The 120,085-nt window shown below is 40.9% G+C and overlaps 2 protein-coding genes across 9 annotated transcripts; both read right to left on the bottom strand.

The window, feature by feature from the left end:
* Window positions 1–25,095: 25,095 nt before the first annotated feature.
* LOC118578742 (fukutin-like) lies at window positions 25,096–112,383 on the bottom strand. Of its 8 annotated transcripts, none has more exons than XM_036179915.1 (6): window positions 111,673–112,383; window positions 109,471–109,525; window positions 89,723–89,918; window positions 82,393–82,670; window positions 80,341–80,445; window positions 25,096–26,077 (listed from the first exon to the last, which is right to left on the bottom strand). In XM_036179915.1, the coding sequence occupies exons 4-6, from the start codon at window positions 82,641–82,643 to the stop codon at window positions 25,756–25,758; spliced, it is 678 nt and encodes a 225-aa protein (XP_036035808.1). In that variant the 5' UTR covers window positions 82,644–82,670; window positions 89,723–89,918; window positions 109,471–109,525; window positions 111,673–112,383; the 3' UTR covers window positions 25,096–25,755. The 8 variants fall into 8 exon arrangements, with proteins under 8 accessions (XP_036035808.1, XP_036035813.1, XP_036035810.1 ...); XM_036179920.1 differs by having other exon boundaries at window positions 89,723–89,898; XM_036179917.1 differs by lacking the exon at window positions 109,471–109,525.
* LOC118578741 (zinc finger protein 431-like) lies at window positions 98,189–109,029 on the bottom strand. The gene is made up of 2 exons (XM_036179914.1): window positions 109,003–109,029; window positions 98,189–100,149 (listed from the first exon to the last, which is right to left on the bottom strand). Exon 2 carries the CDS (start codon window positions 99,958–99,960, stop codon window positions 98,470–98,472), a length of 1,491 nt encoding a protein of 496 aa, XP_036035807.1. The 5' UTR covers window positions 99,961–100,149; window positions 109,003–109,029; the 3' UTR covers window positions 98,189–98,469.
* Window positions 112,384–120,085: the final 7,702 nt, after the last annotated feature.

Raw genomic sequence — 120,085 nt, 5'->3', positions numbered from 1 at the left:
TTTTTTTTTCTTTTTAAGGATGCACAAAATTTCACAAAGCGTATATAGCATGGCTGCCATGCCAGGCAGTTGGTTAGGAAATACCATTGCAGGGAAATGCATAAAGTATTAAGAGCTGGTCTGCAAATACTAGGAGGTATTTTGGCTAGACTGCAGACTAAGAATGGAGTTAGAAAAGAAGCTAAAAAAGAAAAGAAGTAAAAGCCTTTCACAATAAAACCAAGGTGTTTTAAACTCTAGATCAGTCCCTACATTGTATTCAATCTTGTTTACCAAAACCCCTACCATTGTGCTAAATTGGATCATTCTGGTGAAGAAGATGGGCAAGGCGCTGAAGTTGCAATCCAGCTCCAAAGATTAGTGGAAAGAGGTGAGGGAGATCAGAGTATACTCACATTGGATCTTAAGGGCAGAGACCCAGATAGAGAAAGACTGTCCAAGATGGATGCAAACTCCCCTTGTAAAGGCAGCAAACAGAGGCAAGTTTGAAGAAACAAAGAAAGAAGCAATCTGGGGAAATGGTTTGTAAAAACAACTAGAAATAAAAGAAAAGAAGTAAGTCTGGGTATGTAAAAAGAGTGAATTTGGCATATTTTTATTTGACATGCCAACAGACGGTGCTGTTACCTGGAATATGTAAACACACAAGTATTGAAGATGTAGATGGCTGCTCTAAGAATTGCTGCTAAGGACATTTCATCTTTTTCTCCCTGAATTCAACCTTTGTTATTAACTCAGTTAGCAAATGTTACCTACACACATGCTTTGTACCAAACACTTGATACCAGAGGCACTCTCCTAAACACTAGGTGCTTAAAATGTAAATAAAGAAATAGATGATAGATAGATAGATAGATAGATAGATAGATAAAAGTAATGACTGCATTTCATAACCTACTATGAAACAATAGCCTTACTAAAATACTTTTCTACTTGCTTTTCAAAGCAAAAACCTTCTAAACAAAGACATTTTTAACCTCTGCCACACTTTGTTATAAAAATAAAATAAGAAACACTCAAGGTTTTATTAATTCTTTTCATATGTTTTAGAGGTTCCCTGACATTTTTTTGACTATACAAGTTAAAAAGTAAGCTTAGCCACTTCCTCCTAGTACCTAAAGACTTTTTTAAGATCTAAAAGAAATGAACTATTAATATCACACACAGAAAAGTTCCATGCAGATATTGTCTGTGCCTGTTGTATTGGGTTCTAGTCACTACATAGATTATTTAGTCTAATGAAATGTGCATAGTTGAGGAAAACAGGGAATGAAAGAGGGAACACTTGGAATAGGACAAAAGAAAGGCAAGATATAGAAAGTTTGTCACCAGGCAGTGGTGAAACATGCCTTTAATCCCAGCACTGGGAAGGCAGAGACAGGAAAGGCACCAAAACTACATGGAGAAACCCTGTCTCAAAAAAACAAAACAAAAAGAGAAAGAAAGAAAGGAAGTTTGTCTGGGAGCATCCAGACCTTTTCTGACAGTATGAAAGTGATTAACAAAAGTTGCTGATAAAATAAGTCCAAACAAGTACACACCTTAGAAAACAAAGCTGGTCTATTCAGACTAGCATCTATGGGATTTTGACTCAAGCTCTTCAAAGCATTTTTTAGTTCAGAAATATGTGGAACTAGTATTTCCTAAACCAGGTTTCTCAACAGTAGCACCATTGTCATTTGAACTGAGAATTCTTTTTCATCTGGGACTGCCCTAAGCATTATAGGATATTTAGTAGTATCTCTGGTACATGCACACGAGCATGTACACACACACACACACACACACACACACACACACACCAGTTGTGATGATCAAAAATATCTCCAGACATTTCGAAATGTTCCCAGGGTAGGGAGGATTATAAAATCATGCACAGTCCAGAGCTACACTGGTAAATAAATAAAGGTCTGTTGGCAGAATGTACTTCTATTAATACAAACATTGTAGTCATGCTGTAAAATTAACCAGCAGGCTAATTCTAGAGATACTCTCATAACCAATTTTAGTCCCAGCTTGTTCGTGTTTCTTCCTGGTTCAATGTCTCCATACTCAGCATCACAAATGGCATTTCCTTTCTCTCCTGCAGTACTGCTTCCCAGCCACTGGGTGGCATGCCTTTCACTTTGAGGAATCCATATATCTATTATGAACCATGAATAGTGAAAGAAACTCTTATTGAAAGGACTGATTGCACTTCTAAACTTTAGTATGCTAGATAGGCATTTTTGTCTAAAGTTACGTTTTTAACTTAAGTACACTTATCTATTATGTGTGTGGAAGTATATGTGTGTAGAGGCATATGTGCCTCAGCATGTATATGGAAGGAGTCAGTTCTCACCTTCCACCACGTGGGTCTCAGGTATCAAACTTGGGTCCTCAGGATTGGTGGCAGATTCCTTTACCCACCTGAGGCATCTCAGCACCTCATCTAAAGTTATTTTAATAGCCATTTAATAACTGCCCTGTATTAATTATATGATAAGACAGGACATAAACACATGTACTTTGAATTTAACGAGTTTAATATTCAGAATTATAAAGGACAGTGAACTGGAGAATGCTGGTCACACTCAGCATACCTACCACTTCCAATGAGCACAATGACGTTTCAGTGATTAAGTTGGTCTGAGAATCCACTGAACTCTACTCAGTATGTATTTGGTAATACCTTTGGTGTTATGTCTGGGAAAATAACAAAGGTTAAATTCAGGAGGAAAAAGGTGAAATAAAAAATTATTTCTCACACTTGAAATGAAAATCTTTTTCTCTAAGTATCAGTATCATTCATACTTCCAGTAAATATAAACTACTAGACTAAAAATAGTCTCCAAGTGCAAACGTACCTAAGAAAAACCTGAGGCCACCAAAGGGAAGGATCTCATTTCATCAACACTGAACTTCCAGTCACCAGGGAGGTAGCTGCCAGTTCTCCATGGTTCACCACACGCTTAGCAATCTATCTCTGCTCAAGAGTAATAGGGACCATTAAGTTCATAGGTTGTTCAAATTCGAACATGGACCTAGATGCTTGAAGAAAATAAAAATCTTTAGGGGCCCAAAAGATGACTCAATGGGTAAAAGTCCTGGATGCACAAGCTGATGACCTGAGTTCAGTCCCCAGAACCCACAAGGACAGAAAAGCATCAACTCCCACAAGAAGTTGTCCTCTAACGTCCACATGGCTGCCTTACCAAGCAGGTGCTTGTGTGTGCATGCCCCCACATATAACAACAACAATAATAATAATGTGTGGTTGGAATAAAAATGGCCCCTCATAGGCTCATAGAGAGTAACAATTAGGAGGTGTGGCCTTGGTGGAAGAAGTATGTCACTGGAGGTGGGATTTGAGGTCTCAGATGCTCAAGCCAGGCCCAGAGTCACTCTCTCTTCCTGCTGTGTGCTGATCCAGCTGTAGAACTCTCAGCTACCTCTCCAGCACTATGTTTGCCAGTGTACCACCATGCTTCCTGATATGACAACAATGGAATAAACCTCTGATCTGTAAGCAAATCCCAATTAAATGTTTTCCTTTATAAGAGTTGCTGTGGTCATGGTGTCTCTTTGCAGCAATACAGCTTTGTCTAAGACAACTAATCATGATCATGATGATGATGGTGATGATGATGATACATAAAATAAAATAAATCTTTAAGAAATTTCTGTGACAGATAATAAGTCATTCTGGGGAGGCTAAGCAAAGTGAGGAAATTACTGAACCCCATGAAACTGAGGACAAGTTGAACATCAGATCCAAGAAGGAAAAAAAAAGCAGGACATTTCTTGGCCCCACAACAGAGAGGGTCAGGTCCTCTCTCAGCTATTGACCACACTCATTGCCAACATCCCTCATCCTGTGCTCCTCCCCCATTCAACATCGCCAGGAGACAGAGCCTGCCTGGCACGAGGAAGAAAGATGTCCTTTCCTGGTTAATGTGCTCTTGGGTGGAGGCTGGATCACGTGGTTAAGATACACACACTGCTATGTATCTGAGGCAATCTCTAAGAGAGAGAGCGAGCCCAAAAGGCTTCTCTTTCTCTCTCTCCCTCCCTCTCTGTCTCTCTCTCCTTTCTTTCTTTTTGTGATACAGAATCTGACATAACCAAAACTAGCCTTGAAAACTCACTATGTATTATTATTATTATTATTATTATTATTATTATTATTATTGAACTTCTAATCTTGATAATCTTCTAATCTGGTTTTCTGTGGTGTTGGGGATCAAGCCCAGGGCTTCAGGGCATGTTAGCAAGCCCTCAACTAACTAACCTACAACCCCAGCATACATTATCATTTTCTTTAACCCCTTTATTTTAAACTAGTGCTAAAGAGAGAATGCAAAGGCAAACAATAACGAACTAGACTTATTTATTCTGTTGCCACCAGTTCCTCTTAAGGACGCTGTAAGCACTGTTATTTTCTCATGTTGGACAAAGCTCAAACACTGCTAAGGTTTTCCTTTCCTGATGGATGCTACAGCAGTGAAAAGGCCAGGTGAGAACCAAGAAGACCTTTGAAGAAGCATTAGTAACTCACCGTATCCTTTAACATTATCCATCACATTCTCATTTGGGATACGAAAGAAAAAGTCCATAACAGTTAAAAATATCAGTGTTCCCTCCCAACAGCTCAGAGGCGCCTGTTCAAGTCCATCGACGGGGGAAGGAAGCTAGATAACTCCGTTGTCTCCCAGCTTCTCTTCTCCCTTCCATCTTCTATTCCTCTATAGTCAGGACACTCAGTGGGCCGATGGAGAGCAAAGTTAGAGAAAAGGAATAAGACTTCTGTGGTAGTTTGAATGTATTTGGCCCCCATAATCTCATAAGGAGTGGCACTATTAGGAGGTGTGGCTTTGTTGGAGTGGGTGTGGCCTTGTTGGAGGAAGTATGTCATTGTGGGGACCGACTTTGAGGTTTCATATTCTCAGGATACTGCCCAGTTGATTTCCTGTTGCCTGCAAGATGTAGCAGTCTCAGCTCCAGCACCACCTCTGCCTTCATGCTGCCATGCTCCCCATCATGTTGATAATTGACTGAACATCTGAAACTATAAGCGAGCCCCTCAAATAAGTATTTTCTTTATAAGAGTTGCTGTAGTCATGGTGTCTTTTCACAGCAAAGAAACTCTAAGACAACTTCCCATCTGGTAAGCGTTGTCATAGGTTAGTTTGGGTTTTCCTTTGAGTCTTGTTTTCTGTTGTTGGTAGCTTTCTTAGGCAGGACTCATTCACAGGATATATTTGTGTGTTTGCTGTTGATGCCATAGACCTCCATGTACCAAGGATTCTTTCTGTCTACAGTTAAAACAGACACCACATGTGATGAATCCAACATGTGTATCCTCTGTGTATTAGATTAAAAATTCAATGTGGCTTGCCCAGCCTCTCAGGAAGGGTATATTTATTCAAATATTGGCAAATAAATGAAAGGGGAATTCTGTTATCAGCTTCTGAAACTAAGAGAAGAAGAACAAAGAGGAAAGACTGATACTGTCCACCCTCAAGAGTGCCATGCAGCTGCAGGAATTAAAACGAAATAGTAATAATGAAGGGACAGAAAGTAGGTCAATGAGAGAGGGAAAGGTAATCACCCTGATAAGAGAGACCTATGCCCTTGTCATGGCCTGTCTTCAGCCTTGAGTAGCCATCTTGTGACCGTGAGGGGAAAATAGCATATAACCAAATGTATCAGTTCCCTTTAGTTTTTCTCACTGCATAGACTGTTGGTCGTGAAGATCCCAGGAGTGGCTGTTAACTTTTATTCATCCTGCACAGACAGGCTAGCTTCTCATTTGAGAATGCGGAAGCAGCATCTGTCTTAGGGCTCTAAGAAGAATGCTAAGGAAATGAGTCCCAGTTAACAGCTTCTGCTCCAGAAAACGGGAAAAGGATGGAGATGACAGAAAAGGTTGGAAAGAAAATCCATACATATGCACCCGAGTCCCCACAAGAGGCTTGTGATTTATGTAGGTGGCTGGATTTACCCGGCACACCAGCAACGTGACCAAAATGAGTACTTAAGGCTTGAACAAATGAAAAGAATCCTACATGGGAATTCATAAAGGTGTCTGGATACAGGCAATTCCTCCAGAAAATGGAGAAGTCGGGATCTCTGGCTGCAGCACCGGCTTCCTGTTTTGTTTTCTTTTTGAGACAGGGTATCACTGTGCAGATCAGACTAGCCTGGAACTCTCTGATCTACACCCGCTTCTTCCTTCTGAGTGCTGGGATTCAAGGCATGCATCTTCATGCCCAGCCCTTCTTCACCTGCCTCTTAACTCCTGTGTCTCAAAACAGGAAAAAGATCCACCTTATGGAGCAATAGGATGAAAGCAGCCAGAGAAGAGTCTCTTGCATTCCCACCATGAGAACTGGATATCAATGGGGTCCAGAAATAGATCCTGTGAAATGGCAAGTAGGTTCTGACGCCTCCCAGTAACAGGGAAATCATTCTATTGAAAGCTGCCCATGTGACAAGTATCCACAAATACATATCCCAGTGCTTGAGACCAAAATAGCATAGCTTTCTTGTAGAATATGTATGTATACATCACACATCTCCTAAGTCTACTGTTCAAGTCAGTGTTCAGTTAGCAGAATTGTCATGTATGGATGGGTCGAATATATATTCCAAGGACCACTTCAGTCACTGTACGTCCTTTAAATCTCTGTAAATCTCATGAAATATCAAATCTGAAAAATGTGAGAGTTTTGAAAGCTGGTGGTAAGTTTCTTTCCTTAGCTTAAAAAAACAACTAAGAAACTGACTGTGATGGCATCTAGAAGCCCAGTGCTCAAGAGGCCACTGAGCTCTAGGCCAATGAGGGCTGCATAATGAGACGCTATCTAAAACTAAATAAGTAAATAAATGTGTACGTAAATAAATAAGAGCTAAGGAGAATATTTTTGTTTGGTTGGTTTTTATTTTTCAAGACAGGTTTTCTCTATGTAGCTTTGTGCCTGTCCTGGAACTCACTCTATATCCTAGGCTGGCCTTGAACTCACAGAGATCTGCCTGCCTCTGCCTCCCGAGTGCTAGAATTAAAGGCATGTGCCACCACCACTTGGCTAAGGAGAATATTTTAATATCAGAGTTTCTTACGGGCATCTAAGAAAGGGATATTTTCCCAAAGTTATTTAAACTTGGAAAATCCATGCCCACCCACCCCCTAAGCAATTTATTAAACTGGAGTATAGCTTTAAAAATACTATTTAAGCTTTTCTTATTTCCATTATCTCAGTTGAAAATCACGTGAGTTATATATAGTGTTCATTCACCTAATGAACATGTATCTCATCTTTCAGATGGGACCCAACAGATCATAATAGGAAAGTCCTCCTCTATCCTTTGGCTCCCTGTTGGCACTACCCTACAATTAGCAGCGTATCAGTTTCATCCTTGACTACCAAAGGACTTGGACAAAATGTCTCATCTCATGTAGTGTAGTAATAGCATAGAACACAGAGCTCTGTCTGCAGTCAAACCAGCCACTCCCTGTGGTCTAATATAGAGAGCTGTGATCAACCTCTACAAGCCTGTCATCACCCTTAGAATAGAAATCACATCACTGTTTCAGTGTTGTTTTCAAAATAAAGAGATAATGCATTGAAGCTGCTTGGCACAGTGTCAGTCAGAGGGAACTTAGAAGTTTCTCTCCTCTTTTCATACTACTAATGCTACATAACAGGAATTTTCTTGAGATACAGTGATTAAGAAGCAAGTGCTGATGTTTGAAGTAGAAGACTCTGGGTGTTTGAATCTTCTATTTGCTAACAAAATTACCATGGGAGAGTTCCTCTCTGCTTGTTTCTAAAACAGTAAAAGTAAACTCTAGACCTCATGCTTTTTCAGAAGATAAGTATAGTAATGAGTATAGTAATATATATGAAGAATGGTACCTAGCTCAAAGCAAGCCCTCAATGATGGTCATTTATGATGACTCAATATTCATTTATCTGATATCATAAATTTTCTGACTAATTTTTACTTGTCATGAATAGAAAATACCACATCAGAGAACCCAAGCTTGTACTCTAGTGCATTCACCTCCATCCCACTCCACAACCTGGCTGCTGGGAATTGAAATTATGTCCTTATGTTTGCTAGGCAGGTGCTTTATTCCCAGCCCATTACCTGCTTATCTTAATGGAAATAACGAGCAGACTAATTATTGCATATAGGCACCTACACCCTTTTGAATGTTCAATGAAATTGTCTAGTGCAGGTGGAAAGATGGTTTGGTAGGGCAAGTAGGGGGCTGTAGAACCCACATAACAGCCAAGAAGGTTCGGAAGCTCCTGTAATTCCAGAACTCAGGAGGTAGAGCTAGGGAGTCTGTCCACAGGACAATCTGGCTAGCTGGACCAGCCAGACCCGGTGAGTTCTGTATTCAGGAAGAGACTCTGATTCAACAAATAAAGTGGAGAGAAGTCCAGGAAGATACCTCATGTCAACCTCAGACCTCCACATGGGCACACACTTGCTCATACACATTCAAAGTTGAATACACACATCACACACAAAACCAAAAATTGTTTATAGCACTCCAAGAAGAGATGTAGGACTTTTTTTCTTTATTTTCTCCTTTTTGGTTTGTTTTGTCTTTTATTTTTAATGGCAGTTAATGATAATCATTAATTCTCCAAAACAAATAGCAATAATGCGCCCTATGATACTTGAAGATGATAGAGTGGTTTGAATATGGCATGTTCCCAAGCTTCTCTGTATCTCTCTTTCACATTCTCTCAGATGGACATCGTCACTTATGCTAAAAATACAATTTGTTTGGTGCAGAAAAGAATGCTTAACAGGGCCTCTGATGCTCACACTTCACCCAACCTTGACATGCCAAAGTAAAAGCTAGGATTGGCTAGGACTTGTTCTAAATAAGGGGACACTCCTTTTCCAACTAAGGTTAGGACAACTGGTCAGCAGTAGTCAAAAATCTGTAACAAGGAAAGAGGTTGAGGATAAAATTAGACATGGGGAGGCAGAGACTAGCTAATTAGAGCAGGTGGCAGGCAAGTCTGGTCAGTTAGGTCATAGCTAAGACTAAGAATCCATCCTCAGCCAGATGATGTACTGTGTATTGGCTTGAGCAGAATGTGGTCAAACATTGCCCAGGCAGGAAGGTGAGATAGAGATAAAACTCAAGCTGATGAAAGCAAGAAGACAGCTCAGAGACAAGGAAGTTTAGATGACTAGCATATAAAACTACTCTAGGCTAGAACCAAGCAAGGATGTTTTCTACACAGGTAAATAGTTGGGGGAAAAAAAAACCCACCACAATAAAAACATACACTTAGCCTCTCAAAAGAATTTGCTGCCCAAAAATATGGTGATATTTTATTTGTGCTAAAATGTGGTTTTATTTGTATGTTAATAAATAAAGTTGCCTAGGGGTCAGACCTAATAGCAAGCCATAGCAAAAGCCGGGCCATGGTGGCGCACACCTTTAATCCCGATCACTGTGTGTTCAAGGATACAGCCAGCATGGTGACACACGCCTTTAATCTCAGTACCAACCACAGAAGACCTGGAGGTCTGTATAGACAGGCAGTGACGAGGAGGTCATGTGGTTGGGTTTACAACCAATGAGAGGCAGAACAGAAAGTCAATAAAAAGACAGACTCACAGGAAGTAGGTCTCTTTCTCAGGGGAAGGATGGCAGCAGCAGCAAAGGGTAAGAAAGGGTTTTTAGTCTCAGCTCTCAGCTACTGTTCTGACCTCTTGGGCTTTTAACTCTGCATTTGGCTCTGTGTTTCTTATTTGATAAGACTGTTACATCTACACAAAAGATACCTCTCTCTCTCACACACACACACACACACACACACACACAATCTCTGCTATATGATTTTTTTAATGATGCATAAGATTAAATGAGGGGGGGAGAATGATGTAATAACAGAACTCATACATGAAATTCCCAAAAAATAAAATAATAAATCTTAAAAGGAAAAAAATTACATTAAAATTACTTTTTCATTATCGACAGATGCCTTTAAAAAATATACGTTTGACCCAAAATATATAAAACCTGTTATAAATAATTTAAAAAAAAAAAAAAGCTGGATGGTGGCAGTGGTGGCGGCGGCGGCACAAGCCTGTAATCCCAGCACTCGGGAGGCAGAGGCAGGAGGATCTCTGTGAGTTTGAGGTCAGTCTGGTCTACAGAGCTAGTCCAGGACAGGCTCCAAAAAGCTACAAAGAAACCTTGTCTCGAAAAACAAACAAACAAACAAACAAATAAAAAATAGGTTTTTTTCTCTTTTAAAAGGAAAGTTGACTACAAAGAGGAGCAAAAATGCTAACGGACAAACATAAAAGAGGCGTCCAGGCCTGGGGCCTACACAGAGCAGCCTCAGCCCGTGGAGGCCCTAGGTTCCCCAGCACAACAGCAGCAGCAAAGAGGCTTTCAAAACAGCCAGTAAACACATGAAGACATGGTCTAAGAGCAAGTTCCAGGATAGCTAGGACTGTTACACAGTGAAACCCTGTCTCAAAAAATTTAAAAAAAAGAAAGAAAGTCAGTGCCAAGCCTACTCGGGACACTGGGCATCGAATCAGCAGAAAGCAAGCCATGGTACAAGTTAGTGGTGCACACCAATTCAGGGTTGGGTCTTTGTGAAAACTGAGGGATGGTCACAGAGATGGGGCCCCGGGTCTCCATAAAAGCCTGTACACTGTAGAAGAGAGGTGTGGTGTCTTTCCTTATCAATTGTAAGGGTCATGGTGGATACACTTATGACTAAAGACAGGTCAACAGAAGCAATCAAAATCTTCAATGGGACAAGAGCCTTTCAAGATGAAGAGTCAAAGACCCAAAGAAATCAGTCCATTTTGGTATTTTTGCTTGATGAAGAGTGGTCTGCTTTGTAAAATGTTATTTTATAAAAAAGGCATGGTCTGATGATAATGGGCTTGGGGGCAAGAACATCCTAGCAAGGCTGGTCTACCTAGACTCTTCTTGACCCCTCTGTGTAGCTATTCTGTCCTCTTGGGAATGGCCAGGATCTCTCTGGAACAGAGGTCTTCCACAGAGAACATGCTGCCCTAAGAATGATCCTGGGCAAAACACCCACAGCTGTTGGGGCTTGGCTTCGGCGTCCTGCCCATTCCAAGCTGATACATAACCTCTTCCTCCTTCCTGGTTCTGTTTTCAGTATGTACATAACATACTCTTAGGACACACTGTGCTGTGTGAGCAGGGTGGGGAGGACTGTCCACATCATGTTCTATTCAGGATCACTGAGTCCTGCCTAGCTTTGAGGAACATTGGGGTGGATAAAATATAAAATAAACAGCCAGACTAAATTCAGGAAACATTTTCTAGTTTAATAGTAATGACTATTAGTAAGTCTTATGAAATATCTAAGTATTTTTACTTGAGTTTCTTTAAATCTAGGCTTTTTCTGTTCTCATGAAGAAGCCATCTATTTCATAGAGCTATGTCTGCCGTAACTGGTTTGGATTTGGTCAAGGTGGTTAGCTTGACCAGCTCCCAAGACTGCAGCTCACATCCACTGACCCTTAGACTCTGGTTTATGATGACAACTAGACAAACAGATGTGGATGAAACACTGCAGCCTGATCCACACATTTTCCACAGCAGCATTCCATCAGGAAAAGGAAGCCACACATAGCAAAATCCACACCAAAGTTATGTTCCAAAGCTCACTGCTATTTAGATTGCTGTATATTTAAACTAGTAACAAAAGAAAATATGAAATTATCCCAGAATAGTCAGCCACCTAAGGTAATTAATTTAAAACTACTAGAAGAAGCTGGGTGTGATGATACACATCTTTAATCACAGCACTCAGGAGGCAGAGACAGGCAGATCTCTGAGAGTTCAAGGCTCTCCTGGGCTACATAGAAAATTCTAGCCAAGGTTACATTGTGAGATTCCTTCTCAATCAATCAATCAATCAATCAACCAATCAATAAACAAACAAACAACTACTACTACTTTTCAGCACCTGGGGAGACTGATTAATTAATTGTAAAGGGCTCACTGAGCAAGCTGTTCAGATCAGAGTTCAATTCCCCAGCTTTCATCTAAAAAAATCTAAGTATGGTGATAAGTATTGGAGAGGTGGAGACAGGAAGATATTTGAAGCTTGCTGACCAGAAAGTCTAACTGAAATGGTGTAGTCTGGGTCCTATAAAGAGACTCTGCAAATAAATAGATAGATAGATAGACAGATATAAAAAGAAGGTGATGGCTCCTGAGAAATGACACCCAAAGTTACATTTTCCTTCCACATGCATACACATGTGTGTGTGCACGCACCCCCCCCCCCATACACACCACGTACAAAACCAACCAAAGGAAAAACATACACAAACACATTTTAAAAATCTAAGTTGCATGCAGGGCCTTCAGGGTTGCCGTTTAGACCATCGAGAATCTCACCTTCGACCTTTTGCAATTGCAGTCTTCATACAACCAGAATCTGAGGCGACACAACTACAAGAATGTTTTTTTTAAGCAGGGCATGGTGGTTCATGACTTTAATCCTACCATTCAGGAGGCAGAGGCAGGAGGATCTCAGAATTGGAAGCCAGCCTGATCTACAGAGTGAGTTCCAGAATAGCCAGGGCTACACAGAGAAACCCTGTGTTGGGGGGAGAAAGAAGAAGAGGAGGAAGAAGAAGGGGGATGCTTTTTCATTTTTTGTTTTTGTTTTTCTGAGCTGAGGATGGAACTCAGGGCCTTGTGCTTGCTAGGCAAGCGCTCTACCACTGAGCTAAATCCCCAACCTGGATGTTTTTAACTCTAACTTTAAAAAGAGGAATGAGGAGTGAAAAGGCTGTGGAAACAGACACTTACATCTCTCCCTTTGGCTATCAGGCTATTCAAAGGATGAATCATAAGAACTGGAATCCCCACCACCATGCCTTATGCTGGGAAAAAGAAAAGGACTCACAAGGGAGTGAGTCTGTCCCTCAGAAAGATTTCACAGTTTTGACAACTTGTCAGACCTCCTTGTGGGAGAAACTGGTGCCCAGAAAATAATGAATTAACAATGGGCAGGCCCACATCTTGACTGGGTTGACCTCTTGCCCTCTGGTTAAACCTCTACCTTACAATAGGACCACAAAGATGGCAGGAGGAGACACCAAGGGCCTCTTTTCTATGGCCACACGGGATACATCTTTCTCTGGCTTCTGCTTTCTCTTGTCTCTTTAATTGGTTTACTGAAAATGGTGGCCAACAACAGTTCGCTAGGGCTGCCAGGGCCCACTCTCTGACCCTAACAACTCTGGAAATGAGTGGAGGACAGAGAAGAGAAATAAGATAGGCCTCCTCTTACTTCTCTTGATAGGAACTGGTCATTACTGCGTGCATACTTCGGGGCTGTGGGGAGGGAGCTGGGAGGAAGTGAGTGAGTGTTGACTCAGAAGGCCCCCATCATTCATTCACTTCAGAGTAGTTAATCTTTTCCACTCAGTAAATGAACTGTGAATTACAAGAGTCTCTCAGGTCAGAAAAGAACTCAGTGAAAGATCCCAGAGGGAAAGGGACTCAGGAAAAGGAAAAAGACACATTGCTTGTTCTGCCAGCCGTGACAGGGGCAGGTGTGTGGCAGCCAGTCTCCAGGGACCAAGTCTCCAACCGCTGAAGCTTCAGCACCCCTGGGGACAGCCACCTTAAGAAACCAATTAATGTAAGTGCCCAGCGTCAGTCAACCTCTGCAGCAAGAAGGAAGAGAGACCAGGCTCTGGATGAGTGGCAGACAGCGGTTCAGAGACTGTTCATTAATGTCTTGACCAAGAGAGGAAGGCCCTGGATAGACAGGAATGGTCAGGACTAAAAGGGAGCTGAGATGGTTTAAGGAGGAGAGGGCTATGGTCCGTTTTCAGCGTGAGGTGTGCCCAGAGCGCATCAGAGTGACAGGTAAGTGGCCTAGGGCCTCCCTTCCCTCGCTGACTTTAGCACTTGCTTATCTCAGAACTTAGAAAGTTACAGACAGTCTGCTATTTGACTGAGCCCATGAACGGAAAAAAGGGGGCTGTCTCAAGCCCCACATTATTCATTAGATAAGACTTCGTGTGGTGATATATTGTGTATCAAATAAAGCTTGCCTGAGGATCAGAGGACAGAGCCAGCCACTAGATTAGACATAGAGGCCAGACAGTGGTGGCACACGATTTTAATCCTAGCACTCGGGAGGTAGAGATCTGGATCTCTGTGAGTTCTGGACTACACGAGATTGACTCAGTCTAGGAGAGAAACAGCCAGGCAGTGGGGGCACACACCTTTAATCCCAGTACTCGAGATCACACACCTTTGATTTGGAAACACACCCACCTTTAATCCCAGAAAGTAATATGACAGGATAGAGAAAGGCATTCAAGGGGTGAGGAGACAGGAACTAAGAGTCTTTTGGCTGGGTACACAGAAGCAGTAAGGCTCTTTTGGCTGAAGCTTTCCAGGCTGAGGAGTTCTAGAGATAAGACATGACATGACGGTGGCAGGTTCTTTGTTCTCTGATCCTCAGGCAATCTTTATTTGATACACAGTATACCACTATAGCTTTGTGTCTTAAACCAATGAGATGGGGAATTTAAAATGAGGGGTGGAGGAGGTGGGGAGTCCCACTGGCCTATGGGAGAACTTCTCTCTATCCAGGACTTTAAAAACCACTATCTTATGTCAAATCAGCACACAGACCAGGTCTGCTTTTTGTCTGTGATGATGTCCCTCTCTTCAGAATGAGATGTAAAAAATAGCTTTGAATGGTATATTAAAAATGGCTTCATTTCAGCTGGACGGTGGTGGCGCATGCCTTTAATTGGGAGGCAGATCCCTGTGAGTTCGAGGCCAACCTGGGCTACAGAGTGAGTTCCAGGAAAGGCACAAAGCTACACAGAGAAATCCTGTCTCAAAAAAAACAAAAAACAAAAAACAAAACAACAACAACAACAACAACAAAAAAAAGCTTCATTTCCACCATCCTCTTGGATTTGTTATCTTATTCCCAGCAATGCATCCAAACACTTCCCTCCATCACTGCAGATTTCACCTTCCCATTTGAGACACCAAGTGGTTTGTTCCAACTAAACAATGCATAAATGTCCTTTAAAAGGCTATTGGTTCTGGGATTGGTGGTCAACACCAGTAATACCAGTCAGTACTTGAGAGCTGAGACGGGAGGATTGTGAGTTGGAAGCCAGTGTGTCTCACAAGCCCATTTTGTGTATGTGTGAGAGAATGGTAGCTTTACCTCCTGAGGTCCAGCCTTCTGCAAGGAAGATGCTGGGAAAGGAGCCAGAACAGAAGATTTAGATGAGTCCTCTTGAGTAGCAGAGTTGGCCCCACAACGGCAGAAACAAAGGAGGAAGCATACTGTCCCGTGGAGGTGTTTTCTAGTTTCTGTAGCTAAAATATCTTTCCCAACCAGAACTGGAAATTTCAGGTGCAATAAATAAGTCTCAAACAACTTCGAAGATCCCAGAGCACCCAGCATCATCCATCACGGGTAGCTTGTGGATTTGCATCATAGCTTCAGCTCATCTATCAGTTAGGTATCGATTAACCCAGCAGGTAACTGAGAAGTGGGAAGAGGAGGCTTACTGTACACCGGGAGAAACGACCCCTGCCCTCTCGTCCTGTTTGCGCCTAATGTGCGCCATGCTCTGACTAGCACTGTGGATCCCGGACACTCCACATTGTCGAGAGCTCTGTGGACTTCCCAGAGGAGCAGCTTTGTGAGGCTGAACGCAGAATCTACATTCTTCCTGCACTCTTAGGGGGTAGGTTTACTGCTGAAGTCATTGTCCCTCTCTCTTCTCAGCCTTAACCCTCTGCAGAGTCTGGTTATGCTGTTTAGGTTCGTGAAGTACAAATTAGCATAATCCGATTAGATTAGCCAGTGAGGGGGCCTTTGGTCTGAAAAGCAGAGAGAAGAAAAGTGGCTTACAAAGAAGGGAGCCTGGAGGATCGGAAGGGAGAGGTGGCCACTGGCCTCTGGGCTGCGGGCAGCCTGAATGCTTGCACCTGCACAAGCCCTCTTGTAAATAAGGACTCTCAGATGGTATTAGACAGGGGATGGAGGGGCCCGGGGAGCCTGGGGGAGGTAGGCAGAGGGAGGAGAAAGGCAAGGTGGCAGCTCTGCATCCTATTAATTGATTTATCTGGATTGCTAGAGCAAGGGCTGCTGACAGAGGAGGCCCACTGGCTCACTCCTACTCAGCACTGAGAGTGTTAGCCTCCTAATCCGGCCTATGGAGATAACATCTGAGAATCTCTGCAACAGACTGATAAGGGGATGACTCTATTCCATAAGGGAATAAAGTTCAGTGGGTGTTTGGTTCTAGTTGTTTCTGCATTTGGACGTCTGCAGCCTTCCTTTGCTTAAGGAAAAGACAAAAACAGAAAAAGAAAAGAAAAAAAAAAAACTATGTGGTGGTACAGATGGTGGAAGTCATCTTTGGGTAACTTGTGTTTAAAACCACAACAGACAAACAGAACGATCCAATGTTTTTTTAACAGGCAAAGTCAGGGAAATTGACTGATACTACTTTTCTCTACAGTTAGGGGGCATGATCAAGTTTTTCTTTTCTTTCTTTTTTTTTTTTTTTTTGAAACATAAAAAAGGACTCCATGTTCACATGAATAAATATTGAATCTCAATTAAGGGTGGGGTGGGGGTCAGGTTCTCATGCTTATGGGGCAGGAATTTTACTGTCTGAACTTGTCTCACTGGCTCCAGTATCCACATAAAAAACAGATGTGGCAGCTCACATCTGTAATGTTAGTTGCTTGCAAAGACAGGTGGATCCCTGTAGTTCACTGGCCAGCCTGGCTAAGTGTTCTATTATTTTTTAATTGTGTGTGTGTGTGTGTGTGTGTGTGTGTGTGTGTGTGTGTTTATGCACTAACCCCAGTGTAAAGAGAAGCTGAGTTCTGTCCAGAAGAAAGAATAAGAAGCAGGCAGGCAAGATGGAAGCTCTTTAGTCTCCTGGAGGCTTTAGGGGACACTGCTTTTCACGCCGCTCCGTGGTGCCAGAGGAAAGGAAGCAAGGTGCCCTAAGTCAGACAAGGCACTCCACATAGACAAGTTACTTTTGTGCCTCCCCACGTAGATTTTAGTAATGGTTCTCTTACAAAAAGTCTGACTTTTCATCTCATGGTCAAGATATAGAAAAAGAATGTAATTTAACCACACATGGAAGTATAAGTATACTATGATTAAATAAGATTTCTTCAACAATATAAGGAAATACATTAATAAAAGTCATGTCAATTTCAATATTCATTGCATGGCTGAGTTTCTAACTGTAATATCTCACAAAGGGTTAAAGGCTTAGTCCCCAGTGGATGGCACTATTGAGATGTGGTAGGGAATTTAGGAGGTGGAGCCTGTTTGAAGGAAATTAGATCATATGGGGCTTGTGTTCAAAGGGTATATTGGGTACTAGTACTCTCTTGTTCTTTGGTTCCTGTAACATGAGGTAAACAGCTTTCTTACTCCCTGTGTTCCAACATGGTGTAATGCTTCATAAGCCAAAAAGCAATGAGAACAGGAGACCTGTGGTCTGAAACCTCTAAAACCATGAGCCAAACTCAGGTGTTTTGTCCCTGTGACAGAGGGCTGACAACACGTGCAGCTCTGCTTTTTGTTCTGGTTGTTTCCTTCTTTCTGGGATAATTCTTTTTTTTTTTTTTCCCTGCCCAGGGATATGTATTCTATCAGCTCATCCAGCTAAAAAGACAAGCTGAGTGCTGGGCAGTGGTGGCACACGCCTTTAATCCCAGCACTCAGGAGGCAGAGGCAGGCGAATCTCTGTGAGTTCAAGGTCAGCCTGGTCTACAGAGTGAGTTCCAGGAAAACTGCAAAGCTACACAGAGAGACCCTGTCTCAACAAACAAAACAAACAAACAAAAAATGACAAGCTGATTGCTGATCTATCACAGACTTACTGGTCTAGGATTTCCATATCCCTTGTGTCCGAGCTCCAGGAAGCATGTCTTTGAATTACTTCTTCACTAGAACCTATTTAGATTTTGATGAGGTGAGAGAGTATTTTTTTTCTATTCAAATTTATGTAACCTCTCCTCCTCTTCCTCCTCCTCCTCCTCCTCCATCTTTTAGATAGGTTCTCACTGTGTAGCCCTGGCTGAACCTTCAACTCCCTAACAAGTCCTTCTCATTCTTCACAGCACACCTCCTCCCTCAAACTTTTCTTGAATTAAAAAAAAAAAAAAAAACCTCAAAGACAGGGCCTTGCAAGATATTATCATGAATCCAAAAGAACAGAAGCCTTAGAATGCAATAGAGCTCTCTATGATTCAAAGTATGGAACCATAATCCACTTTTAACCTTTAAATCAAAATCTTTTTTTTTTTTTGGTTGTTGTTGTTTGTTTTTGTTTTCTTGAGAGAGGGTTTACTTGTGTAGCCCTGGCTATCCTGGATCTGTAGACCAGGATGGCCTCAAATTCAGAGATTTGCCTGCCTCTGCCTCCCAAGTGCTGGATTTAAGGCATGTGCCACCACTGCCTGGCTATAACCAAATTCTTATTTATGACAAACAAGCACTATAAACATAAGTGTATACCTGTAACATAAATGAAATATTGGGGAGATATTTATCACTCACACCATAGAGAAAGGGTTAACCTTTTTCACATGTAAATATCTTCCAAAAATTGGGAAGAAAAAGATGAACAAATCAATAGAAAAGAAGACAGAGAAGAGCTAAAACATTCTGCAGAAACAGAAAAAAATATGATGTCACCTTACTCATGATAAGAAAATGCATTTTACTTGACAGGTTCACAAGTATCTCAGCTATTGTCAACAGGGTCTGCAGGTAACATGGTGTGAAAATAAAAACACCTGTGTCGCTGCTAAGATTTCATTGTCCCACAGATGCAATGGACCTGCAAGCTTGGAAACAGAAGTGTGTTGATGCTGTTCATTGCACAATTGTTCATAGCAGCAAGACTGGAGACACCCCAGTACCCCTCAGTGGAGGGCCGACTAACAGAAACATCTGCACAATGTCATATATGCAGATGTTAAAAAGAACGTGAAAGTGCTGTATGGTTTGCAAGTATGTGGGATACAGTATTAAGAGATTAAAAAGGAGGAAGAAAAAAGAATACACAGTTTTATTGCATATACCCACTGATAAAAGTGGATAGAAGAAGTAGGATGGATGGATAAAGTAAGTGGAACAGATTTTTTGTTTGCTTATTTTAGGAGCTGAGAATTGAACCCAGGACTTAGAGCATGAACCATGTGCTCTACCATTGAGCTATCTCCCAGACTCAGTACAATTTTGTACCTTACAAGTGAATTAGATCCTCAAAAATATCTTCAAAGGTTTTGTATGATCGCCATAGTTTTAGCTAGAGTGTTAAAGGGAATCTAAGCTACCTGATTCTCTAACCTTCTCCTGCTACTCACTGGTGCCAATGAAAAGTTAGAGGACAGTGCTGGCAGCTTTCACTGATAAGACACCTCCCCCAACTCAGCATCTCCTAGAACTACACCACTCAGGTGACAGATATCTCGTCCTTCCAGGGAATTTCCAGGCACCTTGTCTCATTACTAACAACTCTTTCGAAATTCACCCTCTGTGCAGTCCTGAGATGGAATTCAAGGGGGTCTGCACATCCAAGTTTCTGGTGTAATTGTACTCTTGCAGCTACACTGTGTGCAGGGAGAAGACATTGCAAGGCCACATAGACAACATATATGCACATACATATACACACATAAGATAGAATTCGATCTTCATTTATTTAGTGAAATATTAAAACAATACACTGGAGTGAATATCTGACTGCTGGAGTAGATGCAAGTTCTTTCAACATAGCACTCTGTTTACCCCAGAGTAGAATCTGGTCACCATGGCCATGTGACTGTACAAGCAAGTTTTCTTTTTTGCAGAAAGAAAATATTTATTTCCTTTTATTTTATATGTATGAGTGTTTGCCTGCATGCATGTATATGCACTACATGCAAGCCTGGTGCCCATAGAGATCAGAAAAGGGCATCAGAGCCCCTGGAACTAGAGTTACAGATGGCTGTGAGCTGCCATGTGGGTGCTGGGAACTGAACCTGAGTACCTGGTGCTCTCAACCACTGGGCCATCTCTCCCACCCTTTTTCTAGTCCTTTCAAACCTAACACATGTACATGATTAGCTAACAAAAGCCAATACAAAGACTTACAGGGAGGAAGCATGTATCTTATATGCAGTGAAAAAGAACATTTTGTGCAAAGTCATAAGTCCTCCTTTCTCTCCAACTCCGGAGAATTGAGACCAGGAGAGCAGGAGAGATGGAGGGGCCAGCAAGGAGAAGAGGAACACAATGAGTGTTTGAAGTGGCCTGATCTGGCCTGCTTGCTGTTATAGAGCAGGAAGGCAAGATGAGGCAGAACAGGTCTGTTGGTAGGGAGTAGAAAACAACAACAACAACAACAAAAAACAAACAAAAAAAAACAAAACCCACCAAACTGTCTCACGCTGGTGCCCATAGATGCCCACTGTGGAACTGCCTGTGGTACTGACAGCATCACATTTGGTACAGCTGTCTTTCAGAGGTTCATTGGTGGTAACCACTGCCCGGTGCTTCTGGGACAGGAAGTTTCCTCTTCCTAAGGACTTTGGTGCTTATTTCTCCAAAAGTGTGACTCTGGCCATAAGGTTTCATGGATATGGTTAGAGTCAAGAAGAATGTAAGACTCAGATGTAAATAAAACAGTTTGAAAAGTCACCCTGTCTTTACATGATGCAACTCTTCTGTGCAGAAAAAGCTCAGAGGAACGTTCTGATTCAGCAGTGTGAACCCATGGTTATATATTCTTAGATATTTTGTGAAATGACAACAATAATATTGATATAATACATGCATGTAATTAGGGCTGGGGATGTGGCTCAGTAGTAGAATGCTTGCTAAATATGCCCAAGGTCCCAGATTCACTCCCCAGGACCACAAAAAGAAGTACATATAATTAATAGAATACAATTAATGCTGTATTAGCAAATATAATATTATTATGAAAATTAGGTAAGTCAATATACTAGAAGTTCTTAGGTTCAGTGTCTGGCAGAGAGTGAAAACTTGGTCAGTCTTATTCTTAATATTATATTCATGTGTTCCTTACATATAATTCTGAAATATTCATATCTATAGTTCTTTGAAAAAGAATTTTTCCCAGAGACAAGATCTCATTATTCAGGATAGGTTGTGAATTCTGGAATGGAAGAGATCCTTTTGTCTTACTTGTGATATAGCAAGGACCACTGGAGATTTACTACACTATGATCATGCACACACTTCTTTGACCAGAATTCTGATTATTTCTTTATGTATTTCGTTTTATGATAACTTAGGACAAAGAATGGGATTGCATTCACTATAGTCCACATTTTCAATACTTTTCTAATGATGACTGTTAATAGTCTACGAAGGAAATTTCTCGAGTGGGAATTTCTAAAGTCTTGTAATAAATGTTACTTGGTAAATTATGAACCTAACTGAAGCTTATGTATAAACCTGATGTTTTTAGAACTTCTTTATGATACACCATTAGCAAAGATAAGAAAATGAAGTCATAGTGACTGTCTGTCTCCAGTAAGCAGCAAGTGGGCACAAGAAGACATTGGGCTGGGGAGGCCTTGCCACCTCCCACATCCTGAGATCCCTGGAGGACATTCTAGCCTTCGAATTCCTTTCAAAACACCTGCTGCAAATCCCTCACTTTGCATTGCTATCGGACTTTCAGATCCCTCCATATCATTGACCTCTCTAGTGAAGGATGTGACTTTTGACTAACCTTTGGCCTAGGTCAGCAGTTAAGCTGACCATTATCCCCAGCCTTTTTCGTCTTTCGCCTTTTAAAAGACAATGCCAGTCATGCATAATTTAATACTTCTTTTGGCCAACTCAAGCCAATCATTCTTAGGTGATGAAATTCACAAGGCAGGTGCTATAAGGGGTATTCTTGGATGGTAATTATGGGAAGCTTTAAAGAGAAGCATTAGACTGAGCTTCTCAGAGTGGGGAAAACAGCCTGTGCAGCTTCATTTTACCCCCCTCCCCCCCCGCCCCCCCCCCCTGCCCCACCAGGGGAAGCTAACCTTATTCTTGACATGGATAGTCTTGGAATCATTTTCACATTTTAGAAGTAGGGGCCAGTTGCAGGGCTACAGAAAGAATTAAACATCAGAATCCATCCCTGTATTCAAGTGGATTTCAGCTTTTCAGAAAGAGCAGGGTATATACAGGTGTCTATAATACAAGGCAAAGGAAAAGAGGTTGTAAGTCAGATAAGGGAGATGAGGAAGCAGTGAGTGGATCGAATAGAACGCTGGGACACTGTGTAAGAGTATGTAGCCAGGGGCTCGTTGACTCAAGCCTGCAGTCCCACACTGGGGAGGTGAGGAAGGAGACTGGCCTGGAGGCTGAGGTCAGCCTGAGCTACAGAGTGAGTCCCCATCTCAAAAAGGGTGAGGGGAAGGAATAAAGGGTGGAAGGGGGTTATATATTAAGACCAACCATGAAGGATTTAGTGTCTGAGATTTGATACTGATGGAGAGGCAAGTGGAAAGAATGAGAAAGGAACAATTGAAATCACAAGGCTAAAGGAAGAAATAGGAAAAATGGATCACCGAGTGAAGCCATTTTATTGCCCATGTAACATGTGTAGGGTTTGTGGGAAGAGAAGGTACAATGGGGCCAGGTTTGCAGGTGGCCTAGCTCTTGCAATGTCTGTCTGTGTGGTAGATGATACACTGAGGGTTCAGGAGCAGGGACGTAATCTGACCACAGCTGTGATTTGAGGACAATTAGGAAGCCATATGAATCAGGTGTAGCGGCATCTGCATGTAATCCCAGCATAAGCGATGCTGACACAGAAGGATCATAAGTTCAAGACCACCAGAGTCTTATGTGGTAAAACTGTCTAAAAGGGGGGTGGGGAGAAAAGAAAAGAGAGGGGGAAAGAAGAAAGCATGCTGCTGTGAGGACATGGGAGAGAGGAGAGACATCAGTTGATGCTAATTGTTTTCTCTAAACTAAGAACAATGAGTGTGGAAAGGGCTTTCTTCCATGTCAGGACAGTGACCATGAAAATGGAGAGATGGGATGGATATGCTTAGTAAGTTTATGAAATTATACGTAAAAATAAAAGGACAATTTTTAAAAATAATTTATTTGTAATAAGTTAACAGTTAAATAGCAAATTATTATCAGTGGTTAAGAACTCACAAAACACATCAATAGATAAAAATCTTTGGTTAACACAGCTACTCACAGTCTACAGAGCAGGATAATTTCATATCACAAAAAAAGCATGTGAAGATCACTAAATGCTTTTGTGAAAAGGTTAACATAATGATAAGGCTCTTGTTCATGTTCAATCTCAACACATGGTGACTGATCAACACTATGGGCAGGCTAGAGAGAGGATCAGGAGACTGGCATCTGTGTCCTAGGTTTTGGCTGATGGCCCATGAGACAGACCTGTTTTCTTCTCTATGAAATGGAGTAACACAGTCTATATAAGGCAAGGCCCTGCTTGAATATGGTTTCTACACATTTCCATTACTGTCCAAAGTAGACCAAATGCTCACTTTAGTTCAAGGAACAGAGAAGCATAGTTAGAAAATTTGGCTTAACTCTTCTGTTAAACTCAAATGGTCCATAAACAGATGTAGCACCCAGCAGATGGTAATGCATTTGAACTATGAAGTCTTATGGCTAGGACCACCAAAGGAAACCATAGAGGGAGTTTTGAATTAGCTTCCTTTCTCACACACATCATCACTAGGTTTTGGACTACATGTGATTACAGTTGGTTTTTGTTTTTGTTTTTGTTTTTGTTTGTGTGTGTGTGTGTGTGTGTGTGTGTGTGTGTTTGACAGTCATGTTAATTTAATTCAACTTGATAGAGAAAATTTAAGCTGAATAAATATTTTTAAGGAGTACATGACATATAATAATATTGTAGAGGTTTATTCGTCTATGAAAGGATTTCCTCTTGGGCTTCTTTAAGTAAGTATCCCCCCATTTACTGTAATGATAACTCAGCCTCCTCACATCTTTTTGGGGTTGCTGTAAGCATTTCAGTGGGAGGTCCTGTTGATCACAGACAAGAGCTCCAACAATCGGGAAAGCGAGAGCATTCTGGGTAGAGCATAAAAAATTTGCATTTAGAGACAGAGGGCCTCTTTGCTTTCTTCATATTCAAAGAACCTATGTATTTTTTTTTTTTTATTTAATGTACCAGATGAGAGGGTAGTGTTACTTAGTTGACAACTACCATAAAAACTTTGAAATGTCCTACTGCCTAGCAATTTGGGAACAACCTTGAACCTCCCCAAACTGGTGAGAATGATATACACATCTGGGGTGGAAGGAAGGACTCAGCCAGCCTCTGTGCTTACCTGTCTCCAAAATCTATACTGTTTCTGTGGGAAAATTAATCTAGTGCAGGTTAAATAAAGGACTTAGAGGGAAACCTGTTGTCCTACAAGTGCATCGGCTAAAAGGACCTTAATGATGCAGTTATTCTAAAATACTTTCTAGAGAGACAGGAAGTTTAAATGCCTATGTTGTGTAGACACTGGAAATTCATAACCACAATCCATAGATTTCCCACATGTGATTCAGAAGATCATAAAGCCTAAAGAACTCCAGGGAAATAAAATGTCCCAGAGATAGACATTTGCATTTGGGGCTCAGCTACCAGATTTATCTTTGAATCCAAGTACTGGGAGGACCAGAATGGTGTGTGGTGATGACTGGAGCATCCATAGCGCTCCACCCCTGCCCCCAGCTAATGCTCCCTGCGAGGCAGGAAGTGAAGCTAAATGCACAAGGTCATTAGCATCTGGTCCTTTATTTCTATTGTTTGCTCCTAACAAAATATAAAATGGCAATATTTGGGTTTTCATAATTATCGAATTATACAGGACTTAAGGAATTCAGCAGGAATGTGGGCTGAATTAAGTTTTAGTACTCAATGTGTCAATCTAAGTGATTTGCTCACTCATTTTAGCTAACTTTTAATAAGAAAACTATGAAGGGGGTTGGGGACTTAGCTCAGTGGTAAAGTGCTTGCCTAGCAAGCACAAGGCCCGGGGTTCGATCCTCAGCTAAAAAAAAAAGAGAGAACTATGAAGTCTAGCTCCTAAATTACCAAGGTTTTTCCTCAAATGAATGCAATCCACTATTTGGTTTCAGAGATTCAGCTAAAGTAGAATATCATGATTCTGTAGAGGTCAAAGAATATGGAGCCTTTCACACACATAACCCTCACTGCTCTGCTCCGAAGGGCCATCCCTCCAGAGATGGCCCCACGCCTCTCCCGGGTTGGTTTCCGCAGTGGCTACCTTGTCATTCATCAGTCTTAAGATTTCTTGTATTTACCCTCAATAAACATGTCTCCTTTTTCAAAGCAAGCTTTTAAATATATTCAGAGGGCAACAAGCTTTGCTCATTCCTCTGAGATGCAGTAGAAGGGAATCATCATTACTGAAGTCATCAGTGAGATGGCAGTTTCTAAAAGATGGTTGTTTTGGTTTTTTTGCGATGGTCTCGTGCAGACTTATAGAACAAATCGTTCTGCCTGAAGTTCTGAGGTAATGAGGTCAGAGCAACATTCCTCAAGTCCTTTTGCAGATCTCAGCTTCTGTCCCAGTCACCTCCTGCGTCATGCTTCTCTGCAGCATCAAACTGCAGGACTCTGCAACCGGTACTGCCCTGGGGGCTGACCGGCACAGCCACCCTAGGGAGCCTCATGGCTTGGGCCAGGGTCATTGAGTAGAGTTCTTTCATCCCCGTCTGGCAGGTGGGGCCCTTGGGGAAAGAGCCCCAGAATGTTTCCCTGAGTGGCTACTCCTGCTTGCTGAAGGCTTTGCTCTCCCAAGACCTTGACCAAGAAGTTGATGTACCTCATTGCCAAGCGAAGCGTTTCACTTTTGCTCAGCTTCTTGTCTGGAGGGTGAGTGGGGATGAGTGTCCTCAGCTTGGCAAAGGCGCTGTTGACACTCTGCTGCCGCCACCGCTCCCTGGTGTTGGTGAAGATCTTTCTGGTCATGTCCAGGTTCCTGAGATGGGAGAGAAAAGGGAATTTGGTAGCCAAGACATTGCAAGAGGCCCAGTGACAATCACATAGTCTTCCAAGAACCTGCAGGGTTAGAGCTTCTCAACTCAGATGTTAGGAAATCCATTTTGAGTGTTTTAGAAATGTCTTGTTTAAGAAGAAAAAGGATGGTAGAGGAAAGCGCGAAAAGAAGAACCCTGTAGCCTTTTCTCCCTGATTGATTTGAAGTCACCATTACTTGCTCTCCCCCAACACACCCACACTTTTGAGGCTGGATCTCATGTATACCTGGCTTCCATCAAACTTACTATGCAGCCAAGGACAACCTTGAACTTCTGATCCTCTTACTTCACCTCCTGAATGCTAGGATTTCAGGCATGTGCCACCATTGTTGGTTTATGCATGCTACGGATTTCTGAACCCAGGACCTCATGATTGCCATGCCACACTGACTAAGCGACATCTCCAACCCCACTATTTCCTTTATAACTCGTCCTTCCCAGCTGATCAAAGTCATCTACAGTGTGGAATTGAGTACTCGTTTGGGTGTGAATGAGCAGTGTGTCAAGAGCTTTTAAAAAGAGAGAAAGGCTGCACCCCGGGGTTTCCTCAATAAAATGACATTTGGAATGGAGAAAATGAGATGGCTCTCCTTGTTTCAGCTGATCTTAGCTGGAGGGTTGTGCTCCAATCTCCAGTAGCTAGAATGTTCACACAGGAGCACATTTGGAAGACTGTGAGCAGGGAGAGAGAGGGCTGTGATACCCAGGTTTATGAAAACAGACATGGGGGTGTTCAGCCTGGTAAGAATGAAAAGATCACTGGCGGGTGCTCTGTGGCATGGACCCACAGCAGATACAGCAGACACCCAGGCTTCTCTTGGCACTCCCATAGCTCACCTTTTCCACACTAGGAAAGGTATCATCAAATACCGCCATATCTCATTTTGACATCTTTAACTCCTGGAGGCACGCACCCCCTTTTTTCCCGGGTGCCTGGATTAGTACATTTTATTGGGAACATTCAGCATACACTGGCAGTAAGCAAGAGCCCCGCCCCAGGCAGCCTGGTGTCGCAGCTCACTGCTGTCACTAGCAGCCTGTTTCAGCCTCAGCTTCCCAGGGCGCTGAGTCTTTGTAGCATAGCATGATACTCTCTGGAGACCCTGGGATCAACTGCAGCTCCCTGTCAGCCACACCATCACTGGAGTAAGCTGCAGTGCATAGTACTATGCTGCCAGTGTTTTGTGGATCGAGGTATTCAATAAACTATATGTGACATTTCCTACTTTCTTATAAAATAGACTTTGCATTGGTAATTGTGCCCATTGTAGGCTAATGTGAGTGTTCTGGGCATTTTTAAGGTATGCTGGTCTAAGTTAATGATTTTCTATAGGTTAGTTATGTCAAATACAATTTCAATGTGTATTTTCAACCTATGGCAGACTCTTGAGGAGGGTTCAGAACTACATCCTGAGTCAGGCATGGCTTTCTTGTACTGCTGCTGGACCCTCAGGAGCAACCTGCCTTTTGTTTACCTGAGGGAGGAAAATAGATTCTAAAGAAGCAGAGAAACAACACACCTACATGCTAGAGCAGGCTTGCAAGAAGACCACACCTCCCTGTAAACAGATGGGTGGACCAGGTCTCTTCCTGTTTAGAAATGTACACTGCCCAGTTCTCTTGTGTCTAGCCCTAGTCATTTCTGAATCTTTGGGTCTTTGGTCCTACAATACAAGTATGTTGCCAGAACTTTACCCCAACTATACCTGAAACAGAAAACTATACCTGAACCCTGATCAAGGGGACTTGAAGACAGAAAGAAAACTTAGATGTTGTTCACACTGAAGTTGGCTAGGGCTGAAGGACAAAGTTGTCTTATCAAAAGAGGGTTTAGCTCTCTGCCAAGTCAACTCTAGTCCCGTGGGGGGTGGGGGTCCTTTTCAAGCTGGAAGCAAAGAAGATTAGGCAGGGTAAACTGATTGTGGTGTTTTTCTAAGACGGCTGGAGCCTATTGTACTAAACAGACAGAAGGATCAGTTAAAAAAGAAAGAAAGAAAAGAAAAAAAACCACTCTTCTAAACTGTAGCCTGCTGCCTGAGGGATGGATGCTTGGTAATTGCTGATTTAGCCTTGAGTGTTTTACTTTCCTTCTCCATGGGGGAAATAGAAATCAGTAACTTAACAAACTGGAAAAGCTCAAAATAGAGGCCACTAGAAAATCGCTGCGCTATACTTCTTAAATCAAAGGAAACTTGCATTTAGTGTTTTTCCAGTTGCAAGGACTGATTGCCACTAATCTTGATTTCAGAGCAAAATAAGAGAGGGAAACTTCCACACCAGATGCCATGGATAGACGTGGAAATAAGGGCAAAGCATCAATGTCACGACTGAGGACTCCCACTAGGTTAGGGCTCAGTAACTTCTTCTTTTTCTGTTTTGCTCCATGAATCTTTTTGGTGGTCTAGGGAAGCCTGGGTTTGCAGTCTACTCAGAACAATGATTTTAAATATATAATGGTTCCTATGTCAAAATTTTAAATGCATAAGTTAAAATACAGTGACACAGAAAATAATGTTATACTTAGTAGTTATTAAAATACTAAAATTAAAAACACAATATGGTAATACATTTGCTTAATTTTTAACACATTAAAAACTACACATATTACCATAATTTCTAAGAAATGATATTTGGCTTTTATTTCCAAATATCTGCAACATTTGGGATGTGAGATACAAGTCTCTAGGACTTCCACTGGTGACAAATTCACCACGGTTGTCTTGTCTTAGGATAAATCTTTGCTACAATATTGTATTTGAAATCACAGTATCCTAGCAGCTACTAAATATTATTGGCTTTTTTTCTGTGCCTATGTATTTAATGCATTTAAAATAATTATTCTGAGAAGGGAATAAAAATGGTTGATATTAATGCACTTTACACCTATATTTGTAAATAAAGGAAATGCTACATTTAGAATAAATGTTAATAGAAAATAAAGATGTAATATCTCCCTCTTCAAGTTCATAGAACTTTTGAATTCTAGCCACACACACCTGGGTAGGTAGGGGTTATAAACTCAAGAATGCGTTGTAAGGGCTGGAGAAATGGCTCAGTGGTTATAAGCACTGGCTGTTCGTCCAGAGGACCTGGGTTCAATTCCCACTACCCACATGGCAGTTCATAATTGTTTGTAATTCAAGTTCCAGAGGGCCCAACCCCTTCTTCTAGGCACCAGGCATGAAAGTTGTACACATATACACACCCATACATACAAAACATTTTAATTAAAAACAAGTCTCTGAAGTTCAAGGCCTGCCTGGACATCTTCTCTCAGGAGGGCATAGATGCTATAGAAAGCTCCTGGACAAATGTTATGTTAAATACACTGTCACTAAAGAGTGTGCAGCCTCTTTATATTGGCACCAGCGAAGGTAGCACATGACTGAAGAAAATGACTTACGCTCCCAGAGGTGTCCGCTGTTGCTAATAGCCCATGATGCTATTAGGTGCCCACAGCTCCTGGACACAAACCCCAGGTCATCTAAAAAAGGCACAAAAGGCCACAGCAGCTCACACTGCTACAGGGTTAGCTTCAGGCTTGCAGGCTCATACAGGTCTTTTGTTCTTAAGGTTTCTCTCCTGAAACTCGGCCCTGTGTATTTGTCTCTTCCTACAACAGTCTCTTGGAAGTGCAGATGGCCCCTGAGAAGGAAGCCGAACAGCCCTTTGAATAGCTAGATTAGGGATGATCTAACAGCCAACACTAGGTACAGTTCTGCTCCGTTAAGAAAAAAGTACCAAGCAAAACTTTACAGGGGAAACCACAAGGTGGGGCGTGGGGATATGAGGATAGCAGGCGGTGTGGGACGAGGGGAGGAAATGACTAGAACAGTTTATTTGAAAATGTTAAAATGATATCGAACACCTCTTATGTTGTTTTTTAAAAAGTTGTTATATACCAGTTCGAAAAAGTTAAAAAGTAAACGATACGAGGAAAGTTTCCTACGTATCTGTTTAACCCATCCCATTCCCCAGCCAGTGCAAATTTGAGGTGTACACTTCAGGCTCACTCATACATACACATACACTCACATATTAGCACTCGCTATGCATACTACCACGCAAGTTGTCTCTCTTAAGCAACCCCACGCTTTGCTTTGAGTCAGTAGAGCACACTGGATACCGCTCCGTGGGGGAGCAGACTAAGGCGGTCCCCTTCAACCATTTCAAGGGCTATCCAGGCTGAGGCGCACTTTACACGGGTGCCTCGCAGCCTGCACGCACTTGACTTCTCGCTCTTTTTGTTCAATCTGCAGCTTGTCTGTGGACCTTCTTCATTCTCCAGCTATCCCTTCCCGATTCTTTTTTTTTTTTTTTTTAAATATGTTATCTCATCTCATCGTAGCAAACTCGCCCGTTATTTCGGGAATCTGGGAAAGCATATAGTAGGTTGAAATTTCACATCTGCAAAGTGTCGGGGGATCGCTAAGAGAGATCTGGCGGCGGTATGAAGAACCCTGGAGATGCTCTGGAGTGGAGGGGACTGACTGTCCCTGCGTTCCAGCTAAGCGGCTTGGACAACACGCGCGCCTTGGGAGGAGACCAGACCGGTTCCCCGAGTGCCGCGCCACTACCACTGCCCCTCTTAAAATTCCCGGGTCACCCAAAGAGTCCCCTCAGTGGCTGCTACCACTCCGTTCTCTGTGGCCTGCTCGGTGGCCCCCTGGCTCCTGCCCAGTCCCACTCCCTTAAGTCAACGCACCTTCTTGCGGGGAGCTGGGAGCCCGCGCTGTCGCAGCGGCTGTCGGCTGTCCGTGTGCGCCCTCGCCTGGACGCTGAGCCTCGGCTGCAGCCTTTATAGGGCACCGCCCTTTGTCTGAGGGCAGGAGGGGGGCTATCTGCCGAGGACTCCCTCCAGTCCCTCCCCGTTTTGCCCCATCATCCCTCCCATGTGCAGCAGCCAAGGAGCAATGGAGAAGGAGGACCCCTCTTTGTCTAAGGCTTTCGGGGAGGGAGTGCTGCTTCCAACCTCCTCCTACAGACAAGCATCGGAAAGCTTCGAACTCTTGCTGACTCACCGGGTGCTTCTTCAAATCCCAGCGCAGGTGCAGTCTTATTCCAACGCCCCAGCTCCAGACCCTTTACAAGTTTGGGGGGGGGGGGATGCAGCCTGTGACCTTCAATTTTACCAAGTGCCCCTAGGAAATGAAGGCGCACAACAAAGGTTTAAAAGCACCACACTGAACAGATTGATGGATTTATTATGGGTCTGGTCTAGTTTTTCCTGTCAGTCAACACCGGGTGTGGTTATTTCAGGGATGGAGGGACTCTACTCTTGCTTCCTTCCTCTGTCCTGTATCTCCCAGGATGATCTGAGAAAACACAAGTCAGACCTCTGTCACTTCCGAGATCTAAACTCTCTGGTAGCTTTCCATTTCATTCAAAGTTAGCACACACCTGCAATCCCAAGGCAAAGGGATGGGACATTTGAGGCCACCCTGGTCTATGTAGTGAGAGAAAATTTGTCAACAGACTAAAACAACAGAAGGAATGTGAGCTGCAGGCTTTAAATGACCCTGAGATCTCCATCTCTGGCCCCTGAGATCTCTACCTCTGGCTCCTGCGATCTCCACATCTGGCCCCTGAGATCTCTACCTCTGGCCCCTGAGATCTCTACCTCTGGCCCCTGAGATCTCCATCTCTTTCGTCAGCCTGCCCCTTCCTTCCCTGGGCTTCACTCCTCTCCAGAGACTCGGATTTGTCCTTTCAGGAACACATCAGACAGTCTTCTGCCTCCTAGACTTTGCACAGTTCCCTCAGCCTAAAACGTGCATCTCACGGGCGTCCTTTGGAGTCCTTCCCTTCCCTTTCTTTACCGTGCATCAGGTCATTACTGGAAGCTTATGCCCTGCTCAAGCCCTGTGCAAGTGTGGAGAGTGTAACTCCACACAAAACCAGACACAAACCCTGCCCTCAAGGCACTGACATTCTTTACTATTTACTCAGATGCCACCTTCTCGGTGAAAAGCTTTACATTTTAAAAATTACATTTCTGCATGTATTGCCTTGGGTGCACAAAGGTGAATGTGGGAGGTCAGAGAACAACTCCGGGGAGGCAGTTCTTTTTCCTTCAGCTATGTGGGTTCCAGGGATCAAATTCAGAACTTCGGATTTGGCAGCAAGTGTCTTTCCCCACTGAGCCCTCTCATACCATCACCTAAGAGCTTTTTAGCCTACTAAGATTGTGTCTACACACACACACACACACACACACACACACACACACACACTCACTCACTCCACAGGCACAGGCACTCACACACTTCATCCTTTGTCTGCTGTATTCTCAGAGCTTCACCACACTTAGTAATATTTACTTATTTATCATGTCTTACATCTCTTCTATATCCCTCATTACCACATTGAATAGATGTCCATCAAATGTTGCTTGATTAGTGTATGATTACAAAATCAATCTCTAGGTATTTCTCTCTCTGAAGGTCCCAGGATTTGGGGCAGTAATTTCATAAATGCATTGCACCTTGGTGCATAAGAGCAAATGACTCTGAGGTTGTATTCACCCAAGTTGACACTTCTTGTCTATTCACTTGTAGGACGCCAGGCAAATTCCTAACTTTCTCTCTGCTTCAGCTATCTTATTTGAAAAATGGCTGCAATGCTGGAACTGTGGAATCAAATAAGAAGGAAAAACAGGTAAGGTATTTAGGATCACAAGCAGCACATAGTATAGTATTAATAGATTTTTGTTGTAGTTGATTATATTATTGTTACAACTGCATTCTAGATCCCTTCTCTGTGAGGATTATATCAACCCTTCCACTGTCTGTGGAGGGGCCCCAAAATAGCTTGACCACACAGCAGCCATGACAGGTTTAGGGGCCTAGACACAGCTTCTATAACAGGCTTACTGGCAGGCAACACCCAGATCCAAGAAAAGCCTTAAGCTGATACCATTCAGGGATCTACCCAAAGATGAGGAAGTACCTAACATCTGAAACATTCCAACCATTAGATAAGGTGGCCGGACATCTTTGAGTCTAGCACACACATATTTTTTTTGTTTGTTTTGTTTTGTTTTGTTTTGTTTTGTTTTACAGATACCCCTAGACAATTGTCAGCAAATCAGGGTCCTGGACCCTGGGAATCTCCTCACCCCAACTTCTGCTGTGATAAAAACTCTGCTCCACCTGAGCTCAGGGCTCTCTGCTCTCACCTCTGCATCAGAAAGACAGAGGGACCAAGCTCCAGAGCTTGAAATAAAGGCTCTTTGCGTTTACATGCGGGATTCAGTCTCTGTGGTGGTCTTTTGGGGGTCCCTGAGATCTGGGCATAACACTGTCATGTGACCAGCAGCTTTGCATAGGTGGAAAGAATACACTTCCCTTCTCAGTGCCAGGCTTGGTCATGTGCCTTGCATCAGTCAATGGAATGTGAACAGATATGACACAGACCATGGAGCAGAAGCTCCAGCAGGATGACTGTGGGATGAAGTCATGCTTGAGGTTGCTCCTGAAGCTTGGGTACCATGGAGCAAAGCCCAAACCACCCATAGTCCTAATGCAACAGGAGAGATCACTGCTGTGAGGCACTGAGACCTCAGGCTGCTTGTCACACCTAGGACTCCTTACCCTACACCCATGTAAACTCATAACTTCATTACAAATCGAGAAGATACTGTCTAAATTACAAAGCTCAGGTATGTGGGTAGAGCCAGAAAGGTGAAGGGGATGTGACAGACTAAATACAAGATTGACAGTCCTCAGGAGCAGAGAAGGTAAACTCTAGTTAGGACAAGAGGTAAAAGATTCTGGCTGGATGACCAGGGAATATGTGTGAGGGATAGTATTTAGACAAGGCATTGAAGCAAGGCTCCCACTGGGAACTGAGGAACTTAAAGGAACAAGTGGAGACTCCTAATTCCTTCCTCTCTATTTTTCCTACCCACAGCTCCATTTATTTCAATGGAGGGCCCTGTGTATTAGGTGAACTCCCGATCCACAGACTTGAAAAGGGCCCCGAACCAACACTGAAAATGGGCTCGAGGACTATTGTAAAGCAATTCAGGGTTCCCAAACGTCCAGGATGTTGCCTAGAAGGCAGAGCATGGGTACAGGGTAGGCAAGGGAGGAGACCAGGAGCAGGGCTTCTAAAGTACAATACCCAGGACAGGGCCTTGGGTGCCAGGAATCTTGGTGGGGAGGGAAGAGGATAGGAAGACAGCAGTGTGCTGCAAAGATGGGAACAGTAACTACAGCTGGGGCTCCAAGACTCATTCTGGTTGTAGCTTGAGGATGCAGTGCAGGGAAGAATAAGAACAGCTGGCCAATTAGTGCATAGGAACATAACCTAACATTTGCAGAAAACACCTGTGGCCTGCTCCTCTTTCTGTCCCCTGCTCTTTCGGTGTGCTGTGGGAGAAAAATTGTTCCTAGGGTGTCCATGCTTTTCCCACTCTGTCCGATGATGTTACAGTTCTGACAGGCCACACCAAAGCTTATTATCCTTCATCTTAGCCAACATCTGTGAGGTGATGTATTTCTCAATGACACGTTTTTCAGAAGGAGAATTATGGCAACTGGATGGCAGGATCCAATGGATGATGCTAAGTGAAACAAGCTATAAAATAAAATCTGTGCAAGTGGACAGGAGCTCAGACAAAGCACAAAGACTCGGAGCATAAGTATGTTAGTACACTGGAAGAGGGTTGGCTTTTGTTCTTGAATCTTCTTAAATGTTACTGTTGGCTTTGTGCTTTTGGAAGCCATTTGGGTACATAGGTTCCCTAGCAGTGGCTCTTCAGAGTGATGCTCCCAACCCATTCTCCCAGTGTAGAACATTTAGAGGCTAGGTCCTGCAGTGGAAGAGGTTGGAGTAGGAATTTACATAATCCGATTATTGGGGGATTAAGTTTAGGCAGCTAAAGCCTCTATGTGCTTGAGCTAAAAGGCTTACTATTCATGGCTCTCGCTGCCCCCTGGAGAGATGGCACCTGCAGAGCTCCTGGGGAAAGCCTGGGGGATGAGCAGGTCCCTAGGAAAGCCTGGTGTTGTCAGGATCCTTGGTCCTGCTGCTTTAATTGATCTGCCTGGTATACTGGCCTTCTAGTCCCCTATGCAGGGTTGTCAGGTTCAGGAAAGATGAAGGGGTCCTTGCAGGTTCTGCCAGACCAGGTAGGTATGGGTGACCGAAGTCATTTTGACTAGAGGTTAAGCATCAGCCTTAACCAATGTTAACCTTTCCTACCCATCCCCTGCATGGTAACCCCTCTCTCAATCCTCAGTTCATGGTTTCCAGGCATCAGCATCTCTACATCTCTGCATCCAGTCAGTTATTCATCCCTGTTCCCCACCACACTGTATGCATATGTGTGTTGTTCTTATGAATTAGCTGGTTCTTGATATGTAACAGAACTTACAAGCATATTTTTCTTTATGAATTCTAGCTCTTAAGTTTCGGCAATTTGCCATATAAATTTCGACCTAACAATCATCAATAGGGTTAAGTTTTTATTTTACTTCAATTTTAGGGACAAGGTCTTGTTATGGTGCCCATGCTGGCCTGGAACAGGTGATCATCTTGCCCTTGTCATAGATGTGTGCAATGACATCTGGCTGCTATTAGCCTCTCAAGTCTGTTATTTTTTCCATTTTAGAAAGCATTTTTAAAAGCTTTATTGTATTATTATTACTGTTATTGGCCATGGCTTGTTATTAGTTTCTAATGTTATTGTGGTGTAATGAAAAATGTACATAGTCATTTTTTTGTTTTTTTGGCTCTGAAATAGTTTTTTGAAACTTTTCTTTTAGGAACAACATATAACCTTTTCTTTTGTTTGTTTGTTTGTTTGTTTGTTTTGAGCTGAGGATCCAGCCTTGTGCTTGCTAGGCAAGTGCTCTACCACTGAGCTAAATCCCCAACCCCTATTTTTTTTTTTAATGCTTCTTAGTCACTATTCAAGGAGACACACCGTTATTTGAAAGCTACCATGCTTTTATGTACCTCCATTAGGTCATTACTCTGTGTTCTTGGAACGTTTAGCCCAGTTTTGCTTTTGTTTATCCAGAAGCTTTTCAGCAGGCAGTCCTGGCAGGGAAGTCACTAGGTAGACCAGGTAGGCCTTTCTACCTGACTTTTATTCCCAAGTGTTGGGGTTAAGTCTGGCAACACTAAGCCCAACTGGCTTTAGGTTTACAAGTCTTTGGATGAGCATCTTTTGGGGTTTAACGGTGCACAGTAGTTCTGATGATTTAGAGACATGTACCTGTAATGATAAAAGAAGACCCTTTGTCAAGCTTTCCATCAAAAATTCTATTTTCTTTTAAATTTAATTTATAACTCTTGTTTTTAAGTTTTTATTTCCCAATTGAACCATGAATTTTAATTTAAATTTAAAAAAATTCATGTGGGGGCTGGAGAGAAGACTCTTCCAGAGGCCCTGAGTTCTATTCCCAGCAAACACACGGTGGCTCACACTATAATGAGATCTGGTGCCCTCTTCTGGTGTACAGGCATACATGGAGGCAGAATATTTTATAAATAATAAATAAATAAATCTTTAAAAAATTCACGTGTATGTGTGTGATGTGCATGTGTGTGTATGCATGTTTGTGCATATGTGTGGGTAGGTGCATGTGGAGGTGAGGTTGACATTGGGTGTCACCCTCAATCACTTTACTTAACCCTAAGCATGAGTGTCACACCAGGCATTTCACACAAGTTCTCTCACTAGTATGTTCTCTCACAAACAAACAAACGTGTGTGTGTGTGTGTGTGTGTGTGTGTGTGTGTGTGTTTGTGTGTGTGTGTTTGTGTGTGTGTGTATGTGTGTGTGGTGTGTGTATTACATATATATATTTGTGTGTTTGTGCATGTATGTGTGTTTGTTGTACAAGTTACCAGACAAATTATAATTGTAGACAAAACAAAAATATTATTCCTAACTAAGTGAAATTCCAAAACATATACTCAAAGAAACAAACTTGGGCATAGACCTAACTCAGTTGAGTCGGCAGAGGCTGCAGGTTCTCATTAGTGTGAACTGCTCCACTTACAGGTGCACCATGCAACTCTGACTGATTAGCTCCCATCTTCAGACCTCTTTCTGTTTCCTGAGGACAACACCCCCCAAATAAGAAAGGTAGCTATGGATGCAAGCAGGTGAGAGAGCAAACCAAGCCACAGACCTGGCCTCCATCTGTGCCTGAGTGTGGGAGCAGAGACAGAGGGCTGAGAGCTTTGGTCTGCTCTCTCAATGAAGGAGTTTGGTGTTCACTGTCACCTGTAGACTTCTCTGAGTTAGAACAGAAAAGAGGTGTAGCATCTTCAAAGCATCTCTTCACACAGAGTCAGGACCAGATGGGTTCCACATACACACCAGACAGGTAGAAGTACCCTCCAAAGATGTCCCCTATAAAATAGGTGTGATAAATACTCATTGCTTTAAGATAGTAAGGAATGGCACGTGGGAGGCAGCTTACTGTGGTAGCTAAGAAGACTACAGCTTTGACTTTAGAGGCGGACCAACTGACATCTCTACCACTAATGATCACTTGGCGGGCAGAATGCTTCCTCTTCCGGCCTCAGATTCCTTAATTACAAATTGTAAATATCAACTTCATGAGTTATTGAGAAGACTCAGTGAGCTATGTATGATGTGTTAAGCGTGGGAAGTAAATGGGATGAGGGCTGAGGATGTAGCTCAGCTAGTAGAATGCTTGCCTAGCCCTGCCTTCCAACTGCACACTGACAAACTTGATGTGGTGCTATGGGCCTGTCATCCCGATACTAACAGGGTGGAGACAGGAGAATCCAAACTTCAAATCTATCTTTGGCTGCACAGGGACTTTGAAACCAAACTAGGTTACACAAAATTCCCAACAAAACAAAACAAAACAAAACAAAACAAACAGAACCCAGCTAGACTCCAATACTGGTTCTTTTGTTTTAGGACAGGGAAATCTAAGCACATGGCTCTCATTTTCTGCAGAGGGCATTGTGCAGTGTCTCCTTTTCCCTGCTCAGCCCAGTGTTCTGCCCGTCCTCCCCTGAGTGACCTGGAGCTGTGCTGCTCTGGTCAGAGTGTGGAAGAAGCAGAGGAGGGCGATGCCAGCAATGAGAGCAGAGCTTCTAGTGAACCTCAGGCTGTCCATCAATTATGTTCAGTCTCCAGGACCCAGGCTGACGTCTCCTCGGCAACACCCGCACATAACATAACATGTACACACATGAAGTCCTCTCTAACATCTGCTGTGGAGGCCTGGTGGGTATTTCTGTCCAGAGCAAATGTTGACCACTGAAGCATAAAGTGGGGCGTGTAACTGGCTCAAGTGAGTGGGCATTTTCCCATAGTTTGCCAGTTAGAGGGGCACACAGCCCTGGGTGTGCCCAGTTACCTGCTAACCTCTCAAGACAGCCCTGGGTGTGCCCAGTTACCTGCTAACCTCTCAAGACAGCCCTGGGTGTGCCTAGTTACCTGCTAACCTCTCAAGACAGCCCTGGGTGTGCTCAGTTACCTGCTAACCTCTCAAGACAGCCCTGGGTGTGCCCACCTACCTGCTAACCTCTCTAGACAAGACTGGCTTGGCCTTAACTCCATAGGAATGGAACAGTGGATGCTTCTATTTTTCAAGCAATAAACCCAAGAGCAGGGATGAAAATGAAGGAAGATGGGGTGGGGTGGGCAGAAAGGTATGGGTGGGATATTGTCCCCCTTTTTATTCGCTGCTCCTGGTATAAGAACATGGCTCACCAGTGGTTCCCTGGATAGGATTTAGAGCTCTGTGGCCAGCTGATAAGAGTGCAGCTTACGTGTAGGAAGTAAATACATTGAATATTCCCCATAAAGTCAACAGTGCCAGGCCTATCAGCTGTCCTCACTCCCCACTCAGTCCCCAGGGGACCAGACTTGAAATAAAGGCCACAGTTCCAGGGGCAAAGAGTGGAGGTGCTGGGTTGAGATGGGAGGGTCCTCTGGGCCCCCTGGGCTGTATTTAGGCAGGTGGGGGAAAGCTGCCAGGCACAAGCTGCTCAGAGGCCCCAGTTTTCCAGACTGACAAATCCCAAACCAAACACACACACTAGGCCATGAAAGCAGCACCTCCTTATCCTCCAATCCAGCCAGGGTTTCCAGGAAGCTTCTTAGGAAAATGAGAAGCTGTCACTTTAAATCTGATCTGCAAAGAGCCACAAAGAAAACAGATCAACAAAGAAACCTTGCTTTCCCACCAGGGTTCTCACCTCTGCCTTTGATAACATACTGATGCCTACCTCTGTCCTCCTCAAGCATGTATCCGGTTTTTTTAACCACCAAAGATCTGACAGCTTTGCAAATGGTCCATATAAACGTTACCAGCTGCTGTTGCAGACCCATTTTGAAGACTTACAGTAATGGAAATGGTCTGTCTTGAGCCTGGCTCTGCCTTCACTAGCTGTCTCTATGCTTTTGCAGGGATTCTAGCCTGACACAGTGCCATTCACTTGTGATCAGTGTTTGAGCTCTTTCTGGTTGGGGCAGCAGACTCCCTGGCTGGGAGCGAATGGGTATGGATGAAAGCAAGATGGATTTATTCCACCTGATTTACTAGGTCTCACACAGAGTAGCAGAAGTGAGGTCAAAGGTTAGTCTCAACTAACTTACCCCAGTACTAAAGGAATTTGTTACCCAAATGACTGTGGGCTTGTAGGAGGTGAGAATGAGGACTGAGATCCAGAAGTTAAACTCTGTACTGGGCCATCTCTGTATAAGTCTGTCCCTGCCTGCTCTCCAACTGAAAGCAGCAGGTCCCAGCCTCCTCTTCACATTGCTACACTGTGATGCATGGGCCCAAAATGGACTGCAGGGCTTCCTTGTTACTCTACTCTTTCCTTTCTAAACTGTCCTTCTCACAACCCTGAGTCCTGCTAACAGTTTTCTTGCCCCCATTCAACTAACTTCTACAATAGTTTTCAGAGGCCTGTGCTAATTCCCAGAACCCTCTGGATAAGTACCTGCCTCTATGCTTTTGAGCAAGACCACCATTCAAGCTTCCCTGCTCAATCTCGCCATGAGTCATTTTGACCTTGGACCCCTTGTTTGTGGCTAGAACTGGTGGGATATTCCTAGGACTGACCTTATCTGAGGCATCAGAGTTCACCTGGCTAAGCACCACTTGGGATTCCAGTCTAGGATCTCAGCAACAGATGCCTGTGAACTGCCAGGTGAGTGCTGGAAAAGGAACCCGCCTCCTCTGCAGGAGCAACATTTTTTTTTTCTTCTTCGAGACAGGGTTTCTCTGTGTAGCTTTGTGCCTTTCCTGGAACTCCTTCTTTATCCCAGGCTGGCCTCGAACTCACAGAGATCCGCCTGGCTCTGCCTCCTGAGTGCTGGGATTAAAGGCATGTGCCACCACCGCCCAGCTTCTCTGCAGCCCCCTATGGTTCTCGTTTTTTTTTTTGTATGCATTCTATACATGTTGTTTTTCTGGGACACGTTTTAAACTCATAGTAGTATTTAACACTCTTCAGGATAAAATTTAAAGAAATAATCTTGTCTCACTTCTTAGGAGGAGGTTTTTAGGTTACTGTTTTCATTATTAATTGGGTGTGCTGGTAGTGGGGGTGCGCCATTAGCACCAGCAGCAGCATGTAGAGACCAGAGCTGACAGTGGGTGTCTTCCTCTCCTGCCCTCCCCCTTATGTTTAAGGGCAAGATCTCTTACTAAGCCCAGAGCTGACTGGCTACACTGGCAGGCCCAGGTTCCTAGGACCCTCCTGTTTCTGCTCCAGCTCCCAGGGCTAGGCTTTCCCCCTGGGTGCTCCTCCTCGGATCCAGACTGGAGCTCTCACCCTTGGAGCAGAAGCACTTACCCACTGAGCTACTGCTTCAGCCCTTGCTTGTTTCTGCTTCATCCTGTTATAGTGCACGTTGTAAAGGTGGTGTTGTTGTTTGGGCCCAGGGCCCCATGCAATGCTCCCTAGCTGTGTGTGTGTGTGTGTGTGTGTGTGTGTGTGTGTGTGTCTGTGTGTGTCTGTGTGTGTGTGTGTGTGTCTGTGTGTACATTGATGTTGTCTCATATTACACATCAGAATAACACTCCAACAGCTAGTCTTATTGTTGCTGGGTTTTCTTTCTTTTTGAGCTAAGGATCGAACCCAGGGCCTTGTGCTAGGCAAGCTCTTTACCACTGCGCTAAATCCCCAACCCTGTTGGTGGGTTTCCATCTGCTGAAGAAGCCATCTTTCCTTCATACAATAGCCTTAGCACATTCATGTGGGTTGTTTTAATTTGTATGAATGATCAGTGTCCATCCTTCACAAACACTAATGTCTCTATTCCAATATTAGACTGTGAGGACCCTGATAAAGGACCTCACTGACTCTGTGACTTCAACAGTAGATATTTCCTGTGTTCTGGAGCTGGAAATGCAGATTAAGGTATTGGCAAGTAAGTTCCTTCTGTAGGTTTCTTCCAGGCTTGTAGATGGACAGCCTCTTCGTGTCCACACGCAGTACTCTCCTTATGAGTCTTTCTTGTCCCACTCTCTCTCACAATGCCGCAGTCACCACTGGATTAGGATCGGCACAAACTCCATTCTACCTGACTGTCTATTCAAAGTTTCTGTTTCCACATCCCATAATATTGTGCATACTGAAAGTTAAAGTGGGACTTCAACACCTGAATTCTAAGTGTGCTCATAACACTCATACAGTATAAATTAAATGTACTGTGTACTTTTACAATTCTACGTGTGCTCATAACAATCATACAGTATAAATTAAATGTACTGTATACTGTTACAATTCTAAGTGTGCTAATAACAATCATACAGTATAAATTAAATGTACTGTATACTTTTACAATTTTGTGTGCTCATAACAATCATATAGTAAAAATTAAATGTACTGTAACCATTTACAATTTTTCCCTTTTTCCTTACTATACTTACAATTTTATATGTACAACTTAATATTGGGCAGAGTAACTAATTGTACCATCACTATAAGAAGTTATGTGAGAATTGGGGTAGAGAATGGGATGTATGGGGTCTCTCTCTCAGAGCAGAAGTGAGAGGCACCCAGGGGTTGCAAGCTGTATTATTTCTCTTTTCTCTGGTTCTGTTCCCAGCCTCCCCCCGCGAAAAGAAAGCTGGGATCATTCACCCCAGAAGCCTGGATGATGAGATAGACTCTCTGGCCAGCATGCTGGATGGTCTGGACATGGGTGGCAGTCATGTTCTCTCCATCCTGACTTTGTAGCATGCCTCCCACTCCTGCTTACGATGCTAGATCTCTGATACCCAGTGGAGGTGCTATCCCACCCCTATGGTCGAACTACCTGTCATTTCTACACTACCACCAGCACTCCAGCTGGTCATGCTTTCTCTGTAAAGTCAAGGTGGCTCTGAGAGCCTGTAGATGGTTCAGAGGGGATCTTCTCCTAGGCCCTGATGAAGTCTATGGGGATGGCTTTAGGAGCCACCATGAATCAGAACCACAAGGTAAGGATAAAGTTGCTGAAGTACATAGCACTGCAGGAGGAAGAAAGGCAGTTAGGGTACAGGCCCCAGGTCCCCATTTTCAGAATAGGAGCTGGAAATACTGCCCAAGAGATTGGTGCATGCCATGAGCCACCTGAGTGGTAAGTGTTGCAGAGTATTCACCAGAGAAGACTGCTCGGACATGGGTTTAAGCTAATACAAAGTCTTTATTAGCCAGCTGGCTTCTACACTGGGTGTTCAGGATCCCAGTGTAGCACCTTTCTCAAGGTGAGCTTTTAAGCACAAAAAAAACATGTTCTGGGTTGACATCTTTAGTTAACAAAAACACTTATGTAGAACTACAGAAGCCAAAGAGCTAGGACAGAACATTTAGAGACTTTCTCATAACTGTGGACTTTGATGGATTAGGTCTTTGTTTTCATTCTGTCAGGTGGTACAGTCGACATGTTGAGTTTATGGCCTCAATGGTACTTCTGTTATGGAGTCAGTTGTGCTAAGGTCTGGGACCCTGTTAGAGTAAGCCTTCTGAATGGTCTAAAGGATCCAGTCTAGGATGGGTTCAGAGAATGCAAAACACTTCTCCAGGGTGCCATAGAACAGCTTTCACAGTAGGCTGGCCTGGCACAGCACAGGGATGATAGCCTGCGATTTGGGCCCAGCAGGTAGAATACACCAAACAATCAATATATAAGGCATGGTCTAGGACTACAAACCCTGGCTCTATCACCAGCCACATCTCAGCAGCCTCCACACAGATCAGAATGTGGGTGGTGTGTCACCATGAACCTGATGGAATCCCCTTCATAGTGGAAGCCATCATCCAGATTTGCTGTCCCGAGGACTTGTATTAGAGATCTGCTTCACAATGCTCAGGGTGGGGTGGGCCATAATGCTAGAACCAGAAGGGGATGGTGGGAATTGTTGCTCTGGACAGTGTCACATTGGCTGATAAAAGCCTGAGGAATGTAGACTACTGCTGTCCTCAGAGGGCAAGTGTCAAGGGTGCTACTCTCCAAGTAGGTACATCTTATGCAAGGTTTGCAGTGTTTGGCCCATCCAAGGATGGAAATGGATAGGTATAAGATATAATGGTAGATTATTGTATATACTAGTAAACAAATTTAGTAAAATAGCACCCTTAGATGATTTGCACTGTTATAGATTCTTATATGTTGATACAAATGTAAACTATTTTTATATTCCTGTTTAAGATAATTTGTATATTGATACAAATACAGAACTATATTTGTTGTAATGTACATATACTATAGCAGGAATCTTAAAAGTACTTGTTAATGAAACAAACCTGAGGCCAGTTATTGGGGTGATTGCTGGAAGATCAGAGACACAGAACAAGCCACAGCTATCTCACCTTGCTAGTTCCTCAGGTGATCCTTTTTCCTTAGGCTGGAAGCTTCTGAGTCCTCATCCCAATGGCTCTCAGCTGAACTGTGCTGCTCAAAAGCCTGAACGCTTAACCAACCAAATGCTTAACTAACTACATGTTTTACTTCTTTAGTTCCTGGTCCTCACGCCTTATATACCTTTCTCTTTCTGCCCCCACTCCCTGGGATTAAAGGTTCGGTTTCTGGGATTAAAGGCGTGGGTCATCAAGTTTAGCTGTTTCTAAAGTGGCCTTGAACTCAGAGATCCACATGGCTCTGTCTCCCAAGTGTTGGGATTAAAGGCGTGTACCACCACCGCCCAACTTCTGCTATGGCTTACTCTTCCCATTTTCTAGCCACCATTTCTGGCTCTGTTCTAGTGGCTGTCTGTTCTCTGACCCCAGATATGTTTATTTCAGGGAACACACAATATTTCAGGGAACACAATACCCACCACAATATATTTCTACTCTTATTTGAAATATTTGTATATTGATATAAATGTAAATTTATATGTCATACTGTATGTATGATCTAATTCTGTTTAAGATATTCTGTATACTGATATATATTTAAGATTATTGTCATATTGCATATTGCACTATACATTCCTACCACTGTTATAAATATCTTGTGTATTGTCACAATTTTAAAGTCATCATCCTTTACAGTACATTTGCTTATAGACTTATAGACCTTGTTTACAGGAAGCCTTAGTCCTTAGGTTATTTCGGTAGATAAGACTTACAGATTTATAGTCACCTATGCTTGTCATCTCTATGGTTACGTTAGTTAGGTTATCCAGATTTACAGATACATAGGTCAGATGGATAGATAATCTTCAAACACTTCAAAGACCTAGAGAATATGGCATTTAAATAACTTAGAATTCTGTTGACATGAGACACAATTGCTCCTGGCAGCACCAATTTGATCCCAAGAGAACATTGGGCTTCTAAGACATTTCCGTTTGGTAGTTTGTCTTCTTGGCACATAATGGCCTACTGGGCAAAGAACTACCCTTGCCTCAACTGCTGTCAATACGAGTATTGTCCTTATGGACAAGTGGGACACAAAGAGAAGTGTCTTCTGAACTCTGTCAAGACAGGGTAAGATGGTCTTTCAGAATTCCTGCTTCTGAAAATGGTCTGTCAGATACTCTAGGCCTGAAGCCAATTTGAATGCACCAACAATGCTGAGAAACATTAGGTGAATGTCCGGGCTGCCAGCTGTCTCTGTCCACTCTTGCAAGACTCCCGAAAGTTGCTTGCATCCATCTTCCATTTCTCAGGTACCATTATATTCCTTCTCAGGTCTATGATGACACTGAAGACTATCAGTTATAGTTACAACTTAGTGTATATATATATAATATCTTAGATAAAACATATTAAGTATTAGATTCAGGTTCTTTAGGATAGGACACCTTTTGGAATGACCTTTATAACATGACATTTACCCACGCTCTAGACTTCCCTAGATTTGTTTGTTTGTTTGTTTGTTTGTTTTTTATGGTTTTCTTCTTCTTCTTCTTCTTCTTCTTCTTCTTCTTATTATTATTATTATTATTATTATTATTACTATGTGTTTTAATTTTATACATCAGCCATGGGTTCCCTGATCCTCCCCCTCACCCCCATCTTACCCCCACCCGCTCCCCTCCATTCCCATCTCCTCCAGGACCAAGACACCCCTGGGGACTCATTTAAACCTGGTGGATTCAGTACAGGCAGGTCCCGTCCCCTCCTTCCAGGCTGAGCATGTGTTCCCTGTGTAAGCCCAAGGTTCCAAACAGCCAACTCATGCACTAAGGACAGGTCCTGGTCCCACAGCCTGGGCGCCTCCCAAACAGATCAAGCTATTCAATTGTCTCACTTATCCAGAGGGCCTGATCCAGCTGGGGGCTCCACAGCCGTTGGTTCATAATTCATGTGCTTCCATTCGATTGGCTATTTGTCCCTGTGCTTTTTGCAATCTTGGATTCAACAATTCACGCTCTTGCAGTCCCTCCTCCTTCTTGACAGTTGGACACCTGGAGCTCCACCTGGGGCCTGGCCGAGAATCTCTGCATCCACTTCCATCAGTTATTGGATGAGAGTTCCAAGACGACTGCTAGGGTGTTTAGTCATCTGATCACCAGACTAGGTCAGATCAGGCCCTCCCTCGACCTCTGCCAGCAGTCTACAGAGGATATATCATTGTGGATTTCTGGGGACCTCTTGAGCACTCTGCCTATTCCTGTTCTCATGTGGTCATCAGTCTGTTATTCCTTGTTCTCTCTTTCTGTTCTTGATCCAGCTGGGATCTCCTGCTCCCCTAAGCTTTCTTTCCCTCAAACTTGCCCTTCACTACTCCCACTGTCTTCCAAGTTGTTCATGTAGATCTCATCCATTTCTCTGTCATTGGGTGATCCCTGTGTCTTTCCTAGGGTCCCGTTTTCTAGGTAGCCTCCCTGGAGTTGTGTAGCAGTCTAGTCATCTTCCCTAGATTTTAGTGTGTGTTTCTTGCTTGATATAGTTTGCATTGGTTGTAGTCCCATCTTATCTAGGTCATTATTCCTCATTACTCCTGGACAATATTTGATAACCATTCTTTTGTATATAGTTTTGTATTAGGTTACAACCTTCTTATTTAGACAAAAAGGGGAGATGTAGTGGGTAGTCATTCCAGCTTTGACCTGGAAGTTCCAACTCCCATTGAGGCTTCAGTAATGGTCATGCCTACAAGGCGGGGCTAAGAAAGGACACTGAAGACCTGGGATCCAGATGCAGGGACTCTCTTAGTTCCGGGATCCTGGACGCTGGAAGTAGACCAGAGTTCTCCAGAAAATACCACCAGACTTCACCATACCTTTGCCAGACTCTACAACCTACCTATCCCTTCACTTGTAAGTTACCCCACAAAATAAACCTCCGTTTTAACTATGTGGAGTGGCCTTAAAAATTTCACCAATACTTACATAAATTATATAACAAAGGAAAGTAAAAAGCAGTTACATAGCTCTATATTCTGTGTTGGGTTGTCAATGAGAATTTTTTTTTCATCATAACTTGGAAGAACTTTCAGTGTTTAATCAGGAAATAGAAATAATAGGGATCAAAAGTTTAATATACTAGAGAATTACAGAGAGAGGAGAAAACTGGAGAAAAGGGATCTGATTGTATTTGATTAACATGTTTTACCTCCAAGTGAATCCCAAGAATGGATTTTGCTTTTGAATATCTTGTTTTACCACAAAGCAAACATAAAACCATACATGAAAGTGTATCTGAATAGATTCTAAAAAAGCCAATAACTCCGCTACAAAAGGCAGTGGGTACTGCAGGTAGTGGACAGTCCCAGCTGGCATCTATGAAAGACAGCCACAGAAAACCTCATAGCTGAGACACAAACCAGACACTGCTTAGACCCACCATCTGCTGATGCCAGTTTTACCCTGCACACTCATGTCCATGGAATGATTTATTTTGTCATGAGAAATAGCCATCCTTCATCAGCCTCCACCTCCCACAATCACCTGCTGGTCAGCAGAATGTCCACCTGCCCCATACTATCAGGATGACACTATGAACCCGAATTGAGGCAGACACCATCTCCCTAGTAACAGCAACCAGGAAGCATCTGCCTTAATATTAGCCCTTTAGTCTCATCAAAGAGCTGAGAGCGGAAAACAACAGCTTTAGGATACACGTGGTAGAATACTACAGGCTACAAAAGAATGCTTGGAACAGTGAAGGAGAATCTAGGAGCAAACCCCAAACACTTAAACTAGAGAAACAATGTGAACACAATACAAAAACAATACAACTCTAATGTTGTTCCTAACCAAATCCCTAGATTCTGTGCTTCTCATTTCTCTACTCATTTTCAATCTAGTCTACAGAAGAGTATCTTGGCTTCCCAGGAGAACAGGAAAGATAATCACAGAACGTGATAAGTAATTATAAAGTCAGACTATGAAGAGGAAGGAGGCAGCAAGGTACACAGAACAGCACATGCTTGGATTCGGCCTGGGTTACCAGTAAATAGTCACTGCTACTAAATCTCTCAGTGGTGCCTGAATTAAAAGCTATGATTCAATCTGGCAGAACAGTCTTTACTTTAAAGCCTTGGGAAGAGATCCAAAATCTGAACAGATTTAAATTTAGACTAAGGCACCCTAAATTAGGATACAAATTTAAGAGCTCTAACTTTGGTAAAAACTTCTTCCATCTGTTTTCTCACTTGGACCACTTCACTTCATTCCACTTTTGCCTAAAACAGCAGTTACAACAGTTGCTAGTGAGCAGTGAACTAGAGTAGGATAGTTGTATTTTCTTCCCCAAATCTGAAAACCAACAAAGACACTTTAGGATGGTTAGAATAATTTTGTCAGCTTAGATGTACAATCTTTGAACATAATTGCTAAATGAGAGAAGGGGGTATTCCCAGCACTCTAGAACAGTGTGTCTACTGGTGCTGATTAAGGAAGCTAGGTGAGACAGAGGCCATCATCTACAACCACCTGACCTTTCCAAATCTAAGTCTGCACTAAACACTGCAGTCCCACGAGCCCAGCCAAACACCCACCGAAGTCCTCATAAACACAGTTTATTCCCATTAGCACCTTACATTGGCTGAACCTCCCAATTTATCTGCTATTCCAGGGCCTAAACACTAGCATCCTGTTTAATAGGAACAGACAACAACGCTGCTGCTTCTGATTGTAATGGAAAAGCTTCTGAGTTTCACCATTCGACATGAAGCTCCCTCAAGGTTTTCATCATCTTCCCTTCATCAAATCAAGGAAATCCCATATCCTTTTAATTCCGTTTCCTAAAAGATCTTTGCTTATGGGGATCTATGTTTTTATGTCATCAACTTAATCACCTCCCCTCCCTCCTGTGGCAGCAGAGGAGATGGAAAATGAGGCCTTGTGCACAGGGAAGTGCACCCTTCAATCTGTCAGGTAGAGTCATACTACGCACATGCCTTATAGAGCTATTCTTTTTAGCATGTTTTCACCTGTGTTCACTGTGCCATTTCCCTTCTTAAAAATACGCTGGGCACTCACTCCATGTCCAGGCTTACTGAGTCTCATGCAGTGAGTGACTCAGCTGCTCTCTTCCTGGTTTAGAAACAGGCTCTGTCCCCTGTAGGTAAATTATGTGTGTAGGAATGATGGACAGTTTACTCTTTGTAAACCATGTAGGTCTTGGCAACTTCTGGAAAGAAAAAGAAAGGGAAAGGCTTTCTAGTTATTAGTTCAGTTTCTTGATTGGGTGTAGGCTATCTGTATCTTCCTGATTCTTTCTTGTATTTTTCTGTATTTTTTACATCTTACCGCAACTGCTATCCTGGGTGATCTAAGGTCACCCACAGTATTTTCTTTTTATCCTTAGTCCAACACAGTGAGAAGTATAAAGGTCATACATCTTGGGTTTGGGGAATACATATTATTATTATTTATTTCATTTCCCCTATATACCTTGATCAATCATGCTAAAGGTCTGTTAGTTGCACAAATTTTAAAATTATGTAGTAATCATTTATTTTGTTTTTTCTTTTTTATTTATTTGTTTTTTGTTTTTTGTTTTTTTTTTGGTTTTTGAGACAGGGTTTCTCTGTGTAGCTTTGCGTCTTTCCTGGAACTCTCTTTGGAGACCAGGCTGGCCTTGAACTCACAGAAATCCGCTTGCCTCTGCCTCCCAAGTGCTGGGATTAAAGGCATGTGCCACCACCGCCTGGCTTTTGTTTTTTTTTTTTTTTAAGATAGGTTTCTTTATGTAGCCCTGGCTGTCTTGGAACTAGCTCTGTAGACCAGGCTGGCCTAGATAAAATTAATTTTTAAACAAACCAGCGTGTGGAATTGATCTTTTATACTATTTTTTTTATTAATTCAATTCCTCAGGAAATCTCATTGATCATTTATAGTTATTTCCATGTGAATCTTTAAGTTGTATAAGTATTAAAAAATATTTATCTTTAAGTACATGTGTCTGTATGGATGTATATGCATGCATGTGTGGGTGGCCACAGAATCTAAAAGGATCCCCTGAAGATGAAGTTATAGGTAACTGTGAGCCACCCCATCGGATGCTGGGAACTGAACTTATGTCCTTTTCTGGAAGAGTAGCAAGTGGCCTTAACCACCAGTCATCTCTCCAGACCTCAGTTTTACAAGTATTTTTTTCAAGGCAAGGCTATATATATATTTATACTTACTTCTTTATATCTTGTAAGTTTCAGTATGTTGCATATATATTATCTCAGTGCAAAGTATATTGTACTTTTTACTATAATTCCCCTATATAATTATAATAGAGAATATTTAAATTTTTCCAGTTTTAAAAAGTATTTTTAAATTGGCTTCTTTGTCCCTTCTCTCTCTCTCTCTCTCTCTCTCTCTCTCTCTCTCTCTCTCTCTCTCTCTGTGTGTATGTGTGTGTGTGTGTGTGTGTGTGTGTCTGAACTCTGGTCTTCTTGATTGCATGGTAAGTGCCTTAACCACTGTACCATATTCCCAGTATCCCTTCTGGCTTCTTTAATATGTCTTTGTGTATAGATCTGTGAGGCCTAAACCTTCTTAGCCTTTCTGTATTTGTAAATGTCATTATTGTCATCTCACTCCTAAGCATGACTTAGTTACATGTGATGTGAAAAAGTGACAGTTTTTAGAAGACTCTGGTGCATCTTCTTCTGGCCTGTGTGACTGCCAAGGCACACCTGATGCTCTTTTTGTTAAGCCTCAAACTTTCAGTCTTCTCCTAAGTGCTGGGATTACAGACAGGATCTACTACAGTCAGTTACTAATCCTTTTGGTTTATTTCATATTTCATTCTCATATTAATATATATAATAATGGGCCTCTTTACATTTTTTTACTTTTCATTGTCAAATTTGTGTATGTTTAACAATCTTGCTCTTACATACTCATCTAAGAATTAGACTCAACTCTGGAAAAACTGAAGTAACAGTATACTGCCAAATATCTTTTTTAAAATTGTCAGCTGAGCTGTGGTGCACACCTTAATCTCAACACTTGAGAAGCAGAGGCAGGTGGATCTCCTGGTTCGAGGACATCTTGGTCTACATAGTGAGTTCCAGGGCAGCCAGGGCTACATAGAGAAATCTTGTCTCAAAAACTTAAAAAACAAACACACCAAAAACAAAACAAAACAAAACAAAAAGATAACCAAACCTAAAACAAACTATTAACACCTGTGGATAAGTCTTTTATTGAAAATGTCTCTGTCTCTCAGATGCTAACAAGTTAGCATGCTACAGAATTATGTTTAAATAACAAAATATATAAGTTTAAAAAATAAAATTTTTACTTCACATACAAGTTTTATAGTAAAATCTTCTCTTTAGAAATCAAAGCTCACCGTAGAAGAAATTGCCTCTTCAAGTTTCCCCCTCAGTCTTTCAACATACACCTGCTGCTGCTGACTAGCTATCTGGACATGCAATTAAGGAGACCTATGATATAATCGGTATATTGCAAAATATGAAGGTATAAGTAGAGCAGGGAATGAGATCCTTTGAGAAAAGCCAATGCTTCAAATATACTCACTTAAAGAAATGACTCAATCTGCCTTTTAGCTTTGCAGCTGTAAGAACTGAGAGACAAATGTGTTTCTTGAGAGCCGTAACCATAGGAGCAGAGCATCAGCCTCTGAAGCTGGGAGTCCACCAGGGACAACTCCACCCCTAAGTCTAACTTGGTGAGGGGCAGAATGACTGGAAGTAATCAGAATGACTCACCTTTATTGTTGCAATTGTCCAAAGATGCTGGGCTAGATCAAATCATTCTCTGAGTGCCACCTGTCATCCTTACTAAACGGTAGAGAGCTGACTCAGTGTCAGGCAGCACTCAGGTCTCACTCAGCCTGCCAGTTTATCAAGACTGACTTTATCTGTCACTTAGGACAGATACATTAGCAAAGTCCTCTAAAAACCATGAAAGGAAGACCTCAGGGAGGGGAGATCTATGGAAACTAGGAAGGACGGGAGATCATTTCTCCAGAGATACTAAATCTTAAGTGAAGGCAACTCAATCAATGCCTTTGACTCAGCAGAGCTGGGACATGTAATGATGGATGGCAATCTGGAAACACTAGTGTCATTTTTAGAATCCTGGACTAAACTCCAGAGTCAAATCAGGAAGTCTAAATGTAATGTGGTACACTTGAGAACACCAGCCAAAAAAAAAAAAAAAAAAAAAGAATGGAGTTTAAACTTGACCTTTACTTTCTATAACATAAAAAACAATAAAGTGTCTGAAAGACAATCTAGATTACCTCAAAATAGGAAACTATTTTGAAAAAGGACACCAAAGGTACTGAACATAAAGACTGATACACAGAATTACCTTAAAACTGAGAACTTTCAGTGAGCAAGCTACCATTAGGAGCAAAAGAATAAAGGACAAAGTCAAGAAGATGTTTTCAATATATAGAAGCTATAGTTTGTGAGAAAGGGACAGATACCTCAAACAGAGGAAAACCAGTAAGATATTTAATAGGTTCCTCACAAAACAGAGCATCTAAATGATCAATAAATATGAAAAGGTGGAAATTAAATCTATAGTATGGTAACAACACATACTTAACCAAAACAGTTAAAAAATCAACGAGAACATCCAGTGCTCACAAGAATATTCAGGAAATGGGAAGTCTTTTTTTGGTAGGGAGGGGAGACAGTGTTTTTCTGTGTACTTTGCCCCTTTCCTGAAACTCGCTTTGTAGACCAGGCTGGCCTCGAACTCACAGTGATCCACTTGCCTCTGCCTCCTGATTGCTGGGATTACAGGCATGTGCCACTGCCGCCCGGGGGGGAAGTCTTATAACAACAGTGATGGCAGTGTAGAATACAGTGGAGAACAATCCCCAAGTAAGATCCCTAAGGTGAAATGTATTATTCCTATGACCAAGCAACCCCTTTTAAGTATATATGCACTAGAGAAAACCAGCGCTGTATGCTGTGGTTCAACACCAAGACCTTGGCAACTACCGTACATCAGCACTCCTTGGCATCACCTCTATACTTTATTACAGGTCTCTTTGTTAGGGTCAACTCAAGGTAACTCACTAACAATTCCCACTCAACAGCTTCATTTAAACTGTGCTAGCTCAACCCTTACTCGGCACTCTCCCTACCCAGTGTATTTTACATTTCATCTCTGTCAGCATGAAGTATAAATCTACAATCTTCCCTGTAATATCTGGTAGACTTCAACACACTAATAAATAATGTTTTTCCCTGACTCCTACATGATACTGAACCTTGCTAATCAGAGTTCTAGGAATTATAAAGAGTTGAAACCTATTATGTCCCAAGTCCTAAACCAGATGACTTTGCAGTATGTAATCTAAGCAGTGGTGCATTCTGGGAAGGGTGTGGTGTTATTTTTCTCCTCATACAGAAGAAATCTGAAGCTCAGAAACTCAGGGGGCACAAAACGCACATTTTAGAATTGAATCCAGGCCTAACAGATTTCCTGGAGCCACTATCCTAAAATCATACTAGAATCAAGTTTAGATATATAGTGGTTCTTAACCTTTCTAATCCCATGACCCTTAATACAGTTCCTCATGCTGTGCTCACCCCAACCATGAAATTAATTTCATTGCTACTTCACACTTGAAATTTTGCTACTGTTATGAATTGTAATGTAAATATCTGATATGCACAAGGACCTTAGGGGACCCCTGTCAAAGGGTTATCTCACCTCTATAGGGTTGTGACCCACAGGTTGACAACCACTGATACAGAAGTTTACCTAGTGCTTAACTAATATTTAAAATAATATAATCTAAAGCACTGTATTATTTCATAACTGAATTCTGAAGTATAGACTAAACATAGGGGGAGATATGTGCTTGGTAACACTAAAGAGCCTATGAATTTGGAATAGTTGGCAGTTAATAACTCTGGTAACTCATCAATAGCTGATCCTGTTTTATAATAGATATCTTTTATTAATGAGATGCCATGGGGGGGGAGACTCAAAAGAACGATCAAGTTTCACAATGACCATAATTACAATGTGAAATTCAGTAACCTAACAATATCAATTGCTGCTGGTAACTATCAATAAAAATTTAATAATTTTTTTGGGATGACAATCTGGCAACAAATATTATAACCATATGAATTTATTTCCCCATCCATATTCATTAATTCAATAACAACTGCGAGAGCTTGAAGCTTAGCTCCGGGAGATACTACATAATAAATGGGACATAATTGCTTAATAGGTATTAAACTTCTTTGTATGATATGTAACATGACCCTACTTGTTTGTGCTTTATTTTTTTTACTAATGTATATTAGTTAATGTACATATTAACAAAGTCCATGCATAAAGCACGCACTAACCACATTTAGGATCCCTTCCACACTATTAGTGTATAATCACTATTCCACATTTATGACAAATCATTTTTTTAGATTAGAAATGTTATTTATTCATAAAAGTTTAATTTAGAGTATTTTCTAAAAGTTTAAGTGTTTTAAAATCATGTCAGGGTTAGTTCTACTGCCATATAACTTCATCAGTTAAAAGTAGATGCAAACAAATCTGCCTGTAAAAAAAAAAATCCAGAACATTATAGTTTTTAATGAAATTAATTGAAGCACAGTAGGTGGTTTAAGGCTCACAGGGAATCAGTAGCACAAAAAATAATGGAAATAGGTTTTCACAATGCCAGTCATCAGCAGTCTATTTAAAGGACAGAAGTCATCTTCACACATATTATTTCTATAGTATCACTAGTTGTACAGACTTAAGAAACAACTAATCCTTCTTTATCATCCTGAAATATGGATTGTCATATTCTAGACAGTGGCAGAAACTAAAGGCACTCCAAAAGTTAAAGTGGATAAATGTGTAAGAATATTTTGCTCATTAAATATTTTCTTATTAAATGTAAGCTACTGTATATTCTGTTTGTTAAATAAGTTATTATATTTTGTTTGTCAGTAAATTGGATAAAGAGGCAAAGAATAACCGCCTGAAAAGTTAAGTTGGAAACTTTTAAAATTAAAAATAAATTGGAATAATCAGAAAAGCAATTAAATAAATCTAGCATTAGACTTTCTTCATATTCCTCCCAAGGCTACCTAACCAACTCTGCTAGTTTACGTCATGCTTCCTTGTTTTGTTGTGACAAGAAACTCAACTGTATATTGTACACAGTTCTGTAATTTTGCTTTTTGCTTCCAGAATATGCTGTATATATTATATGGTCAAGATTATAATCACAATAAGAGCAGAAATTAAAATACATTTGTACCAGTGTTCTTAGTACAGACCAAAAATAAAGTAATAACTAAAAAATGAAATGAAGTAATAAATTACATAGAGTTACACTGGATTGGAGTGTGGTCTACAAAGGATGAGTCAAAATTCCTTGAAGATCTATCCAAAGAGCAAAGACATTACAAGGACCCAGTACTACTTACCAAATAAATAAAAGATCACCTGTTATGGGACATTTGATTACAGTGTCAACCCCAAGTTTGTGTTAATTAAATAAAACCTTGGGTCAACAGATGAAACCAGCAACTAGTTGACAGGAAGTAGCAATAGAGAGCTAGAGGGAGTCTGGAAAACTGATAGGGACACACACAGGAAGTAGTAGGGAGGGACTTTGAGTCTGGTGGTCTTTTTGGCTGGGGACAGCAGAAGGGAAGTTTCTTGGTGGGTTGCTAGCTAAGGAGGAAGGTCAGCTGGTTGCTTCTCAGCCTCTCTGAGCTAGCAGGTTTTCACCCCAGTATCTGACTCCCGAGTCTGTATTTGTAAAATAGAACTCTAGAGACTTAGTGCGGTAGAGGTGGGTCCAACAGGATGCAGAAGTCCCACTGGACCTCAGCCTGAGCATCAGGACAGTGATTGCAGAACCAGCCAGTAGCTGAAACAGCAGCAGACTCAGGTGCAGCCGCTGTGCTGATGGTTAAAACAATTCCCTTGGGGAGATAGTAGTAGCTTTATTACCTCAACAGAGTTTTCATGAAGGGAGTATTAAGAATATGAGAGTAATCTTGGTGACACCAATAGTATACAGAAAAGAAAACTGGGCGCTTACTGGAAAGTCGGGAGAAGGTCTGTGAAATGCCATTTTCTAAGGACCACACAGTCACGGCAATTGTGAACTCATAGCAGATGTGTTACTGACACCGGGCTATATAAGTCAGGCCTACTCATCAGTCAGCTATGAACAGGGAAGGGAAATCAAGGGCCCAACCATTTAAAGATTCCGGGAGATGGGGAGACATAGTATGCAGTTGTGGAATCATCAGAGAATCCACCAGGTTCTCACTGGCATGGCCACACGGAGGGGCCTAGGCCCTAGTTAAATCTCTGCAGGACACTACACAAAAGTCATGAATATGGGAAGGGGCTGACAGGGGTGGAAGATAAGAGAGTAACAAGAGCACATTAAGCTGGGGAGAGAGTAACCAGAATGCATTATATACATGTACGAAACTGTCAAAGAAGAAAATTTATTTTAAAAGGAGGGGGAAGAGAAGAAGGAGAACATGGGCTCTGAAATGACACAGCCTAGCCCTGGGTCTCAGCTCTGTCTCATTCTCCATTAGATAAAGGCAGCAGGATTCAAATCTCCATTACAAAGTTCCCCCGAGGGTTGAACAAGAAGGTACACGTAAAAATGTGGCATAGGAGCTGCAAACAGTAAGTATCCCATAAACAGTAGCTCTCATGGTTACCTCTAAAACACCTAGCTTCTATTCATACATTGATTCAGATGAAGAGTGCAATGAAATCCAATCAAATAGCTGTAGGAACTGAGAAGTTGTGAAATAAAAAGGTTTTTCTTTTTCTTTCTTTCTTTCTTTTTTTTTTTGAGGACCCTCCATATTTCCATAGTGACTGGACCAATTTACAGTCCCACCAGCAGTGTATCAGCATTCCTGTCTGTGGCCAGCCCTGACCTGCTGAAGGGTTCTTGGAGGGAGGAGAGAGAAATGAGGAAGTATTAGATAGAAATATAGTCAGAGACTACAAGAAAGACAGAGACACAGGATAGCTTCAGGAGGGCTGTGGGTCAACACCCAGCTGCCTTGAGTTTATATCTAATGGGCTTCTTATACACTAGCAAGGGGAGAAGCAATAGACCTTCCCCTTTCAAGATCAAAGTGCAAAGTACCAACAAGTGTAGACCCTCAAAACATCTGATAACCACAACCCTGGTCAAATCATTCTACTTTGCAAGCTCAGATTCTCTGATCGTAAGTAAGACCTTATTAGGGAGCCTCTGTGGGCACCCACAGATTCCCTTTTGCCTGCATCCTTGCCAGCATTCTGTTTTCCTAAAGATATCCATTCTGACTGGGGCAAGATGGAATACCAGTGATGTTTAATTTATACTTTTTGATATCTATCAGTCATTTGTACTTCATCTTTTGAGACCTGTCTTGTCATTTCATTTGCCCATTTACTGACTGAGTTGTTTGGGTTTTGGTATATAGCTTATTGAATTCTTAATATATTGTAAATATTCTGTCACATGTACAGAAGCAAAGCTTTTTTCTTCTTCCCATGCTATCGGCTATTACTCAACAGTTCATTTATTCAAAGCTTTCACACTTCATGCAGTTCTACTGTTACCAAGTCTGGGATTTGGAGCTGCTTCTATACGACCGCCCTTCTGGGTATACACTCAAAGGACTCTCCGTCAAACAAACTGCGCAAACACATGCACATTATGTTCACTGCAGCATTACCCTCATAGCCAAGCTATGGACTCAGACTTGATGTCTGACAACAGTTGAACAGATGAAGAGTTGTGGTATATGCACACATAATGGAGTGTCTGACAACAGTTGAATAGACAGAGTTGTGGTATATACACACATAATGGGAGTTTCATTCAGTCACAAAGAAACATGAAATTGTGTCCTTTACTGGAAAATGGTCAAGTAGAGATCATCATATGAAGTGAAATTAAACAGACTCATGAAGACAAATATTACATATTAACCCTCAGTTGTGGATCCTAGATTTTAGATGGGCACAAAAATGTATAGATGTGTGTGGTATTTTAAATGTAATTGGTCCCCATAATCTCATAGGGGGTGGTACTATTAGGAAGTCTGGCTTTCTTGGAGAGGGTATAGCCTTGGATGAAATGGGTCAGTATAGGAGCAGACTTTGAGGTTTCCTCTGCTCACGACACTGCCCAGTGTCTCAGTTGACTTCCTGTTGCAGAACTTCAGGAACAGGATTGTCATATCCTGCAGAAAGACCATCTTCCATCACACCAGGTATAGCCTGACTCCTGAACAGTCACAGTACCTTCCCTGCTGAGCTGAACTAGCAGTCTAGGCCTGACTCCCTGAGCAGTCAGGATACCTTTCCCTGCTGAGCTGTCCCATTGCAGCTCCAGCTGCCAAAACTGTCCTAACAGCTCAAGGTGTCCCCTGACTCCGAACAGTTAGGATAACTTCATCACAGAGTTGCAACATAGTTGCTTACAACCAGGAAGTGAATTGGAGCTAAATCCTATGTTCAAGGAGATAAAATAATTAAGAAATGGAATGTAGGGAGTGGTGACTTCAGGGCAAGATCCCACCCAGGTCAGTTTCCAGGACTTCTAGAAAGCTGGTAAAGATGTAAATGAATGAGAGGAACAAGTCCAGCCCCAGCAAGCAGCAGATTTGGCAGCTTTGGCCATGTGGTTCTGGCTTTAGAGTTAAGGATAGCCAAAACAGGTTATGGAATTTGCCTCCTCTGCTAAAGGCATGTATCAGGGGTATCCCTGAATGGAGACCTACAGAACATTGTGTGAAACTGTGAAGTTGAAGCCTGGATTGCCTTGCAGAACCCAACATGTTAGAGATACCAGACTCATGGGATGGGATACCTGCCAAAGAGAGCTGGTATTGGAGTGAAACCAGCCCAAGAGAAAGAAATGTGTTACAGTCAACAAAGCTGAACAGAACTGGAAATCTGAAGAGCATTTTGATGTCAAATATAGAGATGAAGAGTTTGGAGTTTGCCCAGCTGAATTTTGGATTTACTTTGGTCCAGTATTTCCTCACTATGCTCCCTTCCCTACGTTTTGGAATGGTCATGTATATCCTGTGCCATTATATGTTGGAAGTAAGTGATCTGAGTTTTATTTTGATTTTATAGGGGATTATAGTTAAGAGACTGCATGAATCTCAGAAGAGACTTTAAACTTTAAACATTATGGAGACATGAGAGACTATGGGGACTTTTGAAGTTGGACTAAAATAGATTTTGCATTATGCTATTTTTACAAGCTTATGGGTGACACAGAGTAGAATATGATAGTTTGAATGTAATTGGCCCCCATTTACAATTGGAGTGGTACTATTATGAGGTGTGGCTTTGTTGGGGTGAGTATTGCCTTGTTGGAAGAAATGTGTCATTGTGGGGGTAGGCTTTGAGGTTTCCTAGGCTGAGGAGACCACCCAGTGTCTCCATCTACTTCCTGTTGCCAAAAAGATGTAGGATTCTCAGCTCCAGCACCACATCTACCTACATGCTGCCATGTTCCTGCCACGCTCCCCACCATGCCATGATGATAACGGACTGGATCTCTGAAACTGAAATCGAGCCACCCCAAGGAAATGTCTTCCTTTGTAAGAGTTACCATGGTCATGGTGTCTCTTCACAGCAAGAGAAACCCCAACTAAGACAATGTGTGAAAAAAAATTAGAAGCAGGACTGAGAGAAGGAAGGGGACTAAGGGAAACAAGGAAAAAGAGGAGGTTATGGGGGATACCAAAGTACCCATGTTTGAAACAAAAGGCCTTTATGAAACCCATTACTATGTACAATGAATATATGGCAATAAAAACTTAAAAAGGAAAAACTTCCCACATGAACTTTGGGCTAAGACAGCTTTACCTGTACACTCCACTGAATACGTTAGAAAGCATTAATGCTAATTTTGTACAAACTCTGCCAGAAAAATTAAACAGATTATCCCCTCCCTTCCACCACCCCTCAGGGAAAAAAACCCAAAAACTTCTTATATTGTCACCACTTTTTATTACTGGTGATCTGGACTCTATAGATGAAAAGCAAATATGAAAAACACAGACAACTTTTGAAAATGAAGCAGTTACAGACATATATCTTTAAAAGATATAACAGCAGAAAAATGAAAGACTAATGGGAACTAAGAAGTAAAAGACTGAATGATACCCAGGAAGAAAATGCTCACCAAGCAGGTAACTACTCAAGTCAGCATGTGCTGAAGGAGCTGACCCGTGCTAGTCCAGCACCTGATGAACAACAGTAGCAGTAGAGACAATCTGGAAGCAGGGATAGAAGTAGTATTTAACAGCGACACGTTCTTATAGGGTGCCAGGCACTGTTCTAATACTTCACACTGATCAACTTATTTACGCTATTAGCTCAAGTATTTAGGCCAGGGTCAAACCAGTCTGAGGTGAAATCATGGCACTGTTATTAATGGTCCACGCCTTAGACAGTCACTCACCATCAGTGTGTTTTAGTTTCCCCAGACCTGAGCTGGTCATTAGAAGACATAATCCAAGTGAGATATAGGGTTCTCTAATACTCTGTTAAGGTGAGTGTACCTAGCACACACACTGGTCACTGTATCTTTACAGTTGCTGTTAACAGTAAAATTATTATTAAATCTTAGAACCCAAGGTATCAGTCAGAAAGCAAAAATGGGAAGAGATGCTTTTCTATGGAGTTCCCTTCCTTAAAAAAGTTAGGCATTAAAAAAAAAAAAAAAAAGTTAAGCATTCTACAGTTTTAGAGTTTTCTCAGCATGAACCACACATGGGTTTAAAAAACACTATTATAAAATTTAAAAAACCCTAGTTTTTAGTTTTAGATCCTCCCTTTTAGAGATGGCAGTGTGATCAATCCTATACTTCCTTAAAGTGAATGGTGTTGACAATGGCATATGGCTGGGGAGTCTTCCAAAGAAATGGCTCCACACAGCCTTCCCCTGTTCTTTGCTCTGCCTCTAAGGTCACAGTAACAGGATAGAAAATGTGGGATGCACACCATCTGTCCAGACTGTTCCCTCACTGCTCATTTCTCCTGTTCCTCAGACAACTTCACACTTGGCCAACACTGCTACTAGAAAGCAGTGGGAGGGAACTAAAGTTGTCTCTACCACAAACGTTGCAGCTGAAATGAACGCTGCTTGTGAGGCCTGTGTTTTCAGATCACACCATGACAAGAAAACTTAAGACAAAAGACTGACACTCTACAGGGCTTCTCAAAACACAGATGTAGCATCTTCATACTGAGCTGATTAGAAGGCACCTAAATTTCTCACAACACCATGAAAGGCATTATTTTTCCAGTAATACTACAGTGGCATTAACACAGGCTAATAGCATTCAGGAAATCTTGAATCCCTTCAAATCATCTTCTACAATAATATTTTTAGTCCTTAAAACAAGGCTGTATGGCAATGTCTAATATTATTTCTATTTTTAAGTGGAGGAACTTTATGTAGAGAAGTTAAATAGAAAATTGTTGAAGGAAACACTACTTGTCACATATAGTTGAGATTCAAAAGCTGACTTTATGATATTAATTACTATGGTATGCTCTCTTATAAAGAAAAAACTCATTATACACTAATTTTGGAATTTCTATCATATTTTGAAAAATAAGGTGTAAACATTTGAAAACACTCCCACTCACCTAACTATAACTGATCCTCAATAAGAAAGTTCCTCCATAAGATCAGGCTGTAACCAAACCTGCAGAGCATTTTCTTAATTAGTGACTATTGGGGAGGGCCAGGTTTAATGTAGGTGGGCCTTTCTCTAAGCAGGAGGTTCTGTGTTCTGTAAAAAAGCAGGCTGTAGGGTTGGAGAGATGGCTCAGAGGTTAAGAGCACTGACTGCTCTACCAGAGGTCCTGAGTTCAATTCCCAGCAACTACATGGTGGTTCACAACCAACTATAATGAGATCTTGTGCCCTCTTCTGGCCTGTAGTCATACATGCTGTATACATGATAAGGAAATAAATCTTTAAAAAAAAAAGGGGGGTGGGGAGCGGTGGCACATGCCTTTAAAGAAAGCAGGCTGCCTGTAAATTGGCTTTATTATGCTTAGTGGTATGTCCCTAGTATCCCTGATCTCTCCAATACTTTCATCATGAAGGGGAGTTGGATTTGTCAAAGGCTTTCTCAGCATCTAGTGAGATGATCATGTGGTTTTTTTTCTTTCAGTTTGTTTATGTGGTAGATTACATTGGCAGACTTTTGTATGTTGAACTTTCCTGGCATCTCTGGGATGAAACCTATTTCATTATAGTGGATGATCTTTTTGATGTGTCCTTGGATTCAGTTTGTGAGTATTTTACTGAGTATTTTTGCATCTCCGTTCATGAGAGAGACTGGTGTGTAATTCTCTTTCTTTGTTGAATCTTTGTATGGACACACTGAACCTGACAGAAGAAACAGTGGGGAATAGCCTTGACTGCACTGGCACAGGACACAAGCACTAAGATCAACAATAAATGGGACCTCATGAAACTGAAGTTTCTGTAAGGTAAAGGACACCATCCATAGACCAAAATGGCAGCCCACAGAATGGAAAAGATTTTCACCAACTCTACATCTGACAGAAGGGTAGTATCCAAAATATATAAAGAACTCAAGACACTAGACATCAACAAAACAAATAATCCAATTAAAAATAGGTTACTAGATATAAAACAAAGATGACTAGACTGCTACACAACTCCAGGGAGGCTACCTAGAAAACGGGACCCTAGGAAAGACACAGGGATCGCCCAATGACAGAGAAATGGATGAGATCTACATGAACAACGTGGACAACAGTGGGAGTAATGAAGGGCAAGGTTTGAGAGAAAGAAAGCTAAGGGGAGCAGGAGATCCCAGCTGGATCAAGAACAGAAAGAGAGAACAAGGAATAACAGACTGTGATGACCACATGAGAACAGGAATAGGCAGAGTGCTCGAGAGGTCCCCAGAAATCCACAATGATATATCCTCTGTAGACTGCTGGCAGAGGTCGAGGGAGGGCCTGATCTGACCTAGTCTGGTGATCAGATGACTAAACACCCTAGCAGTCGTCTTGGAACTCTCATCCAATAACTGATGGAAGTGGATGCAGAGATTCTCGGCCAGGCCCCAGGTGGAGCTCCAGGTGTCCAACTGTCGAGAAGGAGGAGGGACTGTAAGAATGTGAATTGTTGAGACCAAGATTGGAAAAGCACAGGGACAAAATAGCCAAATGAATGGAAGCACATGAATTATGAACCAACAGCTGTGGAGCCCCCAGCTGGATCAGGCCCTCTGGATAAGTGAGACAATTGAATAGCTTGAACTGTTTGGGAGGCACCCAGGCTGTGGGACTGGGACCTGTCCTTAGTGTATGAGTTGGCTTACACAGGGACACTTTGCTCAGCCTGGAAGGAGGGGACTGGACCTGCCTGTACTGAATCTACTAGGTTTAAATGAATCCCCAGGGGAGTCTTGGCCCTGGAGGAGATGGGAATGGAGGGGAGGGGGTGGGGGTAAGGTGGGGGTGGGGGCGGGAGTAAGGAGGACAGGGGAACCCATGGCTGATGTGTAAAATTAAAACACAAATATAATAAATAACAAAAAAAAAAATAGGGTACAAACCTAAACAGAGAACTCTCAATACAGGAATCTCAAATGAATGAGAAACACTCAACAGTCTTAGCTATCAGGGAAATGAAAATAAAAAACGACTCTGAGATACTATCTAACAACTGTCTGAATGGCTAAGATCAACACCACAAGTGATGGCTCCTCCATTTTGGTGGGAATGCAAACTTGTACAGCCACTTTGGAATTCAAAATGGCAGTTTCTCAGAAAACAGGGAAAAATCTATTTCAGGACCCAGCCCCACCAATCCTGAGCATTCTATCCTATCACAAGGACACTTGCTCAATTATGTTCATAGCAGCTTTATTTATAATAGCCAGAAACTGGAAACAACCTAGATGTTCCTCAACCAAAGAAGGGATAAAGAAAATGTGGTACATTTATACAATGGAGTATTCTCAGCTGTTAAAACAAACAAACAAACAAACAAAACAACAACAACAACAACAAAAAAAAAAAAACCAGGCATCAGGAAATTTGCAGACAAATGGACAGAACTAAAAATTATTATCCTGAGTGAAGTAACCCAAACCCAGAAATATAAACATAGTATGTACTCATATATAAGTGGATATTAGCTGTATAGTAAAGACAAGCATGCAATGGTCCACAGACCCAGAGAGGCTAAGTAACAAAAAGTGCCTACGTACTGGGCAGAATGGAAGACTCTCCCTGGGAAGGGGAAATAGAACAGATTTTACAGGTGGATGAGGTAGGGGCTGGTGGGGTTGCAAACAGGAGGGATTGGGTGGGTCAGCAGAGGGAGAAAATACTCAGAGAAATTACTGGAATAAGGGGCATGTTAGGGTCAAGGTAGAAACCTGGTAAAACAGGAACTCCATGGAATCTACGAGAGTAACCCTACCAAAGACTCTTAGTAAAAGGGGACACAGAGACTGAAATGGCCTTATTCTGTAACTAGGAAGGGCTTCAATTGAGACACCAATGCAGTCACACAATGTTCACCCTACAGTCTGTCCTGCCTGCAGAGTGTTCTGGGACCAGAGCTTAGCAGAATCCTCATCAAAGAGACCAGAGAGACTTCATCCAGCAACTGAGGGGAGCAGATGCAGGGTCCCACAGCCAGACATTAGGTAGAGCTTGGGAAGTCCTGCGGAGGAGGGGAAGGGAGGGTCAGAGGAACCAGAGGACTCAGGGACACTGAGAACACACCCTACAGTATCAATTGACTCGTGAGGGCTTGCTGAGAACAGGGAGCTTGTGGGGATCTGATCTAGGTCCTATCCACATATGTCATGGCTGAGTAGCTTGGTGTTCTTGTGGGATCCCTAATAGTGGGAGCAGGGACTGTCTCTGATTCTTTTGCCTACTTATGAGATGCTTTTCCTTCTAGTGGGTCGTCTTGTCCAGGCTCTAGTGATGGTATGTGTCTGGTCTTATTGTAGCATTATTATGCTGTGTTTGGTTGATGTCCCTTGGAGGCCTGCACTGTTCTGAGGAGAGATGGAATGGGGATGGACCTGGGGGAAAGAGGAGGTCGGGGAGAGACTGGGGGAAGGGGAAGGAGGAGAAACTGTAGTTGGGATGTAGAGTATGAAAGAATAAAGGAAAAAAGCAGCCTGAGAAGCCAAGCCATGATCAGCAAGCCAGTAAGCAGCAACCCCCATGGTCTCTGCATCAGTTCCTGCCTCCAGGTCCTTGTTCTTTTTGAGTTCCAGTTCTGATGTCCTTCTATGGTGGACTACAATTCAGAAGTATAAGTCAAAGAAACCCTTCCTCCCCAACTTGTGTTTATGTCATGGTGTTCCATCACAGAAATAGTAACCCCAACTAAGACACAGATATACTCAATGATTTACATCTTTCTAAGTGTATTTAAATTTTAAATTACTTTTACTTTATTTATGGATGTACATGTATAGGAGAGCACAGCATGTTGTATGTGTGAGATCAGAGGACACTTTCTGGGAGTTGGTCTCTCCTTTCAGCATGCAGTTCCCCAAAGATGAAGCTCAGGTTGCTAGGCTTGGCAGCAAGTGTCTAACCTGCTAAGCCATCTCACTGGCCCATTTCTCTTTCTTTGAATTTTTATTTCTATGTATCTTATAGTCAGATTGTACTCAGTAGAGTGTGTTGTCATAAAAGAAAGTAGTTTTTTTTTTTTTTTTTTTTTTGGTCTTTGTTTTTGTTTCTGTTTTTGAGACAGGTTTTCTCTGTGTAGCTTTTTGCCTTTCCTGGAACTCACAGCTTTGGAGACCAGACTGGCCTCGAACTCACAGAAATCCGCTTGGCTCTGCCTCCCGAGTGCTGGGATTAAAGGCGTGTTCCACCACAGCCCTGCTGCAAAGTAGATTTTATAATTAATAAAAATTTAACAAATACGTTCTAGAGTCAGAGTCAGTTAAGGATGGATAGGTGGTAACTTTCAAATTTATTTTACAATCTTCAGATGAAGACTCAAGAATCCTAGGAGGGAGGATGAACCCAAGAAAAACTGCATCCTAAGTTTGCTATGGTAACTCCAGAGCTTTGACCATGACTCCTTTGGTTGACTAGCCTTGGCAAGGCTTCCTCCTCTCACACTATCCTCACAATGAGTTCTCATGAGAACTTCCCAGGAAAACTGGTCTGTGGGTGAGCTGAGAGCATAGTAGCTGCTGATGGAGTCTTGGGGGACTTTCCTTTCTCCTTTCTGAAATTACTCCCAAAGCCCCTTTTAATAAGTACTTCTCTGATTCATACTTAAACTTTTTTCCTGTTTTGGCCTGCGTGCCTCCATTCCACATATGGTCAGTCTCTTCATAAAAGAAAAAAATGTCGAGCTTTACGTCATCTTTTCCCTGGAAGGATAGTTCCAAGCTGTCTTCCACCTAGAGGGAAAATGAAAACCTTCACAGACTGAAACAACAGAAATACATTTTCGTATTTTAAATAAAGAAAAATGTTTTATATAGCGAACATTAACTCTAAGATGCATGCTTTTAAAACTTAAATCCCTGTCAAAGTGGGATACTATACTAGCCTTTGTTTCTTTGTTTCTTTCTTTGTTTCTTTGTTTCTTTCTTCCTTTCTTCTTTCTTTCTTTCTTTGTTTCTTTGTTTCTTTCTTCCTTCCTTCCTTCCTTCCTTCCTTCCTTCCTTCCTTCCTTTCTTTCTTTCTTTCTTTCTTCTCTCTCTCTCTCTCTCTCTCTCTCTCTCTCTCTCTCTCTCTCTCTCTTTCTTGCAATTCCAGAGCCCCCTTCAAACTGAAGGAGGAAAGGAAAGGAAACTTATCCTAAAAGTAAAGTTCACACCAGACTTGGTGCCTGTGTCTTCAACAGCATCATATAGGAATTTATGTGACTCTCAAGGAGATGAACGCTAATGTATCCATCTGTAGGCAGAGCCAGACACCAGCCTTTGGCAAGCATCTGCTCGGTCACTAAAGCTACTGCTTTGACCTCAGAAAACACTAAAAATTTTTTTAAACAAATTAGAATGATTACTTCTGATGGGGAGGAATACTTTCCCAGGAATGAAAAAATTCCCTGGGAACAAATTAAGAGAAGCATTATCAAAAAGGGTCAAGGGCTTTGTGAACAGCAATCAAACTGTCCAGAGTTCATATCAGCCACAGCCCTTGCCCACATTAACCTCTGAGGAAGGTACTCACCTTAGCACATGTGAGACAAACAAGAAACTCAAGCACCTGTTGAACATGGCTCAATATCTCTAGCCCTTAGCAATCGATGGGATATTGGTGCTGATTATTATTATGACAGCTAATCCTAAGTGAGCACTTAATTTGATGACTCAGAAAAATATATAACTTTAAAGAGAGTAGCGGTACTCTATCTTTATATTAATTTTGTGCCATACTATTGCATAACAGAATGGCAATACATTCACTTACAAGAGCCGAAGTTGCTTCTTTCATATTATCAATAAAAGGCCTATTTTCGAACTTTTCCTTAACTGGAATAGAAATGTTAAGGGATAATAAGCTTCCACAGCCCATCCTGTGCTGGGTGATAAAACGACATACTTTTAATCATATATAAGTTACTTAAGATAAACTTTACAACTGAGACACGTTATGAAATTAAATTCATTGTCTCCAACCTTTGCAAACTTGTGTTGTAGTGAAGTCCAGCATTCTGAAATGCCAAAATAATATCAGGTTTGTAACCTTGTATAAAAATTCCTAGGTCGACATCTTTGCTATAAGGAATAATACTGCACTGCCAATACCACCTTAAAAAGGGGTAGGGGTATAAAATATGTTTAAATTATATTTAGAAGATTAGTTATTATCATGAATAAACTTTATAGTAATGGCTATCATTTTATAAGGTTCTGGTTGGGGTGCTTGATTAAAATTATTTTTTAAGTTAAATCCCAAACTAAACTACTTGGTTATAGTAGTTACCTTGAAGAATCAATCTCCCTCCTTTTCTCCCCTCCCTGCTCCTTCCCTTCCTTCCCTTCCTATCTCCCCTCCCTCCCTCTCTCCATTCCTTACCCTGGCCTGAGTGCTCAGCTTCCTCAAAAGTTTAAATGAAGTCAGACATGGTTGCTGACACCTTTAGGCTAGCCTGTTCTGGTCTACATAATGAGTTTCAGAACATCCAAGACTACACATTGAGATCCTGTCTGTAAAAAAAAGTTTTCAGGACACATAATAATTTCTGAGTAGATCATTAACTTTAATAATGTATTAATTGGTCCATTCACTTAAAGAATTGCTGTTCAGAGTGTTTAATCATTAAAGTTTAATAGTTGAGACTGCTTTAAGATGTGTTAATATTTAATTCTTTTAATATACTTTTCTGAGTCCATAATATATAGCACTTAACAGCTCCCACAGCTCATAATTGATAGGTCACATAAAAGATTTGGGTAAGGTGTGATATTCAGTGCACACCCAATGCTATTTCTCAGTGTTTCTTGTGTATCTACATCTTGCTTAGGTGCCTTGACAATGGTCTAAGGAAGCTTACACCTAAACATTACTAGTAACTCCTGAGTCTTCCCTACTAGCTTCTAACCTTTCCACTCCAATAGCTTTTAAAGTACCTAAGTGTCTATAGTCAGCCCAGGAGGCATTGCTATTACAAAATATGATTTGGAATTATAAAAGAATTCTAATAAACAATTATGAACTATTAAAAATGAAGGGATTGCTAGGTGTTGCAGGACTCACTTCGACCCTAGGAGGCTGAGACAGGTGGATCTCTAACAGCTCAAGGCCAGCCTGGGCTACACAGAGAGTTCTAGGCCAGCAGGACTACATAGTAAGACCCTGCTTAAAACAAAACAAAACGAAAACATAAAAAACCCACCAAAACCTAAAAATAAAGGGATCCTTAAACATTACTTAATACACAGTATCATCAAATATAACTTTTATTTTATAAATGAAATAAACCACGAGGGTAAAATTTCAAATCAAATGACTAAGCATTTTTAGCTACTGACTATAAAAACAAACTTGATTCAAAAAAAATGTTTTCAAGCAATCGTGCTCACACCAGAGATTACCATGTATTCTTTCATGCCTTTACTGTTTTGTTGTCAAGACCGGGCTCACATATCCCAGACTTTGAATTTGCTATGTTGCTATGGCCTTGAAATTTGCTTTTCTTTCTTTTTTCTTTTTTTGTTTTTTTGAGACAGGGTTTCTCTGTGTAGGTTTGGTGCCAGTCCTGGATCTCACTCTCTACATCAGACTGGCCTCAATCTCACAGAGATCTGCCTGGCTCTGCCTCTCAAATGGTTGGATTAAAGGTGTGCAGCAGCAGCAGCAGCACCACCACTACCACCACCACTACCACCTGGTTGGCCTTGTACTTCTGCCCCTCCTGCCTCTACCTCCTGTGCTGGATTAAAAATGTGTGCCTCACCCTGTCTAAGCATGTAATCTCTCATACAGCCCAGTCTATAGGACAGCCACGAACATCAGGTTACACCTATTGCACCTGCATAATTATTTAAGGCATTTCCTTTCAGTCTCAAAGGGTCCTGAATCAGAAAATAAATTCTATGGTAACTTCTAAAAAGCTGAACTAACTGAAATTAACTTTTGTACAAATGCAGTCACAATTAAAAAAAAAAACAGATACAATTATAATCAACTACAATAAAAATTGAGAAGGAACAGAAAAGCAACAATCTTAAGGATCTAAATAATTCTAAATTCCATGAAGCTGATGTAATGAGTGGTGTATCCAGAAACCTTTCTCAGATTCTAATAGCTGCCTGCTTAAAACTACAAAAAGTATCTTTCCCCATCTCAGGTGAACTGTGATGCCTAACCAGTGATGCTCTCAATGACCTGGAAGTTACGGATGGCCTTAAAGCATGCCTGTCAATATTCCTCTCACTAGAAATGTTTCCTGCAACATTTCCATTTAAAGCAATAATAATCTCTGAGACAGAAACAGCAAAATACCATTTAAGGATAACCTGAAAACCAAACATAATCTACATGTCTGATGTAAATTTGTACACATTATTATAACTTTTAGTAAATACAATTGCCCTCATGATTCTATTTTATAGGTCTGGAGAGATGGCTCAGCAGTTAAGAACACTGGCTGCTCTTCCAGAGGACCTGAATTCAATTCCCAGCACCCACATGGTAGCTCACAAACATATATAATGGGATCTGATACCTTCTTCTAGCACACAAGTATACATTTGAATAGAGCACTTCTCTACATAAAATACATAAACAAATGAGTCTTTTAAAAGAATCTATTTTAGCCGGATGTTGGTGGTGTATGCATTTAATCCCAGCACTTGGGAGGCAGAGCCAGGCGGATCTCTGTGAGTTCAAGGCCAGCCTGGTCTACAGAGTGAGTTCCAGAAAAGGTGCAAAGCTACACAGAGAAACACTGCCTCAAAAAAACAAAAAACAAACAAACAAACAAAAAAAAGGATTCTATTTATACTTCATCAATTACTTTCTTTAAAGAGTCAACACATCTTTGCTTCTACATTAATGTTTGCTCCTCTTATACATATTACACTTCCAATATCACTGATTTCTGATCACCTCAAACATTCACTCCTAAAATTCGAAGGATGAGATGGAGAAAAAAGGAAAGTATTTTTACCTAGATAAGTTCCACTGCTCAGCCAGAAGGGCACTCCCAGTTCCTATAATGTTTTGGCTGCTAGTTGCAGTAATTCCTTTGCCCTCTTCCGAAAGGCCAGAGCATCCACAGTGTTATCCTCAAGGTACTGCTGCAAGTTTAATGAATAGTTATTTCTTATAACACTTTTCTATGATATCTGAAGTATTCTTGGAAATTAACACGGTATCTTTTTTTCTACTGCAAAAGATCCAAATGGATCTTGGGTGGCTCAGTGGCTTTGGATTCTCAACATCCATATAAAAGCTGGGATGCTGGTGTGGGTCTGTGATGCCTATGCTGTGTGGGTGGGAGAGAACAGAGACAAACAGATCCTGCATCTCCTTGGCTAGCCCATCTAGCCAGTCCATCAGTTCCAGTTTAAGTGAGAGACACTGTCTCAAAAAATAAGGTGAAGAAGTTGTGGACTGCTGCTAGTGTGCCCAAGCTCTGGTGGATAGCCCCACTCCCACATGAATGTAGGAAGAACTAGTTGGATTCTCTGGCTTATAAAAATAAGAAGACATAAAAATGGAAAGGGGGTGTATTGGGCAGGAGTAGAGGGGTCCTGGGAGTGGATACAGTCAAAACGTAGCAGAAAAACACACCCAGTTCCATCATCTGGCCTCACAGACACAAGCGCACAAGTGTGCCCACATACCTACACACAGGCACAGATGCATATACCTCACAAGCACAGAAATCAAAGTTTATAGTTGCTTCTTAGTCACACATTAAAATAATTCAAATAGATTCTAGAAGCAGCCAGGTTAAGAGGAAGAAATTTATATAATGAGGATTCCCCAACGATGAGACTTGAACTGTTATCCACTTCCTCTATACATCAGAAGTTAGCAGGCTGGGCAGTTGGGAGAAGAGAGCTAATTACAGAGCCAGTAGCATTATTTAAACCAAATAGATTATATAATGTTTTAGATGCAGTTGTTTACTTGTCTTTACAGATTGGGTCATCAAGCAGAAAGACACATTTTGAATCAGACCATCTGTGTTGGACTCTAGGTGCATCTCCTTTGGGATGGGCAGATCATTTTACAAGAGTGTAAACTCTATGAGGAGGGGCCGTTTGTTTGGGTATTGTATAAAATACCCCAGTGTCTAGAACAGTATCTCTACATCTGAAAAATGAACAACAGAATGGAAGAAACAAATTTCACTGTGGTTAATGTCCTCATTTATAATGTAAATATAATCACTATGCTTTATACAACTACTTTACAGATTGAAATGAAAGCCCTTTTGTAAAGTATAAGAATTTGTACTAATGTTATCTTTTACTTAGTCATTTTAGTTTTCTGATTTAGTACATTTTATTCTGTAACTGCATGAATTCTTCAGTGATATTTCACTATGGAACAAGATATAAACTACGTGGTCTAGCAGATGAGGGACACAGGTCTCTGGCTACTGTCTGGCCTCATCACTAGTCTCTTTTTACATGTCCTGTTATAATAATAAAATGGAACTGATCCAATATACCACAGCCTTTCTAGTCTATGTGAGTTTATATGTTGCTTTCTTTTTCAGTATGCCTCTGACTAACAAAAGTATGTTTCAGCTCTGGCCTCTGAGAAATATCCTCATTTCCCTAAAAAGACAGATGAGTGTGTTTCCCCAATGTTTCCGTTCAACACTTGCTAATACACAAAGCCAAGCAAAATAGTCAGCTCCTCCATGAACTTACAATGGTGGCCACGAACACAGAAATTGTAAGTCTTTAGATTTTTTTTTACTATTTTATGTATATGAGCTTTGCCTGCATGCATGTCTGTGCACTAAGTTCGTGCCTAGTGGCCGTGGAGGAAAGAAGAGAACATCAGATCTCTTGGGAATGGAGTTATAAACTGTTGTGAACTGCCATGTGGGTGGAGGGAATCAAACCCAGGTCCTCTGGAAGAGCAGCCGGTGCTCTTTACTATTGAGCTAGTTCTCTACCTTTTTCATTCTTATATGTAGTTGTAGCTGTTGGTTTTGTTTCATTTCCCCAGTGTGCTGTAAACATATGAGAACTGAATCAACAGCTTTAGAACGCCACCTGGTATGTGTAGGTTAGCAACAAATATTGGTGAGTGGCTAAATGAAGAAATGATTGTAGTTGTAAGGTTTCTCAGATCCCACCCGACCTTTAAGTCCTGCAGATGCTCATAAAATAATCACTCAGAGGCTTATATTAATTTTAATTGCTTGGCCATTAGCTCAGTCTTATTACAGACTAGTTCTTACACTTAAATTAACCCATAATTGTAGTGGGTAGCCATCCTAGCCTTGGCCTGGAAGTTCCAACCCCCATTGAGGCTTCAGTAATGGTCACGTCCACAAGGTGGGGCTGAGGGAGGAGGCTGAAGACCCAGGATCAAGAGGGGAGGCCTCTCTTGGTTCTGGGACCCTGGACGCTGGAGGTAGACCGAGCAGAGTTGTCCAGAGAACCGGACTACACCATACCTTTCCCAGATCCTGCAACCTAATCCCTTCATTTTTAAGTTACCCCACAAAATAAACCTCCCTTTTAACTACATGGAGTGGCCTTAATAATTTCACCAATATCTGACGCCCAACGTTCATGGTACGAATTCATGAAAAGGCTGCTTGCCTGTGGCCTTGCAGGCCCCAGCTCAGACCCAAGCTACTCAGCCAGTTGTGGTGATGCACACTGGTTGTATTTACTGAAGGAGGCAGAGGCAGGAGGATCCCGAGTTTGAGGCCGGCCTAGGAGGCTTACTAAGGAGAAGCTGCGCCAGGGCCAGACCAGCCACAAACGTTTGTGGTGGGACCATGGAGGCAGTGGCTGCTGCTCCGAGTTGCTGGCTGCTTCTCATTGTGTTGGTGACTGCGATGATGCTGGTACCTGGGACAAACGGTTTACTACTGCTTGTTCAGAGAAGAATTGCCAGGACCATCGTGTTACAAGAAAGCATCAACAAAGATCAGTTTGGAAAAGTTTGGTAAGACAAATGGTGGGGAGAAATTGCTGTGAAGATTTTCTCTTCTAGGGAAGAATACTTATGGTTCCAAAAGACAGACAGACAAGAGACTGTGATTTCTCCAAACCACAGAGGAGGCACAAAAAAAAAAAAAAAAAAAAAGAAAAGAAAAAGAAAAAGAAATCTTAAGGGAACCATGACTATGCCTAACAGCAACTTTGAAATCTTCAAAAGGATGATGGGACCCTACAAAGATGAATTCATGTGGACATTGATAAAGCCATTAGCACCACAGAAAGATTGACTTTGGACTACAAACTGGTCAGGACAATTCGAGATGGCTAGCTGAGATGATCCAGCCTGACAGACTACTTGAACAAGGACTTGAAACAAGCCCTGCACTTTCTCATTATGTAGTGGCTGGACAAATGATACAAGACTTGACTATTAACCCAAAAATTTTCTTTTCAGGATCCCCTAAAGATGGAAGTAATTTTAAGAAGACAACGCCCACATCCCCAAAAGGTGGGATGGGAGGTTTTCGGTTCTTTAATGAGTTTTGGATATTGTCATTGTTTATGATGGTTGGTTACAAGTTGTTAATTGTTAATGGTCAGGAAAAAGAACATGAAAATTAGATTCAGAGGTTTTGTTTAAAAAAGAAAAGGAAAAAGGAGACTATAGATATGAGGTAGATCACTGAATCTACCTTGAGAAAAAAGATAAGGAAATAATAGGATAAATGGGTAGATCATTGAATCTACATTAAAAAGAAAAAGGGAAAAATATAAAAATGACAAAAGGTAGATTACTGAATCTATTATGAAAAGAAAAAAGAGAGAATATGGATATGGTCAGATAAAAAGGTAAATTATTGGATCTACATTTAAAAAGGAACTACTTGTTTTAAATAGGATAAGTAATGAAAATTTTTTTGTCTGAGTTTATCAAATGTTATATATAATGGAGTTTTTCGCCTGAATCTGTCAAATGTTAATGGACTAGACATCATTAATGTAAATCTTGACTATGTATATTGTATATACTTATTGGATATGATTTTTCTTGTATTAGTTATAACCTTTTTTTTTTTTAATTTTAGGCAAAAACAGGGGAAATGTGGTATTATGTTCCCCACAATATTGTGTGTTCCCCAAAATAAACTTATCTGGGGTCAGAGAGCAGGACGGCCACAAGATTAAACATAAGGATAGGCAGTGGTAGCACATGCCTTTAATCCTAGCATTTCAGAGACAGAAATACCTCTGGATCTCTGAGTTCAAAGCCACATTAGAAACAGCCAGGCATGGCGACACACTCCTTTAATCCCAGAAACCCAGCCTTTAATCCCAGAGAGTGGGGACAGAAAGAGAAAGATTATATAAGGCGTGGAGACCAGAAACTAGCAGCATTTTGGTTAGTTAAGCATTTGGTTGGTTTAGCATTCAGGCTTTGGAGCAGCACAGTTCAGCTGAGAGCCATTGGGATGAGGACACAGAAGCATCCAGTCTGAGGAAACAAGACCAGCTGAGGAACTGGTGAGGTGAGGAAACTGCGGCTTGTACTGCCTCTCTGATCTTCCAGCATTCACCCCAATAACTGGCCTCAGGTTTGATTTCATTAATAAGAACATTTTAAGATTCCTGCTACACATAATTCTTACCTATGTTTAGCCACGTGGCTTGGTACCTTTTCTCAATTCTGCCTGGTCATCTTGCTTCCTCTGTGTCTGGCTGGCAACTCCTGACTTAGCCTTCCTCTTCCCAGCATTCTTCTCATCTGCTTGTCCTGCCTATACTTCCTGCCTGGCTACTCAACAATCAGTATTTTATTAAACCAATGTACACGAGAATTATCCCACAGCAAATTACTAACTCAGACAGTAACCTAAATATCATGTGATTTCTTTTTTCCCCCGAAACAGGGTTTCTCTGTGTAGCTTTGAGCCTTTCCTGGAACTCACTTGGTGGCCTTGAACTCACAGAGATCCACCTGCCTCTGCCTCCCGAGTGCTGGGATTAAAGGCGTGCACTACCACTGCCTGGCTGTTAAAAGCATCTTTAAGCTACAATTTCCTCTCTGTTAAAGAACACTCACCTTATGGGAAACCTCCCTTCAAGATGTTGGTCAGAGGAGTCTAAGAAGCTTCCCAAACTAGGTAAGCCATTGTATTTGGTTGTGTTCCAGAACATGAAGGTAAGATCTTATTGCTGAATATACTACACACTTCAGACCCAGGGCTTGGAGGAGTCAACCCAGAAATGAACAACTGAGCACGGGGCATCCACCTCTAGTTAATGCACCTATAACACAGTCTTTATATCGAAGACTCAGGAAACATGGAAAAAGGGGTAGAAAGACTCTACAAGTGAAAGGATCAGGATGTCTACTATGAGAGAGTATCCCCTATAGATAACAGGGATGTGTACCTACAAATCTTAACAACATGGTCACAAGACCTGTACAATGACAGCACCAGCTGACATTACAGTGTGGATGTGGGAAATACCACAAGGCTCCAACCCTAGATGAAGAGCTATAGACAATTAATGGCTGCGGAGAGGGACAATCCAATCTCTCCAGTAATGAGTCCCCTGACAGCTCATCCAATGTTGTTTAGTTAGATCTTATAATTTAATTGGGCTGGAGATGATGATTTGAATTTTTAAATTCAAATTTCAACAAACAGATTTAAAAATAAATATAAACAGACATATGCATAATGTTCCTGTTAAGTGAAAGGGCCTGTGTACAGAAAAACCCAAACAGCAATGGGCATGCTCCCTACTGTCCAGATCTTGGCTTATACAAGGACCCACGACTCAGAGAAATGGCTGAATCCAGGGCTGAGACAGGAAAATCACAAGATGAACTTAGAATATCTATATTTTGATAAAAATGAAGAAAGATGGAGATAAGACAGAAGACATAGAAGTTGTGGTCAAGAGTCTTCTAACAGCCAAATATGCAACAATCTTAAGATTAAAATCAATGATAAAAGTAAGGGTCTACAACTCATGAAAACAGGAAACCATGGGAGTTTCTTATTTAAATAACAAATTTGATGAGAAATGTTAATATTTAAATAGTTGCAAAGTAACTTATAAACAAATACTTCTAATTACAAAGGGAAATATGCAAAGTCACAAGAGACTTTAAGACTTGAAAACTGGGTGAATGATGTGAACATCAACAGTGTTCTGTAGCCCTTCCTCTGAACTTAAACATTTCCACTAGAGGGAGAAAGGAGGTCACAGGACTCAGGAAGTAAATGAAATCTAAAGGTTACAGGAAACTCCCCAAAGCTGCAAGCTTCACAAGGCTTCACCCTAAGGTGTAAGGGCATCAACAGTTTCTATGGTCTGAGATTGATGGTGTTCCTGGAAGCTGTTAGAAAGCACGCACCTTTCCTAAGTGACACTTGCACAGGAGAAAGCTTCCTGGCGATGTTTAAAACCAGTCTTGCTATATGCCTTAGCAGGCCTTGAACTTTGGTCAATCCTCCAGTCCTTGCCTCCCAAAGCATATGCTACCACACAAAGTTACATTGAGATTAAAAGCAATGTATGTTAATTCTTGATTTTTTTATTCAGAGATAGAGAATACTCTGGTTTTTAGAAAATACTGAGTTTATTTGAGGCTTCAGGACACTGGTTTATAGCTCACTCTCAAATGCACCAGAAAAAAGCAAAAAACCATATTATTTGTATTGTAGTTGCAATTGTTATGTAAGTCTGGCACTCTTCTTAAAAATCATTATTAAATAAAACGAGGAGAGCTAGGGACTACTTTACTAGATTTTTGTTTGTTTTTTTTTTAAATTGGATTAATTCACTGCTATAACCATACTGTGTATTTCACTTCATTTAAGACTGTTTGGCTAAAAGAAAAAAGTGGGGGAGGGGAACTGAAGAGATGGCTCAGAGGTTAAGAGCACTGGCTGCTCTTCTAGAGGTCCTGAGTTCAATTCTCAGCACCCACATGGTGGCTCAAGACCATCTATAATGAGATCTGGTACCTTCTTCTGGCCTGGAGGCATCCATGCAAGCAGAACACTGTATATGTAATAAATTAATAAATAAATACATAAATCTTTAAAAAAAGTTTCTGTTGTGCCTGGGTTATAGTCAGAGAGGCAACTGCGCCAGGGTCCCACCGCTGGACACAGGCCACCCCAGGAGGACCTGACCAACTTGGCCCCAGTTCCCTGCCAATCGGCAGGCCCTGGGAGAAGGCTCCCCTTTTCCAAGACTGCAGGCAGACACTGCAGTCTCCACACCCCGCCCCCACACCCATTTGCCTGAGACCCCAGCCACTTCCTGAGACTCAGAGACCAGCCTCCAGCTTCCTCCGCCCCGGACCTCCCATCTGGACCAGAGGTAATTCAACGAGTTTCCATGGTTTTATGAATAATTCTTTTCTTGATTTTCAAAATATAAATTTTAAACTTTAAGGTGGAATTTTAATTCTGGGCATGTTACCTTCATATCCAATCTAAAATAAGATAGTTTTCTTCAATTTTAGGTAGAAAATAAAGTTATATGTTAATGCATAAATTTATAATTGACATTTTTCTAATAACAAAGAATTCTAAAAAAATAGTACTTGTCTAGAATATTGTCATCGTCATTTCTGTTCTAAAATCTAAAATAAATGTCCTATGGAAGCAAAATAAAAAAAAAGTTTCTGTTAAAAAAAAAAAAAAAGACTGTTTGGTGCCATCAATTGTTCAAATGGGTGTAAGTTAACTTTAATTTGAAAGTGGACCCTCCTGGTCTTTTACTTACTTATTATGGTTCTAACATAAGAAACAAAAATGAAACATGTAAGAGGAAAAAAATAAAAAACATGACCAAGTCTTTTAGTGATACCACATCTGCAATATCAATACAATGTCAGAAGGGAAAAATAAATTTAAAAAATCCAGCATCACAAATGGCATGGCAGCAACTGACTACCGTGAATAAAATAGGTGCCTGCTGTTAAGTTCACTGATTTAGGAGGGTAAAAGACACTCACAGTTCACTGTGTCAAGTGCTATGGCAGAGCTGGGCAATGCCCTTAGGGCAGGAAGCACTGAACTCTATTCCTCCTCCTCCTCCTCCTCCTCCTGCTCATCCTCTTCTTCTTCCTCCTCCTCCTCTTCCTCCTCCTTTAGGGCAGGAAGCACCAAACTAAATCTCCTCCTCCTCCTCTTCCTCCTTCTCTCCTTCCTCCTCCTCTCCCTGCTCCTCTTTCTCCTCCACTTAGGCTGTCAGGCTGAAGTCTTGGGTATCAGCATACAGTATCTGAGACCCTTGTATTTGAGTCTTGGATATTAGGCAGCAATAAAAAGTTGATATTTAGGGTTGGGGATTTAGCTCAATGGTAGAGGGCTTGCCTAGCAAGTGCAAGGCCCTGGGTTCGATCCTCAGCTCAAAAAAAAAAAAAAAAAAAGGTTGATATTTAGTTACACATTCTATTTCTAATTGGCTTTCTATTGTGTGATAAACATTATGATCAATAAACAACACAGGGGAGGAAAGAATTTAATTCATCTTACAACTAACTCCCATTCACAGTCCACCCCTGAGGGAGTTAGGGTAGGAACTCAAAGTAAGAACTAAAGCACAGAGTTGGTGGGTGATGGCACATGCCTTTAATCCCAGCACTCTGGAAGCAGAGGCAGGTGGATTGCTGAGTTCGAGGGTAGCCTAGTCTACAGAGTGAGTTCCAGCAAGGGCTACACAAAGAAACCCTCTCTCAAAAAACCAAAAAAAAAAAAAAAAAAGAAAGAAAGAAAGAAAAACAGAAAGAAAAAAACCCAAAACAAACAAATAATGAAAGAACCAAAACAGAGCCCACGAAGCAATGCTACTTACCAGCTTACTCAGCTATAACTTTTATACAATCCCAAATCATATTCACAGGGGTGGCATTGCCCCCAGTGGGCTGGACCAACACCCAAAAAGAAAAAAAACCCACCCAAAAAAATGAAGCAGGGCTGGAGAAATGGCTTAGAGGTTAAGAGCACTGACTGCTCTTCCAGAGGTCCTGAGTTCAATTCCCAGCACCCACATGGTGGCTCACAACCATCTGTAATGAGGTCTGGTGTCCTCTTCTGATCATACATGCTGTATACATAATAAATAAATAAATCTTTAAAAAAAAAAATGAAGCAGACACCATTCAGGGAAGAAAACAATGTGTGTGTGCTTGCCTGTGTGCCTGTGTGCATGCGTGAAGCCCAGGGATGCCCTCTAACTGAGATCTCCCTTAGCCTACGAGGTGCTGGGGTTACAAACTTGCCTTAACAGCCAGCAGAATCTATGCTTTCCTGCTGGAGACAGGCTCTTGTTGGCCCAGGCTGCCTCTGCACTCACTGTGTAGTGGAACATCTCTGTCAACCCTCTGCCTCCATCTTTCAAGTGCTGGGATTATAGGCACCTGCTACCGCAGCTGATCTATGTGGTGGGGGAAATGAAACCCAAGACCTGTGCATTTCAGACAAGCACTCAACCCATTACGCTACACCCCTAACCCTTAGGAAAAAATGAAGTTTTTAACTTTAAATGAAAAGAAAGTAAGTAGGATGAAAGATGGTCAACTTAACAAGACATTTAAACCTATTCTGCATATGCCATCTTCACTTCCTCTTAAAAACTAAACGAGCCCTAATTATCATTAATTTAATTTAGAAGTGCATTATTTGGTTGTCTCTAACCTGAAGGAATGCCCGAGCTTCTTTATACCTGCACTCGATAAATCTGGAGTGTGGTACTTCTTCCAGAAAGTGTCCTGGGTCTTTTGGAATAAGAACATCTAGTCCATCTACAGTAACTTGCTGTAACTCTGGCCTGAAAATGAAAGTTAAGATTTACTATCAAGATTTAATCCAGAACACTGGCAGCCTTTTAAAATAGTGAACATTAGCCAAGGAGCTAAACATCAAGTGAATTTTCTTCAAATACTTCAGGCATCAATCAGCAACGTTATTAGGACTTTGGAAATCTGACATCCAATAGCAGTACATAATTTCAGTATTAAGTATTTTCACTAATGCAGCTTAATTTGGGAGTGAGGAGGGAATGGTATGGATTGAACCTAGGGTTTTCTGCATGCAACCACTGAGCTACACCCACCCCTCTTTTTTTTGAGACAAGTTCTCCCGAAATTGACAAATCTGGCACTGAGTTGCAATCCTCCTGCTTCAGACTTCCAAGAGCAGGGATTATAGGCCTGTGCCACTAGGCCTGACTTGGTGCATCTAAAATAGTTTTATAGCTACTTTGGCATTTTAAGCAGAAATGAAAGTTGAACATCATCATTTTCAGTTATCAATTTAGTTTTAGAGAAGTAAATAGTTCTTACATCTAAGAAGTACTGAGTCAAATTACAGTAGCTTGGAAGCCTCACTGATTGTAAAGATACCTGGAACCCACCTTCTATGAATATTTCTTGAGAACTTTCTATTCCTCTATGTAAAACTATAAAATGTACAGATGGCTTTACCTACAGGCACACATTACACTTACAAGTTATTTATTAGTTGGAAATATTGAACTTAATTAAATTAGCAACTAAACTTTTATATAAACTTTTAATACCTTAAAGAAATAAATGACTCCCACCCCCCAAAAAATGTTTGAAACACAAAGTAAGAAAAAGTGCATAAATGTGAATAGTGGCTAAAATTTCAACAAAAATAAGGAAAGCAACATTGACAAGAAACTGTTTCTTACAACCTAATAATCACTTTTCGTCACTTATATTCCTGACTTCTCTAGTTCAGCTGTTTCTCAAATTTGTGATGTTAAACACTAATAAGAAAACAAAACTAAACATGCTGTTATAGTTCTAAAGCTAACAAAAAGCAGTGTTTCTCTGAAAGTGATCTCAAAAGATAGTGATATGAAAATTCTGATAAGAATGATAGACTTTAAGGCAAAGGATAAACATTCACTGCTATATTCATATCAAGTTCCAGAGTTTCAGACAGACTATAACATCATTATTAATGACTTCTGAGGAGAAAGAGAAGTACGACTCTGGGTTAGAAAGCTGACATTCACAGTCCGGTTTCATGAGTCTCCTCAAGTACCTGTTTCTTGTCAGCAGCATTTATTAGTGTGATAGTTAAGGACAGACTTCTACACAGAGTATTGTTTTTATTCCCATGATTTGTCTTAGTTTCCTGAGGCAGGGTTTCATGATTACAGCCAGGCTGGCCTGCAACTTGTTCCTCACTCTCCTGCTTCAGCTTCCTGAGTGCTAGGTTCACAGGTGTGAGTCACCACCTCAGGACACGGGGAAAATAAAATCAAACACACACACACACACACACACACACACAGACACAGACACACACACACACATGTTCACTCAAGTCCATGTAAACATAAAGGCGTCATGTAAAATAATGCGTTACAAGCATTTGTGTTTTCAACTTCGTCATAGACACTGACTCTTGTCAGCTCCCCTGGAGGTGTCTGTACTCCACTCAGTAACTCCCTCTCTATCCTTCCCCACCTAGGGATACATTCTATCTTCTTTGGGGGGAACTTGTCCTTACTATTCTTTGTACCTTTATTCTATTTTAAATATATCCATGAACACGGTATATTATATGCTACTATTCTTTTCTGCCTTAGACACTCAGCATTGTAGAACCCATCCATGCTGTTGCAGAATTGCAGCAGATTTCCGAGGTATAATACTTCAATGTAGGAGTATACAGATTACATATAAGTATAAACACATAACATTATTGATTTATTATTGTTTACTGTTACAGACTGACTTACCTGTCAAAAGCTCCAGGATAACGACCGAACTGTAACTTTCGAAAAGGAACAAACTTTCTGTCCATGTGTCCTTGGAGTCGCAGGTGACCATGCCAGAGGTAGTTGCCGCTCCTCTCATGAAAGAACACCACGTGGATGGCGTGAGTGGCCAGCTTACAGACATAGTGCAGAGGGATTTCAGTTCCAGAAAGTGAGTCGATTCCATCTAGCCGAGGATCTTTGCTTTCAATCTTTAAGCACTGAAATCCCATATTCTCAGCTATCTGAAACCAGCCATCCTAGAATAAGGCAAAGTTCAAGCCTGAATATTTCAAACCATATACTAGGAACAAAACTAAAGCAATCATTACACCATTAATGAAGCCATATTTTTGTCTTGGTTTGCTTTTTGACAAGAACATTTTAAAAATGAGAGTAGTAAGCAGAGGGTAGTGCTGAAAGAAGAAAGTAGCAAAGCAAAGGCACGGGCAATGGAGAACAGGTCTAAGGACATGAGAAGGACCACACATTTCTCCCTAGGAGAAGAATGCTCATTTAGTGTGCTCCCATTAGTTTCTATGAAGTAGATGTTAGTAGGAAGAACAGAAAAGCAAACTTACAATTCTTATCTCCTAACACTTGAAAATGATATAACAGGGGAAGAAGATGGTAACGGGGGCTAGGTGAGGTGTTGTGTGGGAGTGGAGGGCCACAGATCGATGACCCACTCAGGCCGCTGGGGCAGATAAGACCCCTGTTGCACTGCAGGTGTGGGCTAGAGGGAGGAGATAGTGCCCAAGTGCCACAGGAGTATTTATGGCTCTATGAACTGGTATGGCGAGTGCTGCACCTGCTGCTCTGAAATTATTCAGTGGTATGGCCAGCATTTCTGAACCAATGAATGCCCATCAAGGAATACCTCTACACCCATATTCCTATGTCTGTCTGTGTCCCCCTCCTTCCTCATCCGGCACCATCCTTCTCTCTGTCCTGCCTCAGTCTCCCAAGTCCTGAGACTACAGCATGAACCAGCTGGTTCTCCACTATCTCTATGAAATTAGGGTTTGTCTATTTAGTCCCATATTTCTAACTGCATCTCCATATACTGAATTAGTGATTAGATGGAAACTGAGGTTTAAAGATTATAATGAACACATCTCAAGTGTCAGGTTCTGTTTGATACTTGCAAAAACAAAAGTCTCACTCCCAAATACTCCCTCATAACAACACTGCAAAGCAAAGTCATTATTTCTAGTAGAGAGATGGTCCCAATACCCACACCTTTCATAATGTATAGTATTATTCAAATGTTCTAGGTTCCTTGTAAGTTAATAGTACTTTCTAAATGTCCAGGTTCAGAGAGTCAGAAGGAAGAAAGCAATATTATCAGTGTGTAATGATACGCCTCTAAACAGTTTGAAACTAAATAGGAGAAGGAATGTTGGGTGCTCTAAGAAAAGAAGAGTGTTTCAAGCTCAAAGAAGTTTGACAGCTCCTTGCACTTTCAATGATTTTCTACCTATGAAGTCCAAATAACCAAGAGGAAGCTGACGGACAATTAGAATCGCCTCATCCTACAACACAATGTGCTCAACATTCCTAAAGAAGGCTTGTCTTCTTGTTAACCTGCACACTCAACGCCAGGTGCCAAGGCCAAGCTGTCTTTGTATTACCATGTCTGGCCTAGTGCTCAGTTACATAAATGTTAGTAAGAAATTGTTAGTTGGAGGAGAAAGGAAGGAGGAAGAGTAATCAAGGCAGAGCCTGACTCAGTCTCTCACAAGATCTGCGCTGTAGACAGTAACGGTTTAATACAAATGGACAAGTGAGAGAAACAAACAGAAGAAAAATAAAAATCTTCAATCCTGACAAGGGACGGAAACTGTAGACAGTCATTTGTTTATCACTACAACTCTACCTTAGGAGCCTGAATTTTTAAGCAGTTGAATTGGTTGAGTTTGGAGTAAGGACATTTTTAAGCTAGTAGATTATTTTATATAAAATTTATAAAAATTAAGACCATATATCATAAATCCTACCATTTTAAAGTATGTAGTTAACTGTATGTTAAATGTATGTATGTTGGAACAGTCCAAAATGGAGTCGTGTGAGGGGAATTCTGAGTGCTTCTGAGACAACTCCAAGAAAACAAGAAATCAAGAATCCTCTCTAGTAAAAATCCTCAACATTCTCCTCAAGTCTCTGAGGTTAACAGTTATTTACTCATGGAACAGTGCTGCTCTAGCTAAAGGAAGGTCCCCAGGCTTGAATTCTTACAGGGTCCTAAAGGCAGACAAGAGTTTTCTTTAGGCAGTGACTGTCAGGCTTTCTTTTACAACCCAAAGGGAAGTGGTAAAGGAGGAGGGCCACTGAGAGCTAAAATCGGTTAATATATCAGAAAAAGGGAATTTATGGCTCAAACTACATTCCTAGGGGTGGTTAGGTAAATGTTAGGAGTCTCTAATGTTAGTGTAAATACTACCAAGGCTGTATAGGAAAGGAAGGTCTGAGTTTAATTTACCCTAATTCAGATCATTTGGCCTTGGATGCTTGGTAGGTATTTCCAATAAAATGCACCATTATGAGTTCTTGGAAGCATACATAGCATACAAGGAAATCATTGCAGGAATCGGCTAATATATATAGATATATTATTATGTGTGTGTGTGTATACATATATATATACACACACACACAAAAGCTAAAATATAACCAAGACTTCTTAAGCCATGGCTTGACCTAAGGCAAGTCCTTGACCTTTCCAAGTAGTAGCTTTTGTGATAGCTGAATTCCATTACATCTTCCAGTGGCTTGCAGCACTTAACCCTCAGAGTATATATAGTCTGATGCTCTGACTAAGCTGGCTATCAAATAAGACTTTAGTCCAAATCATTCTTAAGCCCTGCTCTCTCAGTTCATGACTCCAACTAGAGAAGTAAACACATACTTACAGTAGTGTTACTATCACCTCTACCTAGAACTTTACACCATGTCAAAACTACATTCTTATTAGCAGTCACTCCCCAGTCTACTTCCTCTGTGACACCATTATGAGGAATGCTGTCACAAAAACCATGTTTTATAAGACAAGCCCTCCTACAAACTCACAATTTGCCATTATTTTACTTGCTTAGTTAAAAACAAACAAAACAAAACAAAACAAAAAAACCCCACAACCACCTCCCCACAGAAACTCCAAAAATCAAAACCAAAACAAACAAAAATCCCACAAAACAGTTCACATTCACAGTTCGGCTCGGTGGAACAATCTTATAATTCCAGTATTGGGGAGGCTGAGGCCAGAAGATCATTAGTGGGTTCTAGGCCAACCTGGACTACATAGTGAGACCCTTCATCACAAAACATTCGAAACAAGCAAGGGAATCCAACTCCTCACTTGTCAGCACAAGCAAGCACACAGCTAACTACAGCTGTAAACTGGTGTCACTGCCAGATCTCCAGGAATAAGGGTAGAGCCTTCATTCTGCTTAGCAGTGCTACATTTCATTTCTTTGGCCATTAATCCTCTCCTTCTCTTAGGTGACTTTTTCTGCTCTTTTCTCTTTTTAAAACATTTTCCATATCCCCTCTGCCACCATATTGCATTGCTTTCTCTTTCCTAAGAAAAGAAAAGGAATTAGAGAACTTTCAACCCCTCCCAATACTTGACTACCTATTGAAATTACATTCAAAGAGTCTGACTGCCCTCTTCTCCTAAGAGAAGAACTGCCTACATTCCGCTTTACAGTCACATCTCTACTTACTACATCTCAGGCCATATTGCTTGGCCAAAGACATTGCTCTGCTGGACCATTCCTATGAATAGACAAGCACAAAATTATTTTTCCCATTAAAAATAATTAAAACAAGAAACAAAAACCTATTGACAGATCTTTCCTCCAGCAATTTCTTTTTCCCCATGGTGCAAATCCCCCAATGTTGCTCTCATTGCCTTTAATTCCTCCCTACCAATTTACTTGAGCTCAAACCCGCCCTGCCAAACACTCATACCTACCATTGACCTCCACGATGTTAATTTCATTGGTTGGTAGCTCTTATCTCATTTCATCTACCAAGACATGGTAGCATCTGCCTCACTGGAAAGCTTCATTTCCTGGACTTTCCTGAGCCCATACTACAGACCTCTCTTGCACTGTCTGGCCCTTTTTTTTTTGTAATGTTTTCAAGACAAGGTTTCTCTGTGCAGTCCTGGTTGTCTTAGAACTCAGAGATCCGCTTGCCCCTGCCTCCTGAGTACTGAGTGTGCCACTACTGCCAGCAAGTCTACTAGCTTTTATTAAAATTTATTTATTTTATGTTTATGAATATTTTGCCTATACATATATACCACATGTGTGAAGTGTCTGCTGAGGACAGCATTAAATTTCCTGGAACTGGAGTTACAAGAGATTGTCAGCTACCACAAAAGTCAAAGAGCAAGTGAAAATCTTTGCACAATTTTACCAAGCAACCAGCTTAAACTATTCCAAAAGCCTTTGCGGCATATGGGTGTAAGGTTAGTTCCCATTCCTAATGATAGCATGGAGGGTTGTTCACTGTGAACAATTGCTGCCATTCTTTCAAATCTCCCTCTCTAACGGAAAACAAATTACTGAACGAATGGGAAGCTGGCCCGGGATAACAGCCTGTGAGTGGCCTTCTAGGTAATAAGGCACTGGTGTGGCTTGTCTGATTAGGAAGAACATACAAGGCTTGCTCCAGTTACTGCTTTGTCTTTTACTTAGCCATCAACCCCAATATTTTCAATTGTCCTTCAGCATTCTCAAAGCCATTTCATCTCATATCTGCCAATCTGAACATACTCTGTTTAGACAGAGTTTTACTTATACATCAGAGCAGCTCCAGTAAAGACACAAGCTTTAGGTCCTGAACACTTTAATCATGAGCAAGAAACACTCAATGTAGATCCCAGTTAACTCATGTGTAAAACAGTGAGAAACAGGCTCACAAGGACTCTATAATCATTTACTTCAACTTTTATTTATTTATTTATTTATTTGTTTATTTATTTATTCATTTATGTTTTTCGAGGATTCTTTGTGTAGCTTTACGCCTTTCCTGGAACTTGCTTTATAGACCACGCCAGCCTTTGAACTTACAGAGATCCACCTGCCTCTGCCTTCTGAGTGCTGGGATTAAAGCCACGCGCCACCATCACCCGGCAACTTTATTTTTATTTATTTATTTGTTTCTTAGTTTATTAAGGTGTGGGAGAAGGTGTGTCACAGCACATGTGTGGAGGTCAGAGGACAACTTTCAAGAGTTGGTTCTCTCCTTCTACGATGTGGGTTCCAGGAATTGAACTCAGATTGTCCAGCGGGGAGGCAAGTGACCTTACCATTGAGCAATCTCACTAGCCTCTCAAGTTTATTTTGAAAATGGTAATGTAAAACCTTCAGTAGGAAACATAAGCAGCTAGAAGCTATTATCTTTGATCACATACATTTAGAAAACACTAAGTGCGATGTACCATATCAACCAACTTCGCTCAGTTGGTAATGTTGCTAAGAGTCTCAACCAAAGGAATCAAAGCTCAAAGAAGTGACCAGCTGAAAGCCAGATCACTGAATAAAGACTTGAACTCTGAGCCCAGACTCAAGAATTACTACTACTACTAGGCAGTGGTGGTGCATCCCTTTAATCCCAGCACTCAGGAGGCAGAGGCAGGTGGATCTCTGAAAGTTTGAGGCCAGCCTGGTCTACAGAGCTAGTTCCAGGACAGCCAGGGCTACACAGAGAACCCCACAACAAACAAGAATCATTACTACTGCTAAGACTATTAAATAGAGTAAGACCTTTACCCGGCTAATCTCAGTTTTTCTGCTATATATCCTAGGTCTTAACAAGTCATCAGTAAATACAAGTTAGACAAGCACCCTGAATTCAAACCACATTAACTTGTTAGGTGCAACAAGAAGAAAATAATGCCTAGAAATACATCTTCTCCTTTTTGGTATGAACTGTAAGCCAATTATAAATGGATTCCAACTTCAGATAGGGAGATTCATAATGTTTTGAGTTTACAATAGGTGTGGAAGTATTATACACTGCATAGAAATGATACATTAACTTTTGAACATTTGTCTTTTCCTTGCCAACTGACAGGCTATTCAATACTCACGATGCTGTGGAGTTACCAGCCACATGATGATGAAGGTACTCTACTTCACAGCATACTATATGCCAAATTATGGTTGTCAGTAGGTGAGGCTTTTTATATTCTACTTACAATATTTTTATCCTATAATGAGTTTTTCAGGGTGTAATCTTACTGTAAGTTGAAGAATATCTGTACTTGAAAATTAGAGTCCACAGAATGCTCACAAAGCTACCATTATTACTAGAGTTTGTATTTCAGTATGTGAGGGGGATGGCATTGTGGTATCAGTTACCCCACTGGCTGTCTGGGTTAATTTAGCTGGCCAGGTAGGTGTCTCCTTGTTCCCTCACTGCTCCATGGTTTTTCCTCTTTGAGCCGAGCACTCAGTCTGTCAAAAAAGACTGTTCTTGGGTCAAGGGTATTTGAGGAGCTGTGCTCCCTGACAGAACATCCAAACAAACTGGTCTGCATTTCAAAAACCTGAACGACTGTCCTGAATCTTAAAAGTCAAGCCTATCCCTCTATGAAATACAGTATAACTGTTCCTTACCTTTAATTATTAGATAATTGGATTGATTTCCTTTGTAGATCACAGGAAATATAAACTCATGTAGTTAAGTGGCTAGGACCAAGAGGACATCTACAGGAAACTCCAAACATAAGAACTAGGCCTTCTTTACTCTCTCTAAGACAGCAAATACTTCCTTTCACTAGACAGTGACCAACTTAGGGTAATCTGTCCTAAGATCCTGGAAAGCTATGTAGTCATCCCAACATGGTGCTATAAGCATTTACTACTGCAAGAAGCTACTGGACTCCAAACCAGTATCTCCACGTCTTCAGTCCTACAAACAGCAACAAAGGTAAGTTCTACTACAATTCTTCTGGTGGATTCTGAATCAAAATACACACTATAAGATAAAGTAATTTTGATAACATATCAAAATTATCAGTGACTTCATTTAACTGATACTAATTTGTGGACAATAATTTTTATTTATCAGAAAATGTGAATAGATTAAGTGGATTGAAACATTACTTTTTATTTAATTGTATAAGTACAAAAACATTTCATTGTAATTTTAAACTGCCTACTATATCCTACAAAGTTGAGAACCTCTGTGAGAAATGTTTCTGTAAAGGTTCAACATTATTAACTGAATATACTCAATATAAATGTTAGCAAAACACAAAACCACAATGAAGTCTAATAAGAAAAAACAGAATTACCTTTGGTGACAAACAGTGTACAGCTGACAGCAGAAATGTAGAACTTGTCAGTGTTAGAAGGGCCAAGATTACATTTTTTTATTCTATTCATTGGTCTGTGGAGTTCTCTCAGTTGTTCTCAACTGTAACCCAGCTGTTTTCATTGTCTTCATGAAACAGGAAGGAAATCTTGTTTTCTGTGAACAAAGAGATACTTCTGAAAAGTAAAACAAACAAACAAAAAAGACTAATGTGGGGGGGGGGCTACGAAGGAAATTAAATTAACTTTAACAAAGATTATAGCACTCATGCAAAATTATTTAGTGAAACGTAGCATTACATGGCTATAAGGCTAGCATTTGGTATGCTGAGGGAGGGGGTAGAAAGTACAAGGCCAGCCTGGGCTACACAGTGGTCTAGACCAGTTTGAGTTACAAAAGACCCTTTCTCAAAGAAAAAAAAACAAACTTCAAAAGAAAAACTGGAGAAGAAAAAAAGCTAAGAAAAGGCCATCTGCAGTTCTACAGAACACTTTGACCAAGAGGAATGCAGGGAGGGGCTTCTCCAATGTTTGTGACACAACAGATGTGACCTGGGACCTCTGGATCTCAGAATGTATGTCTGACAAGTGCAAAGGTGATACCACTATTGACCATACTGAGAACTACTTCCCCGGGAAAGAAGTGAGAAAGTGTTTAGTCAAGGAGGATAGTATGTGTTTCTTTGTGATGTGTGTGTGTGTGTGTGTGTGTGAGTGAGAGAGAGAGAGAGATTGTGGTCTTTCATCCTTGGGGTCAACTCAGATTAAATAGTTAGAAATTTAATATTTATATACTTCCTACCTCCACTCAAACACAAGATCTTGCTTAAATATTTTGTAAATGTCCTATTGTGTTTAGCTTTATTTCTTCAAGAATACTAATACCTCTTTTACTTAATAATCTAAGTTCTGTCTTATGTTTTCTGGTTATAACAAGAAATTGGCAAACTATGTTACCTCTGTCTTATTTCCTTTTCCTATTTATTTCTTCTTGGTTATTTTATTCTGTACCAAACTACATTATTTTACTCTTATTGATAAAGTGTTCCACAATGACCCTAGCCACATTCAGTCTCTCTGCAGCTTATAAAAGAGAATGAATATCTACTACTTACTTTCAGTGCTTGCAGAGTTTAAACTGATGTCAGTAGAGTTTGCCTGTGAGGTCACACTTTACTTCCCCTGATAAGTTACAGGATTTATCATTGCCCTGTAATGCTAAATATTCTTGATTAACATGCAGTTATACAGCATCACCTACAGGGAATCTGATGCTTTTATGAGATGCAGAGTGGAAGCACACATATTCCCTATCTTGTTAACATGGACAATGTAATGATAGTGATGAGCATATATTCATTTTTCTTTGGTCTTTGTGTTCTTTCAACTTACAAAGATTTCTGTGTAGAAAACTTCTGGAGTCATCTAAATACTTTCATTGCAACATTGGGGTCTCTATTTCCAGAACTACAGTAAGTAGGCCTCCTTTCTTTCCTATTTCAGTTTGTTCAACGTTCAACGCCTATCATCAAGCCACCTCACTGAGGCTTCAACGTTGACTTTCCATTCTAACATCTGTTATTTCTCCTTGTGCGTCTTTTCTTCCTGAGCTCTGCCAAATTGTTCCCTTATAATTAACTCCTAGCTCTTGAGACAATGAACACTGTCATTTTTTGCAGGGCTGCTAACTGAACCAAAGGCTTCTATCCAGAACTGGCAAATTATCACGGAGGCACAGCCAACATTATCATTTTAAAGATTTTTTTTAAAATGATTGTTGATAGGGGTTGGGGATTTAGCTCAGTGGTTAAGCACTTGCCTAGCAAGCGCAAGGCCCTGGGTTCGATCCTCAGCTTCCAAAAAAAAAAATGATTGTTGATAAGAAGTACATGCATGGGTATGTTTGCATGTGTGCAGGTGCACATAAGGACAGAGGTGGCCAATACCACTGGAGCTGGAATTACAGGCAGTTATTGAGTTACCTGACATAGGTACTAGGAAGCAACCTCAAGTCACTCAGAGGAGCAGTGTATGTCTTAACCACTGAGTCCTCTGTCTTTCATTTAAAAAATTTCAGTTTCATAAACTACCCCACCCACTTAGGACTATATAATTTCATCATGGGTTGTCACTTGTTTACTGGTTTATTTTCTTCTTGTTGTAGCATTTTTCATGGACCATGCTCATTTCCTTTTAATTACTTACCTTTGAATGGCCTGAGCACCCCAAGACCAGTTATTCAAAGGAATACTGGGGTAGGAGGGAACAGCATTATATTCTAGACTAGATGGAAGTTCTTTCCAACAGAACAGTTTATACACGTGTGTTTGTGAAAAATATGGCAAATACATATTACATGTTAGAAAAAGTTAAAACATTACTCCTTCTTGATGTCAGAAACAGGTACCAAAGAGTCTCTGGCAATCTCTCCCTCTGTCTTGATGCTGAAATGATAGTGCACTTGTGTATATCTTATTTGCTTTTCTTCTTGCTAGTTCATGCTGCCAAACATCTATGGATGCTCCCATGCCTCCCTATATGTCCTGACCTAGTGTAAACAGAAGAGCCATGTCTCTGTCCTGTCACTTCAGAGATATCTTTCTACAAGGATCTTCCTTGTACAGGTGGCAACCATTTTTCAAATATTTCATTTTGGAGTTACACCAATATTTGTCTATGGGAATTTGTATTCTGTTGTTTGATGGTAACTTCAGACACAATAAAGTACAAATATTTTTACTCTTTCACTTTAAATACTAAGTTTTGGTGTGGAGCTTTGAAACAATCTAAATGAACTGACAGAGCTCAAGCCACATAAAATAAGCACTGTAAAAAATCAAATAAGATCAAGACAAGGACAACAGAGATGAGAATTACTTACTCCATCTGCAGATAATGTATCAAGGTGATGAGATGAAATCAGGATTGTCTCTACTAAAACTGTGAAAATTAGCAGCATCCATCAACACTTATGGTGGTCCTAGTGTCTGCTGTCAGTTAAAACTTGTTACAATGGTTTCTTCAGAGAAGGTCATGGATAACAATTATTTCTCACACTACAGATTTAGCTATTCCTCATACGTGTATTAAATAGCACACCAGTGTGATGCATGCTGCTTCTTGGTTTAATTTAAGCTAATATTCAGACTACTTGTTAAGCCTCTCTAAGCGCAACTATTTTAAAGTCCAACCTAATTCACTGTTGTTTTGGGAATCTATCACTGTTTTACAACTAATACAACATTAATTCATTAATAATATAGAAACCACTTAAACAAAGCAATGAGACAGTTTTAAAAGGAAGTATCTCAGAACAACATCATAAGCCCTGGCTTCTTCAATGGCAGAGGTCCTAAATCAAGATAATATTATTGTACATAGTTCTTATTTGTGACATTTTAGCCACATTGCAAAATCAGTAAAAAGGAAAATTCTTATCTTACTTTATACGTGTAAAGAAGATACTGAATCATGTGTAATAGAGAATACTACAAAGCTAATAGAATAAACAGAGAAAAGGGGGAAACAGATGGCAAATGTACAGCTGATTGCTGATCATTTTACCTCATTACATCTCTTCCAGAGACGAAAGTGCAGCTTTGGATGTATACATGAGGTATTTAATGTTTCTTATATTCTCCTCTATTAAGCAATTTAACGTTAACATTTTAAAACATGTTGACAAAATAGCAAACGTTAAGGGCGTATCATCTACCCATGGACTTTTACACTGGAGACTGACACATGAGGATCATGAGTTCAAATGTATTCCAGACAAATTACTGACATCCAACCTAGGCTGAATAACAAACAACATCTTAAGGGAATTATAAAAATATGAAAAAGAAAACGAAGAATAAAAACCCAACACCAGGGCTAGAGAGATGGCTCAGGGGTTAAGAGCACTGACTACTCTTCCAGAGGTCCTGAGTTCAATTCCCAGCAACCACATGGTGGCTCACAACCATCTGTAATGAGATCTGGTGCCCTCTTCTGGCCTGCAGTCATACATGCTGTGGATATCGCTCTGTGTAAATAAAGTTCTGATTGGCCAGTGGCTAGGCAGGAAGTATAGGCGGGACAAGAGAGAAGAGAATTCTGGGAAGTAGAAGGTTGGGGGGAGACACCGCCTACTGCCGCCATGAAAAGCAACACGTAAAGACACTGGTAAGCCACAAGCCATGTGGCAAAGTATAGACTAACAGAAATGGGTTAATTTAAGATAGAAAAGGTAGATAACAAGCAGCCTGCCACGGCCATACAGTTTGTAAGCAATATAAGTTTTTGTGTGCTTTCTTGGTTGGGTCTGAGTGACTGTGGGACTGGCGGGTAAGAGAGATTTGTCCTGACTATGGGCCAGGCAGGAAAACTCTAACTACAAATGGCGTCCAACGTGTTGGCAAGAGTTTCCACCTAAAATCCGAGAAAAAAGATTCTAAGACGGAGCTAAAAACAGCTTCCTAATTGTCTCTCTCAAGTTAGCGGCAGCCTGCCAGTTAGAGCTACTGTGGCGGGTTCCGGGCGTGTGCGTCTGACCTGCAGTGTGGTGGGAATGAGGAGTCTACAAGCGGCACTTTACGCTGCTGCGTGGTAGATTTAATCTTTGCTAGTTTAAAAAAAAAAAGAAAAACAAAGTTTCTGGGCTATGCACTGCTTTGATACAACTCCTTCTGATAGTTGATGGTACACATGGCTCCAGACCCAGACCCAGAGCTGGCGGTAAACATACCACCGCCATGTTGGGTAGCTGAGGTGGGTGGAGCCAGCAGCCACAGTGGCGTTTCAGTCTTACAAAGATGGATATTACACAGACAATCTGGTTTGTCTTGTCTTTGGGATTTTTAACCACAGAAAAAGATTTGATCATAAAAGCTGTTGAGTTAAACAAATATGTAAATTTTAAAGGTACCTTGACTTCAAAATTTGGATATAAGGATATGTTGCTTTGGAAAGGAGTCTCTGCTTTTGTTTCCACAGAAAGCCAGAGGCTGTGGATTTGTTCCAGACTAAGATATATCAGGTTTGATCAGCCAAGACCACCTGAAAGGTCTCCGATGACACCATGGCCCAGATGATCTGACATCCAGAATGGTTTCAAGGCAACTGGCTCAGAGGTTCACCCTAATGGACTACTCTATAATCCTAAAATTTTCTTTGTATCCCCATAAGATACAGCGCCCCCCTCCAGCAGGAAGTAGTAAGAAAAACTATTCCCACATTCCCAAAATTATCAAGCTGGCTTTGGAGATAGAATTGGCTCACTCCTTCTCTAAACCCAGACATGTTGCTAAAAGAAAAGGTTAGATTCTTGTGTCCCAAATCAGAAGAGCCCTCTGGTGTGGGACAGAGAAAAACCAATATTTTTCTTTAAAGCAGGTTGATTATAAATGAGATCTCTTTCCAAAGAAGAAAGGGGGATATGATATAGATATAATAGGATGAAAGGGTAGATTAGGGAACTTACTTCTAAAGAGTAACAACTTGTTTAAAATGTTTTACATTGGTTTAGATTTTAGTCTATTGATACAAACTTAGTTAATTTTGTTATATTGTGTGTATATTTCTACTCCTGTTTAAGGTATTATGTTTATATAGCTCATTTAAAATTGTAATGGATATTTAAAAACAGATTAATAACTGGTCATCTATGATAATCATACTCATAGCCATGTTAGTTAAGTCTTCTAGGTATACACAAAGATATATCAGATAGACAGGTACTCTTCAAACACTTCAAAGGTCTACAGAATATGGCATTTAAAATATTTTTAAAATTTAGACTTTCTGGACAGTGAGACATGTCTGCTCCTGGCAACAACGATTTACTTCAGAGAGGAGAATGGGCATTGAAGACACTTCATATCTTATCTTCACCTTGGCAAAAATAGCCATTTGGGCAAGAAACTGATCTTGCCTGGACTGCTTGATCAACTGGACATGCAGGACCCATAGAAAGGTGACCACTAAAATTTGTTTGACAAAATGGTCCTTCAGGTTCCTGCTTCGCAGAGGAAACTGCCAGACATTCTACAGGACACTGAGAAAAGTGACCAAGAGACTCTAGCCCTGTGGGCTAAAAACAGATGCCCCAACTTTACAAAGGAACATTAGGTGACTGTCCAGGCTGCCAGCTGTCTCTGTCTACTCTTGCAAGACTCCTGAAAAATATTTACATCCTTCTCCCGGTTCTCAGGTAATATTATATCCTTCTGAGGTCTTTGATGTAGTTGAAGACTAGATAGTTATAATTTCCTCAGTTATAATACAAAGTAAGTTACATATAAAACCTTAGACTCACAAATATGATAGATAGGATATCTTCTTTAATATTGTACTGTAATTCTTGCTAGATAATTGTTTTGTTATATGTAATTGAACTATGTAAAAGTTAAAACCTTCCTTTAAAAAAAAAGAAAAGAGGAAGTGCTGTGGATATCGCTCTGTGTAAATAAAGTTCTGATTGGCCAGTGGCTAGGCAGGAAGTATAGGCGGGACAAGAGAGAAGAGAATTCTGGAAGTAGAAGGTTGGGGGGAGACACCGCCTACTGCCGCCATGAAAAGCAACACGTAAAGACACTGGTAAGCCACAAGCCATGTGGCAAAGTATAGACTAACAGAAATGGGTTAATTTAAGATAGAAAAGGTAGATAACAAGCAGCCTGCCACGGCCATACAGTTTGTAAGCAATATAAGTTTTTGTGTGCTTTCTTGGTTGGGTCTGAGTGACTGTGGGACTGGCGGGTAAGAGAGATTTGTCCTGACTATGGGCCAGGCAGGAAAACTCTAACTACACGTACATGCTGTATACATAGTAATAAATAAATCTTAAAAAAACAAAAACAAAAACAACAACAACAACAAACTCACCACCCTTTCACACAAACCCTTACTTGAAAAGTATGATCAGCACTGCCTGATGTTTAAATAAACTATGGACTACTTAGATTATGGGCATCCTATTCTATACACTGTAATAGAAAAATATCTATCTCTAAGTGAAAGCACAATCAAGGATGAACAAAGGCCACAGAGGAATATAAGGACCACAAATTGAATTTGACTAAATAGATTTCCAACACATATAGCAACTTTAATAACTACCTCAAATGTTGCAAAATAGAACCACAATACACTGATCTCCAACATAAGTCTTTAGTGAAATTGTATATAATTTTCTTCCCTTAAGGCTATGATGAAAAAAGGATGAAATAGCCGGGCGGTGGTGGCGCATGCGTTTAATCCCAGCACTTGGGAGGCAGAGGCAGGCGGATCTTTGTGAGTTCAAGGCCAGCCTGGTCTCCAAAGCGAGTTCCAGGAAAGGCGCAAAGCTACACAGAGAAACCTTGTCTCGAAAAACCAAAAAAAAAAAAAAAAAAAAAAAAAAAAAGATGAACTAAATCTTTTTTTCTTGAACCTGAAGACAACTAGAATGAGTAAATTCTTCACAAAATCATATACATGAACAGGGTTTCCTCTTGTATCAGTTCTTCCCTATTTCTTGATATCAAGATGATAGTAAAAGGATTGAGAATATTTAAAGGGCTAAAGACATGGCTGAACAATTGAGACAAATTAATTCCCGGGACCAAAGTTAGGTTTTTGACAAATTCCTGTAATTCATGCTACAAGAAGCTCCAAGGGTCTAACCTTCTTGGGAACCAGAATGCACATGCACATAATCACACAAAGACACACTGACATCACATATCTAAAATCTGTAAACAAATTTTCCTCATGAATGCTTTTCTCTTGTAAGCATTCATTCTATTAACACATATCTTGAAACATTTAAAAGGCTTACAGAGATTTTCTTCATTGTGAAGTGGTTCATGTAACAGAAAGCTAGAATGTAGGCTTGAAGTCAGAGAAATCAATCCTTCTCAGTTGGTGGTATCATTTCAGAAGATTTACAAAATGCTGCCATGCTTATGAAATATATCACAAGGGGTGGGCCTGAGAGTTTTCATACATACACCATTTCCAGTTCCTACTGTCTGCTTCATGGTACAGATTGAGGATGCAAGTTCTAAGTTTCTTGCTTTAGCTGCCCTGTCTGACACTTGTTGCCATGCGACTTTCACTGTGATTCAGTATCTCTCAGGAACCAAGGGCCAATTCAATTCTCTTATAAGTTGACTTAGGTATTATGTTTTACTACAGCAACAGAAAATGCACTAATTATATGCATAAAGTTTTACTCATGGATTTCTTTTTTTCTGTGATTGAAGAGAAGGAATCTAAGAGTTGCTTCATAATTAAATTCATAGGACTTTTATCTATATGAGTTTGCAGGTACAAACAAAAAAAGGACATCATAATGACTGAAGAGAATGTTGATACTTGCTAGATTTTTTTTCCTCCAGAATAATAATCTCGTGCAACTAAATGTACATATGTTGGCTAATGATCTTACCAAATCCTTTATAGTCAGATTTCTTTTGGTAATCTTTTTTTTTTTTCAGTTCGTCACAGATTAATGTTATATGCACAGGCTTTAATAGCCCAATTACACACTAAAAGTTCTACTCTTGTATAAAGATTACCATGAATTGCAAAACATTGCTACACTGACTATATTTATAGTGTGAATATTTTCTTGAGATTTTGAAGACTACTAATATGCAAAGGCTTTACCACATTAATTACATTCATAGGGTTTCTCTCCGGTATGTCTTCTTTGATATATGTGCAGACTACTTTGATATGCAAAGGATTTACCACGCTAATTTCACTCATATGGTATCTCTCCAGGATGTTTTCTTTTATGTCTTTGGAGACTCCTTCGACATGCAAAGGCTTTATCACATTGATTACATTCATAAGGTTTCTCTCCAGTATGTCTTCTTTTATGTATCTGGAGATAACTGTATTGTGAAAAGGCTTTATCACACTGATTACATTTGTATGGTTTCTCTAAAGTATGTGTACTTTTATGTATTCGGAGACTACTATGATATGCAAAGGCTTTACCACATTGATGACATTCATAAGGTTTCTCTCCAGTATGAGTTCTTTTATGTATTTGGAGACTCTTTTGACAAATAAAGGTTTTACCACACTCATTACATTCATAGGGTTTCTCTCCAGTATGTGTTCTTTTATGAACTTGAAGATGAGCATATTCAAAAAAGGCTTTATCACATTGATTACATTTGTAGGGTTTCTCTCCAGTATGTGTTCTTTTATGCTTTTTTAGATTACTGTATTGTGAAAAGGCTTTATCACATTGATTACATTTGTATGGTTTCTCTCCAGTATGTGTTTTTTTATGTTCTTGAAGATTATTGTGATGTGCAAAGGCTTTACCACATTGATTGCATTCATAAGGTTTCTCTCCAGTATGAGTCCTTTTATGTCTTAGGAGACGCTTTTGACATACAAAGGCTTTACCACACTCATTACATTCATAGGGTTTCTCTCCAGAATGTGTCCTGTTATGTAATTGGAGACTCTTTTGACATACAAAGGCTTTACCACACTGACTGCATTCATAAGGTTTGTCTCCAGTATGAGTTTTTTTATGCATTTGAAGTTTACACTGTCGTGAAAAGGCTTTATCACATTGATCACATTTGAAAGGTTTCTCTCCAGTATGTATTCTTTCATGTCTTTGGAGATCACGGTGATATAAAAAGGCTTTACCACATTGACTACATTCATAGGGTTTCTCTCCTGAATGGATTCTTTTATGTGTTTGGAGATTACTGTATTGTGAAAATGCTTTATCACATTGGTTACATTTGTATGGTTTCTCTCCAGTATGTGTTCTATTATGTATTTGGAGACTACTGTGATGTACAAAGACTTTCCCACAATGATTACATTTGTAAGGTTTCTCTCCAGAATGAGTTACTTCATGTCTTTGTAGATAACTCTGAGATACAAAGACTTTATCACATTTATTACATTCATAGGGTTTCTCTCCAGTATGTCTTCTTTTATGTATTTGAAGATGACTCTGATATGCAAAGGTTTTAACACATTGAGTATTTTCAGAGAGTTTCTCTCCAGTATGATTTCTTTTATTCCTGCCATGCCTTCTAAAACTCTGGCAATGTTTTTCCGTATTATGGTCTTCCCAACTGTAGCCTATAGCTGTGAGGTTCCTGTAGGTCTCCAGCATCACATCTTTGTATAGATTCTTCTGTGAAGAATCCAGCAAAACCCACTCTTCCAAACTGAAGTCCACATGCACATCGTCATAAGTGACTGCACTCATCTTGTGGTCTCAAAAGGCAATCCCGACTTCACCCTCACAGCTTCATGCAATGAAATCTCAGATCTCCTCTTGGAGCTCTAACTCATGTCCTGGTTTTCCCAGTTGGACCATGCTCTCCCCTCACTTCCCTGCAGCAGCACGTGCACAGCACACAAACCCAATAGTGCCAGATCCTCTTCAAAGTCAAGCCTGAAACCGGAAAATTACTCTTAAATGGCATGGGAAAAGGACAAAACTAGTACATGAACTGAGATCTAGCAATGGAAAAGAGAGAAATCCTAAGTAGTTCTGGGCATCAGAGCTATCAGTCCACTTGTCTCTGCCCCTAAACTGTCATCTTAGGTAACAGAATGCACATTCTTATAACTTTCATTTCATCTTTTATTATCAATTTTACTACACATCACTATATGAATAAGGTTGAGAAAACTTGGTCATAAGAACCAAACACACTTGTCATAGAAACGTGTGCAAAATAAAGTCAAGATTGTTTTCACATTTTTTTCTGTAGTCAAGAGCAATATATAGTCTTTCAGTGTCACAGCTGACATTCAAATATGCCCTGAACTGCAAAACAAATAGGAAGCCAAACTACAGAGGCAAGAGAACTGTTCAGTTCAGTAAGTGTATGGTTAAGGGCTAGGTAGCAGAATGGGAGGCATGAAAAGGAAATGAAATCAAAGATGCACTCAGAAGCTCATGCTCAATTAGAACCTTCACTCCAGGTAACTAGAGTTCATACTGCTGGAAGGTATGACACACTACTGGAGAAGAAATGTAATCATCAACCTCACCCAGCTGTCAACCCTGTGAGCTGTAACAGCAACCTGTTTGCAAGATATACCCACTGACTGTGCAATAGTGGCACAAATGCTATAGGAGTAACCAACCACCTTTTAATTATATTTAAGGCCAGCTCTACAAGATGGGACCTATACCTGACACATTAATGAGGCCAAGAACCTGAGACTAGATAGGTCAGAGGCCTCAAGGGAAACCCGACTATAATTATTCTGCCAAATGAATATAGAAATAAAATGACTCCTAACTACATATTGTTATATTCATAGTGTATTGCATTGCTGAGCATTCATCAGAAAGGAGACATCTAGCAGTAGATAATAATTAATACAGACAACCACAACTGGACAACATTCAGAGAGTGGGAGTCCTAAAGGGAAAGCCCATTAAAGCCCTCCCATCAAGTCTCAGGGATATATGTAGAAGAGAAAGTAGAAAGACTATAAAAGCCAGAGGTGATGAACAACTCCAAGGAAACAGTATTTTCCAGACACAATGGGGCTAATGCACATGTGAATTCACAGAGACTGTAACAGCATGCACAAGATCTGTACTACTTCAAACCAGACAAAAATCCCAGCAGAGAGAATGGGAACTGGGCACAAAGTCCCACTTCTAATCAAGAAGTTATGTGTAACTATTAACTTCTGGGTGGGAGAAAACCAATTTTCTTCAATGTAGAGTCAGAATATATTAAACACACTCTAGGACAAGCCACATGCTCATGAATAGTTGGTCAACACAAAATGGAACCCATGCATTTTTTTGTTGTTTTGGTATTTATGAGAAAGAATCTGAAGTTGAGTGGGTATTTGGGAGCAGTTCGGGGAGAGGAAAACATGAGTAAAATACAGTGTAAGAAAAAAATTTTTAATTTTGGTAGAATATTACTTTAAGGTGTGTTACTTTAGTTTATGTTATATTTCTTTAATTCTGTAAAGCTCTGTTACTGTGCCTGTGTAAAAACCTTCTGGCCAACAGCAAGGCATCAGAAAGGTTAGTTGAGAATCTCAGGCAGACATATCATATAGAGAAGGCGCCAGAGAAAGGGAGGACTTCAAGGGCCAGCAACTCAGCTACACAACCAGCAAACCACGGAATAAGATTAAGATTTATAGAAGAGAAGGGGAAAAACCCAGAGGCAAAAGCTAGATGGGTTCATTTAAGTTAAGGAAAGCTGGCTAGAAACTAAGCCAAGCTAAGGCCGAGTAGTCATAATTAAGAATAAGCAGGGTTGGGGATTTAGCTCAGTGGCAGAGTGCTTGCCTAGCAAGCGCAAGGCCTTGGGTTCGATCCTCAGCTCCAAAAAAAAAAGAATAAGCATCTGCGTGTGATTTATTGGGGAGCTGGTTGGAGGGACCCTGAAATGAGTACAAAACAAATAATAACATTAAATAAAAAAAAAAGGAAGTCTAATAGAGCCTCATGGCACAGGCCTATTAGACCAGCTACTCTAGAGAGTAGCCAGGATGGTAGTTAGGTTCAGGGGCTGCCTTTGCAACAGACTTCCTGGCCAGCCTAGAAAACTTAGTGAAACTATCTCAAAATAAAAACTGAAAAAGAGCTGGGAATTTAGATCGGCAATAGAGTGCTTGCATACACAATCCTAGGACTGAAAATAATAATAATAATGATCAGAATGGGTCTTTACTTATGTACTATTCATTCACTTTTTAATCCTTTGCAAAATAACCTCTACCTTGCCACATTGCCACTTAGAAGGTGAAGAAGGGTCTTTCCATGTGATTATCCAGAAAAATCATAAACATACAGGGACACATTTCTGAATATGCTATAAGGAAAGTTCTGAGGGAGTGATAGAAATAAAGGACCCAGGGAATATAGATTGTATTAAAAGTAAGATAGGTAAGGTTGGACAGAATCTGCCAGATCTGATGGGACAAAGAGTCCTGCCTCTAGGACTTGGCTTGGAAGCACAATCCATGCCCCCCAACCCATCACTGCCCCAGTTTCAGGCCAGCAGGGAACACTCCTCCATGAAAGCCTCCCCACTACACCCCACACTGGAAACTGCAATCCACAAGACCCACTCTCTGACCCTAACCCAACCATCCCCCTGTAACCTCAGTTTCTCCCTGAAAAACAGAATCTGCCACATCTTATTGAACCAGGAGTGGTTCCCCTGAGACACAGACACAGTAAGCACAGACTGGACCAAGAGCAGCTCCCTCAGACACAGACACCTCTTACACCTATTGGAGGAAAAGATGGGTAGATACCAGTTTAAAGATACATACAACAACATAATGAGCAATATGGTACCAACAGAACCTAGAGGTATTACAACAAGACCTGAGCATCACAACACATAAGAAACAGAATTAAGCGATTTTACAAATAATTTTATGAAGACGATAGAGGCTTTTAAAGAGGAAATGAAAAAATTCCCTTAAAGAAACTGATGAAGGACTGGAGAGATGGCTCAGAGGTTAAGAAACTGATGAAAAGACTACCAAAAAAATTGGAAGAAATAAATACATCCTTTTAGAAAAGCCAAGATAGCAAAGTAAAAGTGATTAAAGAGGTGAGGGAAACAGTTCAAGACCTGAAAATTGAAACAGAAGCAATGAAGAAGACACAAAAGGAGGGAATGATAGAAACAGAAAATCTGAGTAAATGAACAGGAACTACAGATGCAACCATAACTATGAGAATACAATAGATGGAAGAGAGAATCTCTGGCATAGTGGACACAATAGCAGAAATAGATTCGTCAAAGAAAACACTAAAACCCAAAAAGTCATAACAAAAAATATCTAGGAAATCTCTGACACCATACAAAGGCCAAATCTAAGAATAAGAGGAATAGAGGAAGAATACCAACTCAAAGGCACAGAGAATGTATTTAACAAAATCATACAAGAAAACTTTCCCAACTTAAAGAAGGAAATACCTATGAGAATACAAGAAGCTAACAGAATACCACATACACTAGAGCCCCCTAAAAAAGTCCCCCATCATATAATAATGAAACACAAAACATAAAGAATAAAGAAAGAATATTAAGAGCAGCAAAGGAAAGAGCTCATGTGACTTATAAAGGCAGATCATCCATCAGAATAACACTTCACTTCTCAATGGCAACTCTGAAAGCTAGAAGGTCCTGGAGAGATGTAATGCAGACACTAAGAGACAATGGATGCCAGCCCAGACTATTATACCCAGCATAACTTTCAAACTCCATAGACAGAGTGCACATGATATTCCAAGACAAAAATCAGATTCAAATAATACCTATCCACAAATCCAGGCATACAGAAAGCACTAGAAGGAAAACTCCAACATAAGGAAGTTAAGTATTCCCATGAAAGACAGGAAATAGATAATCCCACAGTAATAAATCCCAAAGAAGGGAAATACACACAAACTACCACCAAAAGATAACAGGAATTAATAACCACTGGTCATTAGATCCATTAATATCAATGGACTCAATTCCCCTATAAAAAGACACTGGCTATGGCTGGGCAGTGGTGGTGCACTCCTTTAATCCCAGCCCTCGGGAAGCAGAGTCAGGTGGATCTCTGTGAGTTTGAAGCCAGCCTAGGCTATCAAGTGAGTTCCAGGAAAGGCGCAAAGCTACACAGAAAAACCCTGTCTCATTAAAAAAAAAAAAAAAAAAAAAGAAGACACAAGCTAAAAGAATGGATATAAAAACAGGATCCATCCTTCTGTTGCATACAAGAAATACACCTCAACTTCAAAAACAGATACTACCTCAGATTAAAAGGCTGAAAAAAGACTTTCCAAACAAATGGACTTAAGAAACAAGCTGGTGTAGCTACCCTATTATCTAACAAAATAGACTTCAAACTAAAATCAATTGAAAGAGATTGAGAAGGACATTACATATTCATCACAGGAAAAATGCACCAAGAGGAAGTCTCAATTCTTAGAAATTACGCCCCAAATACAAGGGCATCCACATATGTAAAACAAACAGTACTAAAGCTTAAATTGCACATCAAACCCTACACATTATTAGTGGGAGACTTCAACACCCCACTCTGATCAATGGACAATTTGCTAGATAGAAACTTAACAGAGAAATAAGGGATCTAACAGATATCATGACTCAAATGGACTTAATAGATATCTATAGAACATTCCATTCTGACACAAAAGAATATACCTTCTTCTCAGCACCCCATGGAGCCTTCTCTAAAATCGTCAACATACTTGGTCACAACAAAAAATCTTAAGAGATACAAAAACATTGAAAAAAACCTACTGTACTTTTATCATCTGACTGCTGCTTAAAGTTAGATTTTAATAACAACAAAAATTATAGAAAGCCTACAATCTCATGGAAACAGAATAGTGCTCAACTGAATCACCAATGGGTCAAGGAAGAAATAAAGAAGGAAATTAAAGACTTCCTAGAAAGGGGTTTGGACCTGCCTAGGCTCAGTGTGCTGGGATCTGCTGACTCCCCATGGGAGACCTCCATCTGGGGGATGTGGGGATATGGAGTGGTTTGGAAAGAGGGCTGGGGGGTGGGAGAAGGGAGGAGGGGGGAATCTGGAGTGAGTATGTGAGTATAGTATGTGGAGTGAGCAGGAAATTTCTTAATAAAGAAAAACGTATAAAAAAAAAAAAAGACTTCCTAGAATTCAATGAAAATGAATTTACTACATACCCAAACTTATTGAACACTAAAATAGCAGTGTTAAGAGGAAAATTTATAGCATAAAATGCCCATATGAAGAAGTTGGTGAAAACTCACACTAGTGACCTAATAGCACACGTGAAAGCTCTAGAACAAAAAGAAGCAAACTCACCCAGGAGGAATAGATGCCAGGAAATAATCTAATTGAGAGCTGAAATCAATAAAATACAAACAAAAAGAACAATACAAAGAATCAATTAAACAAAGAGTTGGTTCTTTGAGAAAATCAGTAAGATAGACAAGCCCTTATCCAAACAAACCAAAAGGCAGGGAGAAAACATCCAAATTAACAAAATCAGAAATGAAAAGGGAGACGTAACAACAGACAATCATCAGGTCATACTTCAAAAATCTGTACTTCACAAAATTGGAAAATCTAAAAGAAATGGACAATTTTCTGGATACATACCATATACCAAAGTTAAATCAAGACTAGATAAACTATTTAAATAGACCAATAACCCCGAAGGAAATAGAAACAGCATTAAAAGCCCAGAACCAGATGGTTTCAATGCAGAATTCTACCAGATTTTCAAAGAAGAGCTAATACCAACACTCTTCAAATTGTTCCAAACCACAAAAACAGAAGGAACATTACCAAACTCCTTTTATGAGGCTACAATTACTCTGATTCCCAAATGACACAAAGATGCAACAAAGAAAGAGAATTATAGACCAATCAACCTCATGATCACTGATGCAAAAATATTTAATAAAATATTAGCAAACTGACTCTAAGAACACATCAAAGCAATTATCCACCTTGATCAAGTAGGCTTCATCCCAGGGAAGCAAGGATGGTTCAACATACGAAAATCTCCTAATGGAAATCTCCATATAAAAGAAACTCAAAGAAAAAAACCACATGATCATCTCATTAGATGCTGAAAAGGCCTTTGACAAAATCCAATACCCCTTCATGATAAAGGTCTTGGAGAGATCAGGAATACAAGAAACATACCTAAACATAATAGAGACAATTTACAGCAAGCCAACAGCCAACATCAAAGTAAATGGAGAGAAACTCTAAGCGATTCCACTAAAATCAGGAACAGGACAAGGCTTTCCGCTCTCTCCATATTTATTCAATACAGTACTTAAAGTTCTGGCTAGAGCAATTAAAAAAAGGAAAAAAAAAAGGAGATACAAATTGGAAAAAGTCAAACTTTCACTATTTGCAGATGGTATGATAGTACACATAGTGACCCCAAAAATTATACCAGGGAACTCATACAGTTCATAAATACCTTCAGTAATGTAGAGGGATACAAGATTCACACAAAAACATCAGTAGCTCTCCTATATACAAATGATAAATGGGCCAAGAAAGAAATCAGAGAAACAGCACTCTTTACAATAGCCACAAATATAAAATACCTTGGGATAACTCTAAGTGATTGAAAGACCCATATGACAAGAACTTAAAGTCTCTGAAGAAAGAAATTGAAGAAGATATCAGAAAATGGAAAGATCTCCCATGCTCATGGATAGGTAGGATTAACACAGTAAAAATGGCAGTCTTACCAAAAGCAGTCTACAGATTCAATGTAATCCCCATCGAAATCCCAACACAATTCTTCACAGACCTTGAAAGAACAATACTCAACTTCATATGAACCCCCCCACACAGACACACACACAGGATAGCTGAAACATTCCCATACAATGAAGCAACTTCTGAAGGCATCACAATGTCTGACCTTCAGCTCTACTACAGAGCTGTAGTAATAAAAAACAGCTTGGTACTGGCATAAAAAAGAAATGTGGAGCAATGGATTCAAACTGAAGACCCTGACATTAAGCCACACACGTATGAACACCTGATATTTGACTAAGAAGCCAAAATTGTACAGTGGAAAAAAAAAGCATCTTCAACAAATGGTGCTGGAATAACTGAATGTCAACATGTAGAAGATTGCACATAGATCCATATCTATCACCACACACAAAACTCAAGTCCAAGTGTATCAAGAACACAACATAAATCCAGTTACACTGAACCTAACGGAATAGAAAGTAGAAAGTAGCCTTAAGTGCAATGGCACAGGAGACGACTTCCTAAATATAACACCAGTAGCGCAAACACTGGGAGCAAGAACTAACAAATGGGACCTCCTCAAGTTGAGAACCTTCTGTAAGGCAAAGGACATGGTAAACAATACAAAATGACAGCCTACAAAATGAGAAAAGATCTTTACCAACCCCAAATCTGACAGAGGACTGATTTCCAAAATACATAAAGAACTAAAGAAACTAGACAGCAAAATAGCAAACAATCCATTTAAAAAGTGGGCTACAGAATGAAAACATCCTTACTCATCAGGGAAATGCAAATCAAAATGACTCTGAGATACCATCATACACCTGCCAGATTGACTAGGATCAAAAACACTAATGACAGCTTATATGAGGGTGTGGGAGCCCATTTTCAGGTTCCTCGTGGCTTTACCCAGCAGGTCCGCATAGAGAGGATGATTAGGCTCACGGGCCTGAGTGCAAATGTCTGAAATGGTCTATACTTGGCTGTGCTGAGGGGAGGTCTTTTGCTCCACCCCTTGGCATCTGTATAAATACTCTGGGGCAGAGACAGTCAGGGCTCCTTGGAAAAGGTTCCAGGCCCTTTCGAGGCTATCCTGTATTTTCTATCTGTTTATCTCCACAACATAAATCCTTCTATCTAATATTACCTGCTGCTCACACTCAAGAAAACTCTGGGGAACTGTGGGGTTGGTGGGTAAACACCTCACAGTTAGGGGAGGATGTAGAACAAGGGGAACACTCCTCCACTAGTGGTGGGAGTGTAAACTTGTACAGCCACTTTGGAAATCAGTGTGGAGGTTTCTCAGATAACTGGGTATCAATCTTCCTCAAGACCCACCCAGTGATATCACTCTCGGACATATAACCAAAGAATACTCAAGAATACCAGAAGGAAATTTGCTCAACTATGTTCAAAGCAGCATTATTACTAATATCCAGAACCTGGAAACAACCTATGTGTCCCTCAACTGATGAATGGCTAAAGAAAATGTGGCACATATACACAATGGAGTACTACTCAGCAGTAAAAAACAATGACATCTTGAGATTTGCAGGCAAATGGATGGAACTAGAAAATATCATCCTGAGTGAGGCAACTCAAACTCAGAAAGACAAACATGGCATGTACTCACTCATAAGTGGATACTGGATGTAAAGCAAAGGATAACCAGATGACAATGCATAGCTCCAGAGAAGCTAGCTAACAAGGAGGACACTAAGAGGGACAGATGGATTGCTCTGGGAAGGGGAAATAGATTAGATCTCCATAGTAAAATGAGGGTGTTGGGGGGCAATGTAGGGTAAGGTATGTGGAATGAGTACATAAGGAATCAGAATGATCAAGCTGGGGGAGGGAATGAGTAGGAGAGCAATGAAAGAGATACCCTGATAGAGGGAAACATCATGGGTATAGGGAGAAACCTAGTGCTAGGGAAATTCCTAAGAATCCACAAGAATGACCTCAGGTTAGACTACTAGCAATAGTGGAGAGGGTGCCTGAGCTGGCTTACCCCAGTAATCAGACTGGTGAACACCTTGTCATCATAGAATCTTCATAAGGTAACTGATGGAAGCAGATCCAGAGATCCACAGCAAAGCATCAGGCCGAGCTCCAGGAGTCCAGTCCAGAGAGAGAGAAGAAGGATTCTATGAGCAAGGGGCATCAAGATTATGATGGGGAAACCTACAGAAACAACCAAACCAAGCTAGTGGTAACTCATGAACTTTACACGAACAGCTGTGGAACCTCCATGGGAATAGACTAGGACCCCTGCATAAACAAGACAGATGTATAGCTTGATCTGCTTAAGGGGCCCCCTGGCAGTAGGATCAGGATCCATCCCTGATGTATGAGCTGGTTTTTTGGAGCCCATTACCTATGGTGGGACATCTTGCACAGCCTTGATGCAAGGGGAGGGGCGTGGACCTGCCTTTTCTGAATGTACCAAGCTCTGCAGACTCCCCACATGAGGCCTTACCTTTTGGAAGGAGGAAATGAAGGCTGGGAGGCTGGATGATGGAAGATAGGATGATCTGTCATTGGTATATAAAATGAATAAAAAAAAATTCTTAACTAAAAGAAATGATAGGTAAGACTGAATTTCAAGGGGAGAAAACATAGATGCTTTTCTTTTTATTTAATACCTTTTTTATTTGAACCTAATTTTGTAATAGGAAAAAAATATTTTTTTTTAAAAATTCTACTCTTAACCAGGTATGGCAGTGTAAACCTTTAATTCCAGCACTTGGGAAACAGAGGCAGGAGGATTGCTGAGTTCAGGGTCAGCCTAGTCTACATAATGTGTTCTAGGCCAGAGAGGGCTTCATGAGACCGTCTCAAACAAAACAAAAAAAAAACCCACCAACAACAACTTCATTTCGCTAATGTATTCTTGGTGCTGGAATAGAATGGTACTAAACCAGTTGTTACTGTGTAGGGAGATGATGAGTGCAAAGCAGTGTATGCAAGTATGTGGAGGTAAGACTGCCTCTACTGTCATTGTTTGGTAACCATCAACCTTTGGGTGGGTGTGTAAGGGGCTATGTGCCCTTGTGTGTGTTTGGGAAGGCTATGTGCACTTGTGCGTGTTTGGGGAGGCTATGTGCACTTGTGTATTGCAGGTTTGTGGACTTGTGTGTCAGGGGTATGTGCACTTCTATGAGGGCAGGAGCAAGCAGGCCAGAAGATATCCAGTATTTTGATCTTTCACACTCTACCTTATTCCCTCAAGACAGAGACTCTCACTGACTTTCCAGCCAGGCTGGTAGCAAGCAATCCTTATTTTCTGCTGCCTCCCCTGGTTCTGGGGTGACCAACATGCATACAGCCATGCTTGGCTTTTTACACGAGTGCTTATATCAGAATTCTGGTCCTCATCTCATGTTTGCTCTCTGTACAGAGCCATGTTTCCATCCTCCTTACTACCCCTTATACCCAAAAACGAAGTCTATCACTAGCCTGCAAGTCACTATACGATCAAGGGTGGCTGGCTAGAAATTGCAGGAATCCTTCCATCTCCATCTCCCCAGATCTGAGAGTAGACCTGCAGGCTGCCATGCTCAGCTTTTTTAAGTATCTTCTGGGAATGGAAACCCGATCACCATGCTTGCAATGACAAGCACTTTAGTGGCTGAATTATCTTCCCGGCTCAAATCAAGTTATTTTTATGAGTGTGCTGGCTAGTTTTAGGCCGACTCTAGAGTCATCTGTGAAGAGGGAACCCCAACTGAGAAAATGTCTCCATAAGACCAAGGTTGTAAGCAAATATGGGGGACCTTTTTTTTTTCTTTTTTGAGTTGAGGATCGAACCCAGGGCCTTGCGCTCACTAGGCAAGCGCTCTACCACTGAGCTAAATCCTCAACCCGGGGGACCCTTTCTTATTAGTGATTAATGTGGGAAGACCCAGCCCATTATGAGTAGTTCCAGGTTCTATAAGAAAGCAGGCTGAGCAAACCATGATAGCAAGCAAGTAAGCAACACTCCTCCATGGCCTCTATATCAGCTCCTCCCTCCAGGTTTCTGCTCTCACTGCATTTGATGTTGAACTGTTACATGGAACAGGGAGTGAAATAAACTCTTTCTTCCCCCAAGTCACTTTTGGTAGTGGTGTTTCATCACAGCAATATTAACTCTAAGGCAGTGAGAAAAGCCTTTCCCTCAAGAGGCAAGTAATTAATTGCTTGCTTGACGGCATTTACCCCAGGCTGACCTGGAGCTCATTATGCAGTGATTCTCTTGTCTCCACCTCCAAAGTGCTGATATTCAGGTGTGAGCTACCTACCATGCTTGAATGACTTTTATTTATCTGAAAACTTCAAAGGTAGAAAGACTACAGTACCATTCTTTAGAGCTGAGAAAGCTCGAGGCACACAGCAAAGTGGCTTGCCTCATGCTACCTGAGAAATTGACGATAGTGATGAAATCTGAATTCAGTTCTCTGGACTCCTATCAAAAGTTTCTAACTACTCTGCCACAATTAAATCCAATCTTTTCCCATATTCCCCAACTGCTAATGGAAATGCAAGACAGGAAAGCTACAAGCAATTATCTGGCATGGCTAACCGCGTCCACCTTAATATTGTTCTTATCCTCATCCACCGTTATTATTAAGCACAGTGAGTACTCCTCCAAACACTGAGGAGTCTCAGAAGACAGGAAAGAGACTGGCAATTCAACTACCTCCTGTCTTCGAAGCGGCTGCAGCATGCCCCTGCACGCAGAACTTCTCAAGTGCTTCGCGCGGCATCCAACTCCTTCAGGGGGAATCTGGCCCTGCCATTCTCCCTTTCCCTGGTGAGTTCATGCCTCCAGCCACTCCTGAAGATGCAGGCAGAGCAGCGGGCTGCAGCAGTTCCGCCCCTGCGGAGGCACCTTGCCACGCACTGCTCCTCACATCTCATCCTTCTCCCCATCCTCCGCTCTCACCACCCAGCTCAAATGATGACACCGTCCCGACCCGGCTTCTACGAGCGTCTCCATCAACCTCGGAAACCGCAGCGGGTCAGGACGATCAGCGGACCGCAAGGGCACACGGGGACTGTCCGCTTCCGTGAGGAGCGCAGCAAGCCGGCGGACGGACTCCCTCGTGGACCTGCGGCCACCTCCGCTGCTCCCACCGCCGTAGGGCGGCTACCCCGCATGTGCCCGACCGCCAGTCCGGGTACCGGGTGACCAGCGACACCTGCCTGAGGACGCCCGCCCAGGCCCGGCGACGCAGCCCGCTGCCTTCATCTTACCTCCCTCTACAGCAGCGGCGGAGGCCTCGCTTTACGGCAGTCGCGGCAACCGTCGCACAGCGGCCGTCAAGCGCGCAGCAGGCTGCTTCCACATCTCAAGTGCTGGGATTACAAGTTTGCACTACCATGCTTGGCTTAAAGAGAAATTTTTTCTAAAAACTGTAATGGGATGTGACTCTTCCAAAAAGTCACTATTAAGCCTGGCATGCCTATGATTCAAGCATTCTGGACTTCAAGGCAGAAGGGTCAAGAATCAGGCCTTCCTTTTAAGAAAAGAAAAAGTGAAAATTGAGGCATCCTGGAATGTTAAGAGGTGATATTCTTTTTAAAAAATGAACAGTGTTTATTATGCTAAATAACATATGGAAATTCTAAGTGGGAAGACCTCTCAGGTTTTTATAAGTGAATGCTTTTCAAATGCATAGCTGTGTTGTAGCTCTGAAGGGAAAAGCTTCCCCAGTGCAAGTACTATAGCTGTTTCAGCAGTGGGAAAAAAGTTTCCCTAGCAGAAGATGGCAGAGGTGCTATCAATTAAACCCACAGACAAACTCTTAATATTTTTCACAAACATATACCTAGAACTTTCAAAGAATCACTATATATTAAATTTCCATGTGCATTAGTCATTTAATGCTTGGTATATTAATATTAACCAAAATTTAAAAGATGTGACAAAATTAGCTGAGTCAAATGAATTGTAGCAAATTTCTTTTTCTAAAGTACCTAAGGGCATCTCCTTCCTTTCTATTTTCAGCTTGATAAAACTGGGTTGGAGTTCATCTCCTAAAAGGGCAATGCAATACTTGATACATGCTTTATGAAACAACTTTTACACCTGTGATGTATCCACTTCAGTCACCTCTCCTGCATTTCCTTCATGAAAAGCAGTGGTGTTTGAGCTAGGCAAGCAGACAGAAGAAATGAATGACGGAGAGGACTTGCCAGCTTTCCACAGCACACTAAGCTGAGTAAAGAAGCTCAGTATTTTTAACGCTAATGCTAATTATGATGTTAAATATTAGGATTAAGGTAATAGTTACCTTATTTTGAAATGATTTAAGTAGGCACTATAGTCAATTTTTTAAATTTAAAACAAGGGTGACAAACGTCCATTTAAGTTAATAAACTTACAGTTTTCAAAGTAAAAGACTACCAATTTGTTCTTTTTAAAAACATAAGAGACATTTAATAAGAATCAGAGAGAAGAAAAATACCTGTTGCTTATTTTAAAGTAATGAAGGAATAACTAGTACCAAATATCAAGTGATGAGAATTGGACTCTCATTCACTGACTTCATACTACAAATCCTCTGAGAAACAAAACCTTCCCAGGAGAAGTCACACATTTTCCAATGACTGGAAATTTTAAAAGGTCTCAAATGATGGGATGAGCACAAGGAAGAACCACATGTATTCCTCTAGCCCTCAATAGAAGGCCCTTCACCACTACAGTACAATGCTGGCTGGCTTAAAATTCAGTTGACAATGAGCATGCGTAGAGGAAAAGGCACTGTATAAATGAGAAGACACAACTATGATATAATATCATAATGGAAATTTCTATATAAGGACAGCTGGTCTTTTCATGTCATTTTTGACAAAATATACTCAGTAGCCACACAAAGCAATTCCAGTAAATTACTGCTTTTAGGTATGTGTCTACAAAAAGGAGCAATTCCTTTTTCCTTAGGTCATGAAAAAACATTCCTATGGGTAGTAGAACTCTGAAAAGTGTCTTTCCAACTATGAGAAGTGAAAAATAAAATACTGCTTTTAGGAACCAAAGAATGTTGACATACTTCATTCTGTAAACTGCTTTAGTCTTAGAAACTACCTATGTTTTATCAGATGATACTGTAGATATCTGGTATATGGAAAAAATTATAACCTAGGTCAAATTTGTTTCTTCAACTGAACAAATAGAATCATGCCAGTAAGCAGTAAATTTGAAGAGCAAATACAAATTACTATTATACAAAATACAAACAGAAATCAAGAACAGACACTTCTGCAGGGAAGTTTGCCAAAGCCCAAGATACTCAAAATGAAAAGACATTTAAAAGTTGCAAAAAATAATTAATAGTCAAATATTCATTTCTTTAAAATTCTGAAAGCAGATTTATAATTTCAAATTCTACTTTGGCTCAAAAAACTTGAGTTGAAAGTTTTAACCAATTTGTAATAGAAGGTTGTACTGCTAATAACCACAGCTTTCGCTCACTGTTTCACACTTTCCTTTGGAAAAATGTGTGGGTTTGGGAAAGACATCTATGTTCATTTCTGGAAGAATCATAAACTTTTTTTTAAATTGAGGAATTTTTTTATTCATTTTACATACCAATCAAAGATCTCCCTCTCCTCCCTCCAAACTGACCTTGGGTGGAGCTTGGCCCCAGTTCTCCTAATAAAGATTGCCATCTTCTCCATGTTGGTTGGTGCCAGCTATCCCAAGGGGCAACTCTCAGAATGAAATTTCCTTATGTAAATGGATGCCACTCGCCTTTTATTAAACAACAATGTTGTAACTCACTTTGGTACCTAGTGAAGATATGAAAAGTACAGCAGTAATGTTTTATCTATAGCCTCAGGAAACTTGCGTTTTCCCAGGAGTTTTTTGTTTGTTTGTTTGTTTGTTTGTTTAAGGACACACAGAATTTCACAAAGAATAAAAAGTATGGCTGCCATGCCAGGGCAGTTGGTTGGGGAATACCATTGAAGGGAGATGCATAGCGTTTTAAGAGCTGGTATGCAAATATTAGGAGGTATTTTGGCTAGACTACAGATTGAGAGTGGAGTTAGAAAAGAAGTTAAAAAAAAAAAGAAAGAAAGAAAAGAAGTAAAAGCCTTTCACAATAAAAACCAAGGTGGTTTAAGCTCTTGATCAGTCCCTACATTGTACTCAGTCTTGTGAACCAAAAGCTATGCCATTGTGCTAAATTGGGTTGTTCTGTTGAAGAAGATCGGCAGGGCGCTGAAGTTGCAATCCAGCACCAAAGATTTATGAAAAGAGGTGAGGGAGATCAGAGTATACTCACTGGTCCAAGACAAAAGGTAGTGGATGTGTATCTTAAGGGCAGAGACCCCGATGAGAAAGAATGTCCAAGCAGAGTAGGATAGATGTAAACTCCACTTGTAAAGCAGCAAACAGAGGCAAGTGTGAAGAAACAAGGAAAGGAGCAGGGAAAGTTGTTAGTAAAAAGAACTAGAAATAAAGGAAAGGAAGCAACCTTAGAAAGAAAAAGAGTGAGTGTGGCACATTTTCATTTGACATGCCAACAGACAGTGCTGTTACCTGGAATATGTAAACACACAAACTATTGAAGTAGATGGCTGCTCTAAGTATTGATGTAAAGGACATTTCATCTTTTTCTCCCTGAATTTAACCTTTCATATATTAACTATGTTAGCAATTGTTATCTACAAACATGCTTTGTTCCAAACACTTGATACCAGAGGCACTCTCCTAAACACTAGGTGCTTAAAATGTACAAAAATAGTAATAACTTTCTGCATTTCATAACCTATCAATAAACAACAGCTTTGCTAAAATACTTTTCTGTTTGCATTTCTAAGCAAATACCCTCTAAACAGAAACATTTTTTAACCGCTGGCACAAAAATGTTAAAATAAGAAACACTTGAAGTTTTATTAATTATTTTCAATAAAAATAAAATAAGAAACGCTCAAGGTTTTATTAATGCTCTTCATAGGTTTTAGAGGTTCCCTCACATTTTTTCACCACACAAGTGTAAAAGTAAGCGTAGCCACATTCGCCTAGTACCTAAAGAAAGTGTTACGATCTAAAGGAAATGAACTAGTAATATCACGCACAGAAAAGTTCCATCCAGATATTGTCTGTGCCTGTTGTATTGGGTTCTAGTCACTACATGGATTATTTAGTCTAATGGAATGCTGCATAGTTGAGGAAAACAGGGAATGAAAGAGGGAAGACTTGGAATAGGACAGAAGAAAGACAAGATATAGAAAGTTCATCTGGGAGCATCCAGAACTTTCCTTACCATATGAAAGTGATTCACAAAAGCTGGAATAAATAAATAAATCCAAACAAAGTACACACCTTAGAAAACAAAGCTGCTATTCAGACTAGCATCTAAGGGATTTTGACTCAAGCTCTTCAAAGCATTTTTTAGTTCAGAAATATGTGAAACTAGTATTTCTAAATCAAGTTTCTCAACAGTAGCACCATTGTCATTTGAACTGAGCAATTCTTTTTTTATTCTTTTTTTATTTGGGACTGCCCTAGGCATTATAGGATATTTAGTAGTATCCCTGCTGCATGCACACGTGCTCATACGCACATGTGCACATACAGACTGGTCTATTGACAGAATGTGCTTCTATTAATACAAACGTTGTAGTCATGCTGTAAAATTAACCAGCAGGTTAATTCTAGAGCTACTCTCAACCAATTTTAGTCCCAGCTTGTTCGTGTTTCTTCCTGGTCCAATGTCTCCATACTCGCATCACAAATGGCATTTCCTTTCTCTCCTGCAATACTGCTTCCTAGCCACTGGGTGGCATGCCATTCACTTTGAAGAATTCATATATGAATAGTGCAAAATACAAAGTCTCATATTAAAGGGACTGATTACACTTCTAAATTTTAGTATGCTTGATAGGCATTTTGGCTAAACTTATTTTAATGGCCATTTAATAACTGCCTTCTATGAATTATATTATAATAACACATGACACATAAACACATGTACTTTGAATTTAACCTTTTTAATGTTCAGAATTATAAAGGACAGTGAACTGGAGAATGCTGGTCACACTCAACATACCTACCACTTCCAATGAGCACAATGACGTTTCAGTGATTAAGTTGGTCTGAGAATCCACTTAACTCTACTCAGTGTGTATTTGGTAATACCTTTGGTGTCATGTATGGGAAAATAAGACCTTGCCCCTTATTTCTCACACTTGAAATGAAAATCTTTTTCTCTAAATATCAGCGTCATTCATACTTCTTTAATATTACTATGGTCCAGCCTTAATAATCTTCTTCCCAGGGGACCAGAAGAGAAGCTATGAACAGCATGAATTATTTTCGGGGGAAAAGAATCTAAGTACACAGAGCTCTTAGTCTGTACTTTATTCCTCTACGATAAAAATCTATCTACACAGCTTCAGTTCTGTTCTCATGCCTAGCTCCTCTCTTGCCTGATTTCTCTCTACATTGATCTGCTGTCCTCTAAGTTCTATCTTAATTCTCTCACCTTAGTTCTGCCCCATCTTGGTCTTTCTCATCTCGTTCTTGTCCATCTCGTTCTTCACCATCTGGCTCTTCCTCATCTTCATCTCATTCTTCTAGTTCTCCATCTAGTTCTCCAGTCAAAGTCCTCTCCAGTAAAAATCCTTCCTCAAGTCTCTGAGGTTTACAGTTATTTACCCATGCAATAGCAGCGCTCTATCTAGCTACAGCAAGGTCCCCAGGCTTGAATTCTTACAGGGTCCTAAAGGCAGACAAGAGTTTTCCTCAGGCAGTGACTGTCAGGCTTTCTTTTACAACCCAAAAGGGGAGTGGTAAAGGAGGAGGGCCACTGAGAGCTAAAATCAGTTAATACATCAGAAAAAGGGAATTTATGTGCTCAAACTACATTCCTAGGGGTGGTTAGGTAAATGTTAGGAGTCTATAATGTTAGTATAAATACTACCAAGGCTGTATAGGAAAGGAATGTCCAAGCTTAATTTGCCTTAATTCAGGAGATCCTTTGGCCTTGGACACTTGATAGGCATTTATGATAAAATATACTGTTATGAATTCTTGGAAGCATATATAGCATACCAGGAAATCATTGCAGGAACTGGCTAATATATATACAAAAGCTAAAATATCACCAAGACTTCTTAAGCCATGGCTTGACCTTCAGAAAAGACCTTGACCTTTCCAAATAGTAGTTTTGAGATAGTAGCTGAATTCCATTACATTTTCCTATGGCTTGTGGCACATAGTTCCAGTAAATATAAACTACTAGACTAAAAATAGTCCCCAAGTGCAAACTTACCTAAGAAAAACCTGGGGCCACCAAAGGGAAGGATCTCATTTCATCAACACTGAACTGCCAGTCAGTCACCAGTGCAGTAGCTGCCAGTTCTCCATGGTTCACAAACGCTTACAATCTATCTCTGCTCAAGAGTAATAGGTGTAGTAGGTAGCCATTCCAGCCTTGGCCTGGAAGTTCCAACCCCCATTGAGGCTTCGGTAAAGGTCATGCCTACAAAGCAGGGCTGAGAGAGGACGCTGAAGACCCAGGATCCAAATGAAAGGGCTCTCTTGGTGCCTGGACCCTGACACTGGAGGTAGACTGAGCAGAGTTCTCCAGAGAACACCTCCGGACTGCGCCAGACCTTTGCCAGAACCTACAACCTACCTATTCCTTCATTTGTAAGTTATCCCACAAAATAAACCTCCCTTTTAACTACGTGGAGTGGCCTTAATAATTTCACCAATAAATAAGGACCAATAAATAGGGAACAATAGTGCATAGGTTGTTCAAATTGGAACATGGACCTATACGCTTGAAGAAAATAAAAGTCTTGCTCAATGAGTAAAAGTCCTGGATGCACAAGCTCTGAGTTCAGTCCCTAGAATCCACAGGGACAGAAAAGCATCAACTCCCACAAGAAGTTGTCCTCTAACCTCCACATGGCTGCCTTACCAAGCTGGTGCCTGTGTGTGCATGCCCCCACCTATAACAACAACAACAACAACAATAATAACAATGTGTGGTTTGAATAAAAATGGCCCCTTATAGGCTCATAGAGAGTAACACTTAGGAGGTGTGGCCTTGGCGGAGGAAGTATGTCACTGGAGGTGGGATTTGAGGTCTCAGATGCTCAAGCCAGACCCAGAGTCACTCTCTCTTCCTGCTGTGTGCTGATCCAGCTGTAGAACTCTCAGCTACCTCTCCAGCACTATGTTTGCCAGTGTGCCACCATGCTTCCTGATATGACAACAATGGAATAAACCTCTGATCTGTAAGCAAACCCCAATTAAATGTTTTCCTTTATAAGAGTTGCTGTGGTCATGGTGTCTCTTCGCAGCAATACAGCTTTGTCTAAGACAACTAATCATGATCATGATGATGATGGTGATGATGATGATACATAAAATAAAATAAATCTTTAAGAAATTTCCGTGACAGTCATTCTGGGAAGGCTAAAAAAAGTGAGGAAGTTACTGAACCCCATGAAACTGAGGACAAGTTGAACATCAGATCTAAGAAGGAAAAAAAAAAAAAAGCAGGACATTTCTTGGCGCCGAAACAGAGAGGGTCAGGTCCTCTCTCAGCTATTGACCACACTCATTGAAAACATCCCTCATCCTGTGCTCCTCCCCCATTCAACATCGCCAGGAGACAGAGCCTGCCTGGCACGAGGAAGAAAGATGTCCTTTCCTGGTTAATGTGCTCTTGGGTGGAGGCTGGATCACATGGATCACTGCTATTATCTGACGGATCAAATTTGGAACTTCTGATTTGGCAGCAAGTGTCTTTCCCCACTGAGCCCTCTCATCAGCCCATCACCTAAGAGCTTTTTAGCCTACTAAGATTGTGTCTACACACAAACACACACACTCACTCCACAGGCACAGGCACCCACACACTTCATCCTTTGCTGTATTCTCAGAGCTTCACCACACTTAGTAATATTTACTTATTTATCATGTCTTACATCTCTTCTATATCCCTCATTACCACAATGAATAGATGTCCATCAAATGTTGCTTGATTAGTGTATGATTACAAAACCAATCTCTAGGTATTTCTCTCTCTGAAGGTCCCAGGATTTGGGGCAGTAATTTCATAAATGCATTGCACCTTGGTGCATAA

This window comes from Onychomys torridus, chromosome 2 (assembly GCF_903995425.1).
Source record: "Onychomys torridus chromosome 2, mOncTor1.1, whole genome shotgun sequence".
Lineage (NCBI taxonomy): Eukaryota > Metazoa > Chordata > Mammalia > Rodentia > Cricetidae > Onychomys > Onychomys torridus.
The sequence above is the reverse complement of the archived record's forward strand: the minus strand, read 5'-3'. Positions and strand labels throughout refer to the sequence as shown.

What these genes read in the sequence shown, in the direction of transcription:
- LOC118578742 (XM_036179915.1), bottom strand. Translation starts at nt 82,643, where the DNA reads ATGGGATTTCAGTGCTTAAAGATTGAAAGCAAAGATCCTCGGCTAGAT. An exon ending in TATCCTGGAGCTTTTGACAG is followed by an intron (nt 80,446 to 82,392) that starts GTAAGTCAGTCT and finishes TTTCATTTTCAG; the next exon opens with GCCAGAGTTACAGCAAGTTA. An exon ending in TCCAGATTTATCGAGTGCAG is followed by an intron (nt 26,078 to 80,340) that starts GTATAAAGAAGC and finishes CTCCCATCTCAG; the next exon opens with GAACCTGGACATGACCAGAA.
- LOC118578741 (XM_036179914.1), bottom strand. Translation starts at nt 99,960, where the DNA reads ATGAGTGCAGTCACTTATGACGATGTGCATGTGGACTTCAGTTTGGAA.